We start from the raw sequence: 122,672 nt of genomic DNA, 5'->3' as shown, positions 1-122,672 counted from the left end.
GGAGAGACAGAGGTAGAAGGGTAGACAGTCAGAACCTTCCCCAGGGAGGAAATGTTAAAGAGTAGCTTTAGGCTGCGAGAGGCAATGAACAAAAGGAGATGTATAATCACAAAGTGGTGGGTGACAGCTGTATGGTCGTGAGTAGTCGCCCAAAGAGTTGTATCTTTTTTCTGGTCACCGCTGGATTTTCAACATGTTGAACATTGTTTTCAGCGACCTGGTGCGACTATGACGGGTCCCGCAAGTCGCCGAAAAATCCCGTAAGTGGGACAGGCCCTTAATGGATCACGTGCAGGTAGAGGAAATTAATTAGCCTGGCATCATGTTGGGCCAAAGACCCCGTTCCTGCTCTGTACTCTTCTATGTTCTAGCGATAAATAGATACAAACATTATAAATGGGAACTTAATCCAATTCTTTCAACATCTACAATGAAGATTTGAGTAAAATCTTTCATTCAAATGACTAAAGGGCCTGTCCCACTTGCGCAACTATTTCGGCAACTGCCGGAACCCGTCATAGGTCTCCGAAAATGTTCAACATGTTGAAAATCCAGCGGCGACCAGAACAAGGTACGACTCTTTGGGCGACTACTCACGACCGTACAGGCTTCACCCCGCCACATGTCGCCTGTATGGTCGTGAGTCGTCTCCTCAGTCGCCCAAAGGGTCATAGCTGGGAGTCCACATCACAGAGGATCTGACATGGACAACACACACTGCTGCACTGGTGAGTAAGGCAAGGCAGCGCCTTTACCACCTCAGGCAGCTGAGGAAATTCAGAGTCTCTCTGAGGATCCTCCAGTGCTTCTACTCTGGGGCTGTGGAAAGCATCTTGTCCGGAAACAACACAATCTGGTTTGGGAACAGCTCTGCCCAGGACAGGAAGGCTCTGCAGAGAGTAGTACGTTCGGCCGAACGCACCATGGGAACTTCACTCACCCCCCTGCAGGACCGATACACCAGGAGGTGCAGATTCAGAGCCAGCAACATAATGGGGGACCCCTACCCCCCCAGCAACGGACTGTTCCAGCTGCTACGGTCAGGCAAACGCCTCCGCTGTCACGCTGTGAAAACAGAGAGGATGAGACGGAGAGGATGTGTTGTTTAATTTTTTAATTTTTTTTCTAAAACGTAAATACTGGTTCTGTTCTGTTCCGCTGTGCTGTAGTTTCGCACAAACCCGCAGGCATTGCCACTTTCATTTCACTGCACATCTTGTATGTGTTTGTGACAAATAAACTTGACTTGATTCCAGCGTCTTTCTGGTCGCCGCTGGATTTTCAACCTTGAAAATTTACGGCGACCTGCAGCGACTTATGGCGGGTACCGGCAGTCGCCGAAGAACTTGCGTAAGTGGGACAGGCCCTTTATTCATTTAAAGGATATGGGGACGGAACGATTCCTTGGGATAGACATTTAAAATATTTATTAAATTATGCTAAAAGCCTTACAAAATACAATAGCGACCTGTAGGTTTTTTTTTTAAACAATCTGCACAGATGTATTACTCTCCTCCTCCCTCCCCCATTGAATCTGGTAAACCATTTGCAAAAGAGAGATCTCCATCAAACAGACATGATACATTTAATCAGCCTGTTGAGTATGATGACAGCAATTTTCAAACAACTAACTACATAGAGGGTTTACCCCCATAAAAGTGACTTCAAAGAGCTGCACCATACATACCCTTTGTGTTCCAAGACTCTCAGCTCACCCACATCAAAGAAATGCCACAGTTATGATTTTTTGATCAAATGTGGGAAATGGGTGAGTGGGAATAGTTGAAAGGGTGATCTAATATCCATAAGGTAGTCTTCCTGACATGTGCAACAATGCAAGATTTGATGATGTAAAAAGCAAGAGCCTGAATAATGGGATCAATGAAAAAGAATCAATTTAATTTACTCCCCTTCAAATTTCACTGCAACTTCGGGTGCGTGCAACAAATAAAATTGACTTTGATTTGGCCTGATAGCAGAAATTTATAATTAATAAAAATGTCCATGTAAAATGACCATGCACAGAAATAGGTACAGCGTGCAATTGGTGCTGTTTGAAGAGTTATTTTTGAGGTCTAACTTCTGTTTAATAGGCAAGCTTTTGAAGTGTGCGCTTTAAGCTTTCATCTGATGCATTGACGATGATAATAAGTGTTTGGAGCCGTTTCAAAGATTTACGATTGCTTTCTGCAGACGCAAATGAGTGAGCGGAGTAACGGGCACCACTGATGAAAGGGAATTGTCAGGGTCTTGGGGATAAAGCCCGGCAATAAAGGGGCTGCACAATGACACAGTGGGTAGAGCTGCTGCCTCACAGTGCCAGAGATACAAGTTCAATCCTGACCTCGGCTGCTGTCTGTGTGGAGTGTGCATGCTCTCCATATGACCGCATTGGTTTATCTCCAGCTGCTCCGGTTTCCTCCCACATCCCAAAGACGTGCGGGTTTGTCGGCTAAATGGCCATCTGCAAATTGCCCCCTGATGCATAGGGAGTGGATGGGGAAATGGGATAACACTGAACTAGTTATCAATGGTCGGCATGGGCACGTGGACTCCTACAAAGCCTGTTTCTGTGATGGATCTTTCAATCAATCAAGGCCTGGATTCAAAGGCTCTTGTAGTGGAGGCCGGCATCTTAATCACTTGCCTGCTCTGTCTTATAATCAAGTAGAGGTTCATGGAGCTGAGAAACAGGCCTTTCAGCCAACTCACCCGAGGCACCTGGCAGCTAGTCCCATTTAGAAACATAGAAAATAGGTGCAGGAGTAGGCCATTCGGCCCTTCGAGCCTGCACCGCCATTCAATATGATCATCCAACTCAATATCCCATCCCTGCCTTCTCTCCATACCCTCTGATCCCTTTAGCCACAAGGGCCACATCTAACTCCCTCTTAAATATAGCCAATGAACTGTGGCCTCAACTACCTTCTGTGGCAGAGAATTCCACAGATTCACCACTCTCCGTGTGAAAAATGTTTTCATCATCTCGGTCCCAAAAGATTTTAACCCTTATCCTTAAACTGTGGCCCCTTGTTCTGGACTTCCCCAACATCGGGAACAATCTTCCTGCATCTAGCCTGTCCAACCCCTTAAGAAGTTTGTAAGTTTCTAGAAGAGAAAGCTTGCCCACGTTTGGCCTGAATCCCTCTAAATCTTTCCTGTCCACGGCTTCATCGTCATGGGAAACACGAGAAGGGAAGTTCAGATGAAAATACTTTTAAGTAATGTGGAAGAGTAAAAACAGATCAAAGCAACCACATCAAGGGAGAGAATGCTTATGGAGGCAAGCTAGTCAAAGAATGTAGATCCTCCACTGGTTCAAAATGTCTTCCTTAAATCAGAGCAGCTAAAGCAGACAAAGTCCCGGCGATCATTGATAAACTGACAGAAAGTGAAAGCACCCTTTCTGGTCACCGAGTTCGTGGGATATTAAACGGCAATCACCTCCTGATACCCGGCACTTTAAACAGGGGTCCCTCTGAAGCAGCCAGCTGTGTTTTGATGTAATTCTTCAAAACACCAAGCTTCAGTTGGCTGCTTTGAAGACTCGTACATAACTCTTTAGGCATTAGCAAGGCAGTGAGTTGTCCAACAAGTGAGGCTTGGAGCAGAGAAAGGGACTATTAGTCAGCGACAATATTAATATTGCAAGCACTTGCACTTACAACGAAGATCAATGCACGGACACTGATGAAGTAGCTGGTGAGATATTAACTGATATTAACTTGAGATCTTAGATAAAGTCACACAAAAATCAGTTCATGATTAAACCCTATTATTAGCACATATTCTACACTTGTTTATAGACACAGAAAGCTAAAGTAACTCAGCGGGACAGTCAGCATCTGTGGGGAGAAGGACTGGGCGAGTCCCACACTACAGAGGCTGCATGGCCTGTTTTATGCCACAGTGCAGCAGATTGATTTCCCCAACACGAAGGACTCCAGCTGTCGGCTTACGTAAAAAAAACAACCAAGTGCTGGAGTAACTCAGTGGGTCAGGCAGCATCTGTGGAGAACATGGATAGGTGACGTTTCACAGAGTGCTGGAGTAACTCAGCGGGTCAGGCAGCATCTGTGGAGAACTTGGATAGGTGATGCTTCGTGTCTGAAATGTCACCTATTCTTGTTCTCCGGAGGGTTGATGTGGACGGCTCGATTGTAATCATGTGTTGTCTTTCCACTGACTGGTTGCACGCAACAAAAGCTTTTCACTGTACCTCGGTACGTGACAATAAACAAAACCAAAAAAAGTCTGAAGAAGCGTCTAGACCCAAAACACTCCCTACCCTCGTTCTCCAGAAATGCTGCCTGACCCACTGAGTTACTCCAGCACTCTGTGAAACGTCACCTATCCATGTTCTCCACAGATGCTGCCTGACCCGCTGAGTTACTCCAGCAGTTACTCTGTGACTTTCCTTGCAACACAGAAATGTTTCAGCTGAGACGATCGCGATGCAGGTATCGATGATTAAAAGAGATGAACAAACACAGCAACAATCAGCAATCATTTCTTTGAACAAAAATACTGGCCAATTTACAGCTGGGCCCAGAACTGCAACAAAGCAGGCATGGAGCTGTCCCTGCTGCTTTTACAATGCATTGTAAGTGTGCTGCCGGTTAAATAAAGTTAGCACACAGTGACATTCCACACCATGCCGACAGCAATGTGACTGCACCCAGCAGTCATACCACCGTCACTCAGCGGGTGCAGCAGCATCTATGGAGCGAAGGAAATAGGCAACGTTTCGGGCCGAAACCCTTCTTCAGACTGATCAGGGGTGGGGGTGGGTGGGGACAAGAAAGGGAAAAGGAGGAGTAGCCGGAAGGCTGGAGGGTGGGAGGAGACAGCAGGGGAGCTGAGGAAGGGGAGGAGACAGCAAGGACTAACAGAATTGGGAGAAGTCGATGTTCATGCCCCCGGGGTGCAGACTCCCCAAACGGAATATGAGGTGCTGTTCCTCCAATTTCCGGTGCTGCTCGCTGTGGCCATGGAGGAGACCCAGGACAGAGAGGTCGGAGACGGAGTGGGAGGGGGAGTTGAAGTGCTGAGCCACCGGGAGGTCAGCTAGGTTATTGCGGACCGAGCGGAGGTGTTCGGCGAAACGATCGCCCAACCTCCGCTTGGTCTCACCGATATAGATCTGCTGACATCTAGAGCAGCGGACGCAATAGATGAGGTTGGAAGAGATGCAGGTAAACCTCTGTCGCACCTGGAACGATTGCTTGGGTCCCTGAAAGGAGTTGAGGGGGGAGGTAAAGGGACAAGTGTTGCATCTGCTGCGGCCGCAAGGGAAAGTGCCCGGGGAGGGGGTGGACCGAGAGGGAAGGGAAGAATTGACAAGGGAGTTATGGAGGGAGCGGTCTTTGCGGAAGGCAGATATGGGGGGAGATGGGAAGATGTGGCCAGTAGTGGGGTCACGTTGGAGGTGGCGAAACTGACGGAGGATTATTTTTTGTATGTGATGGCTGGTGGGGTGAAAGGTGAGGACTAGGGGGACTCGGCCCTTGTTGCGAGTGGGGGGATGGGGAGAGAGAGCAGTGTTGCGGGGTATGGAAGAGATTTTCCCTTTCTTGTCCCCACCCACCCCCACCCCTGATCAGTCTGAAGAAGGGTTTCGGCCCGAAACGTTGCCTATTTCCTTCGCTCCATAGATGCTGCTGCACCCGCTGAGTTTCTCCAGCTTTTCTGTGTAACCTTCGATTCTCCAGCATCTGCAGTTCCCTCTTTAATACCACCGTCACTTCTGGCCCGTGAATAAAACCGCAGGGTGGGGAGGGGGGGGTGGGAGCAAGCAAAAGGCCAAACTCCAGACCGTCTCCGGCTTCCCGAGGCGTACAAAACCCGGCTTTTGATTGGAAGCAGATGAGGGAGGTTAGTGTACTAAAAATAGAATGGTTGTTTGGTACCACGTTCCACCCACGCACCCGCCCGCGACTGGCACATGCTGCGTTCATTCACACAGGCAATCACATTTACAGCGGCACCACTCACAATTGTAAGTAGCTACTCAATCACCCTCGCACATTACTGTAGCTTTTGGTCAAAATCAATAGCAGCATGTCACATGGAGTCGTTAAAACATGGAATATTAAAATTCATTCACTGTCAATAAGTTTAAAATAATATCCACTTCATCGTGACATGACGCATTCCAAACCTAATCGCTTCATTACCCCAATCAGTTTAGTTTTCAATAAAAAGATATTTTAAAATGCAATCACAGAAGCAATGAAGATTAAATTATTTCTACAAATTGTGAAGAATGGTGTTTTATGTTGAAGCCAAGATTGGTCGACCAAGATCTTCATGAATGACAGAGTGTGTGTGTGTGTGTGTGTGTGTGTGTGTGTGTGTGTGTGTCACCCCCATCCCCCCATCCACTGCCCTGAGGCGGGGGGGACATGACAAGAGGGAGGGAGCTTCGTAGAAAGGTTTCTGAGAGGTTTTACGAGGATTTTGCCGGGACTCGAGGGCCCAGTAGATCTCTGGGTCATCTTCAGACTGGAGAAGGTTCTCGACCCGAAACATCACCCATTCCTTCTCTCCAGAGACGCTGCCAGTCCCGCTGAGTTACTCCAGCACTTTGTGTCTATCTTCGGTTTAAACCGGCATCTGCAGTTCCTTCCTAAACATCTCAATGTGCCAAGTTGGTCAGCATGGATGAGGTGGGCCGAAGGGCCCTTTTCCATGCTGTATATCGCCATGACTAAAGAAGTGTCCTGACCAGAAGCATCACTTGTCCATTCCCTCCACAGATGCTGCCTGACCCTCTGAGTTCCTCCAGCACTTTGTGTTTTGCTCAAAGGTTCCAACATCTGCAGTTCCTTGTTTCTCAGCTCTATGACACTAACTCATAAATATATCTCCTCTAACACGAGAACAAAGATAAAACCCTGAATAGAATCTACTTGCTAAATCTATCCACCCAAAAAAAACACCATTTCCATTACACGGACAAAAAAATCCCAAAATAAATCAAATCTCCAACAAGATAATTAGAACCCACAAATGGATACGAGGTTGAGAATAAGACCCTGATCCTTATAGAAACATAGAAATTAGGTGCAGGAGTAGGCCATTCGGCCCTTCGAGCCTGCACCGCCATTCAATATGATCATGGCTGATCATCCAACTCAGTATCCCGTACCTGCCTTCTCTCCATACCCTCTGATCCCCTTTAGCCACAAGGGCCACATCTAACTCCCTCTTAAATATAGCCAATGAACTGGCCTCAACTACCCTCTGTGGCAGAGAGTTCCAGAGATTCACCACTCTCTGTGTGAAAAAAGTTCTTCTCATCTCGGTTTTAAAGGATTTCCTCCTTATCCTTAAGCTGTGACCCCTTGTCCTGGACTTCCCCAACATCGGGAACTTTATACACTTTATACTTTATACACTTATCTCTGGAATGATAGTTGAAAATAAGTTTCTGAAGCTGGAAAGATATTTAAGTAATACTTCGATGCAAACATGAACATTAGTTTACCATCATCTGTAATTGGAGATGTATCTGGTATAATCGTACAAACACAATACACTGGGTGTCAGCACAGAGAGAGGCTCCAACCACATCTGATTTGTAAAGGTCTATATCACAGCCCACTCTACATGTAGAACAAAGGAACAGTCTTGTATCAAACTCATGTAGATGTCATTCAAAACCACAACAAATGGGACCCGATAAAACACCTACTGGCTGATTTCACTTACACAAGGTGAAGAATTAACTTATTTCTAGGATTCCTGAACATCATTTTGTTCTATTCAATCTAAAGGGTAGGAAGACTTATTGTGGACAAGTTTTAGTTTAGCTTAGTTTAGACATACAGCGCGGAAACAGGCCCTTCGGCCCACCGAGTCCGCACCGACCAGTGATCCCTGCACACTAATGCCCCTGTCCCACTTAGGAAACCTGAACGGAAACCTCTGGAGACTTTGCGCCCCACCCAAGGTTTCCGTGCGGTTCCCGGAGGTTTTTGTCAGTCTCCCTACCTGCTTCCACTACCTGCAACCTCCGGCAACCACCTGCAACCTCCGGGAACCGCACGGAAACCTTGGGTGGGGCGCAAAGTCTCCAGAGGTTTCCGTTCAGGTTTCCTAAGTGGGACGGGGACATTACAATATCTTATACACACTAGGGACAATTGTACACATACACCAAGCCAATTAATCTACAAGCCTGTACCTCATTGGAGTGTAGAAGGAAACCAAAGATCTTGGAGAAATCCCACGTGGTCACGGGGATGACGCCCAAACTCCTTACAGACAGCGCCCGTAGTCAGGATCGAACCCGGGTCTCTGGCGCAGCAAGGCAGCAACTCTACCACTGCGCCACCATGCCGCCCTAAATCTTTACACACTTAATTTAGCCAACACTGAATTTTAGAAATGCAAATAGTTAAAAGCCGATTCACTTTCTGATCATTATCCAGTTACTCAGCAAAATTAGTTGACAAATCAATTTAAACTAACTTTTAAATGTTTCATAAATCTGGATACCAAATATGATTGGCTGGTAGATGACTGTATCTTTGCAGCCCAAAATGCATCAAAATCCAATCAAAAATCACCAGAGCCTACAGTTCCATGCAACACCCCATTTACATCATCCCACGCTCCCCAGCTTTGACTAAAATTGTGCACAGTTTCAGATGGGAAATCACCAACTAATGGTCGCACATTTGCTACCATTAATGAGGCTGAATAAAGCTCATCATAGTTGTTATTAAGGGAAACCGTTGAAGATTGTTCTGATATGACAAAGTAAAGATATTCTCCCCCAGAGACGACATCTCCCTATTGCAGGAAGTGACAATGCCATCTAATACAAAAGATAATATTGCAGCTGCTACTACACATACCCAATGCAATCTCATTTAGAAAGGAAGAGTGCACATTTTGCGAGGAAGAATATTTCTTTTTATAACACAGCGCACGGCTGAAGGATCTGTTCCTGTGGATTATCTATAAACTAAACTCCTGAACTTTTATTCTTAGGAATAATCCTTAAATGTAAACAGCATAGGACATTGAGTTGAAAGCAAAGTTGATTAGAAACATAGAAACATAGAAATATAGAAATTAGGTGCAGGAGTAGGCCATTCGGCCCTTCGAGCCTGCACCGCCATTCAATATGATCATGGCTGATCATCCATCTCAGTATCCCGTACCTGCCTTCTCTCCATACCCCCTGATCCCCTTAGCCACAAGGGCCACATCTAACTCCCTCTTAAATATAGCTAATGAACTGGCCTCAACTACCCTCTGTGGCAGAGAGTTCCAGAGATTCACCACTCTCTGCGTGAAAAAAGTTCTTCTCATCTCGGTTTTAAAGGATTTCCCCCTTATCCTTAAACTGTGACCCCTTGTCCTGGACTTCCCCAACATCGGGAGCAATCTTCCTGCATCTAGCCTGTCCAACCCCTTAAGAATTTTGTAAGTTTCTATAAGATCCCCTCTCAATCTTCTAAATTCTAGAGAGTATAAACCAAGTCTATCCAGTCTTTCTTCATAAGATTATGCTGTTGTGCATGTTGTTTGTTGCTCCAAATGAAGTGTTGGTACAACAGCCACATGGATCAGTGCAAGGTTGATTCACCTGCTTATCAGAAAGTCAGAGGGAGGTGAATCTGTGGAACGTATGGCAACACAAGGCTGTGGAGGCCAAGTCAATGGATATTTATAAGGCAGAGATAGATTCTTTCTTGGCACGGGTATCAAGGGTTATGGGGAGAAGGCAGGAGAATGGGGTCAAGAGGGGAAGCTAGATCAGCCATGATTGAATGGCGGCAGAGACACGATGGGCCAAATGGCCTAATTCTGCTCCTATCACTTATATGAAACTAAAAATCCTAAATTAAAAACTAAACAAAGAGCAGTGCAGCACAGGACCAGGCCCTTCAGCCCACAATGTCCATGCCGAATATGATGCCAAGATAAATGAACCTCAGCTGCCTACACACGATCCATGACGTGAAGGTCCATTACACATTACACCAAGAGTGATGTAAACATCGCAGTTCTCAGCCTAACCTTTCCAAAATAGCGGGAAAGCAGCATGCAATTCAACGTAACAAATTACCAACCGTTCATTTGCAACTGAATGGAATGTAATCCAACTCATGACAAGGAATAAATCCAATCTGCTTATAGAAAACTATTTTCTGGTTTTCATTATTTAAATCAGTTTCAAGAAAATTGTTTTTCTCCATCATGGAGTGGGCAGATGCATGGCAGATGCAGTTTAATGTGGATAAATGTGAGGTCATCCACTTTGGTATCAAAAACGGGAAGGCAGATTACTATCTAAATGGCATCAAGTTGGGAAAAGGGTAAGTACAACAGGATCTGGGGGTCCTTGTTCATCAGTCTATGAAAGTAAGCATGCAGGTACAGCAGGCAGTGAAGAAAGCAAATGGCATGTTGGCCTTTATAACAAGAGTATAGGAGCAAAGAGGTCCTTCTACAGTTGTACAGGGCCCTAGTGAGACCACACCTGGAGTATTGTGTGCAGTTTTGGTCCCCTAATTTGAGGAAGGACATTCTTGCTATTGAGGTAGTGCAGCGTAGGTTTACAAGGTTAATTCCCAGGATGACGGGACTGTCATACTGAGAGAATGGAGCGGCTGGGCTTGTACACTCTGGAGTTTAGAAGGATGAGAGATCTTATTGAAACATATAAGATTACTAGACTAAGTGGGACCCGTTGGGTCCCAGCATCACACAGGAGGGCTGGTCATCCAACGCAATATTCCACCTTTCCACCAATTCTAATATTGGTGGCAAGTTGGGGGGGAGGGGGCGGGCTTTCTGGAGCGCTAGTATGGGTGTTGTGGGCTGAAGGGACTGGTCTCCAGAGGGCTAGTATGCAAATTGGGCGGCAAATGGATTCTTGGGCTGGCGTCTCAGTCAATCAAGCCTGTTGTGCTGGCAACTCACTCACTCACGGCTGGTGGGCTGGTAGTTGACTCACGGCTAATCCTTGAAATTCTACTTCAAGCAGGGTATAAGGCCACCAAATTCAAGTGCAGTTTCATACCATTTGAAGTAGGGTGCAAAGCCACTAAAGACAGCGAGTCGTGACCTCTCCCTCCTCCATCTTGCAGAGACTGAGCCACACCCACATTTCCGGGTTTTATAACCCCTCCCCCCCCTCCACCGGCAAAGATGTGGCTTTCGTGGAGTGATTGACAGGAGAGATTCTCAACATTTTTTAAAAAACTAATAACACTTTTATTTTTCATTGATGGGAAGAATTATCTGCACCTGCTCAGCGGAGGGGGACTGAGTATGATGGCCAAAAATCACAGCCGTAAGTGGTAGCGTTTTATCTAAAATCAATACAGTGCAAACAGGAAGTAAGTGCATTTACAGTAGTACCTTTCAACTTCATGCCACCATTTGCAGTAAGTAATGCCTTTCAACTTCAAGCCAAAGCAACCAAGCCACCATTTGCAGTAATAGTGCCTTTCAACTTCTTTTTGTAAGCTTTAGAACCAATAGAACCAAGCTTTTTTTTGCAAGCTTTAGAACCAATAGAAACATTTTTTGCAAGCTTTAGAACCAATAAACATTTTTTTGCAAGCTTTAGAACCAATTTTTTTTTGCAAGCTTTGGAACCAATAGACATTTTTTGAAAGCTTTAGAACCAATAGAGACATTCTGCAAGCATTTTAGAACCACTAAGGGCACTTACATTTGAGTTGACATGTGTTCAGTGTTATTCACAGCTCAGAGAAACGTGACCCGCTGCCTTCCTCCAGCTTGCAGACACTGATTGAGGCACACCACTTCCTGGTTTTATAGTCCCTCCCCCCCGCTGCCAGCGGGGGCAGCAGAGAGAATGGGGAATTTTGTAAAAACATTAATATCTCTGTCATTTTTAATGGACGGGAAAAATCCTCGGCACACATGCGGCGGAGGGGGGCTCTGAACAAGGTGGCGAAAAATGATGGCCGTAGGTGGCGGCGTTCTCTCGGAAATCGCAGCACAGATGGCCAAAACCGGTCAAGAACAGAGTTTTAGTAATATATAGATAGATTAAAGGTTTGGACACACTAGAGGCAGGAAACATGTTCCCGATGTTGGGGGAGTCCAGAACCAGGGGCCACAGTTAAGAATAAGGGGGTTTTCCTCACAGAGAATTGTGAGTCTGTGGAATTCTCTGCCTCAGAGGCCGGTTCTCTGGATACTTTCAAGAGAGTTAGATAGGGCTCTTAAAGATAGCGGAGTTAGGTGATATGGGGAGAAGGCAGGAACGAGGATGATCAGCCATGATCACATTGAATGACGGTGCTGGCTCGAAGGGCCGAATGGCCTACTCCTGCACCTATTGTCTATTGTCATGGAACACAGAACAGTACATCGCAGGAACAGACCCTTCGGCCCAGAATGTCTGTGCCGGCCATGATCCCAAGTTAAATTGGGAATCTCCTCCGCCTGATCCACATCCATATCCCTCCATATCCATGTGTCTATCTAAAAGCCTCCTGGATGCCCCTAATGTATATCATGGACAATCTCCTAATGGATATCCCGCACTATCACAGACGCTTGGCTATTCAAACAAAACTTAATTTGGACGGGAACAACATGCACAATAACTTAGTGAACTTTGCTTTGAACTCAAATGTCCGATCCTGCTTGCGTTTAAAATGCTGATCACCGCTGACCATTTAGCTGTGAGCTGCGGAACTTAGAACATTAAGAAAAATTGTCATGAAATAATACTAGTTCTACCACATCACTAACATTCTATCTTCAAGACAAAAGGTCTATTCTCATATTAAATCAAAATTATTCTGCTTTGATTAATAGGTCATGATTCTACCGAATGTACTTGGCACGTTGCACATTGGGATATTTTTGCGGCACTTGCATTTTAGCAGTTCCTACACCTGAATCAATCCTCCTTTGCTTAATCTTAGGAGATGAATGAAAGGCCGGGTATGTCCACATCAAACGAGAGGAGTAATTAATGCGATTTGTTCAGGTGCTGCTGGTAATGTTGCTATACTGGAACTTTCATTACATAGACTGGAAACGGGGAGAATTCATTTATTTACCCAGGTGTCCTGTTTGATCCTTCAGCACCCACCAAATCCCACCATACTGCTGCACAATTATTGTGCCCACATAAAACACAGATAATGTGTACAAAGATTATGTTGGAAATCTGTTTTAAGAGTGTTACACGCACAATAAATATGCTCCTGACAGATTATTAAACATTTCTGATGCTGAAAATGCAAATAGTGGAATTTTTGTTTTGTTTTTTTTTGTTTCTGAAGGTTGTAGAAACTCTTTGGAGTCTCTGCATCCTAACGCTAACCAACATTGCCACATTTTACTAATGTTGAATCACATTATAGGAAGGACTTGGCAGAGACAACATAAATGTTTGGCAGACCGTCGACTAGTCTATACTAGGTCACGTTTGAAGGGTCTTGACCTGAAACGTCACCTATCCATGTTCTCCACAGATGCTCCCTGACCCGCTGAGTTACTCCAGCACTCTGTGAAACGTCACCTATCCATGTTCTCCACAGATGCTCCCTGACCCGCTGAGTTACTCCAGCACTCTGTGAAACGTCACCTATCCATGTTCTCCACAGATGCTGCCTGACCCACTGAGTTATGGTGCAGCAGCATCTATGGAGCTAAGGAAATAGGCAACGTTTCGGGCCGAAATCCTTCTGGAAATAGGCAACGTTTCGGGCCGAAACCCTTACGGGTTTCGGCCCAAAACGTTGCCTATTTCCTTAGCTCCACAGATGCTGCCTGACCCGCTGAGTTACTCCAGCACTCTGTGAAACGTCACCTATCCATGTTCTCCACAGATGCTGCCTGACCCGCTGAGTTACTCCAGCATTTTGTGTCTTTCTTCGCGTTTCTCTCACCATCCCCAAAACACTGCTCTGTACACTTCCCCCATTTCACCCCCTCCACTTCCACCACATACCCCCTCTCCTGCTTTACGTTTCATTTCTCCTCTCCTTAAGTGAAACCTCTGTCTCCTTTTCTCCTCCCCACCCATCTGCAATTCGACCCCCTCCCCTCACCTATCCACTAATTACTTGCTTGGGTTTGTCCTGCCTCCATCTCTTCCCTGCCATAGACAATCATTCTGAAGAAGAGTCCTGGCCCAAAACATTGTCTGTCCACTCTCTTCACAGTTGCTGTCTGACAGACCGAGTTCCTCCAGCACGTTGTGTTTTGTTCAGAGTAATTGGCTCCATTTGGATGTAAAAAGTTAGCACACCATAGGGACAATACTCAAGGAGACTGGTGCTGGATTGGACGAATATTTGCCTTCAAGTTAAAGTAAACTATTGGAAGCAATCAGGTACCCAAACTGCTAACAATGCTGACATTAAGCATTGTCTACTTCCCACAGGGAATATAAACATAGAAACATAGACAATAGGTGCAGGAGTAGACCATTCGGCCCTTCGAGCCTGCACCGCCATTCAATATGATCATGGCTGATCAACCAACTCAGTATCCTGTACCTGCCTTCTCTCCATACCCCCTGATCCCTTTAGCCACAAGGGCCACATCTAACTCCCTCTTAAATATAGCCAATGAACTGTGGCCTCAACTACTTTCTGTGGCAGAGAATTCCACAGATTCACCACTCTGTGTGAAAAATGTTTTTCTCATCTCGGTCCTAAAAGACTTCCCCCTTATCCTTAAACTGTGACCCCTTGTTCTGGAATGGGATGAGAGTTATATCAGACTGAGGGACCATGCTATGTCGACACAAGGAACTGCTGATTTTGGAATATTGAGTAAAACACAAAGTGCTGGAGGAACTCAGCGGGTCAGGCAGCATCTGTGGAGGGAATGGCAGACTGGTTGGCTCCTTATGATCCCAAGCCTTTATCCAAACATTTGCCAATCAAACTCCTTCAGCAGTATCTACAAATCATTTGTTTAGCTTGGACCTCCCCCCTCCCCCTCCCCCCTCCTCTCATCCAGCTTTCTCCTCCCCATTACAATCAATCTGAAGAAGGACCAAGTCTTTCTGTATTTCTAAAGCAGAGATTAGCAGGTACTTGATCAGTACAGGTGTCCAATGTTACGGGGAGAAGGCAGGAGAACAGGGTTGAGAGGGAAAGATAGATCAGTCATGGTCGATGGGCCGAATGGCCTACTTCTTCTGCTCCTATGACTTATGAAGTTACAAAACATTAGCCTTTTTGCTGTTCTCCAAAGATGCTGCCTGACCCTCTGAGTTACTCTACAACAGGGGTGGGGAACCTTTTCATGTTGGAATGCCGCATTAAGTTAGCTATAATATAATAAGGCAACATCCAAGAAACATCGATTAGATATAGGATTATTTTGTTGATTCTTCTTTTACTCTTTGGTATTTTAAATACGTTCATTTTAAGATTAAAATAAAAATAATAAAAGACAAACAGAAACATATTAATAAAATTAAAAGGATTTGTTCGACAAAATTTGGATTCGTTCAAAAGGCCACACTTGATGGCCCAGAAGGCCGCACGTGGCCTTATGCCCCTGTCCCACTTAGGAAACCTGAACGGAAATCTCTGGAGACTTTGCGCCCCACCCAAGGTTTCCGTGCGGTTCCCGGAGGTTTTTGTCAGTCTCCCTACCCGCTTCCACTACCTGCAACCTCTGGCAACCACCTGCAACCTCCGGGAACTGCACGGAAATCATGGGTGGGGCGCAAAGTCTCCAGAGGTTTCCGTTCAGGTTTCCTAAGTGGGACAGGGGCAGTAAGGCCGCAGGTTCCCCACCCCTGTTCCAGCACTTTGTGTTTTAACCAATGCTCTGCCGCTGTTTGCAAGCAAAAGAGTTAAAATCTACTAATGGAAACTAAGAACTGTAGATGTTAGTTTACAAAAATGACACAAAGTGCTGGAGGAACTCAGCACTCAGATAGTCAATTGGTTCTTATGAAAAGAATATGTGAATTTGAATGGATAGATAACATTAAAAAAATAGAACAGGAGAAGGGTCTTCAGCCCACAACATCTGAGCAAACACAAAATTAAAGGATAAATGTCAAGAGGAAGAGATTTAAAGTGCCCACATGTGGCTTGCTCATAGACCCTAATAACAGAAATGGCAACTCTACCAGAGGTGGTTCATTCATCTAAATATATCTGATTTGTGATCAAAAGATTTAAGTTGAACTGTTACACCAATTTGGTTGGCAGATCTCCAAGTTAAATTGAAACCTGAAGACCATTGAGGTTCAACAGGCGTTCAGTGTTTAATGAATGTTCTGAGGCATTGAGTCTGTGGGGAAACAGGTACTGAGAGAGAGGCCTCACAGCCCAACTTACAGCTGGTGGTCAGTCTACAGCTGGTTAGTTTATCTTATTGGTGAAACCATCTAGACTAATCCCTCCTGTCCACGTTTGCTGCCTGAGATGCTGCCTGACCCTTTGAGTTACTCAGCACCATGTGACTATCCTTGATATAAACCAGCATCTGCAGTTCTTTGTTTTGTACCAAGAAAGAGTTAATGTTTCACCATGTATCATCAAAACTGAGCAAAGTTTAAGGTTAATCTTGGTTTAATTTGCGGAGAAGGGGGAAGGGTGAGGAAAACAAACAAGATATTTGTGCAGGTAGATAAAAATGCTGGAGAAACTCAGCGGGTGCAGCAGCATCTATGGAGCGAAGGAAATGGGCAACGTTTTGGGCCAAAACCCTGAAGGAAATAGGCAACGTTTCGGGCCGAAACCCAAAAGGGTTTCGGCCCGAAACGTTACCTATTTCATAGAAACATAGAAACATAGAAATTAGGTGCAGGAGTAGGCCATTCGGTCCTTCGAGCCTGCATCGCCATTCAATATGATCATGGCTGATCATCCAACTCAGTATCCCGTACCTGCCTTCTCTCCATACCCTCTGATCCCCTTAGCCACAAGGGCCACATCTAAGGATTTCCCCCTTATCCTTAAGCTGTGACCCCTTGTCCTGGACTTCCCCAACATCGGGAACAATCTTCCTGCATCTAACCTGTCCAACCCCTTAAGAATTTTGTAAGTTTCTATAAGATCCCCTCTCAATCTCCTAAATTCTAGAGAGTATAAACCAAGTCTATCCAGTCTTTCTTCATAAGACAGTCCTGACATCCCAGGAATCAGTCTGGTGAACCTTCTCTGCACTCCCTCTATGGCAATAATGTCCTTCCTCAGATTTGGAGACCAAAACTGTACGCAATACTCCAGGTGTGGTCTCACCAAGACCCTGTACAACTGCAGTAGAACCTCCCTGCTCCTATACTCAAATCCTTTTGCTATGAAAGCTAACATACCATTCGCTTTCTTCACTGCCTGCTGCACCTGCATGCCTACTTTCAATGACTGGTGTACCATGACACCCAGGTCTCGCTGCATCTCCCCCTTTCCTAGTCGGCCACCATTTAGATAATAGTCTGCTTTCCTGTTTTTGCCACCAAAATGGATAACCTCACATTTATATAAACAAATTAAATATGTCCTCAAGAAACACAGAAGCTAAACTCATGTCTGCCTACACGTGATCCATAATCCCTCCATTCCCTACAAATCCATGTGCCTATCTACAAGCCCCTTAACCGCCACTAACATGTTTACCTCTACCACCACCCTTGGCAGCACGTTCCAGGCACTCACCACCCACTGTGTATAAAACCTGCCCCCACACATCTCCTTTAAACTTTGCCCCCCCCCCTCACCCTCACGCCCCCTTGTCTTTGAATTTTCCATCCTGGGAAAAAATGAGTTATAGTTCTCATTCGAGATTGACTGGGCCGCGATACTATTGCAAAATATATGCAACTTTCAAAGAAAGTTATTACTTATGTGTGTAAAAGACAAAGTATCCTCACCCCATTAGACTTCAGAAAGCGAATAGATTTACAATTCAGCAGATTTTCACCAGATGTCGAAGGAACGCCCTTTCATAACAAGGAACTTGCCATTCCTATCTGTAAATATTTATCATGGTTTAAAAGAGTTCTCATTAATCTAACTTTCTGAAGCTCCAAGGATTTCAGGAAAGTTATGACACAAGAGCATGTAATTAGGAGATTTATTTTCATAATGTTAATTTGCTCAATGTCCCCAGCATGTTATCATGTCTGCCCCAGGCTGCAAAGGACAGACGTGCTAATTTACCACAAATACGCTGGTGAAAAACGGATCGTAAAATAAAGCCGGGTTTTTAAAATCACAGGATGAAGTATAATCACCTTCCTTGCGTTTTGTAACAATTAATTCTTCGTAACTACGTTAAATTTAGTGGGATGTTTCTATACATTTTGAGGAATCCGATAAATAAAGGTCACATTAAAAATGGTGAACAGGTTAGGTTGCCCCTCTCAGACCTCATTGATCTGTACACTCAGTATGATATCCAAACAGATCAGATAATACCGTACATAGATACAATCATGTCAATTGCAAGTACAATAGATGGAGCAAACAGGAAGATACAGAGTGCAGAATATAGTTCTCAGCATTGTAGTGTATCAGTTCCACAGACAAAGTCCAATGTCCGCAATGGGGTCGAGGAGAATTGGACAATACCCTAGTCAAAGGATGTTCAAAAGCCAGAATTTAGAAGATTGAGGGGGATCTTATAGAAACTTACCAAATTCTTAAAGGGTTGGACAGGCTAGATGCAAGAAGATTGTTCCCGATGTTGGGTAAGTTCAGAACAAGGGGTCACAGTTTAAGGATAAGAGGGAAATCTTTTAGGACCGAGATGAGAAAAACATTTTTCACACAGAGAGTGGTGAATCTGTGGAATTCTCTGCCACAGAAGGTAGTTGAGGCCCACAGTTCATTGGCTATATTTAAGAGGGAGTTAGATGTGGCCCTTGTGGCTAAAGGGATCAGGGGGTATGGAGAGAAGGCAGGTACAGGATACTGAGTTGGATGATCAGCCATGATCATATTGAATGGCGGTGCAGGCTCGAAGGGCCGAATGGCCTCTACTCCTGCACCTATTTTCTATGTTTCTATAACAGAGGGGAAGAAGCTGTTTGTGAGTCTGGTGGTGCGCAATAACTGCCTCCAGCTAGGTTAGGCGGGCCCTGAGGGGGCAGAGCAGACATGGTGAAGTGTGGTCTTGTCATCAACGTCTCTTTGATGCAGCAAGCTGTGATTGCAGATGCACCAGCAGCTGAAACGGTCCCAAGACAAGGACATGAACAATGCCCTTCACTTCAACCCTAAGAACAGTACAGAAAGAAGGAACTGCAGACTTGAGTCCCAACCCAAAATGTTCTCCAGAGACGCTGCCTATCCTGCTGAGTTACTCCAGTGATTTTGTGTCTTTCTAAGAATAGTGTGGGATTGTACTACAAGTTTCATGAAATGAATGAGAGCAACACTAAATATCTTGCACTAAGACATCCACAATTGTGTACCAGTTTGTTGATGTTATGTAAACAAATGTCTGTCTCTTTAAATGTGATGAAGGGATTTGACACCAGAGTTCAGGCTCAACATTTACCTCCTGTGCTATAATTATGTTGCAGTATATGACAAACTAGCAGTGATCAATGGCCCAGATATTGCAGGGAACATTGCCACTCAAAACTTAGTATCAGAGTGATACAGCATGGTAACAGGCACTGCGGCCCAACTTGCCCACACCAGCCAACATGTATGTCCCAGCTACACTAGTCCCACCGTAGCTGCTACGGTCAGGCAAACGCCTCCGTTGCCATGCTGTGAGAACAGAGTGGATGAGAAGGAGTTTCTCCTCAGAGGCCATTCGGACTGTAAACCCCTATCTCACCAGGGACTAACTCTAGTGAACCAATCTACTGTTGTGTGGTGTCATACATCTCGTATGTGTTTGTGACGAATACACGACTTGACTCGACCTGCCTGCGTTTGGCCCATATCCCTCCAAACCTGTCCTATCCATGTACCTGTCTAACTTTCTGAAACATTGGGATAGTTCCTGCCTCAACTACCTGCTCTGGCAGCTTGTTCCATACACCCACCACCCTTTGTGTGGAAAGGTTACACTTCAGATTTCCATTCAATATTTTCCCCTTCACTTTGGGTTCTCAACACAAAAATCAATGTGGATAAGTTGCAACCAGCAACTTGCAGTCATGCATTGGATGTCAGACTCTTTGCAGAGATTGGATGTTGCAGCTGCATTATTTCCAACATTTACACACAGAAATTCAAACGAGTAGCATCAGCAATTTTTTTAAATATCAAATATTCCAGACTATTTGCATTTTTTTTCATTTTATACCAGCCATTATGAAATACGCCCGATAGTACTTCAGTTGTATAATCCTACTTCCCTATGAACAAAACACAGCATGCTGGAGGAACCTTGTGGCTCAGGCAGCATCTCAGGAAATGGACAGACAACGTTTCAGATTGGGACTTTTCTACAGGCTGTGAAATATCTGCTTTCTTATGATTATACTATCATGTTAAACACAAAGTACTGCACTTTAAAAACTTCCATCAAGGCTAACCTACCAGTAGTATTTAAACGGATTAAAATATAATAAGCTTATGCCAAAATGCCACTGTTCAGAAATTCACCTCAATGTTAAAATTCACCTCAATACTAAATGTTTTGTTGTTGCAGCTGTACGCATTATTCAGCTTTCAAATGCCAGTTCCACTGAAATTATGTGTCGGGCATGGAGTCATTGAAGGATTTCCATTCTACTTACACCAAAAATCTTCAATAAGACTAATTAACGGAGTAGCATTCTTTGTTACACCACTGATATAATCTGAATGCAGAGACCACTGGTCAACAAGCCAGGAGCAAAGTAATTAGGCACCTTTGTGCCTGAACTCTGAGAGATAGCTTTAAAACATTGCCAAGATTTATATCAGGGGATTCAAAAACATATTTATACGATTTGGCAGAGAAGGCAATAGGACGTTATTGATTTCACAGATATCGTAAAAGGAAACATTAAAAGATACATTTTCAGTCTCACACCCACACACAATTCACAAGCAGAACATTAGACAAAACAGCAAAAACACTCAAGCGTTCAAAGAGGAATGAGAGAAAAAGACAGGTGCCTGAATCTTGAACAAAACACAAAGTGCTGGAGGAACTCAGCGGGTCAGGCAGTATCTGCGGAGGGAACGGGTCAAGGCACTGTCTCAGCATCAAAATGAAAGATAAATCAGAGAGTACGTCTCTCAAATATCTCAGGTGGCATTTCCAGCAATGACTCCTTGGACAGATGTGTCGTACACTTTTTCTGGTTTCATAGAAACATAGAAAATAGGTGCAGGAGTAGGCCATTCAGCCCTTCGAGCCTGCACCGCCATTCAATATGATCATGGCTGATCATCCAACTCAGTATCCTGTACCTGCCTTCTCTCCATACCCCCTGATCCCTTTAGCCACAAGGGCCACTCTAACTCCCTCTTAAATATAGCCAATGAACTGGCCTCAACTACCTTCTGTGGCAGAGAATTCCACAGATTCACCACTCTCTGTGTGAAAAATGTTTTCCTCATCTCGGTCCTAAAAGATATCCCCCTTATCCTTAAACTGTGACCCCTTGTCCTGGACTTCCCCAACATCGGTAACAATCTTCCTGCATCTAGCCTGTCCAACCCCTTAAGAATTTTGTAAGTTTTTATAAGATCCCCTCTCAATCTTTTAAATTCTAGCGAGTACAAGCCGAGTCTATCCAGTCTTTCTTCATATGAAAGTCCTGACATCCCAGGAATCAGTCTGGTGAACCTTCTCTGCACTCCCTCTATGGCAAGAATGTCTTTCCTCAGATTAGGAGACCAAAACTGTACGCAATACTCCAGGTGTGGTCTCACCAAGACCCTGTACAACTGCAGTAGAACCTCCCTGGTCCTATACTCAAATCCTTATGCTATGAAATATAGAAGAGTACAGGAATAGGCCATTCGGCCCATTATGTTTGTGCTGAACATGGCAAGAGCAAATCTTATCTGCCTGTACATAATCCGCATGCCTCCATTCAACAGACAATAGGTGCAGTAGTTGGCTGTTCCATGCATATCCATGTACCTAATCCAAAGAGTCTTAAATGCCACTATGGTATCTGCCTCCAACACCTCCTAATGGCAGTGTGTTCCAGGCCCCACCACTCTCCAAGTAAGAGAGATTTCCCCCACAAGTCTCAAGACTTCATCTTTCCGGTGATCGTCCCGAGTCACCAGGCACTCCATCATATCTTTGCCACAACTCTTGATTGCAATGAAGTGGCTTCAAGTACCACTTCAAATGCCTTCTGACTTCACCACCAGCTCGAGTTCAGCTTTTACATCCACCATAAGAGGACCCTACTTGGCAATGAAGTGGCTAGCATGTCTTAACTTTATTTATAACTTCAACAGCATTAAAAAGCAAAATCGCTGGAAAAAAGAGAATCCGCAAAAAATTTAGACACACAAAAACTACTTACTTTTGTTTTATTAATTAGGGACTCGGGGAAAAAACAACTCAAGTCACCTCCAAAAAATCTTTCATTGAGAACTGTTGCTAATGACAGACTCTGGTTCCTTGAGAGCAGTATCACATGGAGATGGGGTGGTCAAGAAAGCTTTCGGCACATTGGCCTTCATCAGTCAGGACATTGAGTGAAGAAGGGTTTCGACCCGAAATGTCTCCAGTGATGCTGCCTGTCCCGCTGAGTTACTCCAGCATTTTGTGTCTTTCTTCAGTTTAAACCAGCATCTGCAGTTCCCTCCTACATGTAGAAGTTGGAATGTTAATTTATGGTTATGGATGACATGGGTGAGGCAACATTTGGAGGATTGTGTTCTGTTTTGATCCCCTGTTGCAGGAAGGATGTTATTAAAGCTGCAGAGAAGATTTATGAAGGGTTTTGCCAGAGGGTGAGGCCCTGAGCTATAGGGAGCAGTTGAGCAGACTAGGACATTATTTCTTGGAGCACAGGAGTATGAGGGATGATCTCATGGAGCTGTATAAGATCATGAGGGGAATAGATAGGGTAAATGCAGAGGAATGAAGAACCTACTGTGCATTCCGAGAGCATTCAAACCCCTTCACTTTTTCCACATTTGTTACAGCCTTATTCTAAAATAGCGGTAAATTATGGTGCCCTGAAATGGGGGGACTATGTATAAACACAGCTGTAATTTCTACATGGTGAAACCAAAATGTATAAAAATAGTCTTTAATAAAATCTGACAATGTGCACTTTAACCACATGTAATTTTTTTTTCTATTGCAAATCTCAAATTGTGGCGTACAGAGGCAAATAAATAGATGATGGGTCTTTGTCCCAAACATTATAGAGGGCAGTGTAAGTGAGAGGGGGAAGATTTAAAAGGAACCTGAGAAGAGGTAGTTGGTGCAGGAACTATAACAACATTTAAAACATATTTGGACAGGTACGCAGATAGGAAATGTTGAGGGATATGTGCCAAACATGGGCAGGTGGGACTAGCGTAGATGGGGCATCTTGGTCAACATGGGCCTGTTATCTTTCCGTATGACTCTGATATTCTTCATGTTGAGTTTAAAATCCAGGCTTATACTTAAATTAGTTTAAAAAAATATTTGTGATCCTATCATATCGTTGCCAAACAAATCACTAAGTGCTGAAAGACATACACATGAACAAATATAATTGCTACAAAGCCAAGACCAACTAATTATAGATACCCAAACTCCAGCAAGTAATGTAGAGTTGCGACCATATCATTCATTTTCCATCTCTGAGCTAAATGTTTGATAGATGGTTGTACAACTGTTCAATGTTACAGTAAAGGAATGAACAACTGATAAAAATCCAAAGTTCCCATGAGTTTATCCATAAATCCAAACTTACAAATGTAGACTGCCACAGAAGTATTCCTTTGTCTTCACACACAATGCTGAACATTACCCTATGAGATTCACATATGTGTCTTCATGTATAATGCCAAAAATAACCCAATAAGGGCTTAATGTAAAGTGTAAATATACTTTAGTTGTTGAAAAACCATGAAGCATGTAAGAATGTTCGATATCTAATCCACACAAATAAAAGATGATAATATTAGAAAGGCAGAACAGACTTTAACGGAAATCGAGGGCCGGTGACAAACGTCAGTAAATACCTTGCTGAGTTAAGCTGCTTTGTTGCCTGTGGTTCTAAAACCCTGATGTACAAAGGGCTTGTCAGGGAACTGCAAGAGAGAAGTGTTTGGTCTGATTTACAAATGACAATTAATATCAAGTGTATAGAAAAGACAGCAATATAATAAAGAGAATGGGGAAATGTAATGGCATTGGTTGGAAAGAGAAAGGTGATGAAATATGGATTATCCGTTACAATAATTAAATATTAATATCATTCCACAAGTTTTACACAATATAGAGAATCCAACACTGGCTTTGGTTTTACCGTTTAAAAAAAACAAACAAAATATCTACTGAATCATTTCCACAACAGATCTTGTACATTACAACCATGTATAAATAAAAGTATGTGATTTACAAACTTAAACAGATGAATTAAGAAATGTTCATTTGGTAAGAAAAACTGAAACTAACCATTAATCACAAATGTAACCATTTGAAGTAAGGACATGATTCATTCAGATGTTGTAAGTAACACAGTGAAGTAATAAATGCCAACGTGACTAACTAACAAATTGAATTCTTTAAATCAAATTACTGAGAAAAATGTTGAAAAGTCAGATTATTTTTTTATTACCAGATTTCTTTTAACTTCTGGTAGTTTTGAGGATAGGATATTCAAAGAGCAAACACTAGACTGGTACTTACCTGCTGGAATTTCTGTTAGCAAATAATGAAAAAACAAAAATAAAGAATATCTTATTTAAATAAGGGAATTATATATTGGTTACAGAGTACAGCTGATCTTTTATTATACCATAGGTACTAAGCGTACATGATCTCAACATTTGCCTGTTGATTAAAGATTTATAACCATATAACAATTACAGCACGGAAACAGGCCATCTTGGCCCTTCTAGTCCGTGCCGAATACTTATTCTCCCCTAGTCCCATCTACCTGCACTCAGACCATAACCCTCCATTCCTTTCCCGTCCATATAACTATCCAATTTATTTTTAAATGATAAAATCGAACCTGCCTCCACCACCTCCACTGGAAGCTCATTCCACACCGCCACCACTCTCCGAGTAAAGAAGTTCCCCCTAAACTTCTGTCCCTTAATTCTCAAGTCATATCCTCTTGTTTGAATCTTCCCTATTCTCAATGGGAAAAGCTTTTCCACGTCAACTCTGTCTATCCCTCTCATCATTTTAAAAACCTCTATCAAGTCCCCCCTTAACCTTCTGCGCTCCAAAGAATAAAGACCTAACTTGTTCAACCTTTATCTGTAACTTAGTTGCTGAAACCCAGGCAACATTCTAGTAAATCTAGTAAATGTACTTAATTGATCACAAATTTATGAAATGAAATGTACAAAATGATGCAACGGTCTTAAAAATGTCACTCGCCTTCAATCTGAGCATTAATCAGAAAAACAAAAAAAATAAAATTATTCAAAAATGACAACGTGTTGAAACCAAGAATGGAAATGAGTGGTGGTCCATCAGAGTGTAGCAAAATACAATATCTACTATGGAACCTCAACTAGATCTCTGGTCTTTAATATCCTTGCTACACTCTTTTAAATTGCACATTATGAGCAAAGCTTTCTACTCCTGCCCCAACGAGGCACATCTTGTTTAAGTGTGTATCATCGTGCCATTAGGAAGCCAGAGCCATTTTTAAGTATCATCCTTGTGAATAAAGTTAGCACACGAGGGACATCAGATGCCCGAGACCTTGTCTAATTGTTCCCGATGTTGGGGAAGTCCAGAACAGGGGGTCACAGTTTAAGGATAAGGGGGAAATCTTTTACGACCAAGAGGAGAAAAACATTTTTCACACAGAGAGTGGTGAATCTGTGTAATTCTCTGCCACAGAAGGTATATGATTGTGTTTATAATTTGTTTGGTTGTTTTGTTGTTTGTCTTTTGCACAAAAGTCCGCGAGCATTGCCACTTTCATTTCACTGCACATCTCGTATGTGTATGTGACAAATAAACTTGACTTGACTTGACTAGTTGAGGCCAGTTCATTGGCTATATTTAAGACGGAGTTAGATGTGGCTAAGGGGATCAGGGGGTATGGAGAGAAGGCAGGTACAGGATACTGAGTTGGGTGATCAGCCATGATCATATTGAATGGCGGTGCAGGCTCGAAGGGCCGAATGGCCTACTCCTGCACCTAATTTCTATGTTTCTATGTAATTCCACAAGTGAGGTGATGATGTGAAGATTTAAATCAGGACGCACCAAATGTTTGTGTCAAAGTCAGTTACCCATTACATCAGTACAGTCTGTAGAAACATAGTCTATCTGTTCCCTCCACAGATGCTGCCTGGCTCACTGTGACCCTGCAGCACTATGTATTTTGTTCAAGACTCCAGCATCTGCAATTGCTTGTGTAGCCACTCCATATGTCTTTGGTTAGAATAAATGACAAATGTGGGCGTTCTCAGCAATATTTCATTTAGTGTAGAGATACAGCAAGAATCTCTTCGGCCCAACGAGTCTACACCGACCATCGATCAACCATTCACATTGGTTCTATGGTATCCCACTTTCTCATCGATTCCCTACACACGCTGGGGGAAATCTACAGAGGCCAGTTAACCAACAAACCTGCACGTCTTTGTGGTGTGGGGCGAAACTGGAGCACCCGGAGGAAACCCACGTGGTCACAGGGGGAAGTGTGCAAACTCCACACAGACAGCACCCTACACCAGGATCAAGCCATAGTATCTGGCACTGTAAGGCAGCAGCTCTACCTGCTGCACCACTGTACCACCCTTGATGCACATTACACAACCTCTAAAGAGTCCTTGTGATGAAGATAGATTTTCCTGCTGAGGAAATGCTACATATAAACATTTATTTCCTGACTATAATTTTTTTGTGGCTTTAGGACTTAAACTACATGAAGTGAACACTAAAAGCCTTGTGTCTTCCAGGGAAGGGTGACGAGAATAAATAAAATCTGTGTTTACTTGGATTATTTTGCTGGGGATTCACAAAGGGCATAAATATTTATCCCAACTCCAGTGAAGTACAACTTCAGTATCAAGTACAATACTTGATAGAATTCCTCAAAAGTAAGGGTTATAAATATTCAAAGAAAGATTCAAAGCAAGTCTTGGCGACTGAAACAATGCGAGTGATAGATTCAGATTCAGATTCAATTTTAATTGTCATTGTCAGTGTACAGTACAGAGACAACGAAATGCATTAGAGACAACGAAAGGGTAGGGTAGACAGTCAGAACCTTTTCCTCAAGGTGGAAATATCAAATACTCTTGAGCACAGCTATAAGGTGAAAGGGGCAAAGTTTAATAGAGAAAGGGTCATAGAGTAGAAACAGGCCCTTCGGCCCAACTTGCCCACACCGGCTACACTAGTCCCACCTGCCCACGTTTGGTTCATGTCCCTCTAAACATGTCCTATCCATGTACCTAACGGTTTCTTAATTGTTGGGATAGTCCCTGCTTCAACCACCTCCCCTGGCAGCTCGTTCCATACACCCACCATCCTTTGTATGATAAAGGTACTCCTCAGATTCCTGTTCAAGCTTCTCCCCTTCACCTTAAACCCATGTCCTCTGGTCCTCGATTCCCCCTACTCTGGACAAGAGACTCTGTGCATCTACCCGATCTATTCCTCTCATGATTTTATACAAGATCACCCCTCATCCTCCTGTGCTCCAAGAAATAGAGTCCCAGCCTACTCAACCTCTACCTATAGCTCACACCCTCTAGTCCTGGCAACGTCCTTGTAAATCTTCTCTGTACCCTCTCCAGCTTGGGAACAATATGTAACGATCCAGCATGCATCCCTACGGTCCACTGAGGCCACACTGACCATTGATCACCACATCGATGTGCGGGCAAGTTTCTTTAACACAGAGAGTGGTGGGTGCCCGGAACATGTGGCCAGGGGTGGTGGTGGAGGCAGATACAATGGTTTCATTTAAGAGGCTTGAGAGGCACATGCAATGCAGGGAATGGAGGGATATGGATTATGTGTAGGCAGTTAAGAGTTGGTCTTGACATCATGTTTGGTATAGGTATTGTGGGCCAAAGCACCCATTACATGTTTGTCAAATTAAATGGGTAGCATGTACAAGACTGTAGACTTAACTCAGCTCAGACTTAGAGTTTAGTTTAGAATATTATTGTCACAAGTACTGAGGTACAGTAAAATGTCTGGTGCACAGTTTGTGTTCTACACTAACATGCTTTGCGATGTATTCAGTTTTTCTGCAGAATTCTCAAAAGGTCTGTTACACAGGAATATAGATTTGCATCAGTCAGCTGACATGAAAAACTATCTTTTTAATCTTAAAATTAAAATTGAAAGATAATGTTATCTTGTCTACTTTAGGTAACACATTTTATCTAGACAAACAATGTGCTGTGAATTGTGTTGAAGCATATTGAGGCTTCTTAGTACTTCATTTATAGAAGTCTTAAAACTAAATTGATTAATTCATCTCAGTTCATTTCCAAAATGTTCATATAACAGAGAATAATATGGTAAATATTAAGCTAGGTGGGGGCTGGAAGAGGTGAACAAATGCCACAGGTCAATAATGGATCATCATTTAAACCAAAACACAAAGTTGCTGGAGAAACTCAGTGGTCAGGCAGCATCTGTGGAGTGAATGGACAGATGATGTTGCAGGTCAGGAACTCCCTCAATTTGCTGTTCAACCCTGCTTCAGTCTGAATAAGGGTCCAGACCTGTCCATTCCCTCCACAAATGCTGCCTGGCCCACTGAGTTCCTCCTGTACTTTGTCTCTTGCTCAATTTTCCAGCATCTGCAGTTTCTTGTGTCTCCGTGCATCATTAAAAGAAAATCTAACTCAAAGATTAACACAGAGAGTGGTGAATCTGTGGAATTCTCTGCCACAGAAGGTAGTTGAGGCCAGTTCATTGGCTATATTTAAGAGGGAGTTAGATGTGGCCCTTGTGGCTAAGGGGATCGGGGGGCATGGAGAGAAGGCAGGTACGGGATACGGAGTTGGATGATCAGCCATGATCATATTGAATGGCGGTGCTGGCTGGAAGGGCCGAATGGCCTACTCCTGCACCTAGACTACCTTCCAATTAACAAGTATACCCCATTGAGTTGCATTGGAGATTAAATCCAAATATTAATATTTTTCTATTGCAAAACACCCACATTTTCTATTTATATTATGTCAATGTTTAATCATTACAGATTTGATCCAAGTAACTTAATCCGTCAACAGAATAAGATGAAGGTCCTTCATTCAATTTAATAGCAACATAACCGCTGTGTGCCGGGGCCAATTAATCCGTCACTGTCCACACAGCATAGACGTTACCCAGTGGCGGACTAGGGCTAAACATATTGGTTGCCAGGAGACAAAGGGGGCCCACTTCATCAGGGGCCCACTTGCCATCGGGCAAGCTGACACCCTGGCCAGTCCACCACTGATGCTACAAACAGGATGGGTGATACAACATGTACATTCTATATGAGCAGAATGAGCCAGAACCATGTGCTAGACCCTACAATTACTCCTGAATTAAACAGAAAAATCTATTAATAATACTAATATAGATAAGAAAATATGGAGGCGAGGCCTGTTCTCTTTTTGGCTTAAGGGCCTGTCCCACTGCGGCAACCTAATTGGCAGAGTTTAGAAGAGTTTGCCCTCGACTCCTACTCGCAGCAAGGAGGTCTTTGTAACTCTCCTTCATGCTCGAGAGTGGTCTCTGCGTACTCGAGGTCTCAGCTAGGTCTTGGCGTATTTTTCAACGTGCTGAAAAATGCTTGCGAGTAAAAAGAGGTCGCCATGGAAAAAAAATCGATACTTTTTTAGGTAGGTTTAGTCGAGGTGGGTCATAGTAGGTTGTAATGCTGTCGTAGGTAATCGGAGGAAAAGCTAGTTGAGAAAAAAGGGAAGTAAACCGACCGGTAATGTTAAATACCCGCTAAACTTTATTAAAAGTTGTCTGGCTTCTAAAAAGTGCCTCCACTCCTTCTCCCCCCCCCTCCCCTTATCTCCCCTTATCTCCCCCCCCTTTATCTCCCCTTCTCCCCCCCCCCCCCCCCCCCCCCCCCCACTCTGCGCTCTCTAAAGGACTTATTGTACCGCCTTCCCTGTGCCAGCCGTCTTTTACCTCCCTGTTCATCGCAGGTGTGAATTTCAGACAGCGCTCCCCTGCTTTCCCTGGCCCCCGCTCTGTGTGTGTGTGTGTGTGTGTGTGTGTGTGTGTGTGTGTGTGTGTGTGTGTGTGTGTGTGTGTGTGTGTGTGTGTGTGTGTGTGTGTGTGTGTGTGTGTGTGTGTGTGTGTATCTCTGTGTGTGTGTCTGTCTGTCTGTCTGTCTGTCTGCCTGTATATCTGTGTGTGTGTGTGTGTGTGTGTGTGTGTGTGTGTGTGTGTATCTCTGTGTGTGTGTGTGTCTGTCTCTCTCTCTTTGTGTGTATCTCTGTGTGTGTGTGTCTGTCTGTCTGTCTGTCTGGGTCTGTATATCTGTGTGTGTGTGTGTGTGTGTGTGTGTGTGTGTGTGTATGTATGTGTGTGTGTGTGTCTGTGTGTATCTGTGTGTGTGTGTGTGTGTGTGTGTGTGTGTGTGTCTGTGTGTGTGTCTGTGTGTGTGTGTGTGTGTGTGTGTGTATCTGTGTGTGTGTGTGTGTGTGTGTGTGTGTGTGTCTGTGTCTGTGTCTGTGTCTGTGTCTGTGTCTGTGTCTGTGTCTGTGAGAGACAGTCGCTGAAAAGTCACGTTAGTGGGACAGGCCCTTATGTGTTATTAATATTGAGGATTAATGAGCAAGCCATCCATGCCAGCTCGCACTAGTTCTGTGATATCCCACTTTCTCATCCACTCCCTACACATTAAGTCTATTTGCAGATGGGCAAATAACCTACAAACGGGCACGGCTTTTGGCAGGAAACCGGAGTACCCGGAGGAAACCCACACAGTCACAGGGAGAGTTTGTAAACTCCATACAGGACTCGGGGTCAAACCCAGGTTTCTGGGGCTGTAAGGCAGCAGCCCTACTATCTGCACCATTGTGCCACGCCATGTAGACCAAGATGATTAGGCACCGAGTTTCATGATTGCAATTAGAATCATTATTCTAAGCCACGGAAAACTGCTATTTCTCTCTGGTGAAATCATTGGTAGTCAATTAAACACATTTACAGCTTTATAACAAAGGCATTTAACCTCATGTTGATATCCAATTGTATTTTCATGGCTGCTCTCAGTCTCCAGATATTTTGAATATATAATATAAAGATTGATGCTTTTCATGGACAATCCTGACAATGAAGTGGATTACTTTCAAAGACAAAAGTTTCTAGATTTCTGTTGCATTTTCCAGCAAAAAAAATAATTGAATCCAATTACAAGCCTTTAAAGATCAGAGTCAAATATATTTAAATTTACATTTTGTCAAATTGACCAATAGTTGATTATTCAAAAACTATTGTTAAATCAGCAGCAGTCACCAACTAATGCCGAGCAGAGCCTGATTAACAAAAGATGGTGGTTTAGATATGCAAAAATGACAGGGATTTAAACTCTGACTAGACTTACTGTAACACATCTGTCACCACAGGCAGTGCCGATTCTTCACCCATCAAATCCATTCCGTCAGCCAGACTACTGGTCCGTGAAATATCATTCGGGCTACCTTCAATCGCAGGTTTTCTCACTTTTAAAATTAGCACAAAAGAGAACGGTATGGAATTTTCAGTAGGAATCATTTAGAATCAATAGGTATTATCACAAGACTGCATCTTGAATTGTCACATTGATTAGTCAAAGTGAAAAGAAGCTAAAATTAACACCTTGCATGCAGATAAACAACAAACAATGTTAGTTCATATTAATGAATAGGTATCATCATTCTAATATATTCTTCATACGCAGATTATATTTGATATCAAATATGTTCATATTAAATACTATGCATTATCATTAAAAATACTCTTTTTAATAACGTTTATGATAACAAGAAAATACAGTAAATGCAACATAATATGTGCATTTAGATTTAATTATTAAAATTAATGTATTGTGATTTTAATATAAGCAAAGTATTGTACTAGAAGCAATAAACTTCATTAAAAACAAATGCACTTCAACTCTGATTCGTTCATTTATAATGAGCAGGTATGTTTGTCTTGGACAACAAGAAATTCTATTGTGAATGTAGAGGTGCGTCTTGTACCTGGCGTGAGGTACAGGTGGTTAGGGGAGACCAGGAAAGCTGGCCACCTGCATGCAAGGAGGCAGAAACCACAAGGGAGGTGTAAATCAGGATCATTCATCTCCAGCAAAGTGGGAAGACAAACATGCAGCTGTTTGGACTAAGAGCCCAATTTTCTCCGTGGATGGCAGGTAAGAAATGACTGCATGCCTGTGCCAACATTCACAAGAATTTGCCCAGTGGAAGTTTACTTAAATTGCAAGAATCAGATGAAAGGAACACACGTCAAGCCTTAGAAGACTTTGCAATAACTCAGATGTAAAGATTATTGAACAATGAATCATTTTTAGAGTGATGGTAGTAAAAATATATTTATTGGGTTTTATGGATTTTTGTATAAAATAAATGATTTGCTGGCAGCCATTAATCAAGCAGCAGACAATGACGGCGTATTATGCATGCTCAAATGAATTGCTTCGTTTGGGACTTGTACAATGGAAACAAATGCTTAGACTGTCACTGACAAAACTCATTCTGCATTCAGGGCAGCCAGGAAGCAAAGCAGATGACATGTGATAACACTGACATTCATTAACAAGTATTACCCCCAAAATAATGGCGCATTTATCTCAAGCCACCGATTCCGCATGAGAAATGAATTATTAATGGAGCATGAGAAAGCCAAACAGATTAGCGAACAATTCTATACTGTAACAACAGCAGACACCAACAACAACAGGCAAATAGATGATCCAAACAATGAGAAAAGCACCAAGATCACCCATCTGTTTAATTTTCCACACTGCATAAGAGAATTAAATGGAGAAGGAACAAGCATTGGCCATGGAGGATATGCTACATGGAGTAACGAGCTGGGACAAAAGCAAAATTAATTCCTCAATGATCACAGTTCTGAAGAATTGTTACTGTAAGGCAGACTTACCCGATTGTCTAAATATCCTTGTAAGACCTAACAAAGCAGAAATTGATGTGCAAATGAAGACAAGCACACACGATTATTTCTCAGCCTCATCATTATCTAGGAGACCAATCCTTCTTCTAACAACTATCCTAGTTGTAGATTTCAACTATTATCGCAAGGCTGGTCACTTGGTGGCACAGTGGTGCAGCGGGTAGAGCTGCTGCCTCACATCGCTAGAGACACAGGTTCTATCCTGTCCTCAGGTCCCGTGTGTGCGTGATGTTTGCTTGTTCTACCCGTGACCACGTGGGTTGGCTCCAGTTTCCTCCCGCATGCCAAAGACGTGCAGGTTTGTAGGTTAATTGATCTCTGCAAATTGGTGTGTAGGGAGGGGTACAATCTGTAGGGAGGGGGAATTGATGACAATCGGGTCAGTGTAGGATTAGTGTGAATTAGGGTTAGGAGGTCAGTGGTTACCATGGACTCCACGGGCCGAACGGCCTGTGTCCATGATGTAGCATCCAATTCAATCCACTTCAATTACTAGAGGAGTTTCATATAACAACATTTGTCAACAAAATAGAGAGTACAGAGGAGATTTACTAGAATGTTGCCTGGGTTTCAACAACTAAGTTACAGAGATAGGTTGAATAAGTTAGGTCTTTATTCTCTGGAGCGCAGAAGGTTAAGGGGGGACTTAAAATGATGAGAGGGATAGACAGAGTTGATGTGGACAAGCTTTTCCCTTTGAGAATAGGGAAGATTCAAACAAGAGGACACGACTTCAGAATTAAGGGACAGAAGTTTAGGGGTAATATGAGGGGGAACTTCTTTACTCAGAGAGTGGTAGCTGTGTGGTATGAGCTTCCAGTGGAAGTGGTGGAGGCAGGTTCATTGGTATCATTTAAAAATAAATTGGATAGGTATATGGATGAGAAGGGAATGGAGGGTTATGGTATGAGTGCAGGCAGGTGGGACTAAGGGGAAAAAAAGTTGTTCGGCACGGACTTGTAGGGCCGAGATGGCCTGTTTCCGTGCTGTAATTGTTATATGGTTATAACTCGTATACGTTAGGTAAAATACAGATAACATTTTATTTAGCATCTGTGGAGAAGGTGGAGAGGTGACATTTCGTATCAGGATCCTTCTTCAGGCTGACTGGTGGTTCTGGGAGAAAGCTGGAAAAGGGGGTGTGAAGCAGAGAAATCATGGCAGGTGATAGGTAGACACAGGTGAGGGGGGGGGGGGGGTGTTGATGGGCAGATGGGTGGACAAAGGTCAGAGATGAAAAGACAAAAAAAGTGTAATATTTGCTGTAAAATAATTGCAACTGTGACAGAATCCTGAGCTTTGCCATCAGCATTTCTTTTAAAATTGCAGGATTATTTTATTTTTCCTCAATTTCTATGTAATTCCATTATGACAAGCATGAACCATCCCTGAAATCTGTTCAGAGAAGGTCATTAAGTCAGACAGATAGCATGAGGGAGCAGAACTAAGGCACAGTATAAACATCCTGCATTAACTACTGTATCTCAATACTAATTCCGCAACCTCGCATGGCCAGTGCAGATCTCATCAAATCTGCTAATCCCACAGAGTCATCAGGATGTGTTTAAACTCTTGCTTTCAAACAAATCATCACACGCAAGAAAAATGATGAGGATGAAATTTCTGAGCATTCGTTCACTTCTACATTTTAACACTAGTTGCACTGTGAATATATTTATGTACCGAGCTGCCTTCGGGCCCAGGGAATAGGTTTAAGGTGCATGCTTCCCGTGTAACGATGACAACTTGCAGAGTAACCCTTTCAAATTGTAACTTTAGTTACGAAGCTGTTTTCACTGCAGAGTCTGCATTGATGTTGAGGGAAGTGGAGATGTGGTTGAAGTCCGTGGTTATACATGTTTCCGCTGACTGGATAGCACGCAACAAAAGCTTTTCAAAGTATCTCGCTACACATGACAGGCAGCAGGAGGCGGCTGATCAGGAGGTCCGGGCCGCTGAGGAGGAGGATGCTCACCGTCGGGGATCGGCGTCGGCGTTCCACCAGCCCGGCGTGAGGGCCTGAACATCGGGCCACGCGGGGCGGCGACTGCGGGTGCTCGGAAGGCCCCGACCACGGATGAACACGGAGGGGAGGCTGGCTGGACTATGGTGCCATCCTCACCTTGGTGCCATTTATGTTATGTTGTGTCGTGGACTTTCTGTGTTTGTGCTTTTCTTTAATTCGATTTCAATTTTATTTTTAATATGTTTTATTATTATTTATTATTTTATTTTTTTTAATGATTTTTTTTAATGATACTGCCTGTAAGGGAAATTCATTTCGTTGTCTCAAATTGAGACAATGACAATAAATTTGAATACAATACAATACAATGACAATAAACTAAACTAATGTCCCAGAGGTCTGGTCACATGACATCCCAATCTCTGTTTTTGATCAGGCAATGTCTCATTTTGGGACATTCAGCTGCTGCCTCAAGGCACTAGAGACCCGGGTTCGATCCTGACCTCAAGTGCTGTCTGTACACAGTTTGTTGTTCTACGTAGGTGCTCCAGTTTCTTCCCACATTGCAAAGATGTGCAGGCTTGTAGGTTAATTGGCCTTCTGTAAATTGTTCCTAGTGTGTAGGGAGTGCATCACCTGTATCCAGCAATCATTTAAGATAGACACAATATGCTGGAGTAACTCAGTGAGACAGGCAGCGTCTCTGGAGAGAAGGAAGGGGTGATGTTGTCCCGCTGAATTACTCCACCATTTCGTGTCTATCTTCGGTGTAAACTATCTTCCTTCCTCCGGCTATCCTTTGCTAGATTTTGTCCCCATCCCCCCCCCCCCCCCCAGCTTTCTGCCATCATCCCCCGACAACCAGTCCGAAGAAGGGTCCCGACCAGAAACGTCACCTATCCATGTTCTCCACAGATGCTGCCTGACCCGCTGAGTTATGGTGCAGCAGCATCTATGGAGCGAAGGAAATAGGCAACGTTTCGGGGCCGAAATCCTTATGGAAATAGGCAACGTTTCGGGCCGAAACCCTTACGGGTTTCGGCCCGAAACGTTGCCTATTTCCTTAGCTCCATAGATGCTGCCTGACCCGCTGAGTTACTCCAGCACTCTGTGAAACGTCACCTATCCATGTTCTCCACAGATGCTGCCTGACCCTCTGAGTTACTCCAGCACTCTGTGAAACGTCACCTATCCATGTTCTCCACAGATGCTGCCTGACCCTCTGAGTTACTCCAGCACTCTGTGAAACGTCACCTATCCATGTTCTCCACAGATGCTGCCTGACCCGCTGAGTTACTCCAGCACTCTGTGAAACGTCACCTATCCATGTTCTCCACAGATGCTGCCTGACCCTCTGAGTTACTCCAGCACTCTGTGAAACGTCACCTATCCATGTTCTCCACAGATGCTGCCTGACCCACTGAGTTACTCCAGCACACTGTGTTGTGTTTAACCACTAGTTGTGAGGACAATTGCAGCAGCTTACCAGCGCCACATTGAGGGCTAAACTACAAATGGCAGCAGGCTACACAAACCAATCTCAGAGCATATTGTAAAGCACTGTACATCAACAATAACATGTACAGGAGTCGAGCAGTTCACAGTGAAACAACATTTTTTTTTTTTAAATACAATTAATCTACTACCTAGAAGGGAAAGCAAAATACAATCTATAATTTTTCAACGGTTATATTAACGCTGCTGATATTTGAGTCGGTGCTCGTGATGCATCCTGGCATTGCCAACACACTGCGCATGCAATATATTTAATATGTGCATTTAACACCAATTCTCAAATTACAATTTAAATAGTAACGATAACAACTTGGGTTGGAATCTGGGGGAAATGTAATTAAAATCTCTATTATAACCCCATTTAATTAGTGATATTGAACATAAAGAGACAACATTCTTGTTCTGGTTGGCATTGTTCCTCCAGTTTGTTGCATTTCCCACGACAAAACTAAGAACATCGAACAGGAACAGGCCCTTTGGCCCACAATCTCTGTGCCTAATACGATGCCAAATTAAACCAACACCTTGTGCCTGGACATGAAGCACATGTGTCTGTCTAAAAACCTCTTTAAACACCAGGATGGTATCTGCTTCAAGCACCACGCCTGGCAGTGCGTTCCAGGCACCCACCACAGTGTAAACAGACCTGCCCCACACACAGGCAACTTTCATCTTCAAGCTAGGTCCTCTGCTCTTTGACATTTCCATCCTGACTGTTTACCCTGTCAATGCCTTTCATAATTATATATACTTCCATCAGGTCTCCTCCCCTCAGCACCCAGAGCTTTGGACAAAACAATCCAAATCTGTCCGATCTCTCCTTCGAGCTAATATCCCCTAATCCAGGCATCATTCCGATGAACCGGTTTAAGAAAGAACTGCAGATGCTGGAAAAATCAAAGGTAGACAAAAAATGCTGGAGAAACTCAGCGGGTCAGGCAGCATCTGTGGAGAGAAGGAATTGCCGATGTTTCAGGTCGAGACCCTTTATAAATCTGAAGAAGGGTCTTGACCAGAAATGTTGCTAATCCCTTCTCTCCATCACCCGCTGAGTTTCTCCAGCATTTTCTGTCTACATTCAGATGAGCCACCCCTGCAGCTGTTTTGCCACTTTCAGGAGGCATTTAGGCTGCGCACAAGTTTGAGATGCATTTCCATTTTCCTTATAAAGCAATTCACAATTTTAAAATTCTCGTTGGAAATTCGGTGCAACTCTTAGTTTCATGCACCAACATTTAGATTGGGAGCAGGAAAAGGGGCAGGTAAACCACATCACAAGCAGTTGTCTCGACATTATATGCTTTATACCAAAGCAAAATCTTCCCAAACATCATTGATGAGATACTAAATCCAGCCTTGGCAATGAACAATGATAATGGTTTAAAAAACAATTCCAATAGCTATTTATCACAGTCTTTCTCTGGGCATTAGACTTTGACAAGTTCACCAGTAATGAGTTGTATACATGACCTGTAATTACTAATGTCGAATAATGATTTCCATCTGCTCCCCTGATTTATTTCCCATTAGGTTCCCGTGTATACATTCATTCCGGTTCAAATTTCTGAATAGAAACATTTAATATAACTTCATGTGGAATCATTTACTGCATTGTAAGTTAGCAAAATGTAAAGAGCAAACCACACTCAAGTGTAATAACCAAAACCCAGTTGGTGTGCGGTAAGGTTCCATCAGGTGCTTGCAGGATTCATGCATGTAGAGCACGTGTAGTATGTGCTCCACAGGACCAACAACGGCACGGGGCACATACAGCTGATGCTATGTTGAAGAGGGGCAGTAACACCTTCTCAGCTGATGTTCACATGAATATGGAAACAATGAACTGCAGATGCTGGTTTACACAGAGTGCTGGAGTAACTCAGCGGGTCAGGCAGCATCTGTGGAGAACATGGATAGGTGACGTTTCACAGAGTGCTGGAGTAACTCAGTGGGTGCAGCAGCATCTATGGAGCTAAGGAAATAGGCAACGTTTCGGGCCGAAATCCTTCTGGAAATAGGCAACGTTTCGGCCCGAAAAGTTGCCTATTTCCTTAGCTCCATAGAAGCTGCCTGACCCGCTGAGTTACTCCAGCACTCTGTGAAACGTCACCTATCCATGTTCTCCACAGATGCTGCCTGACCCGCTGAGTTACTCCAGCACTCTGTGAAACGTCACCTATCCATGTTCTCCACAGATGCTGCCTGACCCGCTGAGTTACTCCAGCACTCTGTGAAACGTCACCTATCCATGTTCTCCACAGATGCTGCCTGACCCGCTGAGTTACTCCAGCACTCTGTGAAACGTCACCTATCCATGTTCTCCACAGATGCTGCCTGACCTGCTGAGTTACTCCAGCACTCTGTGTCCATCAGAATATGCAAAGGGAATCCCAGCCATGAAGTCCAACAACTTGCAGTGGAGACTGAACATGGGTGCTGCCGTCTTTGCGCCCTGAGCTTCGACTAACACCTTCTAAACACACATGACCCAAAACATAGTCAGGGGCAGATGGAACCTTCCTTCGGTGCTATTGAAAGTTCACATCATTGATCATGGATTCCCTTTGGCTGGTGTAACGATCACACACGTGTTTGGTGTTTTCTGGGGTCTGCAGGGAGCGATGATGGCAGGTGCTTGAAGATCTCAAGACTTCTGCACAGACCAGTTGTTGCCGTACACAAACACAATACCAAGCAGGTAGACAAAAGTGTTGGAGAAACTCAGCGGGTGCAGCAGCATCTATGGAGCGAAGGAAATAGGCAACATTGCTTATTTCCTTCCGGGTTTCAGCCCGAAACGTTGCCGATTTCCTTCGCTCCATAGATGCTGCTGCACCCGCTGAGTTTCTCCAGCATTTTTGTCGACCTTCGATTTTCCAGCATCTGCAGTTCCTTCTTAAACACAATACCAAGCACTTCCATTTGGAATACAGAACAAGCATACCATGCATCCAGAGCGGGGTGGGGAGCAAGGAGGGCTTACAACATGTATCCATCTCCATCCAGGGAACAATTCCCTTACCTAATCCTTAAGCAGGTTTATTGGCCAAGTATTCACATACAAGGAATTTGCCTTGGTGCTCCGCCCACAAGTAACAACATGACACACAGTGACAGTTATGAATGACTCAGAAAACACTAAACATTAATAATAATAAAACATTAATGATAAAACATCATTGATCAAGCATGTGAACCAACAAAATACCAGATCAAAGGGAGGCTACAGATTTTTGGCTGTTGAGTAGAGCAACTACTCGTGGATAAAAACTGTTTTTATGTCTGGCTGTAGCAGCTTTGACAGCCCGGAGTCGCCTTCCAGAGGGAAGTGATTCAAAGAGTTTGTGGCCCGGGTGAGAGGGGTCAGAGATGATCTTACCCGCTCGCTTCCTTTACATGAGAATATAGAAAAGTACAGCACAGGAACAGGCCCTTCAGCCCACAATGTCTGTGTTGAACATGATACCAAGTAAAACCAATCTCCTTTGCCTGCAAATTATCCACATCCCTCTATTCCCTGCATATCCACATGCCTATCTAAAATACCACCATCCTATCTGCCTCCACCACCACCCCTGGCAGCACGTTCTGGGCACCCCCCACTCTCTGTGTGAAAATCTTGTCATGTACATCTCCTGAAATCTCCTAAGATTGTTAAGGACTTGGACACGCTAGAGGCAGGAAACATGTTCCCGATGTTGGGGGAGTCCAGAACCAGGGGCCGCAGTTCAAGAATAAGGAGTAAGCCATTTAGAACGGAGATGAGGAAACACTTTTTTCACACAGAGTGGTGAGTGTGTGGAATTCTCTGCCTCAGAGGGCGGTGGAGGCCGGATCTCTGGATGCTTTCAAGAGAGAGCTAGATAGGGCTCTTAAAGATAGCGGAGTCAGGGGATATGGGGAGAAGGCAGGAACGGGGTACTGATTGGGGATGATCAGCCATGATCACATTGAATGGCGGTGCTGGCTTGAAGGGCCGAATGACCTACTCCTGCACCTTTTGTCTATTGTCTACATTTTTACCTCTCACCTCAAAGAAATGCTCTTTAGTATATATATATATATATATATATATATATACACACACATATATATATATACACACACATATATATATATACATACAGATATATACATATACACATACATACACGCATATATATATATATATATACATATATATATATATACACACACACATATATATATACACACATATATATATATACACACACACACATATATATATACACATATATATATATATATATATATACACACATATATATATATACACATATATATATATATATATATACACACATATATATACACATATACATATATAGTATATATAGTATATATATACTATATTTTATATAGTATATATTACATATATATAAAATATATATATACACTATATACATATATATATATATATACATATATACTATATATATACACTATATACATATATACTATATATATATATACTATATACATATATATACACACATATATACACACACACACATATATATATATATATATATATATATATATATATATATATATATATATATATATGATTTCCCTACCGTGGGATTTGAATGTATATTTTATATTAAAAATACCTGCTGTGTCATCAATATAAAAAGTGACCTCTTTCTTGTCTTCCTTCTCATCGACGTGGTCGAAGGTGATCCGTGGTATTGTCAGTGTGTGTTCACCGCTGTTTACCATGAACGCAGTTTCATTATCATGCCCTGCTTTGCATTTCCGTTTATATTTCTTGAGCTGTCAGGAGGAAAAGGTCAGTAAATATTTAGCATTAGTGAAACTCAGTCCCCTCCATCTCAGGACGTCATTACAGGGCTGTATTCTAAACCAATTATAAACCATTAGGGTCTGGGGAAGGGCCCTGAACATTAAATGTCACCTGTCTGAGTCTTCCAGACATACTGTCTGACGCAGTCATTTGCTCCTTTGTCACCTTTTGTCAACCATCAGCAGCAATTCTTTATGTCTCCGTAGAGTCTTATTTCATCTATATCTTCCTGCCAATGTTAGTGGAGAAGTGGGAATGATCGCTGATGACTGGACCGTGTTCAGTTTAATTCAGCTCATGATTTGACCAGATGTGGCAGTCCAAGTCACTGAGAAAAGGCATGAAGTGTTGGAGTAACTCAGCGGGTCAGGCAGCATCTGTGGAGAACATGGATAGGTGATGTTTCACAGAGTGCTGGAGTAACTCAGCGGGTCAGGCAGCATCTGTGGGGAACATGGATAGGTGACGTTTCACAGAGTGCTGGAGTAACTCAGTGGGTCAGGCAGCATCTGTGGAGAACATGGATAGGTGATGTTTCACAGAGTGCTGGAGTAACTCAGAGGGTCAGGCAGCATCTGTGGAGAACATGGATAGGTGACGTTTCACAGAGTGCTGGAGTAACTCAGCGGGTCAGGCAGCATCTGTGGAGAACATGGATAGGTGACGTTTCACAGAGTGCTGGAGTAACTCAGCGGGTCAGGCAGCATCTGTGGAGCTAAGGAAATAGGCAACGTTTCGGGCCGAAACGTTGCCTATTTCCATAAGGAGTTCGGCCCCGAAACGTTGCCTATTTCCTTCGCTCCATAGATGCTGCTGCACCATAACTCAGCGGGTCAGGCATCATCTGTGCGGAACATGGATAGGTGACATTTCAGGTCGTGACACTTCTTCAGACCCTTATTCACTAAATAAGTCAAGTAAGCCACGCTAAAACATATGAAATGTTACCTGTTTTCTCACATGTGGACTTGATGATGTGGCTGTAATTTTGGAAGAGTGACCTGGGGGCATGACATACATCTTCCATGTAGCAGTGGAGTTATGGGTCTTCTCTGCAGCATAACATCTCCATAAGGTCTATAAAAGGCAATCAATCATTCAATTAATGTTATTTGTAAAGCACATTTAAAAACAACTCATGTTGACCAAAATGCTTTACATCAGTGCAGGAACTAACATGCTACATACAGTGGTACACAGATCTAACAGTACATACTCCCTCTATGGCAATAATGTCCTTCCTCAGTTTTGGTCTCCAAATCTGAGGAAGGACATTATTGCCATAGAGGGAGTGCAGAGAAGGTTCACCAGACTGATTCCTGGGATGTCAGGACTGTCTTATGAAGAAAGACTGGATAGACTTGGTTTATACTCTCTAGAATTTAGGAGATTGAGAGGGGATCTTATAGAAACTTACAAAATTCTTAAGGGGTTGGACAGGCTAGATGCAGGAAGATTGTTCCCGATGTTGGGGAAGTCCAGGACAAGGGGTCACAGGTTAAGGATAAGGGGGAAATCCTTTAAAACCGAGATGAGAAGAACCTTTTTCACACAGAGAGTGGTGAATCTCTGGAACTCTCTGCCGCAGAGGGTAGTCGAGGCCAGTTCATTGGCTATATTTAAGAGGGAGTTAGATGTGGCCCTTGTGGCTAAGGGGATCAGAGGGTATGGAGAGAAGGCAGGTACGGGATACTGAGTTGGATGATCAGCCATGATCATATTGAATGGCGGTGCAGGCTCGAAGGGCCGAGTGGCCTCTACTCCTGCACCTAATTTCTATGTTTCTATACATAAACTGTGTACACCGCCCCCTCAGAGGGCCTCAAAAATGCTAGGGAGTAGAAATGGGTTTTGAGCCTCGACTTAAAGGAGTCGATGGAGGGGGCAGTTCTGATGAGGAGAGGGATGCTGTTCCACAGTCTAGGTGCCACAGCCACAAAAGCGCGGTTGCCCCTGAGCTTAAACCTAGACCGCGGGATAGTCAGTAGCCCCAAGTCTGCCGACCTGAGGGCCCTGGAGGTAGAATGGTGGGTTCGAAGATTTTTTATATCAGCATGACTTACAGCTGAACGGAAATAAAGTCATACTTAGAGTGATGCAGAAACAGGCCCTTCGGCCCAACTTGTCCATGCCAACCAAGAGGCCCCATTTGGGTAGGTCCCATTTTGCCTGCGTTTGGCCCATATTCCTCCAAACCTTGTACCTACCCATGTAACACGGACCGAAGTAGCTATGTAGTAACTGCTAAGTATTATAAAAGCAATAGGTGTTAAATAATAAGCATTGTAAAACCAATGCACGCGTGGATGAATTGTGCCGCGGGGGGCCTGTTTCTCCATGCCGTGCGATTATATAAGTCTATATCAGTGACACCAACTATTGTAGTGATGAAGATGCAACAACAGGAAATCCTTCCGTATAGATATGACAATAAAACTGTGTACAAAAGTTCCAAGCACAACATAAGATATAGGAGCAACGTTAGGCCCATCCAGCCCATTGGCCCTTGAGCGTTTGACGGCACTGGGCCTGTACTCGCTGGAGTTTAGAAGAATCAGGGGGGACCTCATTGGAACATACAGAATAGTGAAAGGCTTGGATAGAGTGGATGTGGAGAGGATGTTTCCACTAGTGGGAGAGTCTAGGACTAGAGGTCACAGCCTCAGAATTAAGGGATGTTCTTTTAGGAAGGAGATGGGGAGGAATTTATTTAGTCAGAGGGTGGTGAATCTGTAGAATTATTTGCCACAGAAGGCTGTGGAGGCCAAGTCAATGGATATTTTTGAGGCCGAGATTGATAGATTCTTGATTAGTACGGGTGCCAGGTTTATGGGGAGAAGGCAGGAGAATGGGGTTAGGAGGGAGAGATAGATCAGCCATGATTGAATAGCGGAGTAGATTTGATGGGCCGAATGGCCTAATTCTACCTATCTACTCTAATTCTACTCCTATGTGGCCCTTGTGGCTAAAGGGGATCAGGGGGTATGGAGAGAAGGCAGGTACGGGATACTGAGTTGGATGATCAGCCGGGATCACATTGAATGGTGGTGCAGGCTCGAAGGGCCGAATGGCCTCTACTCCTGCACCTATTTTCTATGTTTCTATCACTTATGACTTTATGAGTGTGCTCTGTAATCATTGCACAAGAACGCCAAGGTGGGAATTTGAAAGTAGGATTTGCATATTACAGACACTCAGTCAACAAGACTTTTCCAGTCAATGTATTTAAAATTGCAGACAAGACCCAGAAAGACCTGGTCATGACACGAGTCTATGAATAGACAATGAAAAAATGAATACAACTCTCAGTTCTCTGCTCACACAGTAAGTGGTACTTCCGAGAACATTTATAACAACAATTATGTGACTTGTTGTGGCAGGTTGACTTTGTCTACAGAATGAAAATCTGGATATTTTGTGCCTTTGAATTGCTGACCCCACTTTCAGAGAGATATCTACCTGCACTCCTAGGTCTTTCTGCTCTACAACATTCCCCAGATCTCTACTGCTCACTGTGAAAGTCCTGGCCTGTTTTAACTTCCCAAAGTGCTACACCATACTCCACACAACAATTGTGTAATGAAAGGTAGACAAAAATGCTGGAGAAACTCAGCGGGTGCAGCAGCATCTATGGAGCGAAGGAAATAGGTAACGTTTCGTGCCGAAACCCTGAAGGAAATAGGCAACGTTTCGGGCCGAAACCCTGAAGGAAATAGGTAACGTTTCGGGCCGAAACCCGGAAGGGTTTCAGCCTGAAACGTTGCCTATTTCCTTCGCTCCATAGATGCTGCTGCACCCGCTGAGTTTCTCCAGCATTTTTGTCTACCTTCGATTTTCCAGCATCTGCAGTTCCTTCTTAAACACCTGGTCTTGAGGTTCTGGTCATTACTCCCTTTACCCTGTATCATGGAGAGCTTGATTGTAATCATGTATAATCTTTCCGCTGACTGGATAGCACGCAGCAAAAAAAGCTTTTGGAGAGACTTGGATTGTTGTCTTTGGAATGTAGACTTGATGGGCCGAATGGCCTCATTCTGCTCCCATCACTTACCAATTAATGAAGAAATAACATAATTATGAACCAGTGTCAAATCAGAGAGAAATTGGGAAAAAAAGGACACAAAATGTTGGAGTAACTCAGCGGGTTCGACAGCATTTCTGGATGAAGTTTCAGGTCGGGTGAAAAGTAAATAGAGGGAGGGGAAAAACTGGATTAAGGAGAGGAATAAGAGAGACAACAACAAAAAAAGCTAAACTTCTCTTTCCTTTCTATCGTCAACAAATAAAACCTGAAGGAATGAACATTCCGCTTGTGACACTGAATTCTAAATCCCAGAGACACTGACTGGCAGTAATTGGTACTGATTCTGCGGCAAGGATATTTAGAACAATAATTACATGACTTGTTGTGGCAGGTTGACTTGGTCACAGGAAAGCAAATCTGGATAGTATGTGTCACTCAATGCTTTTGTATGGGATGTCAGTAAACGGAGTCATTTGCAAAGAATTTACAGTGCAGATTGCTACTCCAGCTGCAAGCTTTCAAATTCAACAGCACTTGTATTTAAAAAAATAGGTGTCATCATTCTAAATGTTATCTTGACAATTTTTGAACAGAGCTTTTGCTAGATAAATGATTGCTATGGTTAAGGGATATTATAACACAGAAAATATAATGGGGGGGGGAAAAAACGAGTATTTTAAATGTGTTTTCACAGTGATAAAGTCCTCCAGCTGATCCAGAAGGTGAAGGGGCACGAGGTTTAGTAGGTGGAGGAACCTTTTGGAGAAGAGGCTATTTTATAATAATAATAATAATATTCTTATTTATATAGCACATTTTTAGTCAACTTGCATTGACCCCAAAGTGCTTCACATAATTACATTACATTACACACAGGCAAAGGTGGGTGAAGTGTCTTGCCCCAAGGACGCAACGACAGTATGCACTCCAAGCGGGATTCGAACCGGCTACCTTCCGGTCGCCAGCCGAACACTTAGCCCATTGTGCCATCTGTCGCCCATCTAGTTAGGTGCACTAGACCAGGAACTGGACCAAAGACATCTCTCCTACTCTCCATCCTCTCCACCAAAGCTCCAGAGGTAACCCGGCTAAAATAACGAGATCGGGAAAGCCCAAATCTATCCTGATGTTCTCTTTGGAACCCTCAGGCACAAAGGCTCAATCACCCATTGCAAATGCATACAATTCAGATCCTGTGTTAACTGAATATTGGATGAATATTGCCAATATCGTTCATTTTTATCCCCAGGTACTTGACAATTATAAAATAGGGTTTCACGATACACGTGGAAGTTAAAAGAATGACTTCCAATCAAACTACATTAACTCCGTAATGCAAAATTTCAATTTACTTGTGTCCATGCTGATATTAATACCTTTGATTGTACAGACACAAAAAGCTGGAGTAACTCAGCAGGTCAGGCAGCATCTCTGGAGAAAAGGAATAGGTGATGTTTCAACACAAAACATAACCAGTTGCTTTTAGACAATAGACAATAGGTGCAGGAGTAGACCATTCGGCCCTTCGAGCCAGCACCGCCATTCAATGTGATCATGGCTGATCAGTTAAAAAAAAAACATTGGCCTCTGGTTCTGGACTCCACCAACATCGGGAACATGTTTCCTGCCTCTAGTGTGTCCAAACCCTTAATAATCTTATGTTTCAATAAGAACCCCTCTCATCCTTCTAAACTCCAGAGTATGCAATCCCAGCTGCTCCATTCTTTCAAGAGAGAGCTAGATAGGGCTCTTAAAGATAGTGGAGTCAGGGGATATGGGGAGAAGGCAGGAACGGGATACTGATTGGGGATGATCAGCCATGATCACATTGAATGGCGGTGCTGGCTCGAAGGGCCGAATGGCCCACTCCTGCACCTATTGTCTATTGTCTATTCTCTCCAGAGATGCTGCCTGACCTGCCGAGTTACTCCAGCTTCGGTTTAAACCAGCATCTGCAGTTCCTTCCTGCACCTTTGATTGTACATACGACACATACCTGAATGAGAGAGGCTGCAGCAGGTATCTGTCGACTGAAGTGCTTCTGACGCTGTTTCTGTTGAACTTTAAGAGCAAATCCAGATCCCAGTATACCCTTAAAATTAATCGTTTAATTAAAGCACTTTACAGTAAAGTTATTTTATAATACTATTACATGGCTTTTATAAAGCATTATACAGAGCTACGGTATCAACCACTTATGATATAACATTAAGCTGTGGATGGCGAAAACATGAAGACAGATTTTAAAAAACATTCTATTCTCTTCAGCTTCGTTCAAAGGTTTTAAAAAATATTTCTAATCAATACACCAAACTATAGGTTTCAATAGAAACATAGACATAGAAAATAGGTGCAGGAGTAGGCCATTCGGCCATTCGAGCCTGCACCGTCATTCAATATGATCATGGCTGATCATCCAACTCAGTATCCCGTACCTTCTCTCCATACCCTCTGATCCCCTTAGCCACAAGGGCCACATCTAACTCCCTCTTAAATATAGCCAATGAACTGGCCTCAACTACCCTCTGTGGCAGAGAGTTCCAGAGATTCACCACTCTCTGTGTGAAAAAGGTTTTTCTCATCTCAGTTTTAAAGGATTTCCCCCTTATCCTTAAGCTGTGACCCCTTGTCCTGGACTTCCCCAACATCGGGAGCAATCTTCCTGCATCTAGCCTGTCCAACCCCTTAAGAATTTTGTAAGTTTCTATAAGATCCCCTCTCAATCTCCTAAATTCTAGAGAGTATAAACCAAGTCTATCCAGTCTTTCTTCATAAGACAGTCCTGACATCCAGGAATCAGTCTGGTGAACCTTCTCTGCACTCCCTCTATGGCAATAATGTCCTTCCTCAGATTTGGAGACCAAAACTGTACGCAATACTCCAGGTGTGGTCTCACCAAGACCCTGTACAACTGCAGTAGAACCTCCCTGCTCCTATACTCAAATCCTTTTGCTATGAAAGCTAACATACCATTCGCTTTCTTCACTGCCTGCTGCACCTGCATGCCTACTTTCAATGACTGGTGTACCATGACACCCAGGTCTCGCTGCATCTCCCCTTTTCCTAATCGGCCACCATATGTACCGATCTGGCACCATAATAGAAGCAACAGACTTCATATTTTCCATAAATAATTAGACTAAAAACATTTATATGTACAATTAACTCGAGTGAACACAAAATAACTGATTAAAACTGCCTTTGCAGTAACACCACAAATATTTTGCACAGATGTTCAACTTTGTTGGTTTGTAAATTGATTCTTCAAAGTAAAAATCAACAAGAATCCCATTTCTAACAAAATGTTCTGTTTGATCTAAAGAGTTAAAATTTAAAAAATATTTTAGTTTGCTATCTTAAAGACATATTCTTCAGTTCGGCCTGAAGAGTTCAAGTCAGTTTTGCAGTAATTTTGAAGGTAATCTCTCATTTTTAATTCACATGACATCACATACCTCTTTTTATAACAAAACCATTTTTTCAGCTTGGTTTCCTAGAACAAAGAGTTCATGAATTGACAAAAATAAATTTGATTCAGAAGCCATATTAAAAATGATATTTTCTTGGAACAGACTTATTCCAAAGTTTCCCATTACCAACTAGCTATCTTCTCAAGGTCCATTGGAAGATCTGTGGCTGAATCTACTATGTACCCTATGTAGAATATAATCTGTCTGATCTCAGATATTTAAAGGCCAAAATCAAATTGTGGATGTCAAGAGTTATGGGGAGAAGGCAGGAGAATGGGAGTTAGGGGGAAAGATAGATTAGCTATGATTAAATTGCAGTGTAAACTTGATGGGCTGAATGGCCTAATTTTGCTCCTATCTCTTAGACATTTATGAAATTTAGGCAGAAAATTTAGGATGATCAGCCATGATCATATTGAATGGCGGTGCAGGCTTGAAGGGCCGAATGGCCTACTCCTGCACCTATTTTCTATGTTTCCATGTCTATGTTTCTAAAAAGTTAAATAATGTACTTACGGCTGGAAGTGCAAAGAAAGATATGGCAAACACAGAGAAACAAGAAGCTATGGTCTTTCCAATCCACGTCTGTGGAACTTTGTCACCATATCCAATCGTTGTAACTGTTACCTAACAATGAAAAACAAATCATTTAAGTTATGGTCAAAACACAACTCAGCGGGTCAGGCAGCATCTGCGGAGGGAATGGACAGACACTGTTTTGGGTCATGACCCTTCTTCAGACTGATGGAGTCGGGGTCGGGGGGAGGGGGGGGGGAGAATGCTGGGGAAGTGAGGTGGGGGTGGGACAAAGCCTGGCAACATGAGGGTGGGTGGTTTGTGACTAAGGCTGAGAGGAGAGCAAGTGACTAAAGGGCCTGTCCCACTTGGCAATTTTATTCGGCAACTGCCAGCAACATTGGCTGACATATCAGGCCGCCGAAACATTCACGCCGTGACGAGGCATGACGCAGCGTGATGACACATGATGCGCTGTGTTCTTTCAAGCGTCGCAACTTTGTTTTTGTCGCCGCTGGGTTTTGAAATGTTCAAAATCTTTTGGCGACCCTGATATGATGCTGGCAGTCGCTGAAAATACTCGCCAGGTGGGACAGGCCCCTTTTTAAGGCTGGAGATGAAACAGAGACAAACGGGTGTCAGATTAAGAGAACAGGGCAGGAGTGGAATGTAAAGCTGGAGGGAGGGATATGGGTGGACGAGGATGGGGGTGGGAAAGAGGGAGATAAACTGGAAATGGGGGACTCTGCGACATTACGCTTTAAGTCAGTCATATTCAAATGAATATCTAAAGACTTGCCATTGTTTTTTATGAATTTGTTGACTTCTGAATGCAGTTGAATGCTTTATAACCTAATTGAGTTTTCAAAAGCACAAGTCATTGCTCACAACTAAAGATAATGCTGAATATCTCCATTTCACGCATGTAAAACTAAAAATATAGGCCATGTTTCTGAGACAAACATTTTTCACACAGAGAGTGGAGAATCTCTGGAATTCTCTGCCACAGAAGGTAGTTGAGGCCACAGTTCATTGGCTATATTTAAGAGGGAGTTAGATGTGGCCCTTGTGGCTAAAGGGATTATGGAGAGAAGGCAGGTACGGGATACCGAGTTGGATGATCAGCCATGATCATATTGAATGGCGGTGCAGGCTCGAAGGGCCGAATGGCCTACTCCTGCACCTATTGTCTATGTTTCTATGTGTTCTGCAGAACAAGCTAAAGGGAGATGTAAGCTTTAAAGGGAGATTAAATGCAATCTAAAGCATCACAGTTGAACAGGTAAAAAGTAAATTTGGATGAAAACTTTTCATTCAGTTTTTCCCCCGACTAAAGATAACCAGGATAGAGAAGGACTTTGTTTAATTTTTCTTCCAGTAACTTTATCCAGCTGCAATGACATCACCGACAGAACTGGGTTCCCACAGGGCCTAGACTATTTTAATTACAAACTGAGACCATGACTCAGCGATAGACCTAGAGCTCGAGTTTCATGACACCACAAAATGTGGTATCATCATTCTTCATCATGTGAGACGGTTGCATCATAGTTTAGTTTAGTCTGCAGCAAACTAGCTAAGTGGATCAAATATGATACTAAATAAAACCACAAGACACGGGTGCAGAATTAGGACATTCAGCACAGAGTCTGCTCCCCATTCAATAATGTTTAAGAAGGAACTGCAGATGCTGGAAAATCGAAGGTAGACAAAAGTGCTGGAGAAACTCAGCGGGTGCAGCAGCATCTATGGAGCGAAGGAAATAGGCAACGTTTCAGGACGAAACCCTTACGGGTTTCGGCCCGAAACGTTGCCTATTTCCTTCAGGGTTTCGGCCCGAAACGTTGCCTATTTCCTTCAGGGTTTCGGCCCGAAACATTGCCTATTTCCTTCAGGGTTTCGGCCCGAAACTTTGCCTATTTCCTTCAGGGTTTCGGCCCGAAACGTTGCCTATTTCCTTCGCTCCATAGATGCTGCTGCACCCGCTGAGTTTCTCCAGCATTTTTGTCTACCCCCATTCAATAATGGATGATCTATATTTCCCACTCAACCCCATTCTCCTGCCTTCTCCCCATAACCTTTGGGGTCCTTATGCCCCTGTCCCACTTAGGAAACCTGAACGGAAACCTCTGGGGACTTTGTGCCCCACCCAAGGTTCCCGGAGGTTTTTGTCAGTCTCCCTACCTGCTTCCACTACCTGCAACCTCCAGCAACCACCTGCAACCTCCGGGAACCGCACGGAAACCTTGGGTGGGGCGCAAAGTCTCCAGAGGTTTCCGTTCAGGTTTCCCAAGTGGGACAGGGGCATTACTAATCAAGAACCTATCAATCTCCGCCTTAAAAATATCAATGTTGGCCTCCACAGCCGTCTGTGGCAATTAAATCCTCAGATTCACCACTATGGTTCAGCAAATTCCTCCTCATCACCACCTAAATGTACGTCATTTTGTTCTGAAGCTGTGTCCTCTCGTTCTAGACTCTCCCGTGACTGGATTCAAATTGTGATGTTTAACAGGCTATTAGGTAGGTACCTGATATGAATGGAGATCTCTACCTTACAGAAGCTCAGGCACAAAGTTTAAAGGAGATATGTGGGACAAGTTTTGTTTTTACACAGATGGCTTTTATTTTTAAAAACAGCCATGAACGAGCTGCCAGGGCTGGTGGTGCAGGCAGATACAATAGTGGCGTGTGAGGTTTTTAGATAGACACATGAATATGGAGGGATGTGGATCACATGCAGGCAGGGGAGATTATTTTAAAGGCATCATATTCGGCATGGACATTATAGAAACATTGAAAAATAAGTGCAGGAGTAGAGGCCATTCGGCCCTTCGAGCCTGCACTGCCATTCAATATGATCATGGCTGATCATCCAACTCAGTATCCCGTACCTGCCTTCTCTCCGTACCCCCTGATCCCTTTAGCCAGAAGGGCCACATCTAACTCCCTCTTAAATATAGCCAATGAACTGGCCTCAACTACCCTCTGTGGCAAAGAGTTCCAGAGATTCACCACTCTCTGTGTGAAAAAAAGTTCTTCTCATCTCGGTTTTAAAGGATTTCCCCCTTATCCTTAAGCTGTGACCCCTTGTCCTGGACTTCCCCAACATCGGGAACAATCTTCCTGCATCTAGCCTGTCCAACCCCTTAAGAATTTTGTAAGTTTCTACAAGATCCCCCCTCAATCTTCTAGTTATTGGCCTGAAGGGCCTGTTTCTGTGGATTCTAAAAATGGTGCCATTTCATTTTAAAACAAACACCGATTCTAGAGCACGAAATAGGAGTGAATTGAACTAATCTTACTATTACTTCAGTGACAATATATCATCAAATGTGAAACGACTCACCACTCCCCACCATAATGCATCGGCATAACTTCCAAAGCCAGTCATCCCTTTCTCATCCACGGCATCTTTCTCAGCCAGATACACGAAATAGGAAGAAAATATCAGGCCCAAAAACCCTATGTAGAGTGTGGTGATGAGTTCCTGCAACATAAAACATTGATTACGCATGGATTATCGACTGATCTTAGCGAAGAACAGCTGCTTGTGGTGGATGTTAATTTGTGTTTATTGTGCGTTTTGTTATTTATTATTATATGTATGACTGCAGGCAACGGCATTTCATTCAGACTGAAAGGTCCGATTGACAATACAGGAATCTAATCTAATCTAATCTAATCTGCTTCCCCAACAACATCTATCAGGCTTGTGAACACTAAACACTAACCACTAAAACCCAAACTATGGAATATTTACATTGCATACAGGACTTTGGGCTTTTTGCACAAGGATTGGGGTTTTAAAACCATAAATGTTTTTTGTGTATGATATTATCTATGAGCACTGTGATTACAGGCCTGTTATGCTGCTGCAAATAAGAATAATGTTCCATGGACGGTGTATATGAAATAACTCTTGACTTTTGAATTACAGCAATTTATTTTAGTTTGTTAGCCACAACTTATTTTAAATCATTCACCAGGTGACATGAGGAGGAACTCAGGAAAAGATGCAGCATTTCAACAGAACAGCATAGAAACATGTCTGAAGTCTGAAGAAGGGTCCCGACCCGAAATGTCGCCCATTTCTACTCTCCAGAGATACTGCTTCGCCCGCTGAGTTAAAGCCCTGTCCCACTGTACGAGTTCATTCAAAGAGTTCTCTCGAGTTTGCCCTGATTCGAACTCGGAGATTTACGGTAATGGCCGCTCGTCGGTACTCGTGGCTCTCGTGGACATTTTTCAACATGTTGAAAAATCTTCACCAGTCTTCCCGAGCTTACCGCGTTTCCCCGAGTACCTGCCGTTAGCGTTACGAGCCGCTAAGAGACGTCCCCGAGCTCCGACGTACCCGCTACGTACATTCTACGTACTTACCACGAGTTTGATTTTTTTTTAAACTCGGGAGAGCTCTTGAATGAACTCACAACGTGGGACAGGGCCATTACTCCAGAATTCTGTGTCCACCTTCGATTTAAAGCAGCATCTGCAGTTCTTTCTTACACATAGAAACATGTCCGTCGGTATACGATGTCTGTGCCAAACATGATGCCAAGGTTTTTTCGTTTCATTCATTATTGTCACATGTACCCAGGTAGAGTGAAATGCTTTTGTTTGAACACTATACAGTTAAATTCTATACATGATTACAATCAAAACTAATCTCCTCTGCCTGCATGTGGTCCACATCCCTCCATTAATCATCCATTCAGACTAGTTGGATGTTATCCCACTTTCTGATCCACTCCCTACACACTAGTGGCCAATTAACCTCCAATAATCACACTGCACTCGATCAAGTTTGCCCAGAACTGCTCTCAGTATTCCAAGTGTGATATAAGTGGAGATTTCTGAGGCTGTGGTGTAACTTCAACTCCTTTATAACCTTAAAATAAATAATGTTCGACTCTAATGCATTTAAGACACAGTCTTTACAAAATTCAGATCATTAAAATTTGATGATTTGATACAACAATTGCAAATTGCAAAGCCTGCTATGTTTTGCTTTAAGAATATAAAACCTTAATTTCCAAAGCAAGAGAGTTACTATATGCAGTATTTTGATTCTAAAGGTTCTTTTGCAATTATGGTTACAATAACGTGACCCTTGCATACTTCATTCAAAGTCACGTGAACTTTGAAGCTGATGGCGCTGTGCTGAAATAACAGCTGCCAGCAATCAACATCTTCCAAGTTCAAACACACAAACAATTAAGTCTTCGAACTTTTTTAGGGTTAAGCAAAGAGAAATAATTAATCTTGTCAACGTGAATGCCTGACGTAACCATATGGGACGTTTAACATATTTACCAAATCATCAAATGTCAAACTAGCCACTCTTGTAGCTACTTATGTTGGGAAGTCTATACCATATTCCCCATAGTTTAATCATCATAAGACTATGAAATATTCTTCAATTCTCTTGAAGATAATGTTGTAACGGAAGACAAATGAGAAAAGATTGTGAATTCATCTCATCAGCAGCAGCCTACAAATTATTGATTGAATTGGATTGAGTTGAATGAAAATATACCGTATAACATGGAAACAGGCGCTCATGACCCACTGAGTCTCTTAAACACCACTATGGCATCTGCCTCAACCACCATCTCTGACAGAGTGTTCCAGGCACCCACCACCCAATGTGAGCAGCAAAATGCAGAGCCCATCACACAAACAACTTTCACCACTATCAACTTCATCCACACTTCACGCTGCCTCAGATAAAACACGCCAGACCTTCTTAAACCCTCTCCCATTGGGCAGAAGGCACTAAAGCTTGAAACACATACCACCAGATTCAGAAATAACTTCTTCCTCACTGTTATCAACCTATCAAACGGTCCTGTTCTCCCATAAAGTGGGTTGTCTCCCCGATCTTCCAACCTACCCCTTTGCGGACCGTGGACTTTTTCCTCTGTAATTGTAACACTATAACATTATATTCTACACTCTGGTATTTTCTCCTTGCAAAACCTGTTATATTTGTGTATGGCTTGGATAAATACATGCATGCATGATATGATTTGATTGGATTGAACACCTAACCCCAAAATACTCATCTTCTGCCAAAGCTGAATGTTTCTATTTTAGACTGGGTATTGAGTAATGAGGAAGGGTTAGTTAGCAATCTTGTTGTACGTGCCCCCTTGGGCAAGAGTGACCATAATATGGTTGAGTTCTTCATTAGGATGGAGAGTGACATTGTTAATTCAGAAACAATGGTTCTGAACTTAAAGAAAGGTAACTTTGAGAGTATGAGACGTGAATTGGCCAAGATTGACTGGCAATTAATTCTAAAAGGGTTGACGGTGGATATGCAATGGAAGACATTTAAAGACTGCATGGATGAACTACAAAAATTGTTCATCCCAGTTTGGCAAAAGAATAAATCAGGGAAGGTAGTACATCCATGGATAACAAGGGAAATCAGGGATAGTATCAAAGCGAAGGATGATGCGTACAAATTAGCCAGAAAAAGCAGCATACCGGAGGACTGGGAGAAATTCAGAGACTAGCAGAGGAGGACGAAGGGCTTCATTAGGAAAGGAAAAATAGATTATGAAAGAAAACTGGCAGGGAACATAAAAACTGACTGCAAAAGTTTTTATAGATATGTGAAAAGAAAGAGATTAGTTAAAACAAATGTAGGTCCCTTGCAGTCAGAAACAGGTGAGTTGATCATGGGGGAACAAGGATATGGCGGACCAATTGAATAACTACTTTGGTTTCGTCTTCACTAAGGAAGACATAAATAATCTGCCGGAAATAGCAGGGGACCGCGGGTCAAAGGAGTTGGAGGAATTGAGTGAAATCCAGGTTAGCCAGGAAGTGGTGTTGGGTAAATTGAATGCATTAAAGGCCGATAAATCCCCAGGGCCAGATGGGCTGCATCCCAGAGTACTTAAGGAAGTAGCTCCAGAAATAGTGGATGCATTAGTAATAATCTTTCAAAACTCTTTAGATTCTGGAGTAGTTCCTGAAGATTGGCGGGTAGCAAACGTAACCCCACTTTTTATAAAGGGAGGGAGAAAGAAAACGGGGAATTACAGACCAGTTAGTCTAACATCGGTAGTGGGGAAACTGCTAGAGTCAGTTATTAAAGATGGGATAGCAGCACATTTGGAAAGTGGTGAAATCATTGGACAAAGTCAGCATGGATTTATGAAAGGTAAATCATGTCTGACGAATCTTATAGAGTTTTTCGAGGATGTAACTAGTAGCGTGGATAGGGGAGAACCAGTGGATGTGGTGTATCTGGACTTCCAGAAGGCTTTCGACAAGGTCCCACATAAGAGATTAGTATACAAACTTAAAGCACACGGCATTGGGGGTTCAGTATTGATGTGGATAGAGAACTGCCTGGCAAACAGGAAGCAAAGAGTAGGAGTAAACGGGTCCTTTTCACAATGGCAGGCAGTGACTAGTGGGGTACTGCAAGGCTCAGTGCTGGGACCCCAGCTATTTACAATATATATTAATGATCTGGATGAGGGAATTGAAGGCAATATCTCCAGGTTTGCGGATGACACTAAGCTGGGGGGCAGTGTTAGCTGTGAGGAGGATTCTAGGAGACTGTAAGGTGACTTGGATAGGCTGGGTGAGTGGGCAAATGTTTGGCAGATGCAGTATAATGTGGATAAATGTGAGGTTATCCATTTTGGTGGCAAAAACAGGAAAGCAGACTATTATCTCAATGGTGGCCGACTAGGAAAAGGGGAGATGCAACGAGACCTGGGTGTCATGGTACACCAGTCATTGAAAGTAGGCATGCAGGTGCAGCAGGCAGTAAAGAAAGCAAATGGTATGTTGGCTTTCATTGCAAAAGGATTTGAGTATAGGAGCAGGGAGGTTCTACTGCAGTTGTACAGGGTCTTGGTGAGACCACACCTGGAGTATTGCGTACAGTTTTGGTCTCCAAATCTGAGGAAGGACATCATTGCCATAGAGGGAGTGCAGAGAAGGTTCACCAGACTGATTCCTGGGATGTCAGGACTGTCTTATGAAGAAAGACTGGATAGACTTGGTTTATACTCTCTAGAATTTAGGAGATTGAGAGGGGATCTTATAGAAACTTACAAAATTCTTAAGGGGTTGGACAGGCTAGATGCAGGAAGATTGTTCCCGATGTTGGGGAAGTCCAGGACAAGGGGTCACAGCTTAAGGATAAGGGGGAAATCCTTTAAAACCGAAATGAGGAGAACTTTTTTCACACAGAGAGTGGTGAATCTCTGGAACTCTCTGCCACAGAAGGTAGTTGAGGCCAGTTCATTGGCTATATTTAAGAGGGAGTTAAATGTGGCCCTTGTGGCTAAAGGGATCAGAGGGTATGGAGAGAAGGCAGGTACGGTATACTGAGTTGGATGATCAGCCATGATCATATTGAATGGCGGTGCAGGCTCGAAGGGCCGAATGGCCTACTCCTGCACCTAATTTCTATGTTTCTTTCTTCATATGAAAGTCCTGACATCCCAGGAATCAGTCTGGTGAACCTTCTCTGTACTCCCTCCATGGCAAGAATGTCAAGTGTTTCCAAACACTATCTGTAGATAAAACTCACTGATCCATCCAAAAACCATGATGATATTTTCTAGACTTGACTGGCTGCATCCAGCGTTATTCAGCCTGCAGGATTTTACCAGTGGGAGTGAGGATTGAATATTTTCAGGTGGTTCCCCCCATTTGTGTCGGGCCATGAGCCCAGAACAGGAGCACATACCTGGCGATGAATGAACACAACCGATCCCAGAAGCCTCCAGGTACCGCCTTGGCGATCCACGTGTAGCATCCGTAAGATCTGAAGAAAGCGGATACCCCTGAAAGCAAACAATAACTACATTAAAACGCTAAAGAAAAACAACATATTGTTAGTTAAGTTTACTGCCATGTGTAGGAACAGTGCAGTGAAAAGCTTTTGTGACTGGGCTTGTATTCACTGGAATGAGAGAGGATCTTATAGTAGAAACATATAAGAAAGCAGTGGAGGCCAATTCACTGGATGCATTCAAACAAGAGTTAGATAGAGCTCTTAGGGCTAGTGGGCTAGTGGAATCAAGGGATATGGAGAGAAGGCAGGAATGGGGTTCTGATTGGGGATGATCAGCCATGATCACATTGAATGGCGGTGCTGGCGCAAAGGGCCGAATGGCCTCCTCCTGCACGTATTGTCTATTGTATTTATGATTAGTGCAAGATGAAGTAGAGTAAAGTCCAATTAAAGATAGCCCGAGGGTCTCCAATGAGGTAGATGCCCGAGGGTCTCCAATGAGGTAGATGCTATTACATTAATAACAGATTTTCTGGAGAACAAGAGTAGGTGATGTTTCTGACACTTCTTCAGACACATCAATAACCGCAAAGGGCCCGTCCACTTTGGCAACTTGCCGGCACCAGTCATAGTCGCAGCTGGTCACCGAAAATGTTCCAAAATGTTGACAATCCAGCAGCGACCTGAAAAAGGTACGACTCTTTGGGCGGCTACTGATGGACATATAGGCTTCACCCCGCTACATGTCGACACGTGGCGCCTGTATGGCCGTCAGTAGTCGCCCAAAGAGTCGTACCTTTTCCAGATCGCCGCTGGATTGTCAATACTTAGGACACTTTACGGCCACCTGCTGCGACTCTGACGGGTGCCGGCAAGTCTGGGGAAATCTTTTAGGACCGAGATGAGGAAAACATTTTTCACACAGAGAGTGTTGAATCTCTGGAATTTTCTGCCACAGAATGTAGTTGAGGCCACACAGTTCATTGGCTATATTTAAGAGGGAGTTAGATGTGGCCCTTGTGGCTAAAGGGATCAGAGGGTATGGAGAGAAGGCAGGTACGGGATACGGAGTTGGATGATCAGCCATAATCATATTGAATGGCGGTGCAGGCTCGAAGGGCCTCTACTCCTGCACCTATTGTCTGTTTCTAAGCCGCCGAAAAAATATCATAAGTGGGACAGGCCCTTTATGGTGGACTGCAAGTGTTACTACTGACACTCTGCCTTTTCTGAAACCCACAATCTAACTGGTCCAATGGATAGATGTAGTTTGTGTCAATTCAGTTCAATGCCCATTGTAAAACTCCAGGACAATACCTGATAGCAGACGTTGCAAACACTTGTCCATTTGACCCAACACTGAGCACTATGATCGATGCAATCACGACAATCAGATCTGCAAGGAAAAAATATGACATACCAGTTAGTCTCAAACTAGTACGATCAATCCATGATGTTATTGTGCGAGTCAGTGTCACTGTGAGAATTTGTGAGCAAAAAAATAAACCCAACAACAATGCAACTGCTCCACAATCTCCTGGCCTGTGGCTTCTCAAGGGGACATTCAACTTGATCAGAACCTCAAGACCAAGGGTTTAAGAAGGAGCTGCAGATGCTGGAAAATCGAAGGTAGACAAAAATGCTGGAGAAACTCAGCGGGTTTCAGTTCATGACGTGGATAGATCTACATCTCCGAATACAGATTTGAAAAATTCTCTTTTAAGGGGCCTTCTCTTCTATTTCTACTTTCCACTTTCTCTCTTCCTTTTTTTATTTTTTATATATATACACACTTCACGTTTTTCTACTCTCTACCATCTATTTTTCCACTTTTTCCCCTTTCTATTGTTTTCTTTTTCTTGTCCTGCTTACTTCCTTCTTATAACATAAAACTAGAGGTTGTGCATAGAATGGATTACGGTATTACATAGTTGGCACCTAAAATTAGGTTCCACTGTACTGTTTTGTGCTGTATTAACTTCTAATAAAATAAACAAAAAAAAACAACAACAAAAAAAAGAAACTCAGCGGGTGCAGCAGCATCTATGGAGCGAAGGAAATAGGCAACGTTTCGGGCCGAAACCCGGAAGGGTTTCGGCCCGAAACGTTGCCTATTTCCTTCAGGGTTTCAGCCAGAAACGTTGCCTATTTCCTTCCCTCCATAGATGCTGCTGCACCCGCTGAGTTTCTCCAGCATTTTTGTCTACCTTCAAGACCATGGACTGGAAAGTGGACAGAAACTCAACATGAACACCAAACACAACGCAACTCCAACCCCGCCTCTGGAAATGTCCCTGGCACCCCAGAACCAGGAGGGAACCAAGCCATCCATGGCCCTGAGAGACTGTCCAAGAATAAGGCAATTTACGAGGATGTTGCCAGTACTTGAGGGGTTGAGCTATAGGGAGAGGTTGAGCAGGCTAGGACATTATTCCTTGGATGGCAGGAGGTGGAGGGGTGATCATACAGAGGTGCATAAGATGACGAGGAGAATATATAGGGAGAATGCACCAGTCTTTTACCCGGGGTAGCGGAAATCAAGAGCCAGGGGTTGAAAGGGGAAAGACTTTCATTTCACTGCACATGTCGTATGTGTATGTGACAAATAAACTTGACTTGACTTGACCTTAATAGGAACCTGCGGGACAATGTTTTCACACAGCGGATGGTGGGTTAATGGAACGAGCTGCTAGATAGTTGCAACATTGGACAGCTACATGGATAGAGAAGGTTTAGATAAATATGGGTCAAACACAGGCAGGTGGGACCAACACAGATGAGGGAAACTTGAGCCAAAGGGCTGTGTGACTCCGACATAATTTTGTGATTCAAATCTTTCATTTAAAAGTGATTCAACTGTTCTATATTTCCTGTTGAACCATTTTAATGTACATTTATAGTGTCACATTTCCAAACAAAATATTCTGCTGTCAGTCAGATCTTCTGGATATTCTGCCTGATCGCTATCTCAGGGGAGCCAGCTACGATTCCAACAGAAGTTGGGGCAGGAGGCTTTTGAGGAACTGCATTGTATCCTCACCGATAGGATCCTAACAGACTGGAAATCATCTACACCCCCCGCTTCGAAAAATGGCTCAATGAAATGATAATAATCATACAGATGGAAAGGATACGCTTCTACAACTCCAAGGTACCAAACAACTTTTTAAGTGTTTGGGGACCATTTGTCAACCATCTCAAAGTCCAATAAATTCATAATTTCATATCATCTGCAGTGGTGTAGTCCTGTGACCATTACTTCTGCTTTTGCAATGCATGACTGTGTAGCACCATGTGGATTGTACAAAGTCTGGTTGCTTTGTTTTATTAATATTGGTTTTTTTAAATTATAATTTTTTTTTTCCTTCCTTTTTTTCCAGTTTTTATTTTATTTTATTTATATTTTTTGTTTGTTTTGTTCTGTTTTGTTAAAAAATTGTATTAAATAATTTAAAAAAATATTAAAATATTAAAATAGTATCCTCACCGATAATTGAAATGGGTTTCCTGGCAAACCGGATCCTTCCTTTAACACCAACGTATTTACTCCTGCACCCTGCGGCCCACAGGCGGACTATGTACTCTACCCCGAAGAATACCACCAGCACGATTTCCTGAGCAGGGAAAGAAGGAGCTGGTGAGAATGGGTTGTTCTTTGTGCATTAAAACTCAAATGAGTGATTATTACAATATTTGACAAATGTTGACCTTTCCGACCAAGATGCCTCATCTACACTAGCCCCACATGTCCGAATTTGGTCCATATCCCTCTAAACCTTTCCTATCTATGTACCTGTCCAAATGTTGATGTGGTACCTGCCACAACTACCTCCTCTGGCAGCTCGTTCCATACACCCGCCACCCTCTGTGACATTGACAAAAAAATACATTTTAATAGAGATATCTAGTTCTAATTCATGATGCAGCAACAAAGAACTGCAGATGCTGGTTTATACTAAAGATAGACACAGAGTGCTGGAGTAACTCAGCGGGTCAGGCAGCATCTGTGGAGAACATGGATAGGTGACGTTTCACAGAGTGCTGGAGTAACTCAGCGGGTCAGGCAGCATCTGTGGAGAACATGGATAGGTGACGTTTCACAGAGTGCTGGAGTAACTCAGCGGGTCAGGCAGCATCTGTGGAGAACATGGATAGGTGACGTTTCACAGAGTGCTGGGAGTAACTCAGTGGGTCAGGCAGCATCTGTGGAGGGAAAGGGCAGATGACGTTTCACAGAGTGCTGGAGTAACTCAGCGGGTCAGGCAGCATCTGTGGAGAACATGGATAGGTGATGTTTTGTGTATCCATGTTCTCCACAGATGCTGCCTGACCCGCTGAGTTACTCCAGCACTCTGTGAAACGTCACCTATCCATGTTCTCCACAGATGCTCGCCTGACCCGCTGAGTTACTCCAGCACTCTGTGAAACGTCACCTATCCATGTTCTCCACAGATGCTGCCTGACCCGCTGAGTTACTCCAGCACTCTGTGAAACGTCACCTATCCATGTTCTCCACAGATGCTGCCTGACCCACTGAGTTACTCCAGCACTGTGTCTTATTTCATGCACCTTCTGAGGATCCCATGTCAAGGAGCACCCGCCCTTCCCCCAATACCCTCCCAATGGCCACAGCTGAGAACTCAAGATGAATGGGAGCACTCGTGATGTGGCTGGTTTTAATGCACTGTTTCAATCTACTCCCACCTGAAAACAATTTCAAAAACTGTATATTTTTGATTTGCAAACTGCAATTAAGTACAGGATATACATTCCATAACAATTTGATGTAATTTGCAAATCCTAATACTTGCGTGTTTGCAGGTGAGCAAGTTTCTGTACAATACAATACAATACAATTTATTTGTCACTTGAACCTCATAGAGGCTCAAGTGAAATGTTGTTTCTGCAGTCATACATACAAGAAAAAAAAAGACCCAAGACACAACACAATTTACACAGACATCCATCACAGTGTATCTCCACCTCGCTGTGATGGAAGGCAAAAAAAACGTATCTCTCCCCTGCACTTCCCTCTCCCCCCGATGTCAGAGTCAAAGTCAGAGCCCCCGGCGGGCGATAACAATTGTCCCGCGGCCATTAACGCCGCGCCGGGTGATGCAAGGCCGCGCTCCGGGTCATGTCACTGAACGATCTGCAACTCTGAACATAATTGTAATTCACAAATCGTTGATGGTTTGGTGCAAAGATTATAGAGGAGAAAGATCTTTGGTTTGGTGATCTATCACACAGCAGGTTTTTAGTCTTTGTGCACCCTCCCGTGGTGAAGGACGTTATTGCGATAATATATCAAATGGCGAACCTGTCAGTCAAATGAGTGGAGACACAAGGAACTGCAGAAGACCAAAGTGTTGGAGTGGGTAGGAAGGAACTGCAGATGTTGGCTTAAGCCGAAGATTGGCACAAACTGCTGGAGTAACTTGGGTAACGTTTCCGCTCGACATCCTTCTGAAGTCTGAAGATCAGTCTGCAGAAGGGTCTTGACCCAAATCGTCTCCAGAGATGCTGCCTGTCCCACTGAGTTACTCCAGCATTTTGTGTCCATCTTCAAGTGCTGGAGTCGTTCAGCAGGTTAGGCATCATTTCAGGAGGACGTTTCTGGTTGGGACCCTTCTGCAGACTCATTGCAGGGGTGCAGGATTGAGAAGAAAGCTGGAAGAGAGATGGGGCAGCACGAGACCTAGCTACTAATGGCCCACACAGGTGAGGAGGGTTATTCGATAGATAGATATTGTTGGACAAATTCCAGAAATGAAAGGACAGAAGGTATGAGACAAGATTTTGGATCGGGACCGTTCTTTGGACTGGGTGGAAATGTTCTAACACATAAATGTGGGCAATTATTTAAGCCAGAGCTCTGGGCACCTACTCCTTAAGTTTGCAAGTTATTAGGCTCCAGATTTTCTCAATCCTCCACCCACCAAAGAGAAAATTAACTTTCAAATTAGCTTCTCTGCCAGAGAGAACAAATGTTTTCCCTGGAATTGTTCACACCAATAAAACTGTTTCAGGCAAAAAGAATATTTGTCATTTCAAACGTCAACTTTCTGGATTAGTACGAGTGTCAGAGGTTATGAGGAGAAGGCAGGAGAATGGGGTTAGGAGGGAGAGATAGATCAGCCATGATAGAATGGCAGAGTAGACTTGATGGGCCGAATGGTCTAATCCTACTCCTATCCCTTATAACCTTTGATTGGCTTTACTGAAGGATTTTAAAACTGAGATTATGAAGATTATCCTAGAACCAGGCAAAATAGTGACCAATGTTCAGCTCCTCAGCAATTGACTAACAATATCAAAGAATAATAGGGTAGACAGAAAAGCTGGAGAAACTCAGCGGGTGCAGCAGCATCTATGGTGCGAAGGAAATAGGCGACGTTTCGGGCCGAAACCGTTCTTCAGATTGATGCTGCTGCACCCGCTGAGTTTCTCCAGCATTTTTGTCTACCTTCGATTTTCCAGCATCTGCAGTTCCTTCTTAAGCTCAAAGAATAATAAATTTGATTTATTGAGTTTGTTCTCTTTATTCTTTGGAGCGCAGAAGGTTAAGGGGGGACTTGATAGAGGTCTTTAAAATGATGAGAGGGATAGACAGAGTTGACGTGGATAAGCTTTTCCCATTGAGAGCAGGGAAGATTCAAACAAGGGGACATGACTTGAGAATTAAGGGACTGAAGTTTAGGGGTAACATGAGGGGGAACTTCTTTACTCAGAGAGTGGTGGCGGTGTGGAATGAGCTTCCAGTGAAGGTGGTGGAGGCAGGTTCGTTTTTTATCATTTAAAAATAAATTGGATAGGTATATGGACGGGAAAGGATTGGAGGGGTATGGTTTGAGCGCAGGTATATGGGACTAGGGGAGAATACGTGTTCGGCACGGACTAGAAGGGTCGAGATGGCCTGTTTCCGTGCTGTAATGGTTATATTTTAATACATTTAATTATCTAAAATTTAGGTTTATTTAAATTGGCATTGTTCATAAATGTAGAAGCATTTTTAATTTGTTTTTTTATTTGACAGTACATTAGTTAAAATATAAAATGATTTTTATAAAGTGATTGTCGACCTGCAAATGGAAGAATAAATTCAATGCCCCGTCAGCTTGAAGGTCATTTCAAGTTCAAGACTATAGTGTGGGAGGTATGATTGGCAGAAAGATAATTGAACACCACCCACTACCTGTATATTAACTTACATATTGTAATGGCTAAAGGCAAGAAGTATCAACTGGTACCTTTCTATTAATAATCCTGCTTGCAGCAGCACATAGCTCTCGATTTGAAAGACTAACCTCGATGCCCTGATACTTCAACATGCACAAATTATTTTGCACTTTATTTCACATTACACTGCGATGCACTTTTCCATAAACAGGGGAGAAGTTTGTGGAACTGGTCGAGCTGCACCAGACACCTGGGTTCAATCCTGACCTTGGATGATGTCTGTGTGGAGTTTGCATGCTCTCCAATGTGGGTTTCCCTCCAGGTGCTCTGGTTTCCTCCCACATCCCAAAGACCTGCGGGTTTGTAGGTTAATCCGCCTCTAAATTGCCCCCAGTGTGTAGGGAGTGGGATAACATGGAACTAGTGTGAGTGGGTGATCGATGGTCAGGGTGGGCTTGATGTGAAGCGTCACTTTCCATGCTGTATCTTTCAATCGATGAATATAAATACATGCCAGTACACTATATTATTTGTACATATCTGTGACAGGCTCCTAATCATCCTGTGTCATCAGCGAACTCTTTAAAACATAGTCATTTAAATCTCGCCTTCCCACTCCTGTCCATGTCTGATCCATCTAAGGGCATGAAGGATGTGATGGAAGTTCATTGATTCTGCTTCTGCCTCCTCAAGTGTTGCCTGATTTCCTGAATATCTCCAGGATTTCCAGCATCCAAATACATGTTGTTTGCTGCCACTGTAGATTTATTTCACTGCTGCTTTTCAAGGTGAAGATGTGGTAAGATCACATGGCTGCCTAGCCAACAGTCTGTCTGTCCTTTCCCTCTTTGTGTTTAAGTCATAGTATGTGTTAAATAGTAGTGTTCGATTTTTAGCTTGTTATCCCCAGTGGTTCCCAACGGGGGGGGGGGGGGGGCCCACAGGGGGGCAAAACGTATTCTAATATCAATTGATCTCGACGGAGATGGGTCCAATTTTTTTTTTTCCCGTCCGCACTGCGGTCTAACATCGAGGAGTTGGCGCCCTCTGCTGAAGACCAACGTTTGAGAACTCCACTGCGATCCCCTGCAGACTCACCATCACGGAGCCCGTGATCACTCTGCCAGGGATGGACATCGGAGCAACCATGGGCGCTTGCGGACTTAACATCACGGCGCCCGCAGTCTCTGGTCAGAGAACGACATCGGGAACTCCAAGCCGTGGGAGTTTCGATCGCCCCAATGCGGGAGTTTCGACCGCCAGCTGCGGGAGATTTGATCGCCCCGACAGATGGTTCGACAGCCCCGACCGCGGGAGAAATAAAGAGCAAGGTTGGACTTTATTGCCTTCCATCACAATGAGGAACGTGGGGAATCCACTGTGGTGGATGTTTATGTTAACTTTTATGTAGGTGCTTTTTTCTCATATGGCTGTATGGTAATTCGCATATCACTGTACCTTAATTGGTCCACGTGACAATAAAAGACCTTTGAACCTTTGAAGATCCTTGTACTCTTGTTAATAATGTGTACCATTGTAAGTACTTACCATCCAAAAGAGAGTTCCTGTCGCAAAATCAGCATAATGGTCTATGGTAGATAGCACACTGAATATCAAACAAACCAACACCATCAAGAATCTGTAATTTAAAAAAACATGAACATTGAAAAATTGAAAAGAATTAAAAATCAAAAGTAATATTTGCACAATTATGACCCATCGTTTTTCATTTCACTCATTTTCCTGTTTCGTTTGTTATTTTTCTATATAAATGAATCATTCATCTGCTCAAGATAGACACAAAATACTGGAGTAAATGGAGAGAAGGAATGGGTGACGTTTCGGGCCGAGACCCTTCTTTAATGTCTCCAGAGATGCTGCCTGTCCCGCTGAGTTCTCCAGAGATGCTGCCTATCCTGCTAAGTTACTCCAGATATTTATGTCTATCTTCAGTTTAAACCAGCATCTTCAGTTCCTTCCTCCACATTCATCTGCTCAGATCCACCGAGAACATACTTGAGGTGAGGTGCACAGCAGGCAGCTGATGTGTAGTTACTAGCTTAAGATTAAAAACAAATTAAAACAAACCATTTTCCTTCCACTTCCAGTTTTGTGAACGTCACTAACCCCAACCAGCTGAGCAGGAACATCCATGCATGTGGTTTCTCCACGAGGTGGCATTTAAGCAGAGGCCTCCAGCTACTGAAGCAAGCCAAGAGGAGTCTGCAGGCTCTGGAGGATTGTTGCCGGCGACATGGTAACAGGTCAGAAAGTGGTTGGATTTCACAACACACAACAGGTCAGAAGGACACAAAGTGCTGGAGTAACTCAGCGGGTCAGGGAGCATGTACAGGGAAATAGGACTCAATCAGATCGGATATCTTGGTCAGCATGGAGGAGTTGGGCCGAAGGGCCTGTGTCATGTGCCGTACAATGGGCAGCAGAGTGGGCACTGCTGTAGAGTTATTGCCTCACAGATATACCCGGGTTCTATCCTGACCTCGGGTGCTGTCTGTGAGGAGTTTGCACGTTCTCCCTGTGACCACGTAGGTTTTGTCCGGGTGCTCCGGTTTCCTCCCACATTCCAAAGACGTGCAGATTTGTAGGTGAATTGGCTTCTGTAATTTGTCCCCAGTGTGTAGGGAGTGACTGAGAAAGTGGGATCACACAGAACTAGTGTGATCCAGTGATCGATGGTCGGCATGGCCCCAGTGGGCCGAAGGGCCTGTTTCCACACTGCATCTCTGAACTAAACTAAGACTCCAGATCAATGATACATTTTTTTGCATCTACCAATGAAATTCCAAAAAGGTTAGGTTTTTAAATGTTTATGGAAAATTACACATCGCACATCGACTTTGCACATCGATGGAGCTGATGTGGAAAGGGTCAGCAGCGTGAAGTTCCTAGGACTACATCTGTCTGATGACCTGACGTCCACGGCCAACACCACAGCACTGGTCAAGAGAGCCCAGCAGCGACTACACCCTCTCCGAAGACTACGTAAAGCAGGCCTCCCCACTACACACCTACGGACTTTTTATAGGGGGACAATCGAGAGCACATTGACCTACGGCATCACTTCCTGGTTCGGGAGCTGCAAGGCGTACGAACGGCACCAACTAGACAGGATTGTGAAGACCGCAAGCAGGATTATTGGTGCTCCACTCCCCTTCCTGCTGGACATATACAGGAAGAGATGTATCAACAGAGCCATCTCCATCATCAAAGACCCCTACCACCCATCGCATCACATATTCTCCATCCTGCCATCTGGGAAGAGGTACAGGAGCATTAGCTGCAAAACCAGCAGAATGCTCCTCAGCTTCTTCCCGCAGGCTATAAGACTGCTAAATGGACTTTGCCCCCTGCCAAAGTATCGCGCACCAACCACCAACCTGGACACACTGCAGCAGAGCCACTGTTGTGCCGCTGCCGATCGGAACGCCTGTTGAATGTTTAGTAGAGTGTTTAATTTGTTCATGATACATGTATTTTTATTTCTATTTATTTTTAATGCACACTGAATGGACACTGGTTGAGCAACGTTTTTTTGTTTCCTCTGGGTATGTGAATACTCAGGAAATGACAATAAAAATATACAATACAATACAATACAACAATACAATGTTGATTATACATTTTAATATTGTGATTTAATGCCAACACATCATAGTAATAATGACTTCCTTCCAAATTATATAAAAATTAGTTCAAAAAGCCAATGTATACAAAGCAGCACTTTTAACCTCTGCACTGCCTCAATCCCTGAAGTTTAGCTTTTAAATTAGTCTGTGTTCTTAATTCTAATTTTTCATTAAGGACTAATATAATTATATCTGTAAAATTAATTGTGCACATCTGAAATCTGTTCAGATATTATCATTCCTACGATCAAAATAAAGGCCAAAAATTGCCTTGAATTAATACACAAAATGATTTGCTGAAGAATGCACAGCTTTAAACAAAGACCAGTTGGTTAATTCTTCCCTGACAGGATTATCTTTCCTGATCAAAAGCATGTCAAACCAGATGCCATGGCCAGTAGTTTTAGTGCTTGCATTACTTTCCCCTCTTACTCGATTCAACTGTATCTGAACGTACAGAAGGGTCTAGGATCAGCCTCAGAATAAAGTGCAGGTACACAAAAAAGCTGGAGGAACTCAGCGGGTGCAGCAGCATCTGTGGAGCGAAGGAAATAGGCAATGTTTCGGGCCGAAACCCTTCTTCAAACTAAAAGGACGTGCCTTTAGAATGGAGATGAGGAGGAATTTCTTTAGCCAGAGGGTGGTGAATCTGTGGATTTCATTGCCACAGACGGCTGTGGAGGCCAAATCATTGGGTATTTTTAAAGTGAAGATTGATCAATTCTTCATTAGTAAGGGCAAAGGTTACGGGGAAAAGGCTCGAGAATGGGATTGAGGGAGAAAAAATAGGGCCACCACGGAGGAAAGGTGGGGTAGACTAGATGGGCTGAATTACCTAATACTGCTCTGGTATCCTATGATATCATTGTTAATTACCCAAATCTACACAACGTGGTGGCTGCAATGTAAAATATACATGCCTATTGAAATTGTGTCATTGCCACAACAAAGACACCATTTAAATATTTAGCTACCAGGCTAAATATTTGATATTTGATATTTGATGATATACACAGCAGCTCTGTAACTAGATCACCTGCACATTATGTGTACGTTTGCAAAGTGACAGCAAACAACCTATGCATTCCAAGATTGGGGAGACAAGAGCTTACTCCAATTAAAGTAATGTGGGTCATCTTGGTTCATCTATCAGTCACAGACCATCTGATCATCATCACTACATTTCCTCTTTCTGGGAGCAAGATCTGCAAATTTGGCGACGTCAGATTGCAGAAGTGAATACGTTTCAGATGCGTTTCAGACGTGAGAAGCGTGGGGATGTCCCACAGCCGTGGAGGACCCCAGGGGCAACACCATTATGTGTGATGAACACTCTGTTGTTTTGCCACTTTGAAGCCATGGTCTTCTGGCCTACACTCTCGAATTAATTGTCTAATCATAGAAATCACTAATATTCTATTGCTGATGCAGAAACTCTTTCCTCATAGAGTGGCCCAATATGAATGAACATACAGCTCTCTCCAGCCATTGCACTTCCTCCTGTCTCCAGAATTAATGATATATTTGCTCCTGCAGATGTTAGCCAACTGTGGTGACTACAAGGTTGTGGTTACAGTGACTGGTTGGTTAACAACTGTACTTGGAGCTGCTGTAGAGTTGCTGCCTTTCAATGACAGAGACCCGGGTTCAATCCAGACTACCTACCGATGCAGCCTGTACTGAGTGAGTATGTTCTCCCTGTGGCGCATGGGTTTCCCCCAGGAGATCTCGTTTCATTCAACACTCCAAAGTCAATAGACAATAGGTGCAGGAGTAGGCCATTCGGCCCTTTGAGCCAGCACCGCCATTCAATGTGATCATGGCTGATCATCCCCAATCAGTACCCCGTTCCTGCCTTCTCCCCACATCCCCCGACTCCGCTACTTTTTAAAGAGCCCTATCTAGCTCGCTCTTGAAAGCATCCAGAGAACCGGCCTCCACCGCCCTCTGAGGCAGAGAATTCCAAAGACATGCAGGTGTGTAGGTCAATTGGCTTTGGTAAAATTGTAAATTGTCCCTAGTAGGTAAAATAGTGCTAGTGTATTTGGTGATTGCTGGTCGGAGTGGACTTGGTCAGGCCAAAGGGCCTGTTTCCGCGCTGGATCTCCAAAGTGGTTGCGTATAAATTACTCATCGATGGGTGATGACACAAGACGCAGCTGTTCAATGCAATTCCATAGACAAGGGATATTCACTGTGCAGTTATAATGTGGATAGACAGACGGGTACCCGAGGAGCATTGGGCACAGTCTACAAGAGAGAATGGAGAGAGAACTGCCTTGATCATTGTCAAGCACCCAATGTATTTGTGGGGAAGAGCTGGCCATGGAAGATATGGCAGAGAAGGGTGATTCTACAACTACTTTCCAACCTGGACCAAGGACCAAGGACCAAGGACCAAGGACCAAGGACCAAGGACCAAGGACCAAGGACCAAGGACCAAGAAGGGTTTCGGCTCAAAACGTTGCCTATTTCCTTCGCTCCATAGATGCTGCCTCACCCGATGAGTTTCTCCAGCATTTTTGTCTACCTCCAAATTTCATATAATTCCTTTGCTTCAGCCAAACAAACCAGTGTAAATTAATCATTGTAATATTGCTTAAACCGAGTTGGAGGACAAATCGTGAATCACAATTACCCAAATTGCAGAGAATTGTTGACAGAGCCCAGACCATCACGCAGAGCCACCTCCCTTTCATTGACCCCCATCTACACTTCACGCTGCCTCAGCAAGGCCAGCAGCATCATCAAAGACCAGTCTCACCTCTTCTCTTCCTCTTCTCCCCTTTACCTTCAGGCAAGAGGTACAGAAGTGTGAAAACACACACCTCCAGATTCAGGGGCAGTTTCTTCCCAGCTCTTGTCAGGCAACTGAACCATCCTCTCACCAACTAAAGGGCGGTCCTGACCCCATTTACTTCACTGGAGACCCTCAGACTATCTTTAATCAGACTTTATCTTGCATTACATGGTATTCCCTTTATCCTGTATCTGTACACTGTGGATGGCTGGATTGTAATAATGTATAGTCTTTCCACTGACTGAATAGCACGCAACAGAAAAGCTGTTCACTGCTAATAATAAACCAGACTACAGAATTTCCATGTTGGAATAAGGCACAAAGCTAATACACTGCACAATATTATTGTTACTGCAAGATTCTATACACAGTTACTACCTGTGTGTTGCTGCTACACAACATTCCTCATACATAATCGCAACAATCACAATTGTTGGAAGTACTCGTGAAGATTACAAACAAGATTATCATGTTTCCTTTGTTTACCCTGAGAAACTTGCAATTAAATCAGTCTGAAGAAGGGTTTCGGCCCGAAACGTTGCCTATCTCCTTCGCTCCATAGATGCTGCTGCACCTGATGAGTTTCTCATGCACTTTTGTCTACCTTGCAATGAAATTAGTACCGAAAGGTTTTTCTGTATCTTATTGTATTTTTATCTTTGGGTTTCCAAAAAGAACAGGGGCAACGTTTACAGAGAGACACACAGAGAGAGAGAGAGACAGACAGACAGACAGACAGACAGACAGACAGACAGACAGACAGACAGACAGACAGACAGACAGACAGTGGTGGGGGCCTGGAAAGAGCTGGCAGGGTGGTGTTTCGAGACAAACATGATATTGGCATTTAAAACAGCTTTTAGACAGGCACACGGATATGCAGGGAATGGAGGGATATGGATCACATGAAGACAGAGGAGATTAGTTAAACCTGGCTTCTTCCCAACAACCATCAGGCACTTGAACATTACACAACACTAACCTCAACTATGAACTATGGGCTGTCTTTGGTTGCCCTGAGGACTTTTGTATTTTTCTCCAATAGAATTGCCGTTATTTATTATATTTATATTTTTTTGTTTGTTATATATTATCTATGTGTATTGTGTTATACTGTTGCAGGTGAGAGTTCCATTATTCCATTGTCACAACACAAGACAATGAAGCACTCTTTTAATTCTTCGCATCATGTGTGGCTAAAGGGCTTGTTCCTGTGCTGTTCTATGTTCTAGATATGATGTGTGGATGGTAACTTTATAAAGTTACCATCCACAGCTACAATGTCTGCGGTCTGTGGTCTATAATTCATTACCTACTGAAAGAATAGATATGAATCACTGACTGAGAGTTATTTAAAATAGTAATGAAGGTAATCTTTCAATAGACTTGGAATTCTCATTTGGGAAAACACTGATATTATGCTTCACATTCCTCAATCAACAAGAACATAATATTCAACAATGACAAGGGGAGGCCAGGATTTAAATTGCAGCTGATATATATATATATATATAACTCTGCCACAGAAGGCAGTGGAGGCCAATTCACTGGGTGCTTTCAAGAGAGAGTTAGATATAGCTCTTGGGGCTAACGGAATCAAGGGATATGGGGGAAAAAGCAGGAACAGGGTACTGATTCTGGATGATCAGCCAGTAAGTGTTCGGCATGGACTAGAAGGGCCGAGATGGCCTGTTTCTATGCTGTAATTGTTATATGGTTATATGATCACATTGAATGGCAGTGCTGGCTCGAAGGGCCGAATGGCCTACTCCTGCACCTATTTTCTATGTTTCTATTAGATTTAATTTGTGAAATGCATATTTCTCATATTTTCTTTTCATTTTATCTACCCTAGAAAAATATTTTAACTGATTACAGTATATAAATGAATGTGAAACGTCAGAGAAATGTCTTCTTCATAACCAGATCTCTGTTGACTTAATCCAATGATCCACATTACAAGAGATCTATTTTTTTTAACTACAAAATGTTTACATTTGCAAAATAATGTTGAGTATATTTTCCTGACTTTCTATCCGTGCCAGCAATGGATGCTTTGGGTAATCAAGTTAAACAAATGCAAGCAGCTTATCGAACTTAAAACAGCTGTTATCATCGCCTGATGATAAATACAATACCTTAATGGAGGAAGCAATGTCCATGGATACCAACAAACATCATCAAATATGCTGGACTCTTAAAGTTTGATTTTTGTTCTTCTACGTGGATGAAGTTACTAATTGCAGAATAACTCTCCAGGTAGAAGAACATTTCAAGGTGAATATAACAACTCTGATGAACAACTGAGTATAGAAATCACACAAATGATCAGTCAGAATTTTTTGGGGTCCCCCTCATACTGTGAGGGAGTTCGTCTTCACAGTTCATGGTAGGATTTTCATTCTCACCAGCAGTTTGTAGAGTTTGGCTTCCCCTCAATCCTACAGCCCCTCTCTCCATCATCGCTGCAGCATGCTATGCATCCATTCATTCATTCATTCATTCATTCATTCATTCATCCATTCAGCAGCAAGTAACAATCAAATGTACCTGGAGGAATGGCCTCATGTCGAGTTGGCAATTTTGGATCCTCCCATAATGTTTGCATCTGCCACCTTATACTCCAACAACTGAGAATGTAGGTATATTATTGCCACATGTACTGAGGTACAGTGAAAAGTGTTGCTTTGCATGCTATCCAAACAGGTCTGATAATACTATATGTAAAAACAATTAAGCCAAACTCGAGTACAATAGGTGGAGCAAAGGGGAAGATACAGAGTGTAGAATATAGTTCTCAGCATTGTAGTGCATTAGTTCCACAGACAAAGTCCAATGTCCGCAATGGGGTTGAGGAGAATCTCAGTTTATGGAAGAAATCTGATAGGATGTCAGGTGAAGCGCAACATTACACAAGGAAACCTGGTCAGTTTGTTCTGTTAACCTCACAATTGAAAAGATAGATCTTTATGCAATTTGCATTAACTGTGTTGGAGTGGCCAATAGTATAGATAGGAAAAGTCCAGAGGGATATGGGATAAATGGGGATGAATGGGACTAATTTAGATGGGTCACCTTGGTCCACATGGGTGAGTTGCCTGTTTCTGTGCTGTACAACTATGACTGATTTAATATAGAAAAATGCTCAGTAATTCCTAGTCAAGATTCAAGTCAAGATAATGATCACGTACTGACAACAGAATAATGAAATTCTTACACAACAGGCAGCACAACAGGCCTGTAAACATAGATATAGATAATATATAAGCAAAAATCCAATAAACTAATAACCGCAATACTCGTGCAGAAAACCCCAAGTCCTTAGTCCACAGAAGTTTGCGATGATTATTGTTAATTCTCATTTTATTCTTAAAACAATTTTCATACTAGTCTGAATGAGCCTGAAGAAGGGTCTTGACCTGAAACGTCACCCATTCCTTCTCTCCAGAAATGCTGCCTGTCCCGCTGAGTTACTCCAGCTTTTTGTGTCTATCTTTAGTCTGAATGATCGACTGAAAGATTGGCTTTCACTCAACCACAGAGCTTCTAGATTTCATGTCCATTGATCAATATATTTAATCAATAGTGCAAACAATTATATACAAACGTGTAACACCAAAGTGCTTCCTGCAGATGCCGGCTGCAATGGATTTTCCATATAATCCCAGCAGTTTCAATTACAATTCTTTGTGTAGGTGAAGGTGATTTTTCACATCGACTTTCAGGTAATTAAATTACAGATATCCTAAGTATGACCAGCAATATTAAAATTAACAAAATGATACATGCAAAACTAAAAGCAGATGAACAACCAGCTGGGAACTTCCCCGACTGCTGGTAAATCTGACTGCCATCATTGTTCATCGGTGTTTCATAACTCTGCACACCTCCAACACAAAATAAGCTCTTGGACAGAGGTGTCAATATCAGAGTTAATAATCCAACTCAATTTCACACAAAAAAGTCTGCTTCATTTCCTGATTTACATAACTCCCCTTTATGGTTATTGCAGATTGTGCTGGCACAAATTTAACTTATTCAGGAGTAGGGAATAAAAAAAGGTAAACATTCTAATGCAAGCCCAACAACTTTAAGGGCCTGCCCGACTTGGCCATTTTTGTTGCCGCTGGATTTCGAAATGTTCAAAACCTTTTGGCGACACTGATCTGACACAGAAAAAATAAATCGCCAAGCGTGACAGGCAATTTACTAATGCACAACTGGAGATGGGCTCCCATCATGATATGTGCCTACTTAATGGAAGAGAGAATGAGATTTTATGTGAAATGCCCAACCCTCATCGATCACCTTCGTCACCTCCTCAAAATGCTCAATCAAGTTAGTAAATCGATAATGTTTTATTATTAATGTTTTATGTGTCATTTGTAACTGTCACTATATCATGTTGTCACTTGCGGGCGGAGCACCAAAGCAATTTTCTTGTATGTGAATACTTGGCCAATAAACGTATTCATTCATTAAAACACAATCTCTGGCAGGCAAAGCCACAGAATGTCACTAATTAACCCATTCTCTTCCAAATGCAACCTAGCAGCCCATGGCAGTCAGTGGATATTATGTAAGGCATTGATAGACCAGTTCTTGATTACAACGGTGTCAAGGGTTATGGGGAGAAGGCAGGAAAATGGGATTAGGAGGCAGAGATCAGCCGTGATTGAATGGCGGAGTGGACTTGATGGGCCGAATGGCCTAATGCTACTTCCTATAACTTGTGACCTTGCCTTTGGAATATACAAATAAAATAATAATAACAATAATTTTATTTATAGAGCACTTTAAAAACAAACATAGCTGCAACAAAGTGCTGTACATCACTAATCATTGACAAAATACACACCAAAAATAACAATCAAAAGAAATAGTAGGAAAAGACATGTAAAATAAAGAAACATCAAAAACACCACAAACAGAAGCAAAGCCTCAGGCATGGTCAAAAGCCAGGGAGTACAAATGTGTTTTAACACTGGATTTGAAGATGGACAGTGAGGGGGCCTGTCTGATGTACAACGGCAGGGTGTTCCAGAGTGCCGGAGCAGCAACAGAGAAGGCTCTATCCCCTCTGAGCCTCCGACTAGACCTCGGTACCTCCAGGAGCAGCTGACCAGCTGACCTGAGGGACCGGGCAGGAGCGTATGGGTGGAGCAGCTCAGAGAGGTAAGGCGGGGCGAGCCCATTCAGAGATTTAAAAACAAATAACAGTATCTTAAAATGAACTCGAAAGTGCATTGGGAGCCAGTGTAGGGAGGCCAGAATTGGCGATATGTGCTCCCTCTTTCGAGTAAAAGGTGGCTAATGGAAGAGAGAGAAGGATGAACTACACAGACAATACCAGAGGTGAGAATGGAATCAAACTCACCTACCCTGTGACACAGCAACTCGACTGGTTGTATCAGTGAGCAGAATGTCAACAAGCCCTGTTATCCAGTGAAGATGTGTACTATCGAATACGGGGCATGTGGCGGGGATTGGCAGGAGATGGCACGGGAGAGGAAATGGAGAAAAATATTTTTTAAAGGAAATTGAATGCATAAAAATATATTCTTCAGAGAGAGACCTGTTGCTGCAGAGCAAGCCCCATAGCACACGTCACCAAAGTGGTGGAAACAATAAATAATAGGGCTTCAACACAGTTTTATAAACTCCTGTGAAAGAGTGAATGGTGTTGACATCAAGGCAACAATCTGCCCTGATGTCAACACTGTTCTTGTACAGAGGCAAGGGGGAGAATATAGCATTATCTATTGGAAGATAGAGGAAATCTCAGATAAGTAATGAAATGCCCCAAATAGCAAATAGCATAAAGGGTTGTATCTGAATGATGCTGGGGAATACATGAATGGATCATTCATCAATTCACATCAATCACAACAAGCGCTTGGCCCAGTCAAGTCGCGACACCGAACACATACAGAGCTCACTGCCCACCCCCCAATACACTTACTGCCCCCCCCCCCCCCAATACACTTACTGCCCCCCCCCAATACACACTTACTGCCCCCCCCAATACACTTACTGCCCCCCAATACACAGCTCACTGCCCACCCCCCCCCCCCAATACACTTACTGCCCCCCCCACACCAATACACTTACTACCCCCCCCCCCCCAATACACTTACTGCCCCCCCCAATACACTTACTGCCCCCCAATACACAGCTCACTGCCCCCCCCCCCCCCCCCAATACACTCATTGCCCCCCCAATACAGAGCTCACTGCCCCAATACACTTACTGCCCCAACCCCCCAATACTGAAGAAGGATTTCGGCCTGAAACGTTGCCTATTTCCTTCGCTCCATAGATGCTGCTGCACCCGCTGAGTTTCTCCAGCATTTTTGTCTGCCCCCAATACATTAATTGTCCCCACAATACACTTACTGCCCCCCCCCCCACCCCAATACACTTACTGCCCCCCTCCCAATACACAGCTCACTGCCCCCCAATACATACTCTGCGCCCCCCCCCCCCCCCCCCGCCCAAATCCTGAGTGCTTATAGTGGTGTACTGGAAACTATATAAAAAAATGAATTTCATTGTAGCTCGGTCGGTCCATGTAGGAAATAAAGTACCATACCATAAATCCCCAACTCACTGCCCCACTCACTCTCCCAAAACCCAGATTCTCTGCCCCTACTCACTCCCCAAATCAATGCCAGGCTCCACTGATGCCCCACAAGGAAGGTGTCTTATCCTTCTATTCTAGTCCAAACGTAGACACAATGATGAAGAAATGCCTGTACTTCCTTGAGGATGGAGGAGATCAGGTATGTGGATGAAGTTCCACAGGTCTACAGTAGAGTGTATATTGACGGGTTATATCACGGCGCGGTTCGGCAACAAGACTGCCCAGGAATGAAGGAGATTATAGAGAGTGGTGGACACTGCCTAGTCCATCACGGGTTCAACTCCCCACTATGAAGGGATCTGTCTATAGGAGGTGTGCCTCAAAAACACAGCCGATATCCACCCCCCTCTCATTTCACCACTGCCATTGGTCGGTACAGGAGTCTGAAAACAGTAACTGGAGGATTCCCACACAGTTACAGAGAGAACATGCAAACTCCACACAGACAAAGGACATTTATTGTCACATACACCAAATGGTGCAGCGAAATTTGAGTTGCCATTGCAGCGCACCGATAAAAATAAAACACAACATTAAAGAATTTGACATAAAACATAAAAACTTCCCCCCACGATGGCTCCCACTGTGAGGGAAGGCAGCAAAGTCCAGTCCTCTTCCTCTTGTTCACCCGTAGTCGCGGCCTATTGAGGCCTCCACAGTCGGCACGACGATATTACAGGCCCTCTTGCCGGATGATGGACCTCCAGCGTCGGGAGAACACTCGCAGTGGCGTGGAGTGTCTGGAACGGCCCGCGGCTCCCATAGTCCACAGGCTGCGCTGGTCAGAGCTATGACAAGGGTGACCTTGAGGAGAGATCCCAGGCTACGCGGTGTTTAAAATCAGCGCTGGACGCTCCGTGACCACAGCTCCGCGATGTTGGTGTCAGCGGTCCCAGCACTCCGGAGCTTACCGCACGGTGACCCGGGTAAGGCATCGCCCTCTCCGCGATGGTGCCTCAGCGCTGTGTCGCGGCTGAAGCCGACATTCTGGCCGGTCCCGGCAGGAAACGCCGCTCCAGTCCCGTTGGTAGGCTGCGAGTAGAGGGCGAACATGCAGCTCATAGAAACATAGACAATAGGTGCAGGAGTAGGCCATTCGGCCCATCGAGCCTGCACCACCATTCAATATGATCATGGTTGATCATCCAACTCAGTATCCCGTACCTGCCTTCTCTCCATACCCCCTGATCCCTTTAGCCACAAGGGCCACATCTAACTCCCTCTTAAATATAGCCAATGAACTGTGGCCTCAACTACCTTCTGTGGCAGAGAATTCCGCAGATTCACCACTCTCTGTGTGAAAAATGTTTTTCTCATCTCGGTCCTATAAGACTTCCCCCTTATCCTTAAAAGGCTCGGAGTAAAGACGCATCTCCCACCAGGTAGGGGCTGAGAAAAACAGTTTCAGTTTCATCCCCCCCCCCCCCCCCCCCCCCCACATAAAAAGACTAGATGACCTCCAAGACAAAACTTTTAACTCACTAAAAATAAGAAAAAAGGGTGAAAAGACGAACAGCTGCAGGCAGGGCAGCCATACTCGATGGCACCCCTACTCGAAATCTGGTTTAGAGGGCACCCTACCTACATCAGGATCAAGCCCAGGTCTCTGGCGATGTGCGTATGCAACTCTACTAGCTGTGCCGCCCCAGAGTGTGTTTTATCCACAACATGATCTGCAGCGATTGAACAATACGTCTACTATTTGGAAAGGCAAAGGAAGGTGGTGCATTGGAACAAATATCCCATTTCCCATCAAGTCACTGAAACCATAACTACTTTTTTGTTCTTTGCCAACTAGTCAAAATAATAACTTCCTCCCTGGCAGTACTATGGGAGTACCTACAACACAGCCTTACATCAGCTCAAGGATTCAACTCACCACGAGTCTCTCTAAGAGTAATAAGGGATGGGCAACAAATACTGGTCTAGCTAGTGACATCTACATTCCACCAGATGACAGAAAACCAATAGTGATTTACTGTGTGAAACAGACAGTGTTTGCCGATCTAACAATTTAAGGTGGAACTGCTAAATCGATAAGTGACCCAGTATGCTTGGACTGCCAAATAACACTTGCAACACTAGAATAGGGGTCTGGGAATCAGAATTGGTTTAAGAAGGAACTGCAGATGCTGGAATATCGAAGGTAGACAAAAAAAATGCTGGAGAAACTCAGCGGGTGCAGCAGCATCTATGGAGCGAAGGAAATAGGCAACGTTTCGGGCCAAAACCCTTCTTCAGACTTCAGAGTGGGCAGTTTGGTCTTTTCTTTCAGCTTTTCAACTTATAACAGGTGGAAAGCTCCAAGGATCGGTACTTGGTCCTGCAACCATTTGTGTAGGATGCCTGAATTTCAGGTTTTGGCGAAGTATTAGATGATTGATGACGAAAAGCTGGCATGGAAAAAATAAACTTTGGGATGGATGCAATGGGATATGGATCAGTTAGCAGATGTTAAGAAATACATACATTTAGGCTGTTTTTATTAAATAAGAAGGGAATAAATGTTGATATTCAAAGGATACATCTAAAGATCAGACAAGGCTGTCATGTACTAGGTGCAGAAGGAAGATGGATGATCAACAATAGCTGGCAACGTTTTGCAAAGGGACCGTAAGTACTAAAGTAAGAAAGCCCTGCTGCAACTGTGTACCACTTGGCTCAGACTACACATCAGGGCCTGTCTGAAGTTTGTCGTACAGAGATACAGCGCGGAAACAGGCCCTTCGGCCCACCGAGTCTGCGCCCACCAGCAATCTACACACACTAACACTATCCTACACACACTGGGGACAATTTACATTTATACCAAGCCAATTAATCTACAAACCTGTACGTCTTTAGAGTGTGGGAGGAAACCCAAGATCTCAGAGAAAACCCACGCAGGTCACGGGGAGAACGTACAAACTCTGTACCGACAGCACCCGTAGTCAGGATTGAACCCGGGTCTCTGCCGCTGTGCCTTGCTCAGGAATGGATGTACCAGGAATGGATGAAACATTGGTGAATGGAGATTGGTAGAAAGATCTACTATAGTCTGGAATTTAGCATAAGCATTGTTTATGTTCTGATTCAACGTATCAGTTCCCCAAACTTCTATATTGTCACAAAATGTTGTAATCTTTAGCTCTTTGCCTCAGTTTAAGAGATACATGGACAGTGACCTAAAACAGAAAGGGATAATCCCGTAGAATATGTGGAAGAAGGAACTGCAGATGCTGATTTACACTGAAGATAGACACAAAATGCTGGAGTAACTCAGCAGGACAGGAGAGAAGGAATGGGTGACCCAGGTGTGCTCCTATATATCGACGAGACCAAGCGCAGGCTCGGCGATCGTTTCGCTGAACACCTCTGCTCAGTTTGCCTAAACCTACCTGATATCTCGGTTGCTAAACGCTTTAACGCCCCCTCCCATTCCCACACTGACCTTTGTGTCCTGGACCTCCTCCATTGTCAGAGTGAGGCCCAGCTCAAGTTTGAGAAACAGCATCTCATATTTCACTTGGGCAGCTTACACCCCAGCGGTATGAATATTGGCCTCCAACTTCAAGTAACCTTTCCTTTCCCTCTCTCCCCATTCCTCCCCCTTTCCATTTCTCCGACCAGTCTGACTGTCTCTATGATTACATTGTATCTCTGTTTGTTTTGTTGTCACCTTATCCGAGCTAACAATGGTCTATTCTACATTTTCCATGATCTGCTTCTCTTTTGATCTCTTACACTTCCTTATCTCTGTAACTCCCTCTCCACAGACGCTCAGCCCGAATAAGGTCTCGACCCACAACGCCACCCATTCATTCTTTCCAGAGATGCTGCCAGCATCCTGTGTCTAAACCAGTAGAATAAACTGTGTTGAATTCATCAATATCACATCAGCTGTAAAAGTAACAAAAGTAAACGTTCCCAATGTTGGGCGAGTCCAGAACCAGGGGCCACACAGTCTTAGAATAAAGGGGAGGTCATTTAAGACTGAGGTGAGAAAAAACTTTTTCACCCAGAGAGTTGTGAATTTATGGAATTCCCTGCCACAGAGGGCAGTGGAGGCCAAGTCACTGGATGGATTTAAGAGAGAGTTAGATAGAGCTCTAGGAGTCAAGGGATATGGGGAGAAGGCAGGCACGGGTTATTGATAGGGGACGATCAACCATGATCACAATGAATGGTGGTGCTGGCTCGAAGGGCCGAATGGCCTCCTCCTGCACCTATTTTCTATGTCTATGTCTAACAGGAATAAGAGAGGAAGTGATCAGGTGTGAAGTTCATTTTAGTTTGTAGACATTGCGATAGTGTTCAAGCAATCATTTGGTTGTCAGTTTGTCAACAACTGTCTGCATAACCAATAAATCATTTTCTTTTAAAAGCAGTTTTTAAATGACTGGTGTACAGGGAGGAACTGCAGATGTCAAACTGAAGACAGACACAAAAGGCTGGTGTAACTCAGCGGGTCAGGCAGCACCTCTGGCGATAAGGAATAGTTTCGGGTCGAGACCCTTCTTCAGACTGAGAGTCGGTGGGCAGGGGAACAATTTGAATTGGATTAGTATTGTCACATGCACAGATATAGTGAAAATAAGCAAAGAATGGAAACCTTGTTTCCGCATGTATTGCACCACTTTTTCAATTTTAAGGTTACACACAGAGCTAGTTCATGCCTCTCCAGTAAATAACCAAACAATAAGGATCAGACCATTCCAAATGCCCAGTCTCCAAGTAGGTTTAAACCAGCATCTGTAGTTCCTTCCTTCACCCTCCCGTCACCTCCATTGGCCAAAGTGTCTACAGAAGGAATAGCCACTGGATCAGCCACCAACTGGCCAACATTGTCCTCTTTCAAGCGGCTAGCTTTCACAGTTTTAGATCAATTATCATGGCTAATGCAAAAATTATGTTCATTTGTTTCATTTAGAGAAACAGCATAGAAACAGGCCCTTCGGCCCACCGAGTCAACACTGACGATCGATCACCCGTTCACACTAGTTACATAGAATATTGATAGGGGACGATCAGCCATGATCACAATGAATGGCGGTGCTGGCTCAAAGGGCCGAATGGCCTCTTCCTGCACCTATTTTCTATATCTATGTCTAACAGGAATAAAAGAGGAAGTGATCAGGTGTTCTATCTCATCCACTCCCTACACACTATTGGCAATTTACAGAAGCCAATTAATCTGGAGTTGCACCTTCAGGAGGTGCAACTCCAGAGCCAACAATATCATGAGAGACCCCTTCCACCCCTGCAACGGACTGTTCCAGCTGCTACGGTCAGGCAAACGCCTCCGTTGCCATGCGGTGAGAACGGAGAGGTTGAGAAGGAGTTTCTTCCTAGAGGCCATTCGGACTGTAAACGGCTATCTCACCAGGGACTAACTCTACTGAACGTTTTTCCTTCCATTATTTATTATGTAAAAGAATATGTGTGTTATGATTGTGTTTATAGTTTGTTTGGTTGTTTGGTTGTTTGTCTTTTGCACAAAAGTCCGCGAGCATTGCCACTTTCATTTCACTGCACATCTCGTATGTGTATGTGACAAATAAAACTTGACTTGACTTGACTTAACCTATAAACCTGCACGTCTTTGAGATGTGGGAGGAAACCGGAGCACCCGGACAAAATCCACGCGGTCACTGGGAGCACGTACAAACTCCACACAGACAGCACCCGCGGTCAGGATCGAACCCGGATCTATTTCACTGCCAAACCGTGCCGCCCCACACCCACTTTTTAAGATGCACAATTCAAAATAAAAATCTATGTCGAATATGTTCCAATTACGTGTCATTGCGTGAGAGGTTTTTTGGAAAAGAGATCAGGTCAGTTCAGAACCGAACTTCAAAAACTAATCGAATGGAGTTTTTCCGAACACATTTCAAACCAAGAATGTATTAATTTACACATTGGTCTGGATCACAACTGTCTGTTTCATATGACACGAGCTGTTACACAATCACGGACATTTCCATGTCATCATTACATGTTGGACACACGTTTGCCGAACTTTTATTCCCTTTACACGGCGCGTGTGTCCTTTGGAAATAATAATTATATGGGATGGATAAACTTCATAATAAAGCGCCAGAGAAAGGTCCCAGTGCTCATTTGGTCGATGATACAAATTCTGGTTCTCAAACGAAACACTTCCCCGAGTAGACAAAAATGCTGGAGAAACTCAGCGGGTGCAGCAGCATCTATGGAGCGAAGGAAATGGGCAACGTTTTGGGCCGAAACCCCAAAGGAAATAGGCAACGTTACCAAGGGTTTCGGCCCGAAACGTTACCTATTTCCATCGCTCCACAGATGCTGCTGCCCCCGCTGAGTTCCTCCAGCACTTTTTCTCTACCTTCGATTTTCCAGCATCTGCAGTTCCTTCTTCAACACTTCTCCGAATAGATTCAGACATTTATTTTCGAGATTCAGACATTTACTTGCAGAACAAGCTTATAACGAATATACAAGCTTATAAGCCAATGATCATACTGAATGCATCTATTTGCACCTATTTTCTATGTCTCTATGTGTTATCTATGCGTGTTATCAAGTGAAAGTGGAACGGATTTTATGCACAAGTGAGTGTTATCAAGTCAAACGTGTAGGAAAGGAAGTGGGTTTGAACCGTAGGTAGACACAAAAAGCTGGAGTAACTCAGCGGGACAGGCAGGATCTCTGAAACATCACCCATCCCTTCTCTCCAGAGATGCTGCCTGTCCCGCTGAGTTTCTCCAGCACTCTTGTCTACTCGGGGAAGTGTTTCGTTTGAGAACCAGAATTTGTATAATCGACCAAATGAGCACTGGGACCTTTTCTCTGGCGCTTTATTATGAAGTTTATCCATCCCATATAATTATTTGTTTAAGAAGGAACTGGAACAGATTTTTTTGCGTTTTTGACGCTGGAAAATAGAAGGTAGACAAAAAATAGAAGGTCTGAAGAAGGGTTTCGTCCCGAAACGTTGCCTATTTCCTTCGCTCCACAGATGCTGCTGCACCCGCTGAGTTTCTCCAGCACTTTTGTCTACCTTCGATTTTCCAGCATCTGCGGTTCCTTCTTAAACAGGTAGACAAAAATGCTGGAGAAACTCAGTGGGTGGAGCGAAGGAAAAAGACAACGTTTCGGGTCGAGACCCTTCTTCAGAGTTTTGTGTCAATCTTCTTGTTGAATCAAACAGTAAAGTTGGCGGTAAAGAGCGGGGCACACTCACACGGAGAAGTGGTACGAGAAACATTTCCAGCCGCTGGGTCTCTCGAGGAAGTTGTAGACGTCTCCCTGTAGGCTGGTCCTGGCGAGGTTGGGGCGGTAGAAGTGGACGGGTGGGCTGGCGGCGCTGCCGGGGATGCCCGCACCATTGTACACCGTGGCCGCGTCCTGAGCCGGGGACAAGAGCGGACTGTCAGAGCCGAGCCGAGCCGGGCCGGGCACCGCGGGCAGCCGCGCCACACTCACCTGCTCCTGGAGGCAGTCCATGGGCACCTGGTCCGCTGCTTCATCGCTGCAGTATCTCATGCCGGCTGGCCCGTCCTGTCCTGTCTGCTTCTCAATCCATGGGCAAGACGGAGTGGACTCTCCACACACACACACAGTGGGTCAGCGCTGCGGGACACAGTGAGACAGAGGACAAGATGAGAAACAGATGCCGCTCGCTGATCACACGAGCAAAGCGGCAAAGGTCACACAGAGAGAGAGGGCAGCTGCTGCCATATGGACCGCAATCAGATCGAACCTTAATCCGCGCCAAAGGGCAGCGCGGGCGGGCGTCAGGCGCTGATCCCCATCCTACACATGATCATCATTCACGGCCACCAGGTGTTTCTCATCCACCTCCCTGTGTGTGTGTGTGTCTGTGTCACCAACTATTCCAACTTGTGGCAGCGGCGGCGGCACCGTTACTTGTTTTACATTCACCTGCAGCGGCTCGTGCACGTGTAGTCCCGGGGGCGCGCGCCTGCTGGCGGCGGGAACGCGCGCACGCCCTCGCGCTCCGGAATATGGGCAACGCACCTGTCACACACACACACCTGTCACACACACACACACCTGTCACACACACACACACACCTGTCACACACACACGTCACACACACACACCTGTCACACACACACGTCACACACACACACCTGTCACACACACACACACCTGTCACACACACACACCTGTCACACACACACACGTCACACACACACACTCACACACCCACACACGTCACACACACACACACCTGTCACACACACACACACACACACACACCTGTCACACACACACACACCTGTCACACACACACACTGTCACACACCACACACACCTGTCACACACACACACACACTGTCACACACACACACGTCACACACATACACACACACACACACGTCACACACACACACACCTGTCACACACACCTGTCACACACACACACACCTGTCACACACACACACACACCCTCTGTCTCACACACACACACGGTGTCACACACACACTGTGTCTCACACACACACTCACACACACATACACTGTCTCACACACACACACACACACACACTGTCTCACTCACACACACACTGTCACACACACACACCTGTCACACACACACACCTGTCACACACACACACCTGTCACACACCTGCCACACACACACACACCTGTCACACATAAAAAAACAATAGTTCAGAAAGACAAATTCAATGACCCCAGTTCTATGTAGTTCAGAGCTTATTGGAGGTTGTCGTGTTTAATAACCTGATGGCTGTGGCTAAGGTGGCTTGGGTCTCTGATGATGCTGGCTGCATTCTTCAGGAACCACCGTTCAATGACCTCCATGAAATTAAACCTCAGTTCCAGCTGTGTTTTACTGCAACTCCACTTTTGCTCTCCATGTCACGGCACTTGTATCAGACACCTGTACTTGGTGATGAATGTTGGTATGAGACGTGTCTAGATGTTCCTTTTTTGAACCTTCTGGGCGGCCATCCACCTTTTACTGTGGGAAGTCTGTCTCATTGTGGGAAGACCATCGTCTACTTCCTGCATACCACGATTCTGTAAGCCCAACAGAGAATCCAAAAGCCTCTGAAGCGTAGAAAAGAGCACAGGTTCAAGCTGCTGCAGGTAATTCTTGCACACATAGGCCTCAGTGACATGAACTGCCCTGTATGTCCCCACCTGGGATAAACTGCACGCTATGGTTTGCACCTGTCACTTCGTTCTAATTAGAGATGTAAAATAAACTCCTTAGATAGAAGAAATAATTTGTATAATGATGATGTGTCTTGTCAAACAGGTGACTCCTATTTTTTTGCCCTCCATATTCGAAACAAATTAACTGCTGTTAAATTATTTACACACAAAGATAAGAAACATAGAAACATAGAATTAGGTGCAGGAGTAGAGGCCATTCGGCCCTTCGAGCCTGCACCATTCGCCATTCAATATGATCATGGCTGATCATCCAACTCAGTATCCCGTACCTGCCTTCTCTCCATACCCCCTGATCACCTTAGCCACCAGGGCCACATCTAACTCCCTCTTAAATATAGCCAATGAACTGTGTGGCCTCGACTACCCTCTGCGGCAGAGAGTTCCAGAGATTCACCACTCTCTGTGTGAAAAAAAGTTCTTCTCATCTCGGTTTTAAAGGATTTCCCCCTTATCCTTAAGCTGTGACATGAACTTGCCCTGGACTTCCCCAACATCGGGAACAATCTTCCTGCATGTAGCCTGTCCAACCCCTTAAGAATTTTGTAAGTTTCTATAAGATCCCCTCTCAATCTCCTAAATTCTAGAGAGTATAAACCAAGTCCATCCAGTCTTTCTTCATAAGACAGTCCTGACATCCCAGGAATCAGTCTGGTGAACCTTCTCTGCACTCCCTCTATGGCAAAAATGTCCTTACTCACAACCAATTACCAAAGAAGAATCAATTATACCGTAATCAAAAGGAATTTGAATATTAACTCTCTCTATAAACTTAACCTCCAAGGTTAACAGGGCGTTTATCAGTCAGAGTATTGAGTATAGAGGTTGGGAGGTCATGTTGCAGTTGTATAAGATGTTGGTGGGACCGCATTTAGAATATTGTGTTCAGTTCTGGGAACCATGTTACAGGAAAGATGGTGTCAAGCTTGAAAGGGTTCAGAAAAGATTTACAAGAATGCTGCCAGGTCTAGAGGGTGTGAGCTATAGGGAGAGGTTGAGAAGACTGGGCCTCTATTCCGTGGAGCGCAGGTGGATGAGGGGTGATTTTATAGAGGTGTACAAAACCATGAGAGGAATAGATCGGGTAAATGCATAGAGTTTCTTGCCCAAAGTTGGGGAATCGATGACCAGAGGACATAAGTTCAAGGTGAAGGGGAAAAGATTTTATAGGAATCCAAGGGGTACCTTATCACACAAAGGGTGGTGGGTGTATAGAACAAGCTGCCAGAGGAGGTCGTTGAGGCTGGGACTATCCTTCTTCTTCTTGTGTATGGCGTGCACAGCCTAAAGTTGTAGGACAACTTGTTCTATTTGATCTTACTTAAGCTGGGACTATCCCATTGTTTAAGAAACAGTTAGACAGGTACATGGATAGGACAGGTTTGGAAGGATATGGACCAAGTGCAGGCAGGTGGGACTAGTGTCGCTGGGTCATTGATGGCCAGTTTGGGCAAGTCGGGCAGAAGGGCCTGTTTTCACATTGTATCATTCTATGGCAGCTCAGTGGCCTAGCTGGTAGAGGGGGCAAGTGGGAGCTGGAGTGGGGTGCAACTTGGCACAAGATGTTGGGATACAACAGGAAGCAGTGTAAGTGGAGGGAGTTACAAATTACAGAGGGAGGAAGAAAAGGATAATTTTATTTCAAAAGTAATATTTTTCCATAAATACAATTACAATCAGTACGGTGTGTGGCTCTTTTTACATTCGTAGTGTTGTTCCGTCTATACATTCACAGTTATAACAAGGAACTACAGATGGTGGTTTATACCAAAGATCATAGAGCGGATCTTTGGTTTATACCGAAGAGACACACAAAATGCTGGAGTAACTCAGCGCGTCAGGTAGCATCTCTGAAGAGGACACCGTTCTTCCAGTTTCTGAATTTTGATGATGGCATCTTCCACACAGGTTCATCTGGGATATCTTCATGTTTCCCCGATCGTGGATTTAAATAATTAAGTGAGTAAGTTTATTGGCCAAGTGTTCACATACAATTCACTTACTTTCTCATCCCTACACACTAGGGGCAATTTACAGAGCCAATTAAGCTAGAAACCCACACGTCTTTGGGATGTGGGTGTAGACCGGAGCACCAGAAGAAACCCATACAATCACAGGGAGAATGTGCAGACTCCACAAAGACAGCATCCGAGGTCAGCAGATCTACCCGCTGCACCACAGTGCCGCCCGACTCTACTTTGGTGTTTAAGGTACACAAAAATGCTGGAGAAACTCAGCGGGTGCAGCAGCATCTATGGAGCGAAGGAAATAGGTGACGTTTCGGGCCAAAACCCTTCTTCAGACTGATAGGGGGTGGCGGGGAGAAGGAAGGAAAAAAGGAGGAGGAGGAGCCCGGGGGCTGGGGGATGGGAGGAGACAGCTCGAGGGCTAAGGAAGGGGAGGAGACAGCAAGGGCTAGCAAAATTGGGAGAACTCAATGTTCATGCCCGCCGGATGCAGGCTCCCCAGGTGCTGTTCCTCCAATTTCCGGTGTTGCTCACTCTGGCAATGGAGGAGACCCAGGACAGAGAGGTCGGATTGGGAATGGGAGGGGGGGTTGAAGTGCTGAGCCACCTACTTTGGTGTTTGTTCATTATTGTCATGTGTAGAGTGAAAGGCTTTTATTTGCATGCTATCCAATTAAATCACATCATACTATACATGAGTACAGTCAAGTCTACCAAAGTCGAGTGTAAGGTGAAGGAACAGCAACACTTTCTGATTTGGTACAGTACATCCTTCAGAACAACACTGAATTCAACAGTTTCAGATATTAAACCTCCCAGTTCAAATGGAACGTCATCAACCTGAAACATTCGCTTTGTGTTAGCTTCCAGCGTTTTACCTCTGCAGTTTGTATCTGACTGTTCCCACATTTTTATTTGCTACTATTTTAGTTTAAGTGAATCAATTAAGTGGGTGCCCATGATTCCCAATTATTTCTTAATCTAGATTTTAACAATGTTTTTATCTTTTGATTTACTTGCTAGAGTATTGTTCTCTCCTGATTCTGATCTTACCAGATTGTTGAAGGTACCACGGTGCTGAAAGTGCTCTGTACTTCTCTCTAGTCATGGTTACAGCTGGTGTACTCGCATAAGGTTTTATCCCTGACTTTTTCTCCTTCTCTCTCTCCGTGCTCCCCTTGAGCAGTATCACCCAGAAGCAAGGGGTCACTGGATCAATGTACTTTCTGCATTATCTAGTAACCCAAAGACTCTTGCCAAATTCTCAAATTACCTGAATGAAATCAAGACCTGCAAAAGCAGAAACTCCTTAAAGGGAAACCATTCAACCAACCCCTTGCTGCCTCATTTCACCGTTAAACGTATCAACCTGCATTCTGCACATTGAAATAAAAACACCAAATGCTGGAAATACTCAGTGGACCATGAGTTGTGACACTATTAAACCATCTAAAGCTATGGTACATCCATTGAGAAGTCGAATGAATGGGGAAGGAATAGTTAATGGTAAGACCCTTCCAGCATTGAAGGGACCCAAGCCCAACGTTCGCTGAAAGTATTAACACCAGTAGATGGGGTGATAAAGAAGGCATATGGTATGATATTCAATGGTCCTGTCATTGTATATAAGAGTAAGGATGTCATATTGAATGACCACGCTCTGGTGGCCCTCACCTTGGTAGTCATGAAATGCTTTGAGAGGTTGGTCAAGAAACACATCTGCGCCTTCATCCCTCGCAACATGGACCCGCTACAATTCGCATACCGTCCGAACAGATCCATGGATGCGGTCTCCCAGGTTCTGCACACCGCTCTCTCCCATCTGGACAGCCAGAAGGGGGGGCTACGTGAGGATGCTGTCCATAGACTTCAGTTCAGCCTTCAACACGATAGTCCCCACCAGACTTGCTGAGAAGCTACTGGAATTGGGGCTCAACACCTCCCTGTGTGCCTGGGCCCTATACTTTCTCACCGCCAGGCCCCAGGTAGTCAAGATGGGAGAGAATACATCAAAGTCCCTCACCCTGAGCACAGGATCGCCCCAGGGTTGCATCCTCAGCCCCCTATTGTACTCCCTGTACACACATGACTGTGTGGCTAGTTTCAGCTCCAACTCTATAATCAAGTTTGCGGATGACACTGTGGTGGTGGACCTGGTCTCCTTTAACGATGAGAAGACCTACCGGGAGGAGGTGGCTGTTCTGGCACTCTGGTGTCAGGACAATAGCCTCCTCTTGAATGTCCAAAAAACGAAGGAGCTGATCATGGACTTTAGGAGGGCACAACATCCGAGGACGTACACACCATTGAAGATAAATGGGGATCCTGTGGATAGAGTGAGCTGCTTTAAATACCTGGGAGTCCACATCTCAGAGGATCTGACATGGACATCACATGCTACACATGCTGCAATTGAGGAAATTCAGAGTGTTTCTGAGGATCCTTCAGTGCTTCTACTCAGCGGCTGTGGAAAGCATCTTGTCTGGAAACATTACCATTTGGTTTGGGAACTGATCTGCCCAGGACAAGAAGGCTCTGCAGAGAGTAGTGCATTCGGCCGAACGCATTATGGGAACTACACTCGCCCCCCTGCAGGAACTATATATCAGGAGGTGCAACTCCAGAGCCAACAAGATCATGGGAGACCCCTTCCACCCCTGCAACGGACTGTTCCAGCTGCTACAGTCAGGCAAACGCCTCCGTTGCCATACTGTGAGAACGGAGAGGTTGAGAAGGAGTTTCTTCCCAGAGGCCATTCGGACTGTAAACTCCTATCTCACCAGGGACTAACTCTACTGAACCATTATACTGTTGTGTGGTGTCTTTTTATAATTGCTGTTTTTTTCTTTTTTTTCCTCCCACAAATATGTAATATGTGAATATGTGATTCTGTTCCATTCTGTTTTGTAGTTTTTTTGCACAATCCGCGAGCATTGCCACTTTTCCTTTCACTATACATCTTGTTTGTGTACGTGACGAATAAACTTGACTTGGCTTGACTTGATATTGCAAGACTTATAAGATATTATTAGACTTTGGTCAGGCCACATTTGGAGTATTGTGTGCAGATTTGGTCACCTTATTACATAAAGGATCTAGAGGTTTTGGAAAAGATGCAGAGGATGTTGAGCGGAATGATGTCTGGATTAGGGGCTATTAGCTACAGGTTGGACAGACTCAGATTGTTTTATCCAGATGGCAGATATTGCGAGACCTATTGCCATAGAGGGAGTGCAGAGAAGGTTCACCAGGCTGATTCCTGGGATGTCAGGACTGTCTTATGAAGAAAGACTGGATACACTTGGTTTATACTCTCTAGAATTTAGAAGATTGAGAGGGGATCTTATAGAAACTTACAAAATTCTTAAGGGGTTGGACAGGCTAGATGCAGGAAGATTGTTCCCGATGTTGGGGAAGTCCAGGACAAGGGGTCACAGCTTAAGGATAAGGGGGAAATCCTTTAAAACCGAGATGAGAAGAACTTTTTTTCACACAGAGAGTGGTGAATCTCTGGAACTCTCTGCCGCAGAGGGTAGTTGAGGCCAGTTCATTGGCTATATTTAAGAGGGAGTTAGATGTGGCCCTTGTGGCTAAGGGGATCAGAGGGTATGGAGAGAAGGCAGGTACGGGATACTGAGTTGGATGATCAGCCATGATTATATTGAATGGCGGTGCAGGCTCGAAGGGCAGAATGGCCTACTCCTGCACCTAATTTCTATGTTTTCTATGTTTCTATTAGAAGTACATAAAATTATGAGAGGCATAGAGAGGGTAGACAGTCAGAAGTTTTTTTTTCTCGGGATGGAAAAATCAAATACTAGAAGCCATAGCTTTAAGGTAAGAGGGACACAGTTTAAAGGAGATGTGGAGGGCAACTTTTTTAACACAGAGGGTGGGTGGGTGCCTGGAACACGCCACCAGGGGTGATGGTGGAGGCAGATACGATTGTGGTGTTTGACAGACTTTCAGATAGACACATGGATATGCAGGGAATGGAGGGAAATGGATTTTGTGCAGGTAGATGAGATTTATTTAATTTGGCATTATGTTCAGCACAGACATTGTGGGCCGAAGGGCCTGTTCCTGTACTAGTTCTATGTTGGTTCAGTACTAGTTTGTCAATGTAATGAGGGTTCCTGCCTTTTCAGTCAGTCACTGACCCCCTTCCAGCTCTAAGCTCAGCCTCAGCTCCCTCCACCCCCCACAGTATCAGTCTCCTCACCGCCACCTGATTCCTAAAATGGCGTCTCCTTCCCCGCGGCGAGACCGCCATCGCCCGCTGCAGTCTGGGCCACTGGAGGACCTGCACCCCGGGACGCTGGAGGACTAATTGTTGAAGATCTGAACGCCGTGGGAGGACCAGGGCGCTGGAGGACCGGGGCGCTGGAGGACCGGGGCGCTGGAGGACCGGGGGCGCTGGAGGACCAGGGGCGCTGGAGGACCAGGCGCTGGAGGACCGATCCGTTGGAGGACCGGGGGCGCTGGAGGACCGGGGGCGTTGGAGGACCGGGGGCGCTGGGAGGACCGGGGCGCTGGGAGGACCGGGGCGCTGGGAGGACCGGGGCGCTGGAGGACCGGGGCGCTGGGAGGACCGGGCCGTTGGAGGACCAGGCGTTGGAGGACCGGCGATGATGGCGGCTGTCCCGGCCACACGGCACCGTCTGGGATCATTAGCGGCCCTGTGCCGGGCAGGCCCGCGTCTCACACGCCCCGCTTCATATTCCACGGGGCTGTCTATCTCCTCGCCGCCTCCAGCCGCAGGTAAAGGGCGGGGAGAGCGGTGGTGCCCGGGGAGAGTGGGACATAGCCACCCGGTGTGGGGCTGCAGAGTTGGGCTGGGGCTGGACTGGGACTGGGACGGGACTAAGCTGGGGCTGGACTGGGTGGGGCTTGGACTGGGCTGAGCTGGGGCTGGGACTGGGCTGGGAGCTGGGGCTGGGCTGAGCTGGGCTGGGCTGGGCTGGGGGCTGGGCTGGGGGCTGGGGCTGAGCTGGGGTGGGTGCTGGGGGGGGGCTGGGCTGAGCTGGGGCTGGGGCTGGGCTGGGCTGGGCTGGCTGGGGGCTGAGCTGGGGCTGGGCTGGGCTGAGCTGGGACTGGGCTGGACTGGGCTGGAGCTGGGCTGGACTGGGCTGGGGCTGGGCTGGGGCTGGGGCTGGGCTGGGGCTGGGCTGGGCTGGGGCTGGGGCTGGGCTGGGCTGGCTGGGGCTGGGGCTGGGCTGGGCTGAGCTGGGGCTGGGGCTGAGCTGGGGCTGGGCTGGGCTGAGCTGAGCTGGGGCTGAGCTGGGCTACTCAACTCCAGCATTGATTCCATCAATAAACTTTATTTTGAAACTTAACAACTTGGTATTTTCAATAATGTGCGTAAATAATTCAGCCTCTGCCGTGTATCGTGTTGATGTTATGGTTCATTATCAGTTATTCACCATGACCTTAAGAGTCAGACAACAGGTAAACAGGCCCTTCGGCCCAACTTGCCCATTCCCATCTCAGCTGGTCCCCATTTGCCCATGTTAGGCCCATATCGCTCTAAACATTTCTTATCAATACACATGTCCAAATGTGTTTTAAATATTGTTATTGTACACGTGTAGGAAGAAACTGCAGATGCTGGTTTACACCGAAGATAGATACAAAATGCTGGAGTAACTCAGCGGGTCAGACAGCATCTCTGGAGAAAAGGAATGGGTGACTTTTTGGGTTGAGACCCTTCTTTGGGGTGTTCAGACTGAAGGAGGGTCTCAACGCGAAACGTCACCAATTCCTTTTCTCCAGAGATGCTGCCTGACCCGCTGAGTTACTCCAGTATTTTGTGTCTATCTTTGTTATTGTACATGCCTGAACCACTTCTGTATACTTGATAACTCGTTCCATATACCTATCAACTTCCGCGTGAAGAAGTTGCCCCTCAATTTCCTATTAAATCTTTCTCTAACCTTAAAACTATATCCTCTGCGGTCTCACCCTATTCATTTGGTTAGGATTGGCTTCATGTGGTTTACACCCCCTTAGTTAACTGCCTGTACAGCAGCAGAGCTCCCTGTATAGTTAAAAATAAAGACACATTTGCAATATTATTTGGAACGACATTATCCTATTTTAATTTTTTTTTAATGAAGAAATAAATTAGCAAGATGAGACTGCCAGATCAGTACTATAGCCAATTGTTACAGAATCTTGGTGTTGGCAAGCCAAGGATGTTATGTGACTATATTCTTATTACCTGTGCTGAATTAATCTTTGTATAGTGAAAAATAGTGTTAATTGGTTTAATTATGTGAATACAGTAAAATGTTAATGAGAAATATATTTGCAACCGCAGCACAGTAAACAGTGAAAAATATTTTTTTAAACAAATTTCAATGTGATAGATGAGTCAAAAAAGTAAACCACATGAAATCCAGAAGAAAATTGGATTAACAACAGGTCTCAGGGTTTAAAACATTCTATATTTTATGATTTGGTTATTTGTGTATCCCTATAAAAATAACTCTCTGTGCAAGAGATGAATTTCTTTGGCAAAAATTAAATCGCAATATCCATCACCAAAAAATATGGCTGGTTATTGATTCGTGCTTCCATTATTTTTCTCCTTCTACATTCATTATCTAGTGGAAATAAGGACAATGTCAATTTGGTTAAAATGTATCTTATGAAAGATCTAGTTATTTTATATATTCTAATTTTATTAAATCTCTTCAGCTGCAGTCAGAAACCATAGACCACCACCAAAAGAAAGACAAAGGAGAGAGGTAATCATTGCACTGTTCTACAAAGTTTTAAGTTATTTTTTTAACACATAGGATTTAGAATACAGAAATAAACCACTTGTACTTTCCTCATAATCTTTATTTTTCATTTTCAAAACATTTCCAGCTGGTATTGGTTTATTATTATTGTCATGAGATACCGTGCAAAACATTGTGTTGTGTGTTATTCTGGAAAATCATCGTACGTCAAATTGAATACAAATCAAACCATACACGAGTACAACAGATGGTGCAAAAAGAGAATACAGAGTTGCAGCTACAGAGAAAGTGCAGATAAAAAAAGTACAAGGGCTGCAACAAGGTGTGAGTCCACAGGTTCAGTTGCAGGGATTCACCAAGAGTTTTTTAGTATCACTGCTCAAGCTGTGCTTTATCATCTGAAGGTGCAGACAGGGTATGAATTTGGTTGTTGTGAACACTTCTAAATGGTGGCACAGTGGCAAAGATCATACAATGCCAGAGACCTGGGTTCAATCCTGATATTGGGTGCTCTCTGTGTGGAGTTTTCACATTCTCCTGTGGATTTCTTCCAGTGCTCTGTTTTCCTCCCACAACTCAAAAGCAGGCGGGTTTGTAAGTTAATTGACCTCTTTAAATTGCCCCTAATGTGCAGGGAGTGGATGAGAAAGTGGGGTAACATAGAACTAATGTGAGCGGGTGATCGATGGTCGGCATGGGCTCAGTGAGCTGTAGAGCCTGTTTCCATGTTGGGTTTTCCCATCATTCAGAATAAACTCCTCTCCAAGTCATTCAGCTTCCTGTCTTTGGTCTGCACAGCTGTTCACATAGTCTGGATCAAAGTCCTGGAAATCCCGCCCTGACCACGGTAACATGGAAGCATATTTCCACACTTGCTCTCGCAGTTCAACAGGACAGCTCAGTGCCAAGTCCTCTCCATTATAGGAATGGAGCAAATGAAATCCACATACTGTGAATGAAGCAAGGGTCCTATGATTACTGCACCTTGTCAACATAAAAATGCAGCATTTTGATTATTCTGTCAGAATGTGAACAGTCAACTGTACAATGCTATTAAAACAATATATTTTACATTGTAGCCTACGTTTCCAAGGACTGAAAAGATGGAAGTGAACCAGGACTGGTGCAATGTGTACCCAATCGCTGCAGCGTTTAAACCTTCAGTCGTGCCTCTTCCTGTCCGCATGGGCTATCCAATAAAGAGAGGTGTACCACCAGACAAAACCGGGAACCTGGAGCTTATAAAAGTATGTGTAGCCTGCTCTAATTAAATTACATACAACTCATCTAATTCTCCTCCGCAATCAGCCGTGAAGCATCTAATAATTATCCCCAGTTAACAAGAATTTAAAAAAAACATGCCATTGCTCAGAATTTTAATCCGATAGTTGCAGAGTAGATAACTACACTGGTATGTTGTACACATTTCCTTTTTAATCATCATCAGAACTGAATGAGAAAGTGGAAGTTATTTTCAAATAATTAGACTCAACTATATTTGTATTTTTTATGTAGTTTCACGTTGTGTAAGGTATAAAATTTACCTTGATAATTGGGAAGATCAGGAGACTTTACAGATTAATAGTTTCAAATTCTATAATTGTGAGTTATAGCCTCCAAAATCAACTTTTGAAATTTCAAAACAGATTTGAATTGACTCAAATTGTTTAGTCATTTCCAGGTTAAGTGATTTTCTAAATGTGATAAATTGAATCCAAATTTCTTGGTATCAACACAGAATAGAAGTCATGAATGTCACTGTGGGTTAACATTGTAAATCATTGCAAGAAGCAAATGGCAAAATGTTTTATATTTGCCTGGAGACGTCCTTGGGGGGGAAAAGTATTTCAGTCTGATGATAAATATTCCTAGAATATTTGGACCCCTATACTAAATTTAAAGCTTTCATAGTGTTGATTTATTTTTATCATAGCGCTTCAAGAATTTAATTTGCCGTGTTGAAGCAATATTTATGATTGTGTTTTGATTACCAAACTGCATTATGACATTGATGTTTCTGCGGAGACACCTTTGCTTCTCACAAAATTATATCAATATACAGTTTTAAAAAGCATAATAAAGAGAAGGGTTTTTTCTGTTTCTACATTTCTTGCAGATTCCAAATTTTTTACATCTTACCCCCCCTGCAATAAAAATGCACTGCACAGCTTTAAAAGGTAGGTGTTATATTGTGTTTAGATCTTGTGTTTAATTAAATATCTAATTTAGGTATACAGTCAACGCAAGGAACTGCAAATGCTGGTTTACCAAAGAAGACACAGTGTGCTGGAGTAACTTAGCGGGTCAGGCAGCATCTCTGGTGGGCAAGGGTAGGTGACCTTTAAAGTCGGGACCCTTCTTCAATTTGAGTTACTCTAGATATAGGTTAATTAATTTGGAACTGCTGTTACTGCACAATGATAGTGACTGCCACGTTTACATATCAGTTCTACAGCTCAATATTATAAAGTCACAAAGGTAATTTTTAACATGTCATAATTCTCTGGTGCCTAATTAATGATTTGCTTTGTTCTGTTGCTTAGATTTTAAATACTTTGTTTATGTCTGTTGGATTACATGAATGTATTGAGCTAGCAGAGACTGTCAATTTATTAATATACTGCTGCTATCAAACTATAATGTTTGTCTATGAATTTCCATTACTGTTAGTGCTTCATGTTCTTTACAGTGAATTTTGTTATCATGTCGCAATAGAACATGGGAAGTACAGCACGGGAACAGGCATTTCGGCCCACAATGTCTGTGCCAAACATAATGCCGAGATAAACTAATCTCGTGTAGGAAGCAACTGCAGATGCTGGTTTAAACCAAAGATAGACACAAAAAGCTGGAGTAACTGTGCGGAACAGGCAGCATCACTGGAGAGAAAGAATGGGCGACGTTTATGGTCGAGACCCTTCTTCAGACTAATCTCATCTGCCTGCAGGTGATCCATATCCCTGCATATCCATGCATCTGTCTAAAAGCCTCTTAATTACCACTATTGTATCTGTCTCCATCAACCTCACAATGTGTTCCAGGCACTCACCACCCTATATATATAAAAATTAAATAAATACTTGCCCCGCACATCTCTTTTAAACTTTGCCCCTCTCAACTTACAGCTGTGCCTCCTAGTCTTTGGTAGTTCCACCCTGGGGAAAATGGTTCCGACTGTCTACCCTATCTATGCCTGTCATAATTTTATATACTTCTATCAAATCTTCCCCAAACCTCTGGCGTTTGCAGGAAACACCCGCTAATCCAGGCAGCATTCTGGATTGACCACCAATGTAGATTGTTTTAAATTCATCAGGTTATTTTAATCCCCACATTATTGTGTTAGATTTAACAGGTATATGTAAAGAAGTATATACATATATTATATATATATATATATACATATACTTCTTTACGTATACCTGTTAAATTCTTTACATATACCTGCTAAATCTAACACAATAATATGGGGAATAAAATAACATGATGAATTTAAAACAATCTACATATATATGTAATTAGCAAGAAATTGCAAAGGCAAACCAATCTTTGTCTCCCATTGTAAATAACGTGCAAGAGTGAGTCAGTCTTTCTGGAATGGTGCCGAGCCATACAGTAATGTTCCGAGGCTTTGTCTCCAAACCCAAGGAAGGATACATTTGCCTTGAAGGTCATACATTAATTAGATTGATTCGTGAGCCGAGGGGTTGTTCTTTGAGAAGACATTGAGTAACATTGACCCTCATCAACATGTGTTTAGATGCGTAAGGTGATCTCACTGCATCAACAAAATTGCGTGGGAGATTGATAGTGTAGATGCTCTTATTAGGCCTGGCTGTCTGAAACCAGGAGATATTACAAAATTAAACTTACAAAATTCTTAAGGGGTTGGACAGGCTAGATGCAGGAAGATTGTTCCCGATGTTGGGGAAGTGCAGGACAAGGGGTCACAGCTTATGGATAAGGGGGAAATCCTTTAAAACCGAGATGAGAAGAACTTTTTTCACACAGAGAGTGGTGAATCTCTGGAACTCTCTGCCACAGCGGGTAGTTGACGCCATGTCATTGGCTATATTTAAGAGGAGTTAGATGTGGCCCTTGTGGCTCATGGGGGATCAGGGGGTATGGAGAGAAGGCAGGTACGGGATACTGAGTTGGATGATCAGCACATGATCATATTGAATGGCGGTGCAGGCTCGAAGGGCCGAATGGCCTACTCCTGCACCTAATTTCTATGTTTCTATATTTCTATATTAGTCTCCCAATAAATGGTCAGTCATTTATTACCTAGGTGTGAAATCCCATCATTTTATGTGCTGGATTGGATGATCAGCCATGATCATATTGAATGGCAGTGCAGGCTCGAAGGGCTGAATGGCCTCTACTCCTGCACCTAATTTCTATGTTTCTATGTGCTGGGTATCATGGAGATGTGCAGGTAATCTGAGGCTGAGATCTGATTTTTGGTCTCATGGGGTATTTTAACATATGAGGATCAGGGGAAAGTGGACAAGCTTGAAGAATGGCCACATTTGTATTGACTATCAGAGAATGGAAAAGTAATAAAATATATTGTAGACAAAAGTGCTGGAGAAACTCAGTGGGTGCAGCAGCATCTATGGAGCGAGGGAAATAGGCAACGTTTTGGGCCGAAACCCTGAAGGAAATAGGCAACGTTTCGGGCCGAAACCCGGAAGGGTTTCGGCCCGAAACGTTGCCTATTTCCTTCGCTCCATGGATGCTGCTGCACCCGCTGAGTTTCTCCAGCACTTTTTGTCAACCTTCGATTTTCCAGCATCTGCAGTTCCTTCTTAAATACAATATATTGTGCCAGTCTTGGCTCCTTCTGCATAATGATGTAAAAATGTATAGGCACAGTTAACATTTTATAAGCTTATACAGAAGATATGAAAGCATGTACCACAAGACTCAGGAACAGCTTCTTCCCTGCTGTTATCAGACGACTGAACAGTCCTTCCATAAGATGGGGTGTGGTCCCAATCTTCCAACCTGTCTCATTGCGGGCATTGACTTTGTCTCTGTCATGCTTTGATGCTGTTAAGCTACATTCTATACGATGTTGTACTTGTCAGTGGCTTGAGTGTACTCATGTACAGGATAATTTGACGGGATAGCATGCAAACAAAATATTTTCGCTGCTTCTCAATAAATGTGGCAATAATAAATAATAACAACAACAATATAATAAATAAACAATAATATTGATAATAAAAATAGTAAACAATATCCCGGTTCAATTCGGGGCTCCCACGAGAGTAAGCCCACTCCCCCATGCACATCTGCTACACACCAGAAATGGTCTGAAGAAGGCTCCCGACCCCCAAATGTCACATATACATGTTCTCCCGAAATGCTGACTGACCCGCCAAATTACTCCAGCATTTTGTCTTTTTTGTGAACCAACATCTGCAGTTCCTTATATCTCCAAATTCCATCTTGCCCGCTGCTAAATTGTTTCTACTGCCTGTTCGATGTAGTACTGAAATAAATAGTTTTAAAGAAGTCTTGCATCTTTGTACCTCTGCTGCTGCAAGAAAATCAATGCAGACTAGATAATGATTTTCTATTTGTATTAAGGCAGATGTATACATCTATAATGGCAAGATTATTATTTGTAGTAATGAAGCAGAAACAATGGCAAATTGTAGATATTGCAATAAAATTAGCAATATTGATTCCTTGGTGTTAAATGCACAAAGTATTTAGCTTCTTACTTATTTCCGTGACGTCAGATTTCTGCACAGAATGGCCAGTAGCTCTTGATAATGATGAGAAATGCGAAGAGCATTTTCCAATTGAAATTAAGACGACGGATTATGTTGCAGCAGGACCTTCTGCCCGAAATCCGAATGCCAGAGTGGTCACCTTGACAGTAAGTAATGAATTGCCCATGGGAAAAGAACGATAGAATATCATCTAAGGTTGTGTCAGTTCCTCCACACAATGATATTCACAAAAACTCCTTATTGGTGAGACCTTGTGTGCTGAATGTAGAATAGAGCAGAATTAAATTCTGTGAGGATGATTCAATTCAATTCAATTCAACTTTATTGTCATTGCACAGATACAAGTATGGGTACAACGAAATGCAGTTTAACGTCAGTCCGTAGTAATAGTGCAATATAGAAATAAAGATACAGAATAAGCAAACAATGTGGACGGAGAGACTGGAGAAATCTATCGGCAGGACTCCGAGTTCAGCAATGTGATGGTGTTGTTGTAGAAGCTGATCCTCATCCTACTAGCACGAGACCTGAGGCTCCTGATGGGAGGAGGGCAAACAGTCCATGGTTGGGGTGGGAGGGGTCCTTGATGATCTTCCCAGCCCGTCTCAGACACCGTTTTCGGTGGAGGGCATCCATGGCAGGGATATGTATGATTATATGATACATATGTATATATGCCACATTGTTTATCCTAAATGCATTACAAAGATTAACTTGAGGATTGATAACTTTGTTGACTTAGAAAGGATAGGCATAGAGTGATACCGTGTGGAAACGGGCCCTTCAGCCCAACTTACCCATATCGGCCAACATATCCCAGCTACGCTAGTCCCACCTGGTCCATATCCCTCCAAACCTGTCCTATCCATGTACCTATCTAAATGTTTTTTAAATGTTGGGATAGTCCCTGCCTCAACTACCTCCTCTGGCAGCTTGTTCCATACACCGCCACCCTTTGTGGGGGGCAGATACGTTAGTAGTGTTAAGAGCGTTTTGGGTAGATACGTGGAGGCGCAGGGAATGTGGGGACGATATGGTTGATGTGGGGGCAGATACAAGTCGGTCGTGGCATCAGGTGCAGCACAGGCCTTGTGGACTGCAGGGCACATTCCATGTATTGTTCCATGTATAATGATTGTATTAGTATAACGTACGGTTTTTAAATGTGGCTGAAACATTGTTGGGCCATGGATAGGGAGGGTTGCATCGGTCTGTTTGGGGATGGGGGTGGGGAGAAAGGGAGAGTGTTTTGGATTATCTCCTTTCATTTAATAATGATACATCTATATAATTCTGGTTATATATTATCTGTGGAAATTGTAATTATCTTTTCATATTTTACAGATCAGACTTTTGAATCTCAACTTGGACGAGCATGCCAAGAAGAAGCTCATTAAACTTGTTGGAAATCGATACAACAAAAGTACAGATCTACTTACCATTACAACAGACAGGTACAGTAACATGAAACAGATGTCACTTACAAGAAGAATTAAGGCCACCCAGCACTTAACCACTGTCTTCAGTCGGAAACAATAAACCAGTGCACAATGGTGAAGTTGCCAAATCCTGTGTCTTTTTCCCCCATGAAGTATAATTGTTTGATATTACATAGTCAAAACATCACAGTTTTTGTTGCTTTGAAGCAATCATCACTTTAGCTGCCATGATGAGACTCCGTGTAATTGATTGGGAAAGATAACATCCATTAAAGCAAAATGCAACGTTAAAAATATTCAGATGCCATCTGTGGAAAGATGAACTGTATCTATCAGTCAATCTATCATCCTAAAATGCATTTGCAAAATCTGGTTCTCCTGTAGTAAGCACCACTTCCCCATTCATTCTTAATCTTTCTCATTTATTCCAGTCTCCAAAAGCATTGACTTTCAAAACTTCATCCTCACCTACTGATCTTTTGCCCTTCCCCAAACTTGGAACCTAGAAATCCATGCCCTGTTTCCAATGTTATCCACACTGTCCAACATTTCCTGGACATCGCTGTGTACTGGACATTATCAGCAGCTACAAGGACTGAACAATCTGCTGTGTTTGTCTTTACTTGACAAGTAAACATTTAGCTGAGAAAATGCCCGCTGAGATAGTTCAGTCTCTCTGGATAATGACAGAAACTCGTGTTTGGCAAGAATATATGAAAGCATCTTTTCTAACTGGATTGTGCTAAGTGAATGCTCCTTTTGCAGATGCCCATCACGGCAGCAGAATTGTGACTTTGCCCTCTATTTGCTCACTGTTTTGTACCACGAATCATGGGTGAGTGAATCTTTTTAAGAACTGCAATATTTGATGTTCTTTTCTTGTTTTATTTTAAAGCTAGTTTTTCATCTAAGATTATTTTTGGAGTCCTGACGTGGCTAAAAGAGTTATTCTATATCCATTCAAGCCGAATAACTTGAAACATGTAGCAGGATTTACATGGTCACAATCCTCAATCTATGCCAGAAGCCCTTTTCTTCCCTCCTTATAATACTCTTTAAATTCATTACTTTCTACTTTCAAGCTCCATTGCTACTGCCTATGCTTAAACGCTAATCTTTTATTACTGATAAGGAAGGCTATTGACCTGATGGCAGGTGGAAACTTCCAATGCCAGCAGAGTACAAATGGTGAAAGATTAGGAGATGACTTGTTTATTAATGGTGGGTAAAGCCGCACTCCTGTGAGTATAATGTTACTGAGGTGGGGAGGCCAAGTTACCTGATATTTTTGTGTTGTGTATTTTATATCCAGAATACAGAGGAAAGTCTTTACTTAAATGTCTGCCTTTCTATTACCTTTCAGAACCAACATCAATAGTTAATAGACATGTCAATCACTTCCAATTGTATTTGATTTTAGTGAAATATTAACAAGCACTGTGACATATTTGATTTTCCATGGCCAATACAAACTCTTTCCAGGTAGCTTAGGAATGGTGAAGCTCATTGTTTCAGCAGTTACACCTGTCTAATACACTTCTATGAGCATGAGTACTGTTAAATAATTGCACTATTTAGACATTAGTTATTGTAGTAAGCTGTGCAGTAAGAATTGGTACAGTCATAATCCATGAATTAATTGCCTAGTTAACAAACTACCAACATGCTATGGTGAGTGTCACTTTACTATGTAAGGGGGGAATGAAACACGAGAGATGGCCCACATATCATTCCATTGGAGACTGACTATTTTGGTGATATTCCAGACACAGGATCATTATAAAACAAATACTCAGACTCATTCTGTCATTTATGGTGGAAATCTATGGAAGTAAATTCCAAATGTATGATAATATCGCAAGCTAAATGTGTTCAGTAGTTAAATGTAACTACATCTGGTTAAAGACAGCAAGCTAGTGACAATTGTCACTGAATGTAAAAAGACCATCATGGCCCCAGTTGGATATTCAATAAAGTATAAGCATATAATTAGGCTGCAGTTTCCAATATTGTGCCAAAGGCAATAGGAACTCCATGGGAAATTAATGAAAAGATACTCTGCAGCTCAAACTCAGTGTCTGTCCAGGTTTTATTTCTGCTAAGACTTTGCAATTTTGCTTGTCTTGGAACAGAATGGTGAAAAGTTACTTATGCTTACCTTTCCTGAAATAATATTTTGTTTAAATTGTAGTTAATGTCTGCTAGCATGTTATATTCTGTTTATTTGAGAAGTTGGGAATATGTAAGGGCAGGGGCATATTGTACAACAATGATTGAAGAGCTTGCTTGTCACTTCTGGAACACCACGTTCTCTGCACAGCGGAAAACACAAGGAACTGCAGCTGCTGGCATCTTGAGCAAAGCACCAAGTGATGGAAGAACTCAGTGGGTCAGGCAGCATCTCTGGAGGACATGGTTCGACGGCGATTTGTGCGGGACACTTCATCAAAAAGACTCCTGACCCGAAACGTCACCTTTCTATGTTCTCCACAGATGCTGCCTGACCCGCTGAGTTACTCCAGCACTTTTTGTGTCTTTTTTTGCCTCCAGAGATGCTACCTGACCTGCTGAGTTACACCAGATTCTTATGCAAGGTGGATCCCTAAGTAGTCCCTTGAGAATGAGTTGAGGTTTGGTAAACAGATCAGATTAATAGCATGAATTACTGCATTGCATGCTTGCCCGTTTTCTCTGTGAGGTAAAGAACGGGGGATACAGTGCCCCTATTAACATGCTGAAAGCACTGTCCATATTTATATAACATTCTGTGCCTTGAACTACCGCTTAAGATTCCAATTTAAAGGCTTCATTTAATCTTGACCAAACATTGACGGTTTTATATCAGAGGATTTGTTTTAAATAAAAACAAATTTTATTAAATTGTGTTAGACAATAGGTGCAGGAGTAGGCCATTCAGCCCTTGGAGCCAGCACCGCCATTCAATGTGACATGGCTGATAATTCACAATCAGTACCCCATTCCTGCCTGCTCCCCATATCCCTTGACTCCGCTATCTTTAAGAGTCCTGTCTAGCTCTCTCTTAAAAGCATCCAGAGAACCAGCCTCCATTACCCTCTGATGCAGAGAATTCCACAGACTCACAACTCTCTGGGTGAAAAGGTTTTTCCTCATCTCCGTTCTAAATAGCTTACCTGTTATTCTTAAACTGTGACCCCTGGTTCTGCACTCCCCCAACATTGGGAACATGTTTCCTGCGTCTAGCATGTCCAAACCCTTAATAATCTTATGTTTCAATAAGATATCCTCTCATCCTTCTAAATTCCAGAGCATACAAGCCCAGCCGCTCCATTCCATCAACATATGACAGTCCCGCCATCCCGGGAATTAACCTGGTGAACCTACGTTGCACTCTCTCAATAGCAAGAATGTCCTTCCTCAAATTGGGAGACCAAAACTGCATACAATACTCCAGTTGTGGTCTCACTAGGGCCCTGTACAACTGCAGAAGGACCTCTTTGCTCATATACTCAATTCCTCTTCTTATAAAGGCCAACATGCCATTTGCTTTCTTCACTGACTGCTGTACCTGCATGCTTACTTTCATTGACTGATGAACAAGGACCCCCAGATCCCGTTGTACTTCCCCTTTTCTCAACTTGACTCCAACTTGGCAGAAAGCAGTCAGAAAAAGAATCCAGGATCAGCGGACTACTCTGTGTTCAAATTGCCATTTCTATATAAATGGGAAATTCCACAGCTACATGAGTGAACGCTGAACGCTTGTTCAAAACATTACAAACGCATCTGCTTAATAGAGTTCATATTGTTTAGTTTAGAGATACAGCGTGGAAACAGTCCCTTCAGCTGTCTGAATTGGTCATCCATTCACTGTAGCTCAGGGTTAGCCCACTTTTTCATCCACACCCTACACACCGGGGCAGTTAACCTACAAACACACAGCACCAAAGACCCGGGTTCGATCTTGACCTGGGGTATTGTCTGTGTGGAGTTTGCATGTTCTCCCTGTGACTGCGTGAGTCACCTTCAGTTGCTCTGGTTCCCTCACACATGGCAAAGACGGGTGGAGTGGTCGTGTAATTGCTCTCTGATGCTCCTAATGTGGAGGGACTTGATGCCAAAGTAGGATAACATAGAACTAGTGTGAACAGGTGATTGATGTTCATCATGGACTCAATGGGCTGAAGGGCCTGTTTCCATGCTGTATCTCTAAACTAACCTTAAAACAATGTCAACATTTTTGTCTGGCGTAACGTTATGAAAATATTTTTTATGATGAGATTATATGTTTTTAAAGGGAAAAGTACTTCAACAGAGCCGTGAATATATTCACAAGATACTAATGACAGTGTTATTGTGATGTGAACTACTGCTTGGTATTTCCTAATCAGATTCAGATTCAGATTCAGATTCAATTTTAATTGTCATTGACAGTGTACAGTACAGAGACAACAAAATGCATTTAGCATCTCCCTTGAAGAGCGACATAGCAAACGATTTGAATAAATAATAATAAGTGTCCAGAGGGGAGGGGGGCTGGTGATTGGCAGTCACCGAGGTACGTTGTTGAGTAGAGTGACAGCCGCCGGAAAGAAGCTGTTCCTCGCATCTATACTGCCCTCAGGTGGCTCAGTGAGTTTGTTTCCCCATCACTTTCCCTTTTCAACATTAGACTGTGTTGATGGTGATGCCAGGCAGCTGTACTTGTGGACATGATGCATGTGGGAACAGCTGACTACGTACAGTGCTGACTGCAGTACGTAGTGGATTTGTGCGTCTACACCCTGGTGATCTATCAGAGGTCCATGGGTGGGTTCTCTGATCCCACAGCCATGCACCTACCTCATGGATGGGCTGCAGCTCGGGCAGTGCACGAGGATCTGTGCAAATGCATGTGGTTCAGCTGCAGACCCGTGTGATGCAGTGTCTGGGAGCAGCACCGTCTAACGGTAACTTCCTGTCTTAAATATTCTCTCCATGCCTGACGGAAGAATTGGGGGATTATTCACTGTCCTTAAATTATAATGAATTGCCTACCCAGGCAAACCTCGTTGCAGTCCACACCCTGCCTTGGCTTCCTGTGTCTGTTTCAAGGTGGCAACCAGATTTTCAGGGTGATGGTTCAGATTATCAATCGACTGGGTAGATCTTTTAGGACAAGTTCATGGATAGGAAATGTTTAGAGGGATAGGGTTCAAATGCAGGCAAGTGGGGCTGGGACATCTTGGTCAGCATGGAGGAGCTGGGCGGAAGGGCCTGTTTCCGTACAGTTTGACTCCCAACGGTATAAGACAGGCCATGGAAATGATCATCGGTTGATTTTGATTATGAGAAATGTCATGCTCTTCAAACTATGTCTATGGTTTTGAATTTCAATGCCCAGAGAGATGCACTGAACTGCATTGAAGCAAGAGGAAGGCGAGGAACTGCCAATGCTGCTTTACAATAAAACTGCAGCATCTCTGGAGAACATGGCAGACCAAAACGTCATCTATCCATGTTCTCCACAGATGCTGTCTGTTCTGCTGAGTTACTCCAGCATTTGTGTGTGTTTTTGCAGATGAAGAAATCTTCAGTCATCCCGCGCGTGCAAAATGCGATGCGAACTGTTGTCATGTGTTGCTTTTTTTTCTTTTCCTCTGCAGAAAATAGAGACGTGGGAATCTGACAAGACTGAAGCTGACGTGGATGAATTTATTTGGGAGAATAGTCGGTCTGAGAAAAATGTCTTGGACACAGTCTGCAGGATGAAAGAAGCAGAAAACCTCCCATCAATCCAAAAGGAAGAACTCGTTAACTCACCGGAAGTCAAAAGCTACAAGGAGTCAGTGGTGAATATTAAAAATGACGGAGAAACAGAAGATAGCATTTTACAGTACAAAGAATCTGTAAAAAAGCTGCTAAAACTGCAGACCGCAACAACAAATAGCATGTTCCAGATGACATGATCAGTTTATATTCATTTAGAATATTACCGATATAGACGATGTCATCAATCTTGTCATATAATTCATGTCATATAAAGAGTCATATCTAGGGAAAAAAGTGTTAAATGCTAACTTCTGGAAACTAATGTATTTTTTCTTTACAAATGTGATTGTGTTGAGAATATTACAAATCTGTGGATAAAATGTTGCCATTCATTTTCCATTACTGTACAATGTATGTACGTGGCTGCGTGCAAGGCTTCTGCCCTAGATTTTCGGACTTTATTTTCTCTCAGTCTTTTAAATTCTCTTCAAAACCCATCATGTTATCCTTGCTGTTAACAAACTCCCTGATGCATGCTAAGCAATATATTTCAAGTGTGTTTAATTGTCATATACACCTGATGCAAACCAGAACCATGAAATTCTTACTTGATGTGCAGGCATGTTAAATACAATACAATACAATATTTGTTACATGTCATTTGAACCTCAGTGGAGGCTCAAACAAAATTCCGTTTCCACAGTCATACAAACAAAGATAATTTCCTACAGACATACACACAATTCAATTTACAGAAACATCCATCACAGTGGACCCACTGTGATGGAAGGCAAAGTCTTTTCTCTCCCCTGTTCTCCATTTCTCTCCCGATGTTGAAGCCCCAGGCGGGCGATGATAAGTCCCATGGCCATTTTAGGCCGCACCGGGCGATGTACAGCCCCGCTCCCGGTCTAAATGTCACGGAGTTGGAGCCCCCGGCGGGCGCTGGAATGTCCCGCAGCCATGAAACCGCGCCGGGCGATGTACGGCCCCGCTCCCGGTCCTTGTCGTTGAAACCGCGCCGGGCGATGTACGGCCCCGCTCCTTGTCGTTCCAACCCCGCGACACGGGCTGGAGAAGTCACGTTGCGGGAGCTCCGGAAAGCGGTCTCCACGAGGACCCGCGGGCTCCCGATGTCCCAGTCCACCGGACCTGCAGCTGCAGCTGGAGCCTCCGAGCTACGTGGTCGGGCCGCAGCAGCGAGTCACCACCGCTCCCCATGATCCGATGCCGGCCAGCCCCACGATGGTAAGTCCGCAGCTCCGCAGGCTCCGGGACTGGAGCCCCCAGGTCGTTCAGGTTGGAGGCTGCTCCATGGTGCTAGGCCCCAACGACAACGGAGACCCGACAGGGAAAAGGTCGGTTCTCCCGTACAGGGAAGAGATTTTTTTAAAGTTTCCCCCTTCCCGCCCCCCACATATACACAGTTAAAAACACTATTAAAAAACACAAACAACTACATTTAACTAGACAAAAAATTAAAAAAATACAGACGGGCTGTGGGGGCTGCTGCAACACAGAGTCGCGCCGCCAAATAAATTACAACTCTCAAGAGCTGTAAATGCAAAGAAAACATTTTAAAGTAGATATACAATAAATGTTTAGTTATTCAAATTAAATTAGACTTTTATAGTGCAAAAATACAAAGAACATAGAGCAATCATATGTGTGCAAAGTCCGTAGTTGTTCAGTGCTGAGGTGCGGTTGTGTTTAGGAGTTGTACAGGGTGGTTTAAGAACCTGGTGGTTGATGGGAGGAAACTGGTGTTGAAGCTGAGAATAAAGGGGTACCTTTACCACCTTCCTGATGGTAGCAGCAAGAAGAGTGTGTGGCCAGGGTGATGTGGTGCTTGGGGGATATTAACTGCCTAGAGGCAACACTACCGTTAGATCCCATTGACGATGGGCAGGTCAGTGCCTGTAATGGACTGGGCAGAGTCCTCTATTTTCTGCAGCCTCCTTCGTTCCCCGAGTATTCCAATGTCCAAACCGGGCCGTGATGCATCATCAAGTCAGTGTGTTCTCTCTCCACCCTGCACCTGGAGAAGCAACATGCTGAATCTTCTCAAACTGCTGAGGAAGTATAGGTGTTGGTGACTTTCTGTACTTGTATCAATGTGCTGGGCCCAGGACAGGTCCTCACAGCTGTGTATGCCCAGAGCTATTGCACTTTGCACTGCCCTCTCGCCAATGAAGACGGGTGCTTGGTATTTCACCTTTCCCCGTCCTTAAGGCAATAATGAGTTCCTCGCTCTTGCTAACGTTGAGAGCCGGCTTGTTGTTCTGGCACCCTCAATCAAAGATCTTATAGCAGAGCTCTGCTATAGGATCTTTGCCCTCAATCACTTTGCCAGTTTCCCTCCGCTACTCTGACTCATTGTTTCCTGTTATTTGTCCAACAATGGTGGTAGAGTTGGTGAAGTTAATGATACTATTGGAGCTGTATGTGGCTCCACGTCTTGGGTCTGGAACACTTCTTCAAACTCTGAAATTACAGCCTAGTTTATTTGGATTAAATTGATGCCTCAAAATCAGGTGTGCAGGAAAAGTGTTTCGAAATATAGATGCCTTATAACTGTCCAAGAAAATGGACGAGTTAATTGCAAATTAAATGTATGTTTTGTAGAAAATAACTTTACAAATATTATAAGAGAAATAAAATAAGTATTTGGCATGTAAAGACGTTCTTGGATTGTATATCAACTGAGCTGCAAACACATTTCAATTTGTCACTAAATGCCACCCAAGTTGATAATTTCCTGTTCAATTTGGATTCTGTTAATGAAAAATACTGTTTCTTTGTGACAGTGGTTTAATTCTTTGAAGAATGTTGTAAGAAATCCAACACAGTCACAGGTCAGCTCCTCAAAACCTTCTGCAGTAACAAACTGATTTAATGCCCAACGTATTAATCTCCCTGTTTTTTTTCTTCTCCAATCTTTATTCCACTTCCCATTAACAATTAATTAAACATTTAGTTGTGAAATTTGGAAAAATCTTTGGAGTTGTCATTGTGATAACTTAGTAAAACGATCATTGCTACTCAATAGTTTAGGTGAGATAATTGGAATGTGGTTTAAATGACAGTGTTGTTTGATTATGCAATGTGGTGGTACAAAGAGCACTTTTCTCATTCTATTAGTGGAATGTGTCTGCATGCCTTGCCCAAGGTGATCTGCTTACTGGAAGGATTTAGACATTCTACTGCACTTTTACAGGTATGGAACATTTTTCTCATGAGCATTCTGACTTGCAAATAAATCTTGAATGTGTTTTGTGAATGTTATCGGTGTTACGGTAAACATTTTACAACAATAAATGTACTTGGGAGAGAAGTGTGTGAACAAGCAGTTGTTAGCGATTCAGTCCTCTGATTAGCCTTGCAGGATGCTCAGTAACTTCACTGTCCCATTCTGCCATTTATTTTTCCTACCTGAATAATGTTCTCCTTCTAACTTTGGTCTAATTAATTCTATCATTACTTATACATTTAAAAAATTCCGAAAGCTATATTTTTTCTTGAAAGGGCAGCACAGTGTTGCAGCGGGTAGACCTTGAGCATCAGAGACCCAGGTTCAATCTTGACCTCACATGCTGTCAGTGTGGAGTTTGCACATTCCCCCTGTGACCGTGTGGGTTTCCTCCGGGTGCTCCGGTTTGCTCCCACATCCCAAAGACGTGGAGGTCTGCGGGTTATCTGGCCTGTGTAATTTGCCCCTAATGTATAGTGAGTAGATGTGAAAGTGGGATAGTATATAATTGGTGTGAACGGGTGATCGATAGTCGGTGCGGACTCACTAAGCCGAAGGGCCTGTTTCCATGCAGTATCGCTAAAATAAAACTAAACTTCACTAAACTAATAATCCTTTGGTGGAACATTATATCACCATTCTGTTGGATACTGAGTTGGATGATCAGCCATGATCATATTGAATGGCGGTGCTGGCTCGAAGGGCAGAATGGCCTCTACTCCTGCACCTATTTTCCATGTTTCTATTCTCAAATAAGCCTCCAGAAAACGCTCCAGTCGATGTCTGAGGCTTAAAATAAGAAACTCTCCAATCATTGTTGAAGATGACCTATATTACTATGTATGTGGATTATTGTTTAACATATTTGAAAAGTGCTTATTCCATATCCAACCAGGTTTGTAGTGTTAGAGCATTGAACGGCGCAGCACAGGAACATATTATTGGCAGAGAAATGCACTGTGTTGGTCCTTGAATATCATCTAAAGTGTTCATTCTACAACCTAATTGAAGTAGGTCAAATGTTTCAAAGATTGAAAAATTGTTTCTAGAAACCTATTGTTTGACTTGTACAATAAGAAAGGAGACATGCTAATATGGTAGGGAACTGGAAACACAAAGTGCTGTGACACTTATTTTAAATAACAATATCGCTTCATGTTTTCAAAGTTGTTATATTTTAACCATGATTTAATCTTCTGATCCCAGAGAGAGCAGGAGAAACTTCAATGTTTTTTTGATTAAGTTAAGAGAATAATAACTCTGGTTATTCTTTGGGCTATGTTGATTTGGCTTTCTGCATCTCCCCAGCTTCAAGGCTTTTAACTTCAAAGTTATCACAGTGCAAGTATTCGGTAGCAAAACAGGATTATTTAATTTTTAGTTTGATGTAGCAAAATGTACCTGTACAGCAGCTACGCAAACAATGAGGTGGAAAAAAGGATTTATTCATTTCCAATAATATCAAATCTATCATCTGCTTTTCTTAAACTATAATTTACTTTTTGGCACAGAAATCATTCTTTCAAAGTTAAGGAAATTGTTACTCTCACAAATGAATAAATCTCTCAGAGAGCTAGAATGTGCTCTGAGGCCTCAAGTTCTCAACCACAAAGTATGCCAGGGGCAACAACAGATATACGCAAAACTAAGATGGCATCATCATCAGGCTACAATGCAGCACTGTGTGCCAGGAACAAACACCAAGCAATTGTGTAATCAGCAGATTAAAACCTCTTCTGTCCTCGCCATATCCAGTCATGAATGGGAGGAGGAAGCCTGTGAATATCACCATCTTCAGTGACGATTTAACCAGCACATAAGGCAAGGTTGCAGGTTTGTAGTCATCAAACCGGAATTGCTAAGTGGATTTTCCATCTTGGTCTTCTTCCTGAGTCTGGCCGTTACTGCAGCCTGTATTCAGCAGATTGGATTCCTTTTTCAAAGCTGAATCGTATTGTAGCTGTGTGGAGCTGCCTCAGAAAGGCAGGCAGCCAGCATCATCAAGGACCTAACCACCATGGCCATGCTCTCAGTTCACTCCTGCCATCAGGAAGTTATGTATCAGAGTGTGAAAACTGACCTCCAGGTTCAGGGCAGCTTCATCCCAACAACCATCGGGCTCTTGAACACTCCTTGCGTGTGGCGTGCACAGACTACAGTTGTAGGACAACTTGTTCTATTTGATCTTATTTGATTGTGCATGTCGGATTGATTGCATTTGTCAAAACAGGGTAGACCACATGAAGGTTGCAATCTCCCACCCCTCTTGAATACTGCAAACACCAGCTAAACCACGACCTCTCTTGTTGCGCTAAGGACCTCCAGCTTTTGTTTGCACTATAATTTTTTTTAATTTACTGAGCTTTCATTTGTTGGCTGTGTGATCTATGAGTACTTTGTTTACAAACCTGTTATGCTCCTGCAAGTAAAAATGTAATTGTGCTTCCCTCAGTACAATCACGCACTGTTGATTCTCGACACCTGTTCTCCAGAACTAACTTGGTGTGTAGGCAACTTTTTCCTGCACCGCTTCAATGCCTGACAGGAAGGAAATTAGTAGATTACAAGTGATAAGAGTAGAATTAGGACATTCGGCCCATCAAGTCTACTCCACCATTCAATCATGGCTGATCTATCTTTTCCTCCTAACCCCATTCTCCTGCCTTCTCCCCATAACCCCTGACACCTGTACTAATCAAGAATCTATCTCTGCTTTAAATATACCCACTGACTTGGCCTCAACAGCCTTCTGTGGCAAAGAATTCCACAGATTCACCACCCTCTGACCAAAGAAATTCCTCCTCATCTTTCTAAAAGAACGTCCTTTAATTCCGAGTTTATGACCTCTAGTCCTAGACTCTCCCACTAGTGGAAACATCCTCTCTATCGAAGCCTTTCACTATTCTGTTTGTTTCAATCTTCTAAACTCCAACAAATATAGGCCCAGTGTTTCCTACTCATTCATGAGATCATTCTTGTAAACCTGCTCTGGACCCAGAGCCAGCACATCCTTCCTCAGATATGGTGCCCAAAATTGCTCACAATATTCCAAATGTGGCCTGACCAGCACCTTGTAGAGCCTCAGCATCACGCCCCTGTTTTTGTATGTGACGTAAATGTATAAATTCTGTCCATGAATCAGCAAGATGCTAACGACCTGTTCACATTGAACAGTTCAGCCTCTGGCCCAATCATTCACCACTAGGCCTGATTCAGATTAGTTTATTGTCATATACACTAGGGTGCAATGAAATGTCTTGTTCATATGAAGCACTACACAGTAACAATCCACACAACAACCGGGTTTACTGGACTATATATTTGTTTCGTTTCGTTTAGAGACACAGCAAGGAAACAGGCCCTTCGGCCCACCACATCCGTACCGACCAGCGATCCCTGCACATTAACACTACCCTACACGCGCACACACACACACACACACACACACACACACACACACACACACACACACACACACACACACACACACACACACACACACACACACACACACACACACACACACACACACACACACACACACACACACACACACACACACACACACACACGGGACAATTGTACATTTTTATACCAAACCTGCAAGTCTTTGGAGTGTGGAAGCAAACCGAAGATCTCGGGATAAAGCCCATGCAGTCACAGGGAGAACGTACAAACTCCGTACAGACAGCACCCGTAGTCAGGATCGAACCAGTGTCTCTGGTGCTGCAAGCGTTGTAAGGCAGCAACTATACCGCTGCGCCATTGTGCCGCCCCTACATCTTGCACACAACGTTATTCCTTTTATCATGTATCTGTACACAGGATAGCTCAGTTGTCATCATGTATTGTCTTTCCACTGACTGGTTAACATGCAACAAAGGCGTTTCACTGTACCTCGGTACACGTGACAATAAATTAAAGTTGTTCCCAGGAAAAGGCTGAGAATGATCTCAATTGTGCGATCGTTTGAGTGGAAACATAACATTGCACTGACTGAAGCCATTTCCTCCAATAGAGCCCATGCCAGTTCCTACAAGAATGGTTGTGTATGTCCCATCTCTCTCTCCAGCAGCCCACGCTCTACTCCTCCAATTTCTGTGTAATTATTTTCTCGTTAAATCACAGAGACCGGCCTTTCGGCCCACCGAGTCCATTCCGACCATCTATCGCCCCATCACACTAGTTCTATATTGAACACCCACTCCTTGCACACTAGGGGCAATTTACAGAAGGCCCATTAATCTACACACCCGCATATCTTTGGGAAGTGAGAAGAAACTGGAGCACACCTACGTGGTCACGGGGAGAATGTGCAAACTCCACACAGACAGCACCTGAGACCAGGTCTCTGGCGCTGTGTGGCAGCAGCTCTACCCGCTGCACTACTGTGATTTGAATGGACTGCATCATTTAATGAGAAGTGTAATTGATGACTTCACATTTGTCTGCATGAGTTCTAAATGAATCTTATTCTGCAACATCTGGACTTAGCAGCCTGCTCGATTGATGACTTCACTACTGCAGTTGTACAGGGTTTGACCACACCTAATGAGTTCTAAATGAACTGATTCCTTATGTCTTATGAAGAAAACATCTGGATTTAGCAGATGCCTGCTCAGGACAAGGGGACAGCTTAAGGATAAGGGTGCATCTTTTACAATCGTAAACATTAGATGTGCCCTTGTGGCTAAGGGGATCAGGGGTGTGGAGAGAAGGCAGGTACGGGATACTGTTGGCCAACATACATGGGTGGGTGGAAGCACCTAATTTCTAGTTTCTATTAATTCACTCTGTTTGCAAAAAAAGCTGGAAGTAGACTCAGCTGGGTAACTCAGCGGGACAGGCAGCATTTCTGGAGAGAAGGAAGGGGTGACGTTTCTGGTTGAGACCCTTCTTCAGACTGAGGATGGAGTCATCTGCAAAATGCATTTACCGAGATCTTTCTGGCACCACCCCCTGTGATAGTTGAAATTCTGCCAATGATTGTGGTGGAAAGCCGTTGTTAATAAAAAGGGAAAGACATTTCAGAGTCACCTGCATGTCTTGTCTTCATGAGAACAGATACAAGGGAGATGAAGGAACTTGGAAAATGCAATGGGTCTTTAAAGGAGATGGGGGGGATATAATTGAGATAGTTGGGGGAGTATTTGCGCTTGTTATGGTCCGGTGCTTGTAACTGATTTCTAAATGCTACTTAGTTGAATGGCCACAGTGGAAAAGTAACAAATTTCAATATTTCTATTGTCGAACTGATTTTAGACCAATGGAAATAAAAATCTGAGAAAACCCTACCCTTAATTAAATCCGTCATTCAGTTATTTTTGTTTGTTGTACAAAGGATGTTGACAAAGTATTCAATATTCTGAGCTTTATTTTCTGATAAAGTGCTGTAAGGTTTACATGACACTACAATTTTGCCATGTAGTAACTGACAATGGCATCCTATGCAATTTAAGTTTCACACAAAGTCATAATGGGAAATAATGTAACATTCAATGGAGACACAAGAGGCTGCATATGCTGGAATCTTGCATAAAACACAAAGCGCTGGAGTAACAGCGGGTCAGGCAGCATCTCTGGAGAACATGGATAGATGACGTTTTAGGTTGGGGCACTTCTTTGAGCCAGAAGGGTCTTGATGCGAAACATCACCTATCCATGTTCTCCAGAGATGCTGCCTGGCCCACTGAGTTACTTGGACATTTTGTGTTCTAAAATTCAATTATCTAATTGATCGAATCAAAGGCTATTATCGATTCCCACAAATCAGACACAAGGAAGCAAAATCTAGCTTCCCCCAGTTTCACTATCAATAATTTCTGAAACATTTTTAAACACTCACATGCAATGCATAATCCACTTTAAAATGTTCCTGTTATTTCTAACTTATTTTTATTTATGGTCTCAACATGTGCACATTTTCTTGGTGCCACCATTTCCCACTTTTTCCAAATCAATAATTGTGGAATCGAGTCTAGAATTCACTTCAGTTTGGGATTATAGTGTATATAAGTCCAGACAAAAATTCATAAAGCATTATTTCTTATCACAACTAAATATACAGAAGCAATATACATACATTAGAACAAAAATCTGCATCTAATTCAGTTACCAAAAATAATGAGAAATGTTGAGAGTTCTCCGGAAATTCACTAAACCCATCGTTAAAATATTTAGCCAAGAAATAATGTATAAATAAACCCATTGTATATAGAGCACAAGCAAAATGTCCATAGTTGGTTACATGTAGATAGACATCCTTGTAAGGATAAATTAGTAACTTTTCCAGCAAAATGTCCCATAGTTGTGATCCATGACATCCATTTTGTACACAGAGATGGTGATCTCTGGAACTCTCTGCCACAGAGGGTGTTAAAGATATATTTAAGAGGGTAAGATGTGGCCCTTTCCATGGAGAGGCAGGTGATACTGAGTTGGGTGTCCAGATATTGTGGCCCATCAAGGGCCGAATTCCTGCACATTTCCATGTGCTAAAAAAATAGATAACTTAATGTTTGTTTTTAGTTTATTTTTCGAGGATTAACGGCAGCATAGTGCTGTAGCTGATAGAGCTGCTGCCTTACAGCGCCAGAGGCCCGGGTTCAATCCTGACCTCGGCTGCTGTCTGTGTGGAGTTTGCACGTTCTCCCTGTGACCATGTGGGTTTCTCCCACATCCCAGACATGTGAGTTTGGAGAGTAATTGGCCCCTCCCCTGGTGTGTAGGGAGTGGATGAGGAAGTGGGATAACATAGAACTACCGTGAGCGGGTGAGCAGTGGTCAGCATGAATTTAGCAGGCCGAATGGTCTGCTTCCCATCAATCAAATCAATTCTTACTTTATTATTCATTATGTTCTTATCACAAAAGGGAAAGACTAACACTCCATATTTATGGTCAGTTAGTGTAGCCCAGAGAAATGGTTCATTTGTAATTTGAATTTAGCACAAGGTTCAAAGATTTATGCAATGAAACCAATGATTTTGGATCATCAGCCATGATCACATTGAATAGCGGTGCTGGCTCGAAGGGCTGAATGGCCTACTGTACCTATTTGCTATGTTCCTATTACACAGGGTGGTGGGTGCCTGGAACATGCTGCCAGGGATGATGGTCACAGCAGATACAATAGTGGTGTTTAAGAGGCTTTTAGTTTAAGAGGCTTTTAGATAGATACATGGATATGTAAGGATTGGAGGGACATGGTCGCCTGCAGGCAGTGGAGAATTGCTTGTTTTTTTAGCATTGTGACGGCACAGGCATTGTGGGCCGAAGGGCCTGTTCCTGTTCTTGTCAAGTCGCCCTATTTGAAATATCTGTCTGTATGTTTGTATTTCCCAGCAGCGTGAAGCTGGTGAGGTTTATAAGAGCCTTGCTTTTTCTTGCAACGTGTAACCCCCCAAACCACAGCGCACACGGAAGCCGCGACCATCACACTCAGCATGAGTAGCGGCACCAGGAGCACCTTCAGGTCCACATGCCACGATGCCATGGTGGTCTGGTTCCTGCCCGTGGCCCCTCCAGAGCTGCTGGCTTCTCCCAAAGAGTAGGTGGTGGCAGTCGACTTGAGATGAGCCGAGTCTTCCCGGGTTGGCCCAACCTCCGGGTCCAACCCATCTGCTGGTCGCCCTGGGCTAGTGCTTGCCCCCCTGCCAATGTCCACAGAGCCGGTGACGGCCGCCGGCTTGGCTGGAGATGGGAGCGGGGTCCTCACTGTGAGTGTGAGCAGTGCACTGTTGGAGGTGGACAGTGTTGATTGGGGTGAAGGTGGGACAACATACCTGTGGTAGGAGCGCGGCTTGTCCACAGAGTGTGGCATGCCGGTGGGGAGTCTCGGCCCGGGTCCTCCTGCTTTGTCAGGCCGGCCTCCAAACACAAGCGAGTCTGCGTCCTCTCCTGCAAACCAAGTTCAGGGAAAATCAGGAGAACTGATTCAACCATCAGCCGTCTCTCTCTGCCATGCAAGTAGCAAACTAACGATGAACTGTACACTGCAAGGGCCAGGAAGCGAGCAGGTAAGATCATCTCTGACCCCTCTCACCCTTGCCACAAACTCTTTGAATCACTTCCCTTTGGAAGGCAACTCCGGACTGTCAAAGCTGCCACAGCCAGACATAAAAACAGTTTTTATCCACGAGTAGTTGCTCTACTCAACAGCCAAACATCTGTAGCCTCCCTTTGATCTGGTATTTTGTTGGTTCATAGAAACATAGAAATTAGGTGCAGGAGTAGGCCATTCGGCCCTTCGAGCCTGCACCGCCATTCAATATGATCATGGCTGATCATCCAACTCAGTATCCTGTACCTGCCTTCTCTCCATACCCCCTGATCCCCTTAGCCACAAGGGCCACATCTAACTCCCTCTTAAATATAGCTTGACATGCTTGATTAATGGTGTTTTATCATTAATGTTTTATTATTATTAATGTTTAGTGTTTCTGAGTCATTCATAACTGTCACTGTGTGTCATGGTGTTACTTGTGGGCGGAGCACCAAGGCAAATTCCTTGTATGTGAATACTTGGCCAATAAACCTACTTACTTACTTACATACCCAGACCAAAGAGTTGAAACAAAGAACCGCAGGTGCTGAGTTACACCAATAGACGGTCTCCAGCACTTGTGTCTTTACATAGTTGACCAGGGGATCCCAACCTTTTGTCCCGTTTACCTCCGGCAACTTTAATAGCACATAGCAACAATATTATTTCACTTATTTATGAACAACTACTGATGAACAGATACCAAACACAGTCAGTCAATGAGAACAAATATGTACACATCCATAGAACTATAGAAAATAGGTGCAGGAGGAGGACATTCGGCCCTTCGAGCCAGCACCGCCATTCATTGTGATCATGACTGATCGTCCCCTGAATCCAGAATCAACAAATGCGCCCCCTGGGTAGGTGGAATTTACCCCTGGGGGTTTATTTGCCCCAGATTGTGAACCTTTGTTCTAGAGCCCAATGGTTTGGGGAAAAGCTGGTGATCCGTTTCCAGACTGCCTCTATCACTCACGTCTCTAGATCAGGGAAAGACACTTAGCTCAGAAATCCAGAGAAATCCTTTATCACAGGGTCCACCTTTTCTTAAGACAGTCCAAGGCTTATTGATAGGGGACGATCAGCCATGATCACAATGAATGGCGGTGCTGGCTCGAAGGGTGGAATGTCCTCCTCCTCCAAGTCCAAGGAGGGGCTCATGTTCACCCCAGGTTGGGAACCATTGTAGACGTAGGCAAATTGAAAAATGGGTGCAGGAGTAGGCCATTCGGCCCTTCGAGCCAGCACCGCCATTCATTGTGATCATGGCTGATCGTCCCCTATCAATAACCCGTGCCTGCCTTCTCCCCATATCCCTTGACCCCACTAGCCCCTAGAGCTCTATCTAACTCTCTCTTAAATCCATCCAGTGACTTGGCCTCCACTGCTCTCTGTGGCAGGGAATTCCATAAATTAACAGCTCTCTGGGTGGAAAAGTCTCTCCTCATCTCAGTCCCAAATGGCCACAGATTCACACAACTCTCTGGGTGGAAAAGTCTCTCCTCATCTCAGTCCCAAATGGCCACAGATTCGCAACTCTGGGTGGAAAAGTCTCTCCTCATCTCAGTCCCAAATGGCCACAGATTCACACAACTCTCTGGGTGAAAACGGTGTTTATCTCACCTCAGTCTTAAATGGCCTCCCCTTTATTCTAAGACTGTGGCCCCTGGTTCTGGACTCGCCCAACATTGGGAACATTTTTCCTGCATCTAGCTTGTCCAGTCCTTTTATAGTTTTATATGTTTCTATAAGATGCCCATCCATTCATCCTTGTAAACTCCAGTGAATACAATTACCATTAGCCATTACCTCTGGTCACGTTAAACAGTGTAAAGTCAAGCGTTCTCCTCATGATGCAGCTTTGCTGACTTGGGCAGTGTAGGTGGAGGCAGTTGGAGGCTCCCCGAGCGGGGACTGAGCTGAACACAGCCACGTTACATGTGTCTGCAAACAACGAGAAATCAGCACAAGTTATTCACTGAGTGGGGAATGG

General features: G+C 43.7%; 3 protein-coding genes across 3 annotated transcripts in view; 1 reads left to right on the top strand and 2 right to left on the bottom strand.

Annotated features, from left to right (window-relative positions):
• Positions 1–19,055: 19,055 nt before the first annotated feature.
• Positions 19,056–86,135, bottom strand: kcnq1.2 (potassium voltage-gated channel, KQT-like subfamily, member 1.2). Its single transcript, XM_055650887.1, has 13 exons — positions 86,011–86,135; positions 85,769–85,932; positions 67,027–67,117; positions 61,787–61,913; positions 59,617–59,695; positions 58,252–58,348; positions 52,876–53,016; positions 49,527–49,637; positions 47,537–47,632; positions 42,465–42,593; positions 41,323–41,485; positions 31,619–31,736; positions 19,056–19,155 (listed from the first exon to the last, which is right to left on the bottom strand). Exons 1-13 carry the CDS (start codon positions 86,068–86,070, stop codon positions 19,056–19,058), a joined length of 1,476 nt encoding a protein of 491 aa, XP_055506862.1. The 5' UTR covers positions 86,071–86,135.
• Positions 86,136–94,303: 8,168 nt separating this feature from the next.
• On the top strand, positions 94,304–109,775 carry mrps35 (mitochondrial ribosomal protein S35). The gene is made up of 8 exons (XM_055650030.1): positions 94,304–94,482; positions 96,421–96,470; positions 97,547–97,714; positions 98,584–98,644; positions 102,221–102,360; positions 103,559–103,668; positions 104,419–104,488; positions 109,278–109,775. Exons 1-8 carry the CDS (start codon positions 94,350–94,352, stop codon positions 109,578–109,580), a joined length of 1,035 nt encoding a protein of 344 aa, XP_055506005.1. The 5' UTR covers positions 94,304–94,349; the 3' UTR covers positions 109,581–109,775.
• Positions 109,776–119,793: 10,018 nt separating this feature from the next.
• The window catches only part of LOC129706531 (MANSC domain-containing protein 4-like), a 6,233-nt gene continuing 3,354 nt past the window's right edge, over positions 119,794–122,672 (bottom strand). Inside the window, exons 2-3 of the mRNA XM_055650895.1 lie at positions 122,489–122,623; positions 119,794–120,531 (exon numbers count right to left, since the gene is read on the bottom strand). Of these exons, the coding sequence (XP_055506870.1) occupies positions 119,939–120,531; positions 122,489–122,623 (728 nt within the window). The 3' untranslated portion in view covers positions 119,794–119,938. The remainder of the gene's footprint in view (positions 120,532–122,488; positions 122,624–122,672) is intronic.

The sequence above is a fragment of the Leucoraja erinacea genome, chromosome 19 (genome assembly GCF_028641065.1).
Source record: "Leucoraja erinacea ecotype New England chromosome 19, Leri_hhj_1, whole genome shotgun sequence".
Lineage (NCBI taxonomy): Eukaryota > Metazoa > Chordata > Chondrichthyes > Rajiformes > Rajidae > Leucoraja > Leucoraja erinaceus.
The sequence above is the reverse complement of the archived record's forward strand: the minus strand, read 5'-3'. Positions and strand labels throughout refer to the sequence as shown.

Excerpts from the sequence above, each read along its gene's own strand:
- kcnq1.2 (XM_055650887.1), bottom strand. The coding sequence starts at position 86,070 with ATGAGATACTGCAGCGATGAAGCAGCGGACCAGGTGCCCATGGACTGC. Across the intron at positions 49,638-52,875 it reads ATGCATTATGGTGGGGAGTG|GTAACAGTTACAACGATTGG; the intron begins GTGAGTCGTTTC and ends TTTCATTGTTAG. Across the intron at positions 31,737-41,322 it reads TTATATTGATGACACAGCAG|TGAGAAAACCTGCGATTGAA; the intron begins GTATTTTTAATA and ends TAATTTTAAAAG.
- mrps35 (XM_055650030.1), top strand. The coding sequence starts at position 94,350 with ATGATGGCGGCTGTCCCGGCCACACGGCACCGTCTGGGATCATTAGCG. Across the intron at positions 97,715-98,583 it reads GGAACCTGGAGCTTATAAAA|ATTCCAAATTTTTTACATCT; the intron begins GTATGTGTAGCC and ends CATTTCTTGCAG. Across the intron at positions 98,645-102,220 it reads GCACTGCACAGCTTTAAAAG|ATTTCTGCACAGAATGGCCA; the intron begins GTAGGTGTTATA and ends CCGTGACGTCAG.